Below are 141,520 nucleotides of genomic sequence, written 5' to 3'. Positions count from 1 at the left end.
GCAAATAAAATTGTGTTTTCTGTTGGATGTTATTGGATCTATAAAATCATTACTAGACGTTATGTCACATCAGTACTCCAGCATTGTGATGACAATGGATTCCTCTTTTTGCTCCACTTTAAAATCTGTTACAAGACTGAAAAGAAGCATTAGGATTTGTGATATTATTATGTATAAAGTGAAGTCATATAGACTGAGTTCAAAAATAAGTTGATCAAGGCCAGGCATGATGACTCACGCCTGTAATCCCAGCACTTTGGGAGGCCAAGGTTGGCGGATCACAAGGTCAAGAGATTGAGAGCATCCTGGCCAACATGGTGAAACCCCGTCTCTACTAAAAATACAAAGATTAGCTTGGCATGGTGGCGCGCAACTGTAGTCCCAGCTACTCGGGAGGCTGAGGCAGGAGAATCGCTTGAACCCAGGAGGCGGAGGTTGCAGTGAGCCAAGATCGCACCACTGCACTCCAGCCTGGGCAACAGAGTGAGACTTCATCTCAAAAAAAAAAAAAAAATGTTGATCAGATAAGATACTATGTCCTGTGTAACTACCTTGAATTACCAACCGATGGCTTTTGCCAAAGCAAGAAGAATTTTATGGAGACTACAAAGTTTAAAACTTTGCACTAACACACACACACACACACACACAAAAAAACTTGTCATATATGTGTGCATATATATGGACATCATGCATTTAGAACAGGTATGTATGTATGACATATATGATATATATGACATATTACACATAATATTATGAGTATTATAATATATCTACCACTTTGCGTAGAAATCACTAATCCAAATGCTTTTGGTTTCGGGTTGAAGTGTCTTTGCTACCTATAATATCCTAATGCTGAATATCTCAGAATGTGATCTTATTTGGAAATAAGGTCTTTACAGAGATAATCATGTTAAGATGAGATCATTAAAGTGAGCCCCAATCCAATATGACTAATATCCTTATAAAAAGGGAAAACTGGGACACAAGATGACACACACAGAGGGAAAACGACTTGAAGCCACACATGGAGAAGATGATGGCCGTGTAAGTGGACTAATGTATCTATGAGCTAAGAGAAGGCAAGAATTGCAGATGAACAGCAGAAGCTAGGAGTGGCAAGGAAGAATTTCCCCCAAGAGCAGTCAGATTGATCATGGTCCTGCTGGGACCTTGATTTCAGACTTCTAGCCTGCACACTGTGAGCAAATAAATTTCTGTTGTTTTAAACCACCTGGCTTTTGGTACTTTGTTATGACAACCCCAGGAAATTAATACACCTTAGTATATATTTTTTAAAAAGCCTATACTGGCGAATGAAAATGCTTATGTGGATCTAATTTAGCCCTCAAGACTTTGTTTTGCATCCTTAAGCAAAGATGCATTTTAGTGAAGTTTGTGGTTAACACAAATCTGAAATTGCTGCTTAATATCATAGATGTCAGAATCAAGATTTAGAATTATCTCAAGAACCTGGAAACATGGGTTGAAACTAACAACTATCATCTTAATGGGTATAAATGAAGTGTGAAAATGCACAAACTCCAAATGATGTTAAAAATCATGGAGTGTTTGCTAGTCACAAGTTTGTGGCAACAAGCACATAAATTGCTAAAAGAAAATTGACAAAATTTTAGAAGACTATATAAAAAATATTGCAATCATAGCAGTGATTATTATTTCAGGCTGCATGAAATGATATACGGAATCATATCTAATTATACATGTCATGTTTTAACTGAGATTATGTAGGTTCCGGTTATCAGGGGAGAGGCTGTGTAGGAAAAAGGCAAGAAGCACTGGAATTAGTAAACTGGCTTGCATTTTAGTATGAACCTGGCTGCAAACTATCTAAGTGGTTTAAAATAATTCAGTATCCTCTTGTGGCTCAGTATCACATATCAAATAAGAGCTTTATATTAAGTGTACAGTGACCCGAGATCATTTGGAGCTACACGATACATCTGTTTATTCATTAATTTCACTGCTATTTCTTGAATATCTACTACGTGCCAAGAATTGTTGTATATACTAGGGAGTCAATCATGGAGACAGTAGATGATTTTCATTTTGCAGGGAACTTACTTCAATGTATGAAATGAGACAATAAATAAGTAATAAAAATAATTCACATAGTTCTAGATACTGTACAGACAGGAAAAACTATTTGGCAATAAAGATTAAACATGGCATCAGGGTTCACTAATTTGCTGAACTCAGAGGGAAACATTTCATGAAAATAGTTCACTGAATTGTGAATATCAGCTTAAAAGAAAATGTTAATATAAGAAATAATAGTACATTTCAAATATTTGAACAGATATTTTTCAGACAAAATCTTATTTTGTATGTTTCATTAGGGCACAAATATTACTGTATGAGTAGGTGGAAGATGATAGTAATCATTTTTCATTTGGAAGAAAAATATTCTGCAAATGGAAAATTAACATGGACTGAGTGCAGTGGCTCATGCCTGTCAACCCAGCACTTTGGGAGGCTGAGATGGGAGGATTGCTTGAGCTCAGGAGTTCCAGATCAGCCTGGGCGACATAGCGAGACCTCATCTCTACTAAAAATTAAAAATTAGCCGGGCATGGATTTGTGCCTGTAGTCCCAGCTACTCAGGAGGCTGAGGCGGGAGGATCACTTGAGCCAAGGAGGTCAAGGCTGCAGTGAGTCATAATTGCACCTCTGCACTCCAGCCTGGACAACTGAGCGAGACCTGGTCTCTTAAAAATAATAATAATAAAGAAATAAAAATTGAATAGACTATCTTGCGACCATCAGTTCCCTAAGGACCATTTGATAGGATATTATATTTGGTATTCCATTACTGACTATGGCATCTTCAATGTGTAACATTTAGTATGATTCCAATAACATAAATAATATTGATTCCTAAGTGTGAATGATATGCTAACCACTCTGGAAAACTCTCAGGAAAACAAAATCAAACCAACAGAGATTTTCATTTTACTTTTAAAACCTAAGAGAATAACATACTTTCTCTAAATGTTGTTTGTTTTACCTAAGGGTGTTGGAGTATGTGTGTGTGTGTGTGTGTCTGTACATGTGTATGTGCTTCCCTTGTAGCTATATTTTGTTGTTCCAACATATTTTTGTAGGTAGATAATTAGGTAAAAACTGGGAAGGGAATTGGGGAAGTATCAACTTAATTTTGGAATTTTATGAGCAGAGAAATTGGGAGTGGAGGGTGCCTGGAGGATTGGAAACAGAATGTCAAGAGTCTATTAGTGTTGTTGAAAGTAGGTAATCTTTCTTCTGTATTCTTGCTTCTGCAGGATATTCATGAATCCTCCCTCCAGAAATGTCAGCCTCAGAGATTTAAGGGTGTGATAGTAAGATTATGGAGAAAAAGTCCAGGTAATAGTATATCTGCTATATCCTTATTTTAAGTTTACTCATAATATAGGTTCATAACAACTCCAAAGACCGATTTTGCATGGTTCATTCAAAATCTTCTAAACAATTTTTTTCTCATACTAAATTTTGAAATTATTTTGAGGTACTACATCTTATTTTTCAACCAAAGCTGCTGAGTTTTATCTTGGTTTTATTTCTGAATGCCTGGGAGGCCATTTCTTATTTTCCCATCAGCTCAGCAGCCCATTTATAAATGGATATAATGTTTAAAATAGACTCAAAGGACCATGCTAAAATTAATTCATTTTACATGGTACACTGAGATTTTTGCTTACTGCTTCATTTAAGAAAAAGAAAATCTCAGCTTAAGAATATCTTTATGGTATCATAGTATTGTTCAAAAACATTTAAGTGCCAGCTCTGTCCTAGTAATTTTTCAAAATTAAGTAGATATCTGAATTTAGGCCAGACATTTAAAACCCAGTGTATCCAACACTGTTCCATAGTTATAATTAGGAGACAAGCAATTGCTTACAGTGTGGTTTAGCTGGTGTGAGCAGTGGGATGTTCTTTCTTGATTTCTAGAGAAAACCCCAGTTCATGTACATTTTTACACTGGCGGAGTGTGCAACACATTAACAAAAAGGAGAGCGAGCAAGAGATTACTTAGTTACTGTACTTTACAGTCTGATGGGAACTCAGTGAGGTGTGAAAGATGGTGGCTAGCCCACAGCCATGGAATACCAGGCGGTATAAATTGACATGAGCCTATCTCAGTGACGCAGTGGAAAGTTAGGAACAATTATCCCGCAAGACTGTGATGACAGAGATTGATATTAGCATTGGCATCCAAGTAGGGTTAGGATATTTTCCTACTTTCTTGTATATTGCCCTCAAAGATATGCTTACATAAAGGAGTTGTATTCCACATTTCTCTAATTTCCTTTAAAGAAAGGAGAAAGGGTTTACAGAAATTACCAAACAGTTACTACATTGAAAAAATACATGAATTTATAAAGGTAATATGCCCGTACATTGCCATTGATCCACATTAGTGAGAGGACACTGAGTTAACAAGGTAAAAAATGGTTATAAATGAAATCACGCAGGCCAAGTTTATTGTTATTGGAATTAAGTTAATTCAAGTGCAGTGTTAGGTTACATCAATTTAATCTATTAATAAACCAAATTCAAGTCTTAATATACGTTAAGTGTTTTGTGACTTAATCATAAATAAAATGATAAAAAACTATGACTAGTTGGACAGTGAGTTTTTAGTTTGCTTGTTAAATTAAAAATAAATAATGAGTAGAGTTTAATGGTAGTCTTAGATGGCTATATCTAATCATGTATCTTGTTAAGCCCCCAGATTCTAAACTTGTTTGTACATTCCTAGAGGTCCTTCCATATAAAGGTATTAAAATACATTTATTTTAATCCAAAAGCATCATGTGTGGTTTTTAAAGGAAAAAGATATGCTGGTATGTTTAAAATTGGGAGTCAGTGTTCTTTTAATCCTTCCCTAGTCATTTTATATCCCAGATCTATACTTATTTCCAATAATGGTAATGATCAGTTAAAGATAGATCAAAGATTGACTGAAAAATATGGCAGGCTTATGAAGGAAAGGATAAAGTTCTCCATAGGTGTCTTTAATAAAAGAGCATGAAAGCATAATTACAACACAATGATCCCCCAAGGAGAATAATATTGAGAGTTATTTTAAAAAATTAATGTGTTGATTTTCTGTCATTTAAGTCTTACTCCAAAATACTCATATAAAAATGATATTTAAACACAAACGCGAAGAACAGTCAGGGCTTAGCCAAGAGAACTTCATGGGGAAAAAAAAAATTAGCCAAGAGAACATCATCAGAGCTTAGCCAAGAGAACATTATGGACCCCACCATGGGGATCATCTCGGAACACCTTGACATTGGGAGATGTCTGTTCAAACAGAAGCAAGGAGGCCCATGTGGCTGGGATGGAGTGAGAATAGCAGGAATGAAGATAAAAGGAAACAGAGGGGGTTGTAGGTAATTGTAATGATTTTGGCTTTTACTGAGTAAAGTGGGGAATGACTCATGGGTTTTGAGAAAAGGAGCATATAACATTAACTTTTAAGCAATATCTAATATGCTAGGTGTTTAAAAGAATTGAACAGCTTAAGAAAACTTAAGTTGGGTGTAAAGAAATGTAAAATTGGAGAAAGTGCTCTGCTCCAATAAAAACAAATTAAGTTAACTATGATGTTATCGTGACTTCAGGTTTCATTTCAGTGTGTTGACAAGTGACTGAAAGGCATGGGTAGCAGCTGGGGAACTTGTTAAAAAGAATTTATTTTTAATTTTAGTCTTTTAGAGATGAAGTCTGGGTCTTGCTGTGTTACCCAGGCTGGTCTTGAACTCCTGGCCTCAAGCGATTGTCCTCAGCCTCCAAAGTTACTGGTCCAAGCCACCATTCCCTTGTACACAGACAGAGGAATACTGGAGATTGAAACAGGCTGAGTCAGTGCAAGTGGCAAGAAACAATTAAATTCTGCTACATTATGAAGGTAGAAAGAATAAAATTTTCTGGGAGATTATAGATGGACTGTAAAAGAGAGACATAAATGATAACTTCAGGTTTCTTATCCCCAGCAGCTGGAGGCATGGAGCTGCTATTGACTTAGACGGGGATTCCATGGCAGTGGTGTAGCAGGATTTGAAGAAGAGAAGAAAGAGCAAAAGTTTAGGTTTTTTCCCCCACTGGTAATGGATATGTGTTAATAAACCTAAAAAAATGAATATTAAACAATTATAATAACTGTGGTATCCATACATTGCTCATCTAACATCTTCCCATTAAACTATTTAGATCTCTCTGTTATTTTTAAATAATATACAAAACTTCTTTAAGCAACAGGATTTGTACCTAAGCTAGTCCCTTTGATTGGAAAACCTTTCTCAACGTGTTTCTGATGCCCTTCATTAGAAATTATAAAATACTTTTAATGAGCTATACAAGTCTATTTAAGTTCTTGCTCATATCATCCAACACAGAATGTTCTCTTAGCATTCCCTGTATATGTTGTGTTCTCTAGTTTTTCTGTAAAGCACTACATCTTCCAATAACTCATCTCTCTATTTGTCATTTATATGCTTTTGTACATGGTGTTCCAGCTGCCCATAATATCCTACTGTTGTACACTGTCCCTCAACATATTAGCATGTACACGTGTGTGTGTGTGTGTGCGCGCACGTGCATGCATGCACACATATTAATTTATGTTGGGATTTCCCAGAAGCAGATTCTGAGAAAAAGATATGAGTGCAAGTAGTTTATTTGTGTCCTCAAGAGGTAACTCAATGCCTGTAATATAGTAGATGTGATACACCATATATTTATGAACCAAGAATGATAGCATACTATGGCAGCTAACAATATCTTACTAACATTTGCTTAGTGTACTTATATTATTACTAAAGTGTTTTTACATGTACCATATCAATTAAACCAGTTGAAGTCAATTTCCACCCTTTTATTTAAGGAAAACTAATAAATTAAAAATGAAAATGTAGACATTATTTTGGAAATTTCCAGCTCTGCAGCTCTGTTTCAAGACAGCAGAATTTGCTTGGCAAGTTTGTAGAATTAGAGCATATTTAGCATCAGTTTTCATATTCTTTAGGCTTGGTTTTACAAAACCAGGGAAATCCCAGCTCCACGTAGACCCAAGTCAACTAATTGAGAAGATAATCTCCAGAAGACCCTGCAACATCTCCTGTCAATTGCTAGTTTAAGTGTTGATGTTGTATGAGGGAAAATAGCTAATGGATGCTGGGCTTAATACCTAGATGATGGGAAAATCTGTGGAACTAATCACCACGGCACACATTTATGTAACAAACCTGCACATCCTGCACATGTACCCCTGAACTTAAAATAAAAGTTGTAAATAAAAAAAAAAACAATAAAAACACTCCCATAAAAAAAGAGTTGATATTCTACCTTCCTAAACCACTAGTTTTGTTAGAATATTCTGAAAACTTTACTCTCTTGACATCCTCATTCTGCATCATGACTCCTATTTGCTGTGTGTACTTAAGCCCTAAAAGATAGATTGTAATGACTGAAAGAGACTTTGGAGACTCTACAGTTCAAATGTCATTTCACAGTTGAAAAACTGAGGTTGAGAGATAATTGGTTTGCCCAATATCACCTAGCAGAGGAGGGGGTGATATTTCAAAATATTTAACAACTTGTAAAGCAAGGCATCATCCAATCAAAATGAACATTACTCATTCAGAATGGGTATGGGTCACTCAGAACACAGTCATGCCAGTGCATGGAGCCTAAATACGGACCCTTGAATAGAGGTGGAACCATAACTATGCAGCTCATGATGCTGCTGATTATTAGGCTCCACCTCAACATGTTCTCCACCTACCCTACTTGTACATACTTGTATAATAAACACAACTGATATACTCAACACAAGTTGTTCACTAATTTATATTCATTTTGTTTTTATTCAAATATGATCCTAAAGCAGGATCAACCTGGACAGAAGTATGTGCATACATGTTGATAGTGGTATAGTAAGGGTAGTGGCAAGATATGTGTTTTTCACAGTTGGCTCATTTCCGAACTGCACAGAATGTTCTTTATGACACCTAATAGGGCCTCAAAGTCTAAATAAAAGCAGAAAGAATGAAAAAAAGAAAGGGGGACAGAGAGGGAGAAAGGAAGGAAGGAAAGAAAGAAAGAAGGAAGGAGGGAGGGAGGGAGGTTGGTTTCTGAGACACAAAAGTAATTTGACACATGATGGCTTAGGTATAATCAAACTGAGTGCCATAGTGGCATGAAACGCTCATCAAGAAACTTATTATAGAATGAATGACAGTGAAAAGGGTTGTCTTGTATCAATAATAGTAATTTAATACTATTCTGAAATTCTTCATTGTATTTGCTTGAAATACCTCTGAAAGTTTCTAATAAATGAGCCTCACTACATTCTTAATCTTTGTGTAGATTAATTTCTATAAATATCTCTAACACTTTAAAAAGTTTTAAAAGGAAAAAGTTAAGTAAATACATCCTAGCCTATTTTTGCACTAATGCTATGAGAGTTTTAACTTTGAACTTAATGTGTAATTCTTTATTTTAATGCACCAATATTATTTTTTGAAGACATCATTTTAGGAGCTGTCATTGGAACATTAATTTTCATAGAGTTCTATATTATCACATTTGTTAGCAGGAAATTCAGCCCAATGTAGCTTGGAAATAGTCATTGCTTTCTGACTGGAAATAAAGATGGTTGTATTTAGAAATTATTCCTTCCCTATAGTAATTCTTTAGCCTAGCAACTCCAATTTTAAACTCTGAATGCTTGTGCTTTGTTTTATCTAAGAAAGATTAATTTAACTTTGATATTGAATCTGATGAAATTCTCATTTTTCTTTTAGATTAATATAGTTCCATCTATTGATTCTAATAAGATAATAAATGTAATTTTTTTTAAGTTTGTGTATGAATTCACACACACCCATACAGATCACGTAATTTTTTTTTTTTGGCAATTAAGAGTGAAGCTATTAGGTAGCAGACTATGAAAATATTTCACTCATGACAGAGAAGCCTTGAATTAGTCGACATCTTGTTTGTTTGTAATCTATCTCCTTAGTTGAATGATAGTCTTTTTGAGGTCAGAAGGCTCTGAAATTACTTTATTGCTCTTTGGTTTCTCTTGCACCTGGCAGAATGGATTAGCATATTGATGGGTTTAAAACAATAGTATCATGATTGAAATTACTGAGTCTGTGTAGCCAACAGTATTTCTCTATGAGAATTTGAGATTACATGTGCAAAATGCTCACACAGTGATTGATGTGATTTATAGTAGAGACTATTATTAATAATAACAATGTTCTGCATTCTGTATTACAGAAATCTCACAATTATTCCAACATCTGTAAAATATTGAAAATACTCCACAGAGAAAACAACTAATAATTTGAAATATGTTGTGATAGAGAACTATATTTGAAATAGTAGATCGTTTTACGAACTCTTTCATTTAAGAGTTTACATAGTGTATGAATTTAGTACTGCATATATCCTAGCATTTTCAGAGGAATGGCATGTTTATTATTGAAGAATTCTTAGCATATTTATTTTGCATTACTATGCATATTAAAGTGTAACCATGTAGAACAATAATCAATAGTATGGTGGCATTCATATTTTTAATTCATGCCAGGCTGCCTGGAAGTAGTTTATATTTAATATTGTACAGAAGTTAATAATGGATGATATGCATAAATATGCTCATCTGGGAATTATATTTAGCTAGTACTTGAATTTCAACATAATCAAGTAGCTTAACTTTGCAAAACATGATTTCTGTAAGAATATTGCATAGAAAAAGTCTCTTGCTTCTTCCAACATCCCTGTTGTAGAGGCTGGGGCATACAATAAACGTAAAAGTGTCCAGGAAAACCTGCTCAGCATGTTCTTCCTTTTTCTTGTTTTACCCATATCAATTTTACCACTAAAGTTTATATTTTTAATTTTCTATGCATTTCTTGTTTTACTTTTTTTTAAAAAAAAAATCAGTAAAACAAAGGACAATAATGAAAAGTACACAAATGAAGATAAAATTGAGACTAAGAATTTTTTTTTAATGAATTACGTGTAAGCATGACTGATGGTGGATTAGTCCAAAGTCTGTTGTAGTCAGCCTTTGTGGATGCTCTTCACTTTAAAATATTAAAAAATACCCACAATTAAATATTTAAACTCAAAAACGCCCTTTAGAGTTGATGGGAAAAGTGAAACAAGTAATAAGTAAATAGAAAACTTGGTAAAACATGACAGTAAACCATGTACGATAGATTTCTGTAAATATAATGTTTAAGGAAAGTGATACCACTGAAAAGAGAGTGTTCTGGTGAAAAACAAAAAAATGAACAAAAGCAAAAATTGACAAATGGGATCTAATTAAACTCAAGAGCTTCTGCACAGCAAAAGAAACTATCAACAGAGTAAACAGACAACCTACAGAATGGGAGAAAATATATTGGCAAACTATGCATCTGACAAAGGTCTAATATCTAGCATCTATAAGAAACTTAAACAAATTTACAAGAAAAAAAAACCCCATTAAAAAGTGCACAAAGAAAATGAACACTTTTCTAAAGAAGACATGCATGCAGCCAACAAGAATATGAAAAAAAGCTCGACATCACTTATTATTAGAGAAATGCAAATCAAAGCCACATAAAGATACCATCTTTCACGAGTTAGAACAGCTACTATTAAAAAGTCAAAAATAACAGATGCTGGCAAGGTTGCAGAGAAAAGGGAAGACTTAAACATTGCTGGTGAGAGGATAAATTAGTTCAACCATTGTGGAAAACAGTATGGTGATTCCTCAAATCGCTGAAAACAAAACTATCATTCAATCGAGCAATCCCATTACTGAGTATATGCCCAGAGGAATATAAATTATTCTACCATAAAGACACATGTGCATGAATGTTCACTGCAACACTATTCACAATAGCAAAGACATGGAATCAACCTAGATGCCAATCAATGACAGATTGGATAAAGAAAACAGATTGGATAAAGAAAAAATATATATACACATGGAATACTATGCAGCCATAAAAAGGAATGAGATCATGTCCTTTGAAGGAACATGGATGGAGCTGGAGGCTATTATTCTTAGCAAACTAATGCAGGAATGGAAAAGCAAACACCACATATTCTCACTTATAAGTGGGAGCTAAATGATGAGAACTCATGAACACAATAGACAATAGGGACTACTTGAGGGTACAGGATCGGAGGAGGGCAAGGAGCAGAAAAATAAATATTGGGTACTAGGCTTAGTACTTGGGTGATGAAATATTCTCTACAACTAACCTCTGTGATATGAGTTTACCTATATAACAAACCTACACATGTACCCTCAAAATTAAAAGTTAAAAAAAAACACAAAAATTGAGAATCGATAGCTCATAAACAAAGTGTTGACTACTGAGTAACAGACTAAATTTTCTAAAGTGTTGACATCAGATTAACTTTTGAAAACTTTATATTAAAATAATTATTTTTATTTCAAATTTATATGTATATGTGTGTATAGAAATACTCATACATATACATAGATACACGCACCTACATACATAGAGTGTACATTTTTATCCAAGATATCCATTTAGAAAGTGTAATTTCTTATTCTTCAGCTGTGCCCTAAATTTCAGCTGTGAGGCAAGTTATATGGTTGAGTATGAAACTATGAGCTTCGTAATAAGGAATTTGACAGAATTTTAATTATCCTCGTGTCATTTGAGTGCTATTGTAGTTATTCTCTTATATACTGATAACAGAAGCAACAGTAACTTTTAACCTACAGCTAACATGTTTTTATTTACTTCTATATTTTTGATATTTTATTATAGGTTTTGACATCTTATTTTGTTGATTCCCTTTCTGTAGTCAATGTTGATTTATTTCAACATGTTGAGAAAGGATATTTTCTATTTAATTATATTACTTTCTCCTCCCTTCCTCTCTTATAGGAACATTCCATTTTCAGTTACCTCAATGCATTAAACTCACTCAATAAGTGATATCTTTAGATAGGACCCTTGGCTCAATGTAGTAGGTTGTGTTTATATTATAGAATTACAACTTGGAACAGTGTGAGATAACCATGTATCTCAAAACATTTCTTCTTAATATTGCCATTTCTAAAGTCTTTTATAGTGAATCTTTAAACTCATCAAAGTATTAACTAAATACCAAATGTTGACTAGTATTCTATTAAAAATATCTCTCAAATTAGTTTTGAACTTACAAATTTCCAGAAGTACATGTTGTATCTCTAACACAACCTGAGTCACAGGTTGGACTCAACTGTGGTGAGAACAGGACCATGTCATATGTTAATACTCGTGGACCTAGTTCAAATTTGTTTCGTTAAAAGAAACATAGGAAGAAAAGTTCATGTGAATTTTGCAATGACCTACAGAGCAGGGTAAAGGGCAGTAATTATTTTGCTTTAGTTATGGAAGTTACATATTGTGAGGGTATTTCAATTAATCACTACCATTCTCTCTCCTCATGTATTGTTATCTAGTTAACCTCCTGCAACTCTGACTATACCATTTCATTTTTCAATTATTTTCCTGTTACTTCAGAATAGTATTTGAATTTCCAAGCACTAATCCAAGATTTGGCTCCTTTTTCTTTTTAGGTCCTATTTCCAACTATCCCAGTTAAACTAATTCACAGGTCACCTTTGAATTTCTTTCCTTCATGCCTTTACTAAACCTGTTAAATTTACTTAGTGAGAAAAAGCATAGAGTAACTAAAACACTTGTAAAAATCGAACAGAGTGAAGCTCAAATGCCACCTCCTCCAAGACATATTCGTCACCCCATCAAAGAGAGACTTTCTCTTGCTTCATTATTCAATTCACCGAGATGGCATAATGAATCTGCACTGCAGGGATTTGAATCATGCCTTCCTCGGGTACCAGCTGTAAGCATGTTACTTTACTCTCTGTCTCAGTTTCTTCCTCATAAATCTGGGTGGTGAAGATGTTGCAGATCTATAACCCCTTATCCAATTCTGAAATCCAAAACTCTCAGAAAAAAGAAAGCTTCTTTTGCAACTCAAAGAGCTGCAAATTCTACCCGACCTTAGCTCTTTCGGAAGAAAGAGCTGACTTGAACTGTGCATACTTAGTGTTAATATTCATGTTTTAATGCAAAAATTACTCGTTTACTTACATGTTGCTCTCCCAGATTCTCCTGAACATGTTTAAAAAATGCAATTTTGCATCCTCTATAGTGATATGTAAACAAATGTTTTTACAGCCGGAACAATTCGGTGGTGGCAGTATCAGCCCAACCGAAATATGTACACCCAGGATATCTTCCACCCGTTCTGGCCCTGCATTTTCCAGAACTTGTACATTAAATTTAAAATGAGTGCCTAGATTAGGTACTCACTATCTTGGTAAATATGCCTTAATAACAAACTTGATGGAAAGCAAATTTAACATAGCTCTAAGGGAATTTAACCTGAGGTTCTCTGTTTATTTAAGGACAAAGACAGCATATGAAAAATGATCTTTTCCATCAAAAAGCCTTTTCAATTAGGAGAGAAAAAAGTGAGTAGAAGTAGGTACATTAGAACAAACATGAGGAAAATCCAAGCTGGGGTTAGGTTTAAAAATCATCTCTCAAATTTGGACCATGAAGTTTACTATAATTCTGATTGAATCTTTCCCTTTTAAGCCCTCTTCAATATTCTTTCATCTTTTATTAAAAGCTTCTCTGTTTTCTGTTTTTTCCTTGTACAAGCCAGAGAGATTTTATATTGAGCCCATCCAAGTTACCACACATCAGTCAACCCATAAGTGGGGCATAGGGGAAGTCTAAAGTGGTTCACAATTATCCAAGAATATACACATAGCATATGGCATTTTAAAAGCCCGGGGACTGTGTGGCATTCAGCCTCTTCATTCAAGGAGTTGAGAGGTTAGCTCCATAATTAGAAAAACAGAGAATTCTAAACACAGAGGCAGATGGAGTGAAAAAAAAAAAAAAAAAGAAAAGTAAAGCTCATGTTTCTTCCAAGCACTCGCAATTGAAACTAGCCGGCATGGCAGGTAAGTGCCTACAGATGCCCGAATACTCTATGTAGTAGTCTGATAAGGGCTATCATAATAAAGTACTACAGACTGGATGACTTACCCAACAGAAATGTATTTTCTCACAGTCTGCAAGCTGGAAGTCCAAGATCAAGGTGCCTGCAGGGTTGGTTTCTGGTGAGGCCTCTGCTGGTGGCTCACAGATGGCTGCCCTCTCACTATGTCCTTGCGTAGTCTCTTCTCTGCAAACAAGGAGAGAGAAAAACACTTAGACTCTCTTTCTTTGCTTATAAAGACACCACTCCTATGGGATAAAGATCTTACCTTCGTGACCTCACTTAACCCTTATTACATCCTTATAGGCCCTATTTCAAAATACAGTCACATTGGAGGTCAGGCTTCAACATTTGAATTTGGGAGGAAATTCAGGAAAATATTCCACGGATGACATTTCTGATTTGTTAGAGACATCTTTTTCTTCATAAAGAATCTTGATTTCATTCAGCTCTATCCCTTCTTCATCTTGCACACGTGCCCCCAAAATGGCTGATCACATCTCACATTTCAGGGTTTGACCAGATTGATGTTAGGTGGAATAGTGACATAATTTATTATTTAAACTGGGTCAGTTTTGAAAGTGAAAGAAGGTACTATTTAATTACAACAGAATAATAGGTAACAACACTTTTGGGCAAACTGGGATGTAAGGTCACTATTTGTCACGTTTGGGTAAAAAATGAGCCTGTGGTCCAATTCGTGACAGTGGATTGTAAAGGTATTTACTGGAGACTTTAGGAAAGTTTTTTTCTTCTTATTCTCCTCTGGACATTTTCTCCCTCTAGCCCTCTGTGAAAATGTTAAGAGGTGTTATCGTTTTGTTACCACCTGAAGATGAAGTGGGCACTTGGGGAGAATCAGGGAAACAGAGCTAGAGGCGAGAAAATAAATCAGTTTTTAATCTCAAAAGTATTCCAGCACACACATCTGCATTAAAAAGTTCCTTATGATTTAAGTTAGTTTGAGAAGGGTTTTCTGTCATAGCAAAAAGCATCGTAAATAGTTTGGATTTGCTTTGGATGATTGAGAAAAAAATTGTGTTACTTTTCATTGTCAGTTGCAGACTCCTACTTATTCTGAAACCCACTGTCTGTATTTTTCTTCCTTCTTTCTTTCTTTCTTTCTTTTCTTTTTTTTTCTTCTTACCACTTCCATCATTTCTCATGGGTTTGGCTCAGGTGGTTTCATTATGGTCCTGAGTCCCTTCCACCTGTCTTAGGTCTTAGAGCTTGTTCTTCAGATCACAATCATAAGCCCTTCTTCAAGCTCCAGCATCTTCACACTCTCTCTCTCCTCCCTCCCCAACATTCTGATAGTGTTTACTCTTACTGTGACAGTGGCTGATTTTAATTAAGAATACTCAAAATAGTCTCTTACAGAGAAAAAATACATAGACACACAAATATCTTGAGGAGTTTGGAACTTAGAAGAATGAATCACTGTAAGAATAACACAGAGTAACCCTAATTAGTGGTTGCATTTCATTAAACTAGTGGTTTAAATCAGAATACCTACAAATAAATATTTTTACGGAATTTAGGGTCAGTTGAAATATGTTTAACCTGATTCCAATTTCATAGATATCTCTATTACTCTCTCTCTCTCTCCTTTTCATATGTATGTATGTATGTATGATGTAAGATAATATATACTGTATCTTACATCAGTTTGTTTTTGCAAAACCTCAATATATTATAAACTATCCAAGCATAATAAGAAGACAAGAACATCATTTTGAAAAATGTGCCTAATATTGTAATTTGGTAACTTTTACAAAAAATAACTAAATATGGCTGGCCTCCAAGATTTAAGTCACAAAAGAAATAGGCATAGGTATAAACATAGCTTTTTAGACAACTGATTGTAGCACAAATTATAACATTCTGAATTCAACTCATTCTGTTATTCTTTAGCCTCTTCCACGAGATTAAAATAACAAAACCTTTGCCAGACATCTGGGTGTCAGATACATCTTCCCGTCTCCCACCATGTATTCTGTTTCTTCCTTTTAATCAATGAACCTCCCACCAGAGTTTGAACTGACATCGCCGGAGACTGTGCTTCACAACTTTCCTTGCAGTCATGAACAGTCACGTAAATTAGTTCAGGCCAGTTGGGGGTGGGCAGAAATAATGTGTAACACTTTCAGGCTTTAACTTTAAAGCATTATGTGTGAGGTCTTCCATTCTTTCTTTGTCTTGTTGTGGCCTGGAATTAAAATATGGCTATACTGATACTCAAAGATGAAGAATAGGACCATGCCCTATATGATGGTGAAGCAACAAGTTGAACCCTTGATTAGCTTTTTGGAATAGCGCTGAAATACCAAACACTTCTTACGAGCCACTAGAACCTGTTATTTTTCTTTTGCATAAACTTAGCTTTCATGCTACCTTAAGAATTCTGTAAAATGTATTTCCATTTTAGAACAAATATCCAAATGCTTGCATATGGTAAACAAATCATGTCTCTATTCTTCAGCTTTAATTTTGTGGCAAGTCCCACATAAGAAAAAAAATGTAATCTTTTGTAAAAATATTAATCTTAAAAATTAAGCCCAAGGGAACACATACTAAAAACGTAACAAATCTTAATTATTTTTATTCATGTAAAAAATTCTACTTTTTTGACTACATCTAATAATAATTTTCTCTTCATAGTCCACCTATGAGATGATTTTAATTTCTACAATCATAAGATAGGGGACCTTAAACTCTTTTACCATAGGGTTTAAGAAGATTTAATTGAAACGTTTATTTCTAGGATAGGTTTTCTGAAATCCAAATTATAATGAAGTTTTGAAAATCGTTTAACCTTCTCAAAGCATCTGAAAATAAGTGCTTATGAGAACGAAAAGCCTGGCACCCTCCCGAGGCATTATATCAACCCACACTCATTCTCTCTGTTTTCATGTTCACATGAAATATCTGATAAAAATGTAGTCAACAAAATCTTCTTCAGTTATTGATGAACAACAGTGATGTATGCATGCTGAAACTTGATCAAGCTGCACTTAATAAAAACTTGAATCTCAATGTCTGTGTTAAGTTAAAAAAGCATTAGATTGTAAAAGGAAATTTTTTCTGTTTCATTAATTTTATAGCGAATGGCAATTTCCCACACATCTCATCCTACTGAATAAATTTGTTCAGCAGCAGAAAAATAATAATTCATATGCTCATCTAGGTGAATACTCAATTTTTATGTGCAGTATGGTACATTTCTAAAATTTATTTAATATTTAAAAAATAAATTCCAACCATACTTTTGATTTCTTTTGTGAAGTCCATTCAAAGACCAAGCAGAAGCTAGATATTCTGAATTTCTTCAAGATCTTCCATTGCTATGTCATACTTGTACAGATTGTGAGGGTATATGCGATATTTCAACGCATGTATACAATGTGTAATGATCAAATCAGGGTAATTGAGGTGTCTAGCACCTCAAACATTTATTTTTTCTTTGTGTTGGCAACATTACAATTCTTCTCTTCTAGCTATAGGTGTCCTGATTTAACAAGAACAAAAAAGAAATATCGAGCACGGAAGAAAGCCTACTTAATACATAATTTTACATAAACACAAATAGACATATATTTGCATTTATTCATTATGTGTATACCTATACATGTATATGCATATATACGTGTATATGCAAATAGTTGTCTATGTAGACAGATACACATGTGTGCATCTATCTGCATAGACACCTATTTGTGTATTTGTTAAATGCCTGGGCAATGCAACAACATCGAAGGCAAAAAATAAAAATGTCATAATTAATCCTAAATTTCCAAGCATCAACTATTGTGATAGGCTGCTAATGATTCTAATAAACATAAACAATCTTCATCTTCAAGATTTTTTCAATTTTAGAAAGTTTTTTGTTTTAATTCATATACCTTTAACAATTATTTATAATAATTTATAAATAAATATTTATTTATAACACAGTGTAATTACCATTATTATACAGGTAAAAACTGAGTGTTTTAAAATTTCCTGTAACAGTTGCTTAACAGGTCTAATGTGGGAGAAAGTGGAAGAGGTAATATTTCTAAAGTGGACACTGTTGAGATTGCCTTAACTGCAATCAGGAGATAGAGAAACACACACAACAGATATTTCAACATGTAAAACAAATGTCTGTGCAAAGACAGAACAATCAGGGACTGCATGGGGATCGTGATGTTTGGAGAGTACTGTGCAAATAAGATAAGGGTGATTCTTGGAAGCAGATGTTTTACTCCACCCCTTGCATCTCTCAGTTTTCATCTTACCAACAATAGTTTTGGTAATACATGCAACCATCTTAACGAGGAGGATAATCTTGTATTAAAATAAAAGTATGAACAAAAAGACTTGGAACTGACAACCAATGTGATTGGGGACGAGGTGCGAAGAATGGGATAAAGTTTTTCAGTAAGAATTATTTTTCCTTGTCAGTTATCAAGATACTTTACTTGTTGAATTTATCCAAATTATTAAATAACAGTAACCAGTATACAGAGAGAAATATGCCTTTTATTTTGAAGGGACTATCCCATACCAAGAAAGTTGCACTGAAGAATTTTCTGTGATTTTTTAAATTGAAGTTGCTTTTCCACACTCTGGTGTTTAAAACATAAGGATATGACTTCTGTTTATGTTTACACTGAGAGCATTTGAAATCCACTGAGGTCCACACTGCAAACTATAAATATATTTTCTACTTTAAATTGCAGAATATTGTGCTTAATAAATAGTTTTTTTTTCCTCAAGTCTGTTTTCTTATTTACTTTTCTAAATTTTGCTTTCAAATTGCATTCTGGGGAATTGCCCCTTCATCTTAAACTTTGGTTGTACCTTAAATACAATTTAAGTTTAGTATTTATAGATTGAATGTCATATGGTTGAGTATTACAACAGAAATGAGTGGTTTTCAATTTAATTGCTCATATTTGTCAATATTATGTGTCTTGCAATTCACCCCACATGTAGCAAATTGCCTTTTAATGGTCTACCTTTAAAACAAGAGTAGGGTATGCAGAGTCACAGAGATTTTTAATAGCTTTTGCCTGTGGCATATTTTTGCAAGGGATGAGTTGCAGCTTCTGCCTAATTAAAATAAATAAAATGTTAGGTATTTCAGGTACCCAGGTTTTCTGTGAGCCTAAAATAATTAAAAATGAGAATCACTTATTATTGCTTCTATTAAAGACACAACAGGCAATGCTGTGACTTAAAAAATGATTTAGAGTCAAGTGTCAAAATAAAGTCACAGGTAGGAAGAAATCCTTAGGGAGATTAAGTGACCAGGTTGTTTGGATACACTTCAGTACATTCTAGCACTTTTCTTTTTCTCTTCTTCTGTCAAGAGCAATACTTGATTATCAGTTGATTACTCTGGCCAGTAGGGTGAAACAGTAATATCCATGTTCCAAAAGTCTTAGTGCAGATTTAAGTTTGAATAACTTCAGAAGTATAAATACTATAACCTTAAAAATTTGAAAGTTGTGATTTTACTTTCATCTAGTATTATAAATTTTGAATAACAAAAGTTTATTATTTTGTTTCCTAAGGTTGAAAATGGCAACACTGACTAAAATACACAGATTTTAAACATATATATTTCAAAATCCAAAACTATCTTTTCTTATCTTTCACAACCTATAGACCTGGGTTACTATCTTACTTCTGGTACTTTTGTGGGTATTCAGAGAAAAGATTAGTTACCTCAGATGAGAAACTGAACCAATCATGGGCTTTTTCTTCTCTGTTTTTGTATTTCCAATAGTCTAGAATAATGTAAATCAATAATAGAAATTCTGTTGGATAATTTAATTAATGAACTTTATATGTCTAGATTCTTCAGTCTCTTAGCTGTTCAAAATACAAATATTCATTAGTGAAGATCTCACTTTTTAACAGTGTAAGATAATGGCAATGTATATAAAATCCTAATGTCTTCTCTTGTCCTGACACCAGAAAGTCAGCAGCACAGAGATTTTTTTTTTTCCCCACTGTTTCGGTTTAAATCTCCTTACGTCTTGGAAGCAAGCACATGTGTAGAGCTTCTCAGAATTAATTTAAAAAATACTGTCCTCTCTTAGGTTTGCTATTTTAAAAAATGAGGCTGAGGGAAAAATGGAGGAGGAATGTTTATACATTCTTAAACACAGTGCTAGATGCATAATAAGTTCTCAATAAAAAGACTTTCCCATAAAACAGATAGGGTTCCATATATATATTCGTCTTCTTTGTCATTTACAGATGCAAGAATCTGTGTGCTATTTGAGTTCCTGAATTGGCATTCATTTTATAGATAAGGGAACTGAGATTGGAGAGGTTAATTAATATGTCCATGGACACACAGCTTGTAAGGATCAAGCTGAGGTATTCTGGCGATGACTAATGGTACAAATTTGTAAATGACCACTCTCAATCTGTTGCTTTTTTTTTTTTTTTTTTTTGAGACAGAGTCTCACTCTGTCACCAGGCTGGAGTGCAATGGCGTGATCTCGACTCACTGCAACCTCCGCCTCCTGGGATCAAGTGATTCTCCTGCCTCAGCCTCCCTAGTAGCTGGGAGTGCAAGTGCACGCCAACACATCCAGCTAATTTTTGTACTTTTAGTAAAGACAGGGTTTCACCGTATTAGCCAAGATAGTCTCGATCTCTTGACCACATGATCCACCTGACTTGGCCTCGCAAAGTTCTGGCATTACAGGTGTGAGCCACCATGCCCAGCCTCAATCTCTTGCTTATTATATCAGAGACCTGAAACCATTCATACAATGACAGTGAATCACAATTAGAGTAAAGATTGCTCGGCTATTTCCTAGAGTCCATTCTGGGGAACAGTAGACTACAGAGTTACTTTTAATAAAACATTTTTAAAAATATTAGGATGGAAAGCTTAATGTCTCCTAGCCCTATACATGTAGAAAATTTCTCAATTTTTATCGTTTTTTTTGTTGCCTTTTTTTCACTTCAGACTCAAAACTAAATGGTTATTGATGTGAAGAAACACATTTACACAGAGAATACTGGATTTAGTTTAAAGAATAAACTATCTCCTCATCTCTTCACATGCTTTAAGAAGGTTCCCCTTGGCCAGGATAACTATTTGTTATCAGGGGCTGTTCAGCGGATTGTAGGATGTTTGGAAAGATTCCTAGCCTCTACTCACTACGTGCCAATAGCATGTTCCCATTTGAGAGAGCAAAATTTATCTCCAAAAAATGTTGGCAAATGTTCCCTGGGGAAAATGTTGTGAACAACTGCTTTAGATTACGAATCAGGACATAATCCGAGAGTGACAATCAAAATTTGGCATGCATCAGAATAAACATGAAAACCTTGTTATAACACCCCTATCTGGGCCCCATATTGGGAGATTCTGCATGTCTGAATGAGTAGGTCTGCTATGGGTCCAGAGAGTCACTTTCATACTAAGTTCCTCAGGTGATTTGGGAACACACAGGAGTCTGAAAAGGCTGCCACAGAGAAGAGGGAACACACAGCTCTGCCATTAGAGGAACACAAGGTAGACTCTCAGCAATAAAGGCATCATAGGAAGTTTGCTTTGGTGGCTGCACATTATCGAGGACACCTGAGCCAGAAAGATATTTCTGTCACCAAAGGAGCCTGGGGACAACTGACATAGACATTGTTAACATTACTATTGATGTATACACTAATGAGGGCCGCAGGTCATCCACACCAAGAGAGTCCATTTCAGGCTGGACTCAGTATTAGGATATAGATCCTTTTTTCTGGAAATAAGAGCTACAATGAATAATCCAAGATTTTACATTTGGTGCTTTTATTCCCCTCCGACTAACATAAAGGCAGAATGATACAGTGGCCAAGAGTGGGAGACTCACTGTATTTGATTTCAGGCTCCACTGCTTACTAGTTGTATAATCTTAAACAAGTTATTTGATCTCTTTCTGAACCTCAGTTTTCTCATTTATAAAATGAGAATAATAATTATCTGTGATAGACAGAATAATAGTGCCCCAAGGATGCCCACATCAGAATCCCTAGGATCTGTAAATATGTTACCTTCCATGGTAAAAGGAACTTTGCAGATGTCATTAAGTTAAGGTTCTTGAGATAGGGAAGTTATACTGGATTATCTGGGTGGGCCTATTGGATCAACAGTGTCCTTATAAGAGGGAAACAGAGGGAGACTGTACTACAAAAGAAAAGAATGTGATGTGACAGTAGAAGGGGATTTGGGGTATGTGGCCGGAAGCCAAGGAATGTTGGCAGCGTCTGGAAACTGGAAGAGGCCTGAGGCAGATTCTATCGGGAAGCCTCCAGAAATAAACCATCCTTATCAACACCCTGACTTTAGCCCCATAAGAATCACTTTAGACTTCTGACCTCCCAAACTATAAGAAAATCAGTTTGTGTTATTTCAGGCCATTAAGATTATAGTAATCTGTTACAGCAGCAACAGGACCTAGCACTTTATCTCGCAGGGTTGTTGTGGGCATTACATGAGTTTTACATGTAAAGCATTTAGAAGAATGGCTGTCACACAGGAATAATCAATATATGTTAGCTCTTATTATCCATAATATGTTGTATGCCTTTAAATCACAATTTTAAGTAATTTATCATTATTAACACATTCCAAAATGGTTTCTAAAAAAAAATATCAATAGTTTGCTTGCAGGAACAGATAAAGGGCACATGACTCTATCATGCACGATAAAATAGCCTCAGAGCTTCCAAGATTGGGGAAAAACTTGATCCAAACTATATTAAGCCTGCTTTTCATTTGAATGAAAATAAAGTTTTCATGTGAAGAATTGGGAAGTTATTGTATAAATTAGAGATGTAGGGCACAACCTAATCAAGAGCTTACATTTATTGATAAATTGTGCTATTTATAATATTAGGTTCCTACTTTCAAACAAGATTGAGCTATATATGTAGATTCTTATCATCTTTGCTTAAAAAAAATCCTGACTAGAAGTTATTTTTGAAAATGTTCTCTTTTTAAAATTGTATGTTTTGTCTTTCAAAAATAGAGGTGGTCATGAAACCGCCTTTGCAAAAATTATAACAGTGAGAAAATTATGACAGTGAAAAAGATCTGACCTAACCAACTCCATCTTGCTTGTAACCTCCAAGCTGTCCTTGTTCATTCCTGGGAGTATGCCAAACTAACTTTGGGAAGAATTTGGTTTATAGTTTAACTTTGAAACAAAGATGGTTACAGCCCTTTCCTGAAACCATCCCCATTCTTGCCTGGGGACCAGACTGCCTTTGTAGGAGTAACAAATTAGCTACAAGAGCAGAAATTATGGTTTAGGAGTCATGCAGCTAGAGGCCACATGATTCAAAACCTCCCCAGTTGCTCCTAGGGAAAGCATCACTATTGCAAAACCTAGGATTGTTGCTTGAGATATTTTTCAGATCCTACACTCCATGGATCAGCTGGCACCACCCAGATCAATAAACTGGCTCATGTGGTCTCGGGGCCCTACCCAGGAACTGATTCAGTGTAAGAGGACAGCTTTGACTTCCTATGATTTCATTTCCAACCCATCAGTTAGCACTCCCCATTCCCTGGCCCCATACCCATCAAATTATCCTTAAAAAACCCCACTCTTCAAATTTTGAGGGAGACTTATTTGAGTAATAGTAAAACTCTGGTCTTCTGTTCAGCTGGCTCTACGTGAATTAAACTCTTTCTTTCTCTATTGCAATTCCTCTGTCGTGACAAATCAGCTCTATCTGGGCAGCGGCAAATGAACCTATTGGGAGGGGCCAGTCATATAAACAAATCACACATATTATAAATATTATAATTGCACATATTATAAATTATGGTGGCCACTAATGAGGGCCACCACACAGGAGCGAAAACCATATAAGTCCACTTTGCCTAGACAGAGCAAGCTCTAAGGATGAAAACATATGTACTTCACTCTGATCAGATCCTTACTACATTACAGCATGCTGCTTACTCATGCTGCATAAATACTTTTATTCTTAAATCAAGGAGAAATGAGAAATATGTATATGTTAAGCTGTCATATAACGTATTATTTGTCATTTTTAAAAATGGATTAAGCAGTGTTTTTTTAAAGATTTTATGTAATAGAAGCTAAACAAACTTTAAAAATGGGGTGGAAATACTCTTGGGATTCCACAAATATGTCAGATTTCATACATAACCTTGCTGACTTTTTAATAACTATGTCATGTCTACTGCTGGTAATTATCAAGTAAAGAGAAGACCTTATTTAACCTGCTTAAAATAATCATAGAAACAAAGTGATGCCTATGCCAGCACATCTATTATATGATAGTTCACACACATTTTTAAAAGCAATCATCAAATGGAAATTTGATGTTCCTTTCTCTGTTGCTGTTGTTCTTACTTATTGGTTTAACCATAACAGTGTACATCAGAAGGATTTTGCATTTTTCAAGAGAAAAATTAAATATTTGTTGAGAAGCTTTTTTTCCTTTGTGAAGGATTACTCAATTCACTGTCATGACAATTTCACAGGATGAAAGATATTGCTTTAACTAATTGAACATACCCACATCAAGCCTGAGCAATTCACAATTTGCTCCCCTTTATCTCCTCAATTCTTATTCATTCTTCTTTTCTTCCATATTACTCTTTGAAAATATAATCCAGAATCCTAGGTTATTGATGCTAATGCCTGCACTGGGAAATTCTGCCATCAATTACTTTTTTTATATTTTTAATTCCTCATGCATTGCCTTCTTATCCTAAATTGAAGGAAAAAAAAAATCACCACTTGGCTTTACCTCTTTCTCAAGAGACACACTTCCAACACTATTTGTAGAATTATGAGTAAAGTCTTCAGCTATGGTGACAACCACTGACTAAACCTTATGAATATCACTAATCATTACTTCATTCTTACATTTTATTTGACAGCTGGTTCACTTTTAATTTTACTTTAAAGATAAAATGTGCTTGATCTGTATTTAATTTTGTTTTAGATTGTCCTTGGAATGCCTCCCATATTCTGTGAGCATTTGAATTTTCTACTCTAAAGTGAGGTATCTTTCACGCGATGTATAGTTAAATTTATAAAATCATGCATTATCAAACTATACTTTGATACTGAGTTATGCTTATATAGGCTGAAAACTCTGAACTTCTTTTCTTAAATCCGTGGACTAGAGCCAAGTCATTATGAGCATAAACATCAGGTAGATGCCTGGACTTATATCCTTATTTTGATGATGTGCTAGTTGCATGATCTTGAACAAGTTACTTAAGACCTCAGAGGGAAAAATTGCATCTCAGGGGTAAGGTTTGCAGTTTAACTGAGCAACTATTACATCTTAAAACAGAAGCACAAATGTAACTCTAATTAAACAAATATCAGCATAAGTAAGGTTGGTGATATAGTTTGGATACTTGTCACCTCCAATCTCATATAGAAATCTGATTTCCAATGTTAAAAGAGGGGCCTGAGGGAAGGTATTTAGGTCATGGGGGTGAATCTCTAGTGAATGGCTTGGTGCTGTACTTGAGGTAATGAGTGAGTTATCGCTCTATTAGTTCCCGCGAGAACTGATTGTTAAAAAGATCCTGACTCCTCCCTCCCCTTTCTTGCTTCTGCCCTTGCCAAATAATCTCTGCATACCAGCTCCCCTTTCCCTTCACTATGAGTGGTAGAAGTCTGAGGCCCTCACCAGATGCAGATACCACTGCAATGCTTTTTGTGCAACCTGCAGAAGAACCATGAGTCAAATAAACCTTTCTTCCTTAGAAATTACCCAGTCTCAGGTATTCCTTTATGGCAACACAAATGAACTCAGCGGCTTTTGTGAAAACCGTAGATTTATGGAGTTTGGGTGCAGATTATTAAGTGTGAATTTCCAGTAGGACTCAAAGTTTTAAAGTCCAAATTCACAGAAAATGCTTTGGACTATAAATGTCATAAATAATGTAACAACATTAGCAGTTATTCTCTGTTTCAAGAAAATTGACATTTTGCACCCCTTTTATTTGAAATATATGTTTGCCATCAGGTATTTTTATGAATAAAACTATTTATATGAATAGTTACCTGCTTAAATATTCAACTATCATTTTGTTTTCAACTAAAAGAGGTTTCAAAAATATTTAATATTTTTTTGTCAATAAGGACCTAAAACATAAATCTAGCAAACATTGTTTGAACTCCAAAAAAAGTAGTTCCTTTTCTTTGAGAATAATACTTAGTTTCTGTTGTGTATGTTGCAATTATCCATTTTGAAAATGCATTAAGAGAATTCTGTTCTCATCAAAACTGCTTAATGAATGCAGTCTTCCAAGTGACTTCAACACTAGCAGTCCAAGATTGACATCAACCAGATTTACCGTTACTCAGAAAGAAGGGAAAAATCCTTTAAAATTTAAAGTGCTGTTCTTATAGATTTTAGAAATGCTCTCAATGCCGTCAAGCAGTTTTAGATGTCAGGTGACTTACCTTTGAGAATGGTCAGCATCAGTATGAGGGTTGAAGGAGTAAGAAATGAATGAAATGTGGAAAAAAAATCCCTGAAGGAAACATTACAGAAAAACAAAAACATCTGTACTATTAAAAAAGAAATCGTGAACTAATAAAAGAGAGAGGGTTTAAATACCATATGATAGACCTATTGTTTAGATTTTAAAAAAAGGCAAAGACAAAGGGAACAACTCACATATTTTCTTCACCATAAACAAACAAACAAACAAACAACAAGCCATGACATATTCAGTCAGGTTAACAGGTGAACACAGGTTTTGTATAATATCAGAATATTACTAGTCCTGCTGAAACCTTTCCAGGCCCATGATGCTCATGTCTCAATACAAACATGAGATTTCATCTCACTTGTTGTGTGTATTTATTTTGCCAGTCTCTAGTTAGTGGCAAGACCTTGTTATATTTAGATGTACACAACTTGGATCAAGATCATTTTTGATTCTCTATTCAGATGAACCTCTAAGATATTGCTGTTCTTTCAATGGAATTCTCTACTTCCGACTTTTGCTTGTAGCGAGATTAAATATCGAATTTTCCACAGTGATTTTTGTCCAACAGCTCCTAAGATCTTAGGATCCATTATTTCTTTATAAAATGCTTTACATGGACAATGATGTCCAAAATTCAATTACCGCAGTTGTAATTAGCTAAAAAGCGTAATTATCTAACATTCATGTAGAATGAACCTTAAGTATAATGGCTGATAATTTCAAATTATTCTATATCCTGCACAGTACTAATTGGCCAAAATTAAAGGTTCATTATTATTGAAATTATGTAGCATGAACTTAAAGTCTGAAAACATAAAGCGTATAATATTACCTTGTATTGTAGCTATGTTGTAGTGTACATTTTGTAATATAACCACTTGTGTATATTCATCTATTCTAGACTTTTTTGCCACCCTAAAGTCATCATGTTAGGTTCATCCGATATATGGAAATATTTTTAAGAATGTTGGTGACTTCAGAACCATAATAATGTGGAATTAGAAGGAATTTTGGAGTTACTGTGATTTGGTTTCCTTTCAAATATGGGAACTCTTCCTTAAAGATTTCTGACAAAAAACATTTATCCAATCTTTACTTGAATAAGTCCAATGAAAACAAGATAAAGAATATTTAAAGCAACTTATTAAATTGTTTGAAAACCCAAGTTGCCAGAATCATTTTTTTTTTTACTAATTTAAAATCTGGAAGCCAGAAATGGGACAGAATAGAAATAGCTGTGGAGAAGACAAAAAAAGTTTGGATTCAGAAGTTATAAAGGGGACAACCGGCAACAAGCCCCCTCTTATTTTCCTAGAAGTATTTTTAATGAAATCCATTTCCTAGATAAAGTGTGACCAGATAAAGCGAAAGCAGTAAAACTGTCCCTTCTTTCCTCATAAACAGGAAAAAATCCTATTTACATTACCTAACTGGTAAACTTTTTTTTAGTCTGCAACCAAATTTAATTTGAAGCAACACATTGATAGAGGTTTTGTTGTTTTTAAATGAAAAGTGAAATAGAAGAACTACAATAATAAATAGTATCCCAGCAAATTTAGCATTTACATCTGTAATCTTAAAGGTAACTTATTACCTGCAGTCTTTGTCTCCACATATGCACAAATTAAAAGTATGTATTTTTAACTAGAGACTACTAATTCATAGGCCAAATAAAAGTTTAAAACATAAACAGCCATAGATAAAGAGGCAATTTATAAGTGAATTCCAGATCAGTAGTTTGAGGAGATTCACAAATTGTGTGCTGATATAGCTACTATGCTTACTATGCTGGTATACCCACTATACCCACCAATCTCTCACAGAACTATTATTAATTGACCTTTGTAATGGGAAACACACTATGTTCAGCTCTCAAAAAAATTGTGTCTCCAATTTATGTAATACCATCAACATTTGACTGAAACAAGGGCATTCAAAAGTATACCACGGCTATGCACGGTGGCTCACGCCTGTAGTCCCAGCACTTTGGGAGGCTGAGGTGGGCGGATCACCTGAGGTCAGGAGTTCGAGACCAGCCTGGTTAACATGACGAAACCTGTCTCTCTTAAAAATAGAGAAATTAGCCAGGCATGGTGGTGGGCACCTTAATCCCAGCTACTCAGGAGGCTGAGGTGGGAGAAACGTTTGAACCTGGGAGGCTGAGGTTGCAGTGAGCTAAGATCATGCCACTTCACTCCAGCCTGGGCAACAGAGAGAGACTCCATCTCCAGAAAAAAATACAAAATAAAAATAGAAAGTGTACCCCTTGAAGACATTACCTATTTTATCATGAAATTAGATTATGCTAATAATAAAATGAAGCTGTTGGTTACAAAAAGTGAAACTCTAGTAAAGATGAACATATTTTATGAAGAATAGCTAAATATATTTTTCTGTCATTACAGGTAACATTTTAAGGAACCTAACGTTCTGGGTAAATGATGGCCAGACTATCTTTGAATTGTAGAGAAAAAGGTGTTTACAGTAAATAGCAAAACTATTCCTATACCACACGAATATTTTTTCTTTCATTATATTATATATTTTAAGTTAGTTAACATAATCAACGTTTCATTTCCTGAAACTGCTGCTACAAAATGTATGAGAAATGTGAAATAATCTAACAGGTGGTTAGAACAACATTTTTCAAAGTTAACCCACAAATACAGCGACATTAATATTTTTAAAGTGTTTTTTTATGACATTAATGCACTCACATAATTCAAAGAGTAAAATAACTCCCCAAGGCTTCTCATGAAAACCAGTGGAGGCCAGTCGCGGTGGCTCATGCTGGTAATCCCAGCACTTTGGGAGGTCGAGGTGGGCAGATCACGAAGTCAGGAGATCGAGACCATCCTGCCTAACACGGTGAAATCCCGTCTCTACTAAAAATACAAAAAATTAGCTAGTTGTGGTGGCGGGCGCCTGTGGTCCCAGCTACTGGGGAGGCTGAGGCAGGAGAATGGCCTGAACCCGGGAGGCGGAGCCTGCAGTGAGCAGAGATCGCGCCACTGTACTCCAGCCTGGGCGACAAGAGTGAAACTCCGTCGAAAGAAAGAAAGAAAGAAAGAAAGGAAGGAAGGAAGGAAAGAAAGAAAGAGTGGTTTGTTTCTCCGCTTCTTTTTCCTTTCTCTTCTATGGTTCCTTCTCCACCAGTTCAGTCTTTCAATTTACCTCTTCATTGCTAAATTTTGTGATTGGGTTGGTAACTTTTGATTTTCTAGGTTTAAACGTTATTGATTTTTGACATAGAAGAATAATTAAATTTTAGTTTTCCTTGCCCATTACTTACTTAAATGCTCTCGTCTTCTCAATTCTGTTACATGGTAATTTTGGTTAGATCAATGTTTATATTACAAAAACAATGCAAACACTATTCATAACTAGTTATGAAGTAAATTATACTTTTATTTTTCTCTACTTTTTTTCTATGATTTCTCTAATTCATAGTTACCTTTTGTGGTGGTGTTGGTGGTGATTTGCTTAGCTTGTAATGTACATGCTCCACAGAACTTGTTTATATCTAAATCTCTTCTTACAGCATTCCTACCCATCAGATGTTTCATCAATTTCATCTTTCTAAAGATGCCTCTTGGAGCACTTGGGGTTGATCTGTTCTGACCTGGTTACCCTCCATGTCTGCTGCACAGATGAAATCTTGAGGTTTCCTTTAAGAATTATCCTGGGGACTTAATATCTAGTTCATATACCCCAAGGTTTCCTCTTTCTTCTTTAGTTACTTTGTTTTACTGGATCACGTACACCAGAACCATCTAAAAGGACAAATGGGAGAAAGATATTTAGAAATGTGAAATAAAAATGTAATTATTCTTTCCTGAGTGTTTAGTTTGGGATTAATATTTAAAGTTGAAAGCAACTTTGATCCAACATTTTGAAGGCATTGTTTCATTGCTTGTAGCTTCCGGTGTCACCACTGAGGAGCCTGAGGGCATTGTGCTCCCTTGTTATTTGTATGTGACTATTTTTTCCCCTCATATCTTACGGCATTTTCTCTTTGTCCACAATGTCCTGGAATTTCATCATTTGATTGTAGTTCTTTTTTTTTTTTTTTTTTTTTTTTTGAGATGGTATCTTGTTCTGTCGCCCAGGCTGGAGTGCAATGGCATGATCTTGGCTCACAGAAACCTCTGCCTCCTGGGTTCAAGCGATTCTCTCATCTCAGCCTCCTGAGTAGCTGGGATTCCAAGTATGTGCCACCATGCCAGGCTAATTTTTGTATTTTTTAGTAAAGACTGCATTTCACCCTGTTGGTCAGGCTGGTCTCGAGCTCCTGACCTCAGGTGATCCACCCGCCTCGGCCTCCAAAATTGCTGGGATTACAGGTGTGAGCCACTGTGACGGTCCCGATGTAGTTCCACTTCCAAACATTATGCAGGACATGTCAAATTATGTTCTTGTATTATGGAGACATTCCGTTTTGTTTTATGTATATTATTCTCCCCCTCTCTATTCTCTTTCTGAAATGGCACATGCTTAAATACTGGCTTGCCTGGAGCAGTATTCTGATATCAAATCTTCTCTTTATTTTTCTTGTTTTAAAAATTTTCTCTTTTGGGGAGATTTTGTGAACTTTATATTCCAATTTGTCTATTTAATTTATTAATTATTTTACCCTTGCTTTATGTATTTATGCTTCAATTACCAAAATGTTGTTTGATCTTTTATATAGTATCATTTTTTTCATGGTTGCTATGTGTTATGTTTTCTTAACTCTCATAGTATTAATGCTAGTTTATTTTTAACTTTTCTCCTTTTGACATAATTTTCACTTCTCAAATTGTTTTCTCTTTGTTTTGTTCGCCTTTTTCTTAAAGAAGTTTTCCTTTGTTGTCTCTTTATATTTAAAGTGAAGAATGAAAACCTGAGTTTAAATCCTAGGCTTCTGGATGTCACTTGCCTCCTGTGTGCCTCACGGTAGGGTAATGTGGTTCAACTATTTAGTTGGAGAAACTTAGCTATCAGTGTCATTGGGGCTGATTAGATATCCCAGCAGCGCATTCAGATATTTCCTATCTGTAGAGAATACTTATGGCTACTGGCAACTAAGGTATCCTGTAGAATTATGTCTGGGTATCTCAGAGAATATACACTTAATCTTATTGTTTCAATAAGGGTCTAATTAGGAGACAGAAACCACATGGTAATTCGAACAGGGAATGTATACTTTTAATTTGTGCATATGTGGAGACAAAGACTGCAGGTAATAAGTTACCTTTAAGATTACAGATGTAAATGCTAAATTTGTTAAAAATACATAAATTGTGAAGCTCTCATGAATGGGATTAACAACTTCACGAAAGAGGAACTAAGGAGCTGTTCATCGCTTCCGTCATGTGTGGATGCAGCAAGAGGTGTCATCTATGAAGCAGGGATCAAGCCCTCACCAGACACCAAATCTACTAGAGCCTTGTTCTTGGACGTCCCAGCCTCCAGAACTGAAGAAATACATTTCTATTATTGAAAAATTACCCCATCTAAGGCATTTTGTTAAAGCAGCCTAAATATATTAAGACAGCTTTTCTAAGAACTCTTTCTGAGTATTTTAATTAAGATTAAACTAGTTGTTTAACAATAAATTGCAAAATCCCAAATGGTTTAAAACAATGTAAACTCTCACTCATGGAAAGCTCAAAAATTAATATGCATCATTGACAGGCAGATTGACTTCAAGTGGCAAGTTAAGGCTTGTTCACCCTCTGTATTTTTGGCCCCCACATCTTTAAAGCCTGGCTTCCAAGGTCACAAAGTGGGGATGGAGGTGAATGATAGTTTGTGGGAAGTTTTTTGGTGTGTGTCATGTTACGTTTTATTTCAGGTGCAGGGTGCAAGCTGCTGGTGGATCTATCGGAGTCTGGAGGACAGTGGCCTTCTTCTCATAGCTCCACTAGGCAGTGCCTCAGTGGGGACTTTGTGTGGGGATATCAACCACACATTTCCCCTCTGCACTGCCCTAATAGATGTTCTCCAGGATTCTGCCTGGACATTCAGGCTTTTCCATACATCTTCTGAAATCTAGGCGGAGGCTCACAAACCTCAATTCTTGCTGTCTGCATTGAAAGGTTTAACACCACATGGAAGCTGCTAATGCTAGAACTAATTGGCTAGAACTTAACCATATTGCTCCTCTTAACTGTAAGAGAGGATGTAAAATATAGCCCGTGTGCCCAAAATGAAGAAAAATGGGATTGATGGTTAGCTAGCAATCTTTGCCACACCAAAAATAATTGTGTCAAAGTTCTTGATTCTTATTTGATATTAAACTAATCCCCTACAACTGTTCAATTTTCTATGATTTCTGGTGGCTTTGTAATATTTATTGATTCCAGTTGATAATGTGTAATTACCTTAAAATAACTAAATATTCTTACTATTTTTCTCAAACGTAAAGTTAACATTAAAACAAATTATTACATCATCAATAGAACTTTGAGTATACATATTCAATGTTACGATAAACACAATTTTACATTGAACACTGTCTTTCAATGACACATACTTTAAAGAAAAGCATTGGGCTAAATGAGAAATATAAACTGCAAATCTCATTCCATTGCCTTTCATAGCCACTTTGTTACCAAACCCATTAGTTTTTCACAAAGAGAAAGTTGATGCTGAATATCTGATTACAACAGTTCTGGTGAATGGATTTATTTCCATGAGCTGCCATCAACACTCATGTGGTACAAAACTTCAAGTGACCAGCATCAAGATCAAATTAAAGAGAGGGTAGTATTGATGAAAGAAGCAGAGGCACTAGCGCCTACGAACCCATCAAATAAAAATGAGAATTTATGAGACAGCAAATTGGGATGCCCCGAAAATCGCATCTCCATGATTTTGTATTAGGGCAAGAAAAGTTAGGGTCAATCACAGCTACTTCAGTAAGGAAAGGGGGATCTGTTCATTAATCCAGCTCAAACCAGAGTGGTCGAAGTTCTTCCTCTCATTAGAGGAAGAGTGCAATAGTTTCTTTTAATGTTCTAGTTGACTGAATATTTCATTCTCTGATGAGAAAGAGGTTACTGAAATCATCCCAAAATTCTATTGCAGATTGAATGCTGTAGAGGCAAAATTAGGTTAGAAAAGTATACTTCTCAAAATCTGCATTATAAAGTTTTACAGAATACATTTTTTTTATCTGCATAATCAAACTAGCATATAGGTACTAAATCTCAGTTTGAGTTTTAAATTTTGACAGTGTTTTACACTTACAATGAGATATTGGAATATTAAGGGGCTGACAAATATATATTTAAGGCTTTTCTATAATTATACTCTTAGAATAATCCTTGAGTTTTTGACTGAAAGTTTAAATATAATAATTATACAATGATAATCTCAAGATGTGATCTTTCCTGATCATTCTGAAATGTGTATTTTAAAAGACATTCAGTTTATTGTTTTATAGACATATCACAGAGCCACTCGAATTTTACCAAGTCTTTTTTCTTTTCACTGTCTTGAGGTATTTTTATTTACTCATTTATTTTTAATTTTTGTAGATTTTTTTTTGAGACAGAGTCTCATTTTGTCACCCAGGCTGGAGTACAGTAGCACAATCTCAGCTCGCTGCAACCTCTGCCTCCTGTGTTCAAGCGATTCTTCTAACTCAGCCCCCTGAGTAGCTGGGATTACAGGTGCCTGCCACCACACCAGCTAATTTTTGTATTTTTAGTAGAGATGGGGTTTCGCCATATTGGCCAGGCTGGTCTCAAACTCCTGACCTCAGGTGATCCGCCCACCTTGGCCTCCCAAAGTGCTGGGATTACAGGCGTGAGCCACCGTGCCTGGCCAATTTTTTAATTAAGGTAAAATACACATATAACATTTACGATCTTCACAATTTTTAAGTGTATAATTAAGTGATATAGGACTTTATTTATTTAAAAAAAAAGTTTTTAAGAGATGAAGTCTCACTATGTTGCCCAGGTTGGACTTGAACTTCTGAGTTAAAACAGTTCTCCTGCCTCAGCCTCCCAAGTAGCTGGGACTACAGGCATGCACCACCACACCTGGTTCTTCAGCAATTCTTTTAAGTAGCTATTTTATGATACATTATTTTATCTGTTGTCTCTATTTCCTTTTTCACCTTCTTTCAATACAAATCACATTGATATCCCAGGTTAGTTTTGGAGAATATCCTTTAATACACCTTTCTCCTGCATAATTCAAGAATCTCCAATGACCTTCTATTGCCCAAAGCATTAATATATTCAAGGTCTTCAGAATTCATTATCATTCATCAATATTTTTAATAGATGCCCAACTGGTCTTCTCACTAGTACAACATACTAATCCATCTATAGTCACGATTTCTCTTATGCCATTCTTAAAACAGTCATGCTCTAAATACTTTCCTTTTCCCATTTAGATCTTATTCCTTTCAAGTTTTGGTTGAATTCTTACTGTTTCCACAGAGTCTTCTAAGGTTTTTGCAGGCTACACACCTCTGTTTCTTTTCCCTGCTTCTTTTGTATTGCGTTGTTCTGCAATGATGTTTATTCTTTAGCACCACTTTATTGTAATAGTAAGCACTCTATTAAATAGTCAAATATTTCTGATATTAAAAATTAGGGCTTCAAGACATCAGTCTGGGGAAATAGCTTATGAATAAGACGTCAAAAAGCACAGGCAACAAAAGCAAAATTAAACAAATGGGATTTTATCAAACTAATAAGCTTCTGTAAAGCACAGAAAACAATCAATGGAGTAAAATGACAACATACAGAATGGGATAAAATATTTGCAGACTATTTATCTGATAGAATTTAATATCCTAAACATACAAGGAACTTAATCATCTCAAAAAAGGAAAATACAAACAAACCAGACATCCAATTAAAAAACAGGCAAATGATCTGAACAGATATTTCTCAAAAGAAGACATACTAATGACCAACAAATATATTAAAAAATGCTGAACTTCATAATCTTCAGAGACATGGAAATCAAAACTGCAATGAGCTATCATCCCACCCTGATTAAGACTGATACTATCAAAAAGACAAAAAATATCAAATACTAGCGAGGATGTGGAGAATAGGGAATTCTTACACACTATGGGTGGAAATGTAAATTAATACAGACACTATGGTGAAAAGTATGGAGGTTCCTCTGCCAACTACAAATAGAACTACCATATCATTCTCTACCAAAGTACTGAGCATTGGTTCAAAGAAAAGGAAATCAGTACATCAAAGAGACTCCTGCATCTCAGTGTTAACTGCAGCACTAGTCACAATAGCTGAGATACGGAATCAACCTAGGGATCCAACAACAAATGAAATATATGTGGCATATACACCACATTTGAATACTACATAGCCATAAAAACAAAATTCGATCATTTGAGATAACAGAAATGGAGCTGGAGGCCATTGTGTTAAATACAAAAGCCAGTAACACAATGAACACTGCATGTTGTCACTCATGTGGAAGCTAAACAAAGTTGATTTTGTAGAAGCAAAAAGTAAAACACAATATGCTAGAGTCTGGAAAGATAGGAGAAAAGGGGGATAGTGCCAAGACCAGCTCGGTCGGGGAGACCCTAACCCAGCGGCACTAGAGGAATTAAAGAAACATACACAGAAATATAGAGGTGTGAAATGGGAAATCAGGGGTCTTGCAGCCTTCAGAGCTGAGAGCCCTGAACAGAGATTTATCCACATATTTATTAACAGCAAGCCAGTCATTACCATTGTTTCTACAGATATTAAATTAACTAAAAGTATTCCTTATGGGAACTGAAGGGATGGGCTGAATTAAAGGCATAGGTTGGGCTAGTTAACTGCAGCAGGAGCGTGTCTTTAAGGCACAGATCGCTCATGCTATTGTTTGTGGCTTAAGAATGCCTTTAAGTGGTTTCCTGTTCTGGGCGGGCCAGGTGTTCCTTGCCCTCAGTCCGGTAAACCCACAACCTTCCAGCGTGGGCTTTATGGCCATCATGAAATGTCACAGTGCTGCAGAGATTTTGTTTATGGCCAGTTTTGGTGCCAATTTATGGCCAGATTTTGGTGGGGGGGAGCTTTTTCCCAACAGAATAGGGAAAGATCTGTTATAGCTAGATAGGAGAAATAAGTTCTAATTTTCATAGCACTGTTATATGACTATAGTTAGCAGTGATATATAGTTTCAAATAGCTAGCAGGAGGATATTAAATGTTCCCAACACAAATAAATGATAAATGTTTGAGATGATTAAGTGTACAATTGGATGATGGATGTGGTAATTACTCTGATCTAATCACTATGCATATATACATAGTATAAAGATATCACTATGTATCCCATAAATATGAACAATTATTACATGTCAATTGAAAATAAAATTTAAAAAATTAGAGCATGGAAAATAGTATGAGATAATTTTTTAAATCATGCAAGTTGCTGGAGATAATGTAAACTGATAGGACTTTCTATATTATAAATTAGAAAATTTATCCCCTGAGCTGAATAATATCCATGTACCAATCAGTTTGTGAAAGTCCCTGCTCTTTTTCTGCAGTCTTAAACACCTGAAACACTTGAATGATGCTAGCTAACTATAATTCCTCTTATATCATAAATATTTTATTTATTCAATATGTGAGGAGCTTGTACAAATTGTAAGAAACAGACCAACCATCTGACTTTTAAAATTGTCACATATGTGAACAGACAGTTCATGAAAAAACAAAGTGACTCAGACTTCTGGCTGGGTGCAGTGGCTCATACCTGTAATCCCAGCACTTTGGGAGGCTGAGGCAGGCAGATCACCTGAGGTCAGGAGTTCGAGACCAGCCTGACCAACATGGAGAAACTCCCTCACTACTAAAAATGCAAAAATTAGCTGGATGTGGTGGCACATGCCTGTAATCCCAGCTACTTGGGAGGTTGAGGCAGGAGAATCACTGGGAGGCGGAGGTTGCAGTGAGCAGAGATTGCACCATTGCACTCCAGCCTGGCAAACAAGAGCGAAACTCCATCTCAAAAAAATAAATAAATAAATAAATAATAAAGAAAAGTGACCCAGACTATTACAAAAAATAGCTTGATGTCAACCTTAATGAAATTAGTGAAAATTGAAACTAAAGTAAAAGAACATTTGTTTCAGTTAGTAGATTAACAAATATCAAGAAATTGATTAAATTTCTGTGATTGGAAAAATGAATGGAAAGAATCATACATTGCTGGTGGGAATACAGAGGGTCATTTGCAAAACCAAAAATGGACATGCCCTACTCCTGCACAAAAAGACATATCAATAAGGATAATGTAAATGACAGTTTCAATTTCCCTATTTATATTATCTCTACATCTTTACAAGAAGAAGGCTACTTCATGTGAAAGTCTGCATTTTATGTCTGAGGATTTTTTTCTGACTCTGAGAGCATGGTGAGATCATACACAAAGAAATCCAAAACTACTAGAGAGAAAACCCCCTGGAGGCCTCCTTTAATTAATGATGTACTGGACGGGGAATTATTGGATACATGCTTATCTTTCTGGCCATTGAGTTGGAATAATTCTAAGGCATGTTCTGCCCTGTCTGCCACAGTCTCCCAGCAACACTGAGCTTCAGTTTCCCACAGTGGCAAGTGTCTTGAAACTACTCTCCTTATGAGATTCTCTCTTTTCCCCGTGTGTCTTCCTCAATCCCTTTGTGTGATTCTGAGATGACTACCAAATAAATTATTTGTGCCCTAGTCCTTTTATCAGGTTCTGGTAGAATCCAAACTAATATAGATATCCACTGCAATTTTGTCTGTAAAAGGAAAACTTTGGGAAAAATATTTCATATTATTTTATTTATAAAGGGTCTTTCTATGTTGCCCAGGCTACTCTCAAACTCCTGGGTTCAAGTAATTCTCCTGCCTCAGCCTCCTGAGGCAAAAATATTTAAATGCTTATTTATAAAGATTGATTGAACACATTAAAGTTCATTCTTTCAATGAAATACTAAGCTTCCTTTAAAACAAATGACAGAGCTTTCTACATACTGATAATATATTACATCTAAGCTATGATACTTAAAAAGCATTAAATATTATAGTACTTAGGCATATGTTTATAAAAGCATATTATATCTCAGGAAAAATAGAGAGGAATTGATAATAAAATTTATCTGTGATATTAGAATCTAGAAGCTCTGGGATACCGATGAAGAGACTCTAGCATGTTGATATAGCCCTGTTGGTGCCTTTTGGTATTTATTCCATGTGCAGTTCTATCTGTTCAAATATTGAATAATGAAATTTCACAAAAAAGGACAGATCACTTTCTGTGTATGCAATTGTAGGTTGAATCTCACTTGTTAGTAAGGCCTTAAGAGAACTGACCTTGATGGAAAAGTAAATATGTATTCCAAGCCTATTGTGCTAAGATTCTATTATTTCTTAGTAAGCTTCAATTTGTAAAAGGTATTTCATACACAGAATACTCTGCATGACTGGGAATCAAACCAAAACAAAACAAATAAACAAAATAATCACTTTCTAAACATGTAAGCTCATATTGTAAATCTATAAGGCAACCTCGAAGGATTTTAAGACTTTTTTTTTAATGGGACATAAATTGGGCAAGAATATGAAGAATATTCAACGAGAAGCTATAAAGGGATTAGCTTGTATGCAATACAATCTCGGCTCACTGCAACCTCCACCCTTGGATTCAAGCAATTCTCCTGCCTCAGCCTCCTGAGTAGCTGGGAGTACAGGCGCCCATCACCACGCCCAGCTAATCTTTGTATTTTTAATAGAGACGAGGTTTCATCATGTTGGTCAGGCTGGTCTCAAACTCCTGACCTCAGGTGATCACCCGCCTAGGCCACCCGAAGTGCTGGGATTACAGGAGTGAGTCACAGCACCCAATTATGCAATATATTTTTAAAATCCTGTATGTACAACAATTCTAAAATCTGCCTGTGAAATAGAAGTGTATATTTTCAGGTGTTCTTAATTTTTACATAATTATTAGATTCATCTTTCCCAATCAAGTAAGAGCAACCAAAACAAATACTATAAGTAAAGAATTATTGTAACAAAATTATTTGTTGATTGAAAACGCTGGCCTGTCATTTGTTGCTTTCAAATTAAAACCCCACATTAGAGTCTTCTATTTAGAGTTCTTAATTTGTTCATTTCCTCTCCGTTCTTGCCATACATTTCTAGGTATTGTTCACGTTGTTTAATAATTAAGGAAGTTTTATCCAAATGATAATGAACTTTTACCATTTTGGCCTGTCTGGCAGTCTCTGAGCACATCAAATAAGAAAGGACTTGTCACCACAAAGTGCTGTGAAATGTACTTGAAAATGAAGTTTAATTTCAGTCAGCATTTCTTAGACCACTGCTGTTAACAGCTCTCTCACTTTACAAAGGTGACAAGAGTGTATGGGGTTGAGAACCTAAGATGAAGTAACACATTTTGTAATGCAGGATATTCTCTATATGCTGATCTTTAGTATAGAAGAAAAAGTTTTGCTATCAGACCAGAGGACATGGAGGACAACCATTATTTTGAAAGTGGCGATGCAAATTAAAACAGACACAAAATTATAAAAAGATTCCATTTAGGTATAATCATAATTAATGCCAGTAACTATTTGCATATATTTTAAAAGGAGATGTTTTGGTCTTAATTTTGATAAAATACACTTGCTTGTTTTTCTCACTTAAAAGTGGGAGGTAAATGATGAGAACGTATGAACATAAAGCCACAGACATTGGGGTCTCCTTGAGCACTTGATGGTGGAGGGAGGGAGGAGGGAGAGGAGCAGAAAATATAACTATTGGGTACTGGGCTTAATTCCTGAGTGATGAAATAACAAACTCCTATGACATGAGTTTACCTATGTAACAAACTTTCACATGTACACCTGAACCTGAAATAAAAGTTAAATACGTGTGTGTGTGTATACATATACTTGCTTGATATTTCTCTAGATATATTGAACTAATAAGGTCTGGTTGGTTTAATCTGGTAGAGAGAGTAGTAAATATTCTTATAAGTCTGTTTAATTAGAGTGAGATAAATAGTAACATAACCAGTCAGACATTCAGAATGTGATTGTCTAAGATTTTCAGATTGTTTCACTAAAAGGAAAATCATTGGCTCTTTATCAAACCATTTTGACTGAAGCTATATTTCTTTGCCTTTTCAAACTGTGCTTTCTGGAAAAAAAACTCCACTTCTGAGAGGTTAGCCCTAATATGGTGCATCAAAGTCGGTGCCTTTAGAATACCTGTAACAGCCACAGAAGCGACTTAAAAGATAATGTGAAAGGGGGAGCTATTACTCCCCTTTAAGATACAAAAGCATTTCTAGGTGGTAGGGAAGATACAATTCAAAACACATGTGTTATGCATCTCCTCTAATATGAGAAAACTAACATGAATCAGCATGAGAGAATGAAGCCTGCAACAATTTTGACAAGAAAAAAAATCTTTAATGAATTCTCATGGTAACTCATTTACCAAAATTATACAAGACAACAACAACTAAAACTAAAATAAAACTGAAAATGTGTTGGATCAAGTAAAAACTTATCTGTTGCAGAAATTACTGTAGCATACAACATCTGTATATTTTCAGAGTGAATTCCAGAACATTTAAAGGAAAATGGTAAGTGATGAGTGGCACAAACACAAAATTCATTGGGTCATTGATGATATTCTAGTCTGGGTGAAATACGCCTAGGCTTTAGTTCAATTTTTCAATCCAGAAAATGTATTTAGTGACACTGTATTTGGTGCTACATATTAAAAATGCTTTTAAAAATAAAAATAATAGCTTAATCTGTAAGTGCGGAGATGTAAGAATCCCAAACATCTGTATGTTTGTGCTGTTGTGGTGTGTGTTCTGTGTGTCTATGTGTGTGTGTGTCTTTGTGTGAGAAGATTGTTAGGAAGAATCTCCTTAAACTTTTGACAATAGCATTTTCCTTAGAATTCAGTAAGTAATTCTTGTTTTACTTTACTAGAGATAATTCTTAAAGACTATTTCAGACACACACATAAGGGTGGCTATACACCAAATTATGAACTCTTGGAAAAAAAACAGAAGTGTGGTATAACTTTTCCCCATGCTGAGATCAATATTCTGTAAAAAAGTAATAATAATGAATGGAAAATATAGGAGGTGTCTTCTCACTTACTACAAATGTGACCTTGGACAAACTACATATCCTTTTTTTCCATTTTTTCATTTGTAAATCTCAAGTAGCCTTTAAAAAGGATTAAACAAAAAAAACTTTAGGGAAGGTGTTTAGAAAAAGGCCCAGCATATGATTACTGCTAATCACATGTTAGCTTTTACTATTTCCAGAACTACTATTAGTTTTGATATTACTATTGTTGTTAGTTAACTCATATTAGGCTTACCAAATGTAAATGTCCCATAATCACTTACCAACATTCATTGTTACCAAATATTATCTTTATTATCGACCTATCTGTGAGTTATTGTTGTTGTTTTTTGAGACGGAGTCTCGCTCTGTCGCCCAGGCTGGAGTGCAGTGGCATGATCTCGGCTCACTTCAAGCTCTGCCTCTGGGGTTCAAGCAATTCTCCTGCCTCAGCCTCCCGAGTAGCTGGGACTATAGGCATCCGCCACCGAGCCTGGCTAATTTTTTGTATTTTTAGTAGAGACGGGGTTTCACCTTGTTAGCCAGGATGGTCTTGATCTCCTGACCTCGTGATCCACCCACCTCGGCCTCCCAAAGTGCTGGGATTACAGGCATGAGCCACCGTGCCCTGCCTCTCTGTGAGTTTTTTTGAAGGAAAGCCCATTTTCTTAAAGTATCTTCTGAAGAAAATAATTAAGAGCAAGGACTGTGGAGTCAGACTGTCCAGCTTGATAATACGATTATATTTTATTTATTAGAATATTTTAGTGTGTACTTTCATTGAGGTTTTCTCATTAATATTTTATTCCAGTTCTTTCCTGGGTTTCTGTGGAAGATATTATACTTACATTTGAAATAATAATTACATTAAGGTTTCTTTAGAAAATATGCATTGACTTGCCAAAGACTCAAAAATTCATATTGGGGGGAGAGAGGAGGGATAGCAGGGAGGGATAGCATTGGGAGATATACCTAATGCTAGATGACGAGTTAGTAGGTGCAGCGCAACAGCATGGCACATGTATACATATGTAACTAACCTGCACATTGCACACATGTACCCTAAAACCTAAAGTATAATAATAATTAAAAAAAGAAAAAAAGTCATATTGTTGTTCAGTATAACCATAAGTGGAATACATTGAGTTATTTTTTAAAATAATGTGCAGATAAAAGGACACAGTGTAATTAAGACAAAATTATTTTTATAGCACTTTGGACTAAATTATAATTGAATATTCTAATAGTGCCAGGAGTTATGGACACAAAGTAAAATAAATAGGCAAATACAAAACTATGCACACATTGATTGAAGATTCTTCCTCATCTACCCTGGGGGCATCATTTGCAGAGTGAATAGGGCCAAAGTCTTCATTAGTATTAATATCAGAATGCAACATGTCTTTCATTTGAACAGAGAAAAATAAATCTCAGTTGTAAGCCTATTTTATAAACATTGTGGAGAGTAAGACAGGGGAGCGCGTCCACACAGAGTATACTGGTTTGTTGAAAGGAAACATTGGACATGTCTCTAACTTCAAAAATAGTTAGAATACAGGTGTCCTATTGTCAACAATACAGTGCAGAGCAGGGTCGATGCCATGTAGTGATTGATATTAACTGCAGAGATTAGTAAATACGAGTTACAGCAGGACATTCTATTTGATGTGCATGTCCATTGCTGCAGCTCCCATTTCAACACTTTTGAAGGGTCCTGTAAGAGCTTAATACAGATAATTTCTATTAATTGGCAAATTTATTACTTTCTGGCTTTTTTCCATTATCCTTTTATTGTATTTTTCAGTCTCTATCTTTTAATACCAACAATTAATACAACTTCCAGTTATCTGTTAAAATGAATTAAAATTATTCCAAAGAAGCCACCACTGTTCATATTCATCGAAGTGATCACAGGCAAGGTGTCACTCAAATTCTCCTATTGTATATCATTGTTCAAGCATTGCATGCAACAGGTATGGTAACATCACTGCTTTTATTCATGGTTGTCAAGAAAAATTTCATCAGTTACTGTTAGACAGGCAATTATTATTTTATTCAAGATTATTGCAATGGGGAGAGAGGCAATAATTAAGTCTGAACTTACCTCTGCTGTAACAAAGAATGGGAGGGTTTTTAAGGGCTGTGGTGAGTTAGTGGAAAAGTAACAAAGGATGTTGCAGGGAGGTTGATCAATGGGGTGTGTCAAGTACATTAAGTTATATATTAAGTTTGTGATTAAGGCCTCTTGCTTGGAATGCTTTGCTCTGTGATTGGGTAACCTAGGTTCTGTAAGGGATAGGGGGAAAGAAGGTCAGGATCCTCTGTGGTTAGCCCATCTGGTCCAGAGTGAGAGGGAGGTCAGTTACCTAGAGACAAAAAGAAGTATTGTATAAAGTTCAGTCAAGCTAAGGGGAATTTCAAGGCCATCTTGGTCAATGCCATTCACCCTAAGCCACCCTCAGAGAGGGCATCAAAGCTATCCTAAAATAAAATAACATAAAGAAATATCTCAGACTCCTTGGAAAGTACTATTCCAAAAGCTCTCCAGGTTCAAGAAAGCTTCAAGAAAACACTGTCTTTCCAAATGGGGTAAGATATGCTGAAAACTCATAGCAATTACAACTCTTAGAAATAAGTGTTAATTTCATGTTTCCATGTCTTTCTTGGATTACTATTGGATTTTCTAAGACAGAATGGAATATCTGGCCAAAAGATGGATTTAATAGCTCATATCACTTGCACCAAGGTAAATTTTCATGAAATAGCCTTCGTATAAATGCCATTATATCCTCTTTTGTAAGAAAAAATTCAGAAGAAATAATAGCTAGAAGCTTAGCAACACAAGGACTGGTAAGGAATGATACTTGTTGAGAGAACCATGAGAGCCAATGATCAGTTGGCTACTTTGGAATTGTGATATAGACATGGGTTTATCCATTGGCTTCTGTGAACAAAGGAGAAAAGAAAAAGCAGGGCCAGAGGATGATGATATCAATTGTGTTTGGGATATTTGAGCTCTCTTCCTCTCTCAAGATAATGCAACAAAAGAGAGAAGTAACAAATTAGCAAATAGGGTAATGTAGATTTTAAAAGACATATGCTATTTGAGAAGTTGAAGCATTTTATGCTTTTGAAGATGATAGCAGCTGGCATTTATTACAGTCAAAATTGCTGCCTTGGAAAATTTGCAATGAAGCTTTAAGAAATCACCAAGATTATGATCCAGAATTCTAATGGGTTCAGCTTCAGGAGTAGATTACTTCAATCTGAAAGATAAAACATTGTTATTTTTAGACTGATTTTACCACTAAGAACATACACAGGCGGTAAATATGGTAGCTTTGTTGCAAAGTGAAAACTATTTAGATGAGGAAGAAGGGCATGTTTCATATAAACTAGGAGGCCTTTTTCGACTTTACAAGGTCTAGAAAATATTTACTTAAATTTCATAGTGCTAAAACTGCCAAGAATAAAACCATGAAGGCTGATCAGTACTGAAGTTATTTCTTGTTTGTTTTGTTCTTATTTTTACCCAAAGCATCATAGCTGGAGATCACATGAATAAATCACCTCTGAAGCGAGCTGAGTATGTGAATATCAGACAGAAGGTATTTGCTAATACAGGCAATATCTTCTATGGCAAATGTACTCTACTTGTCAGAAAGAATGTGAAAAAAATAATTAAGATGTTAATTTTGGTATACCTAAACAATTAACACGTGTTTCCAACTAAAAGTAATAGTTTGAAGTTGGAAACAATTTGGGTTTGCCCGTGTTTCTGAGGCAAGTTTCAATATGACGAGGTCTGAAATTAATTTTGAGTTGTTCATTAAATTCATAATTTAATTGATTAAAAGATTACTCTTCTAGAGTTTATAATATGAAAAGACTTACTAGAGAATGATTGCTTCGCTGATGGAGAGCAGAGGAATTCAAACTTGGAGAGATGCAGATTCAGCGTAACAGTGCTGTACGCGAAAACAATAGAGAATGTGCGGTAGTCTTTGTTGTTTTAATAAATGTTATGTATATTTACATTCATGGAATGTAAACAAAGTTTGCCTAGAAATTCATGGTAGGTCATTGCTTCTACATTTTTATGTTTCTTCTTTTTAAAAGGAACAGCTGAAATAAAAATGGATGGATATATTTTAACACTCCTTTCTCTTCCCGGCATCTGATAAGCAAGCATGTGTTAATTCGTGTGACCTATTACCCTCGGCATCTTTCTGTTTGTTGTACCCTCTTTGAGAAGAATTGACATTCATTATAACAGTAGAAATCATTTAAAATGTCAGTTCAAAATTTCACTGCTTGAAACAGCTCATCCTTCAATAATTAAGTCAATAAAACTAACAATTTAATTTAAACAGTGATGCTGTATTTTAGGCCTGGTGGAGTCATTACAATTAGTAATTCATAATTAGAATTTTATTGATGTCCATGCACAGTGTTGCCGAGCATCATCAAGAAACTGTGATGATTGGTGGTAATTTGATAAACATTCAGAACCATTGCATTAATTATGTGCCTTCCAATTACATCTGAAGTTAATGAATGTATGCAGATATTGTGGAGATGAATTCAAAGGACAGCTCAACCTGAATTTTAAGATCGTATTTTGTAATGTTCTAATTATAACTTTCCTACTTATCAGCTTTTAGACAAAATGAGGCTTATCTAAAATATTAAATGTGAATATTGTTCATACAACAATCTGTTTTCTAAAATCTTAGTGATTAATTTGAAACAGCAGTCAATGTAATTTCTGTATAATATGGTGAATAAAAAAGCTACAAAGCATATTTTAGACTGAACAGCAAAACAATCCATAAATATGGTGGCTAGAAAATCTCAAAAAAATAACGTTAATGACCTTCCTAACTTTGCTTCTGTTTTCTCATATAAAACATAAGTAATACCAATTTAACTTTACTTAATTATTGCCAACAAATTAAAAGAATTACTATGGCTTTGCAGATGCCACCACTGCCAGGAGCCACATACTATCAGCCATGGTCAACCCCACCAGGTTCTTAGACATCACCGTGGATTGTGAGCTCTTGGGACGTGTCTCCTTTGAGCTGTTTGCAGATAAGATTCCAAAGACAGCAGAAAATTTTTGTGCTCTGAGCATTGGAGAGAAAAGATTTGGTTATAAGGGTTCCTACTTTCACAGAATTATTCCTGGGTTTATGTGTCAGGGTGGTGACTTCACACAGCATAATGGCACTGGTGGCAAGTCCATCTACGGGGAGAAATTTGATGATGAGAACTTCGTCCTAAATTATACAGATCCTGGCATCTTGTCCATGTAGAATGTGCTGGACCCAACACAAGTGTTTCCTAGTTTTTCACCTGCATGCCATGTCTGAGTGGTTGGATGGCAAGCATGTGGTCTTTGGCAAGGTGAAGGAAGGCATGAGTATGGTGGAAGCTATGGAGTGCTTTGGGTCCACAAATCGCAAGACCAGCAAGAAGATCACCATTGCTGACTGTGGACAACTCTAATAGGTTTGACTTGTGTTTTATCTTCACCACTAGACCATTCCTTCTGTTGCTCAGGAGAGCACCCCTCTACCCTACTTGCTCGCAGTATCCCATCATCTTTGTGCCCTTAATGCAGTTCCCTTTTGGTTCCATGTTTTTCTTGTTCCTTTCCATGCCTAGCTGGATTGTAGAGTTAAGTTTATGATTATAAAATAAAAACTAAATAACAATAAAAAAGAATTACTACAAAAAGAATGCATATTCTCGTAGATAAAAATACATAAAAATTACATACCAGTGAAGACCGTCAATATCTTTCCTTTTCTTTACTGATGGGGTTGAGGAAGGAGGTCAGAATCACATTTGGTTGGGCCTATTTACACGTAATTAGCAGAGTGTATTTTGCATAGCCATGACAAAAAAATAATTCTCTAGAAAATTGATATATACATGCTTTCAATTTGAGTGTGATATGGTTTGGCTGTGTTCCCACCCAAATCTCATCTTGAATTGTAGCTCCCAGAATTCCCATGTGTTGTTGGTGGGACCCAGTGAGATACAATTGAATCATGGGGGAGGTTTCCTCCATACTGTTCTCTTGGTAGTGAGTAAGTCTCATGAGATCTAATGGTTTTATAAGGGGAAACCGTTTCTCTTTATTCTCATTCTCTCTTGCCTGCTGCCACATAAGACATGCCTTTCTCCTTCCCCCATGATTGTGAGGCCTCCCCAGCCACATGGAACTGTGAGTGCATTAAACCTTTTTTTCTTTATAAATTACCCAGTCTTGGGTATGTCTTTATCAGCAGCATGAGAACGGACTTATACAGAGTGATAATGGAAATCTGGGTAATGTCCATAGTGTTTGTCTGTAGAACTGAGATGTTGTGCCTCTTCAGACTACTGTCTATCAGATTGCAAAAACATCTAGTGTAGTTCAGACTCTATGCTCATTGGTAGCCATCAAATCTGTTGTTGAGTCTGTAATTTTACTACCTCCTGATCTTTCTTTACTCTGCCTAAATCTCTTTGATTAAGGGGCCACTGAGCAGGCAAACTAACATAATAGTCTCAACAGTTCTAAAAAAATATGGAAAATGCTGTTCTTGTGAAGTAGAAAGAAAAAAAATTTAAATGGAAGAGAGAAAGAAGGCAAGGGAGAGAGAAAAAAAGAGAAAAAGCAACAAAACACTGTGATATTATTGGGCTGTGTCCCCACCCAAATCTTATCTTTGAATTGTAGTTCCCATAATCCCCATTGTTGTGAGAGGGACCCAGTGGGAGGTAATTGAATCATGAGGGCGGTTACCTTCATCATTTTCTTGTGATAGTGAGTGACTTCTCACAAGATCTGATGGTTTTATAAGGGGCTTCCCCCCACCCCGCTTCACCCTGCGCTTTTCTTTGCTGCTACGATGTGAAGAAGGACATGTGTGCTTCCCCTTCTACCATGATTATAAGTTTCCTGAGGCTTCCCCAGCCATGCTGAACTGTAAGTCAATTAAACCTCTTTCCTATATAAATTACCCAGTCTCAGTTATGTCTTTATTAGCAGCATGAGACTGGACTAATATACACTGAAATTTAAAAATATCCAATGAACCTTATTTTTCCCAAAATAAAAAATCAAATTCTGTTTCCTAGTATATAACTATAACCAGAACCAGAGTTATTACCTACTAACTAGACTTTAATAACTTTTCAGGCTTATTTTAATTGATGATGTGGTTATGGGACTGGAAATTGAGGGTAAGGATTCATAACAAGGTACTCTAACTGTCTAGATGTGTAATTTTGAAATAAGTCACAGAACTTTCTCCAAAATTAAGAGTTCAGAAGAGATAACTACAAAGTGCCTTACTGCTCAAAAATTCTATGAACCTATGAAAATATATCAGCAAACATCATAGTTTATGCTTGGAATAACATATAGTTCTTGCACTTAAAAACCTTAATTAAGAAATATACTCCTAGTGTTGAATATTTAAAAATATAAAATAAACACAAATAAACACAACATTACTGCCTTATTAAATCACAGATTCCGATGTTCATTATAGACAGCTCTATTTTTTGTAATATTTAACTTTATTTCTTTATAATTACCTAGGTTCTTTAATTTGTTCTTGATATGGTTTGGCTGTGTCCCCAACCAAATCTCATCTTGAATTGTAGTTCCAGTAATCCCTGTGTGTCAAGGGCAGGACCAGGTGGAAATAACTGTATCAGAATTATCAGAATCCCCCATGCTGTTCTTGTGATAGTGAGTGAGTTGTCAAGAGATCTGATGGTTTTATAAGGGGCTTTCCCCTTCCCTCGACATCCGCTCCATTCTGCTACCCTGTGAAGAAAGTGCCTGCTTCTCCTATGCCTTCGTGCATGACTGTAAGTTTCCTGAGGCCTCCCAAGCAATGTGGAACTGTGAACCAATTAAACATCTTTTCTTTATAAATTACCTAGCCTTGGGCAGTTCTTTATAGCAGCATGAGTACGGACTAACATGGTTCTTATTAGCTTTCACCTTACTTACATGCTGTATTAGTTTCCTAGGGCTTCCATCAAAACGTTACCACAAACTAGATGGCTTACGAAAAAGGAAATGCATTTTCTCACAGTTCAGAAGGCTGGAAGTCTGAAAGTAAATTGTTGGCAAGGTTGGTTCCTTCTGGAGGCTCTGAGGGAGAAACCATTCCAAGCCTCTCTCTCTCCTGGCATCTGGTGGTTGATAGCAACTTTGACTTCAGGGATAACCCTAAATCTAGACTGATATCATCTTGAGATCCTTAATGAATCATATCTGAAGAGGAAAGCAAAGACCCTATTTCGAAATAAGTTTCCATTTTTAGTGTTGGGGTTCAAAAACCAATACCCCAAAATAGGGTTATTTGACATGCGGAACAGAAAAAGATTCACTATCTCTCTGCTCACACCACACTTCCTGGCTCTCGATCTTCTGTGTCTCCCAAATCACAGGATCAAATTGCTCTCTGAAGTTCCCTTATCTGCCTAAAGTTTGGACTTACTAAATAAGAAAACAATGACCTCTGGTCTCTTCCCTGAATTTTCATTGACTGAAATCATATGGTGGGAAGAAAGACTGAAGTATGTCAACACATCCGGACAGACTTTTGTTACAAACCATTGTTTGCTCAGGGGCTCAGCAGACTTTATCCCACATCACTGTATGTTGTTTAAGTCCATTGAATTCCCCTGAAAATTATTTACTACCCCCTAAAATCACCCATACTTCTTCATCTCTTATTCTCTAAGAAGGAGGCTATATAACCATTGGTTCCCTATTGCATGGTGGGAAAATCACTCTGTAATTCCCTCCCACACCCACCCCCAAGCATGCTAATACATTTGAATGCCTTTTCTTCTATTAATCTGCCTTTGTGAATTGATTTTTCACAAAAATTCAGGAGGTAAAAGGGAAGTTTACCCTTGGCAGCTACCAGGCAGGGTTGAGGCTGCAGTGAGCTGTGATTGTGCCACTGTACTCCAGCCTGGGAGACAGAGAAAGACCTTTCTCAAAAAAAAAAATTACTGTTACTACTGCTTATGGCAGCTAGAAACTCATTCTCTGCATCAGTTCAATCCCAGTTTATGTTACTTTTAACTCAGATCCAACAGCCAAAATACGTGAATTATTATTTTTTAACTTTGTATTTTGCATCACATCTTTACATAAATACTAATTTATTCATTCTAGGTGGTGAGTGACTTCACTTCCATGCATTATTTTTCTGTAGTAACTGTTTCCAGAAGGTTTTCAATTTGATAGGGTGTTGAAATGGTTCTATGGTTTTTTAAATGGAAATTCCTTAGTATATCAAATGTTTATATAATACTAGAATTATAGGCACTCTTCTCATCTCTTGGTAGTCTTAGAAAAGCTTTGTATTTGCTACAAAAAACAAGCCACGGAACTTCCAGAACCATTTGTGATTTTCTTTCATATTAAAAAAAATAATTCAAGTAATGAAACTGTAAGGAAGCCTTTTAGGTAGACTTGTGTAACAAGGGCTAAGCCTCTACCTGCCACAGGGAGATTGACTATGTCTTGTAATTCAAGGTTATATTTCAATCCTGATTCAAAGATACAATGACTTTTCAGGCAATTGGCTTACGTGGCAAGAAGATAGCAGAAACCATTGCCTTGGAGACTTAGGTTTATGTAAAAGATTGTAATGTTACAGATAGACTGCAAAACGTTTAAATGAAAGCATTTACCATGTCCATAGAAAGCTACATTATTGAGAAATTTTGTGAATAATATATTTGAATGTAGTTCTTTAAAAGCAGTACCTATATTTGTATAATCCAAAAATGTGAACACAATATAACAACTCGGAAATTCTTATTACCCTAATTGCCATTTGTGATATGAACATAAATGTTTACGAGCAGTGGTGCATGCTTTGTGTTGTTGTATTTGGATTCAAAAAATCGGTTTTTCACCAAACTGATGTTTTGAAAGAAAAAAAAGCTGAATATTTCGGCTTCAAAGGCTTGAGAAATAGTTTTGATTTTTCTATGGTTGTAATAGCCTCTGTAGGAAAATCTAAATTAAGAGTCGTATTTTAGCACAAAACAGTAATTTCATTTTGTAGGTCTCAGAGTATTTTTTAAATGCCCAGAAGAGAAATTTCAATGACTATTTTTTTAACCTCAAAATATAGCCTTACGATAATCACTGGGACAAAAGCCTGCAAAATATACAAATATCGTATGTGCAAGTGGGCCAGCATTCCTCAAGTTGCTCAATTGTAGTCTGACATAATGGGTGCAGGGAGCTTTCTTCATAGAGTTACCCCCTGGAGGAAGGCTTATTATTCAGCCCAATGATGAAAGTGTTTGTGTCATCCCTGCTGCCAGTGAAAGATGTTGCCCACACAGAGTGGGAGCTTTGAAGTCTTAGTATTTCAGTCCTCGAGTTTCCATGTGTCAGTTCCGAAAACAAAATGTAGAAAAAAGACAGCTGCAGAAGAATCTCCAGGAATAGCCTGAGTCAGTGGCAAATGAGCAGGCATTCTGTTGGACATATTGATTTAGTTTGTAATTTTCCCACTGCTTGTTAAAAACCAGAATATGCTTAGATACTTCTTCTCTGTAGAGCATAATAGGACATTGATCTTTTCATAAAAAGTATTTGTTGGGGGAATGTCTGTCCACTTGAGCTTTTACTGGGGACAATTGGTTTCAAATGCAAAGCTTAATAGAGATGCATGCATAACCATATTGAGTGAACATACGAATGAAGGGAAAGAAACGAATAGTAACTTATCCTTACCAAATTTCCAGAGTCATGTAATGAAAATGCAAATCTGAACAAGATGAGCTGGAAACTGCTGGTTGTAATCCCAGCCCTGTTTGATAAGGGGAATGTACTCCTGTCACTTCCTGCTTCTGAAACTTTCACATTAATAATTAGGACTCTTGCTTCTTAGAGCCCCAGGTTATTTGCATTGCTTCGATATGGCATTTATATTAAAAAATATTAATTACTGTGATGGAACAAGAGAAAGGTAAAGAAAACAGTACAGGAAAAAAGAAAATAAGAAGGAACTGTCATTTAGTCTATAAATGGAAACAAATATTTACCAAATATTGAATATGTGCACTGTATGTTTGGGATTACAGTGGGAACAGGGATTGGGTGGGAGTATAAAGATAAGTAAAATATTCCCAGTCCTAGAATAACATAAAAACGTGTCTAAATAAATACTAAAAGCTTAAATTGGAAATTTAGATTGTAAAAGAGTATAGAAAATGCAACATGGAGAGTTACGGTTTACAAGCGTAATCATAATTAAGGGAGTCATTAGGACATGTAAGCATACGCTTTCCAAGAGGCCAGGTATGTGCACAAATGCTCAATAGCACCAACAATTTGAGAAATGCAAATAAAAACTGCAATGAGATATCAACTTATCCCTTTTAAAATGGGAGTTATCCAAAAGGCATGCAATAACGGATGCTGGTGAGGATGTGGGAAAGGGAAGCCCTCATAGACTGTTGGTGGGAATGTAAATTATTACGGCCACTATGGTGAACAGTACGGAGGTTTCTCAAAATCTAAAAGCAGAACTACCATATGATCCAGCAATTTCACCACTGGGTGTATATCAAGAACAAAGGAAACCAGTGTATCAAAGAGATATATGCACTTCCATGTTTACTGCAGCACTATTCAAATAACCAAGATTTGGAATCAACCTAAGTGTCCATCAACAGACAAAAGGATAAAGAAAATGTAGTACACATCCACAGTGAAATATTTTTTAGCCGTAGAAAAGAAAATCCTGCCATTTGCAGCAACATTAATAGAACTGGAAGACATATTAAGTGAAATACTCCAGGCACAGGAAGACAAATATTGCATGTTCTCACTCATATGTGGGAGCTAAAAACTAAATCAAACTCATGCAGACAGAGAATAAAATGATGGCTACCAGAGGCTGGGAAAGGTACTGGAAAAGGGAGGATAAAGAGCGGCTGGTCAATGGGTACAAAAATCCTGTTAGAAGAAATAAGATCTAGTGTTCAGTAGTACAATAGAATGACTATAGCTAACAATAATTTATTATATTTTTCAAAATGGTAAAAATAATAGCATCACAATATTCTAAACACAAAGAAATGATAAGTTCTTGAGATTATGGACATCCCAGTTGCCCTGGTTTTATCATTACACATTGCGTGCTTGTATCAATATATCACATGTACTCCCTAAATATGTACACCTATTTTGTATTCATAAGATTTAAAAAGTTCCTAAAAAGGCTAGGGTACGAGGACAAGACACTAAATAAAAAATGACAGAGTTAAAAGGAAGGAGAGGTTTTTAGGAGATTAGTATTTCAGGCAGAAGGAACATTGTGAACGAGAACATGGAGGAATAAAATAAGTAGAAATATTTGAGAAATATTTGGCTGGAAAGAAAAATTGGGGAAAGTCAGAGGTTGGGTGGTAATATTACTGTAATATATAAACTCTCTTTGTAATCAAGAGAAAATAGAGTTTCAAAGGAATACTTTTTCACAGATCTGTTGGTCTTTTGCACAGCAACCCAAAGTAATGTCTTATGATTACTTGGACTATCTTTTTTTTCTAAACATTTTAAAATAAAACTTCCCTTGACTCATTTTTGTTTGGCAAAAACCCCATTGCAAAGTTCAGAGAAAATCATTACTCTGATTAACTGGAAGCTATCCCTGTATTTGTGCAGCTTCGGTTCTTGATTTTGAATACTAGGGAAAAAAAAGTAGAGTTTCTTCAGGGGCAATGACACTCCGTTTTTCCATTTTCGCATGCACTGAACATCACCCAGTCAAAGCCTCTGAGATTTCTTTCACCTTCTGAGAGACATTACAAGAGAGAGGACATGGTTTTGAACTTTTACTGTAAACTTTTCAAATTTGTTCTCAAATGAGGCTTAATTTTTGCACAATTAATATTTTAACCTTAAAGAACTACTGTCTTATTTTAGATAAATGTATCCCCAATAAATTTGTATATTTAAGAGGGTAGGTTTAAGAATCCTATTAAAGATTTAGAGCTTGTAAAAGTTTGAGCTGAGATATTATACATATCTCAAAGCTACCCAGTGAGTATTTTTAAGATTAGGCAAATCCCTACAATTTCAGTTCTTTCTAAGATCCATGTGAGAGAGCTATATTAACTGTACATCCGATGACTAAGTGTTCTAGATATATATTTAGAAATGACATTATTGTAAAATTATATGTGTTTTAAAAACTCTATATAAAGAAAATCTTTTTTTAGGTCAAATGTGTCATTTAAAAATCTAAAAAAAAAAAAAAGGGACTCTGTGAGTTTTCACTGAACTAATATCCTTGAAGAATTATGTTAAAATATCTCTTCTGATGGGACACATGGACTATATATATATCTGTGAGTAGCCAAAATTTGTATCTGTATTAAAAAGACAAAAAATTAATATCCGTGTAAAAGAATAAGCTAAATATTAAGAGGTATTGAACAAAAAAAAATCAAGTAAACATCTAAAGTAAACATCTTAATTTTTTTATTTTTAGGGTGTAAGCTGAATCCACATAAAATGTGAAATATGTGCAAGAGATTCAATGTGCACATATCTGTATGATTTGGTCAGTCTAGTTTATCATAGCCAGTTTCTATGCTTTTTTGGACAGCAAAACATGTAAATAGCCCAAAACTGCTGCTGATGAAGTAGTATGAGACTTTGTAAATGGACCAAACTTTGTAATCCTATGCTATTCTTCTCCTAAATAGGGGTGCTAACTTTTTTCAACATTCATAAGTTACCCATGAGGATTAGGTAAGGATTTCCTCCATTCACACCATCATGGAGATGGCTGGGATTGAGGAAGAAGTCAATGTACCAGAGATGTTCATGATCCGAGATGGCTATACTGGAGTGTATGAAGTTTTCAATATGTATTATTAGAATCAGGACATTCAGAATATCTGGAGAGAACCATCCTTCAGGAAAGGTTACTCTTCCTGAGACAATTCTGACTGTCAGTTTATGTTCTAAGCAGGTCTATGTGGCCAGTACATTCAGAGTGGACAGTCTCTGAGCTGTTAATCTTTCCAGAGAGGGCTCTCTATTCAGACAGTAGTGGAATAGAGTATTCAAAACATACATGTTATTCAGAGGGTGAGAAATATCTTTATGTTTCTCCCGTGCTTTCTTCTTGGCCTGGAAACAAATCTCCTGTTTACGCTTTGATTTGATCAGACTTTGAATGTGTGTGAACATGATTGATGAGAGGCTTAAAAAAGCCTCCCAAAACTCAGGAGAAGGGGAATCTGTTCTTAGCCCACTTCTGACAAATATCAATATCTGCTTCCTCCCCAGTTGGGATGCTCCTCAGACAGGGGTTAAGCATAGTGGTAAGAAACAGGGTGTGATTGGGTGAGGGGGAAATTGTGCTTAGGTTCTAGATGATGTGGATTCTATTTCCCTCAAGTGTTTCACTCGCAAATCTTTGTATCTGAAAGGTCCCCAGAGCCCCAGTCTTCTCTCCCAGATCTTTGCAAGTAAAGGCTGATAGGCGGCAAAAAGCCCATTGATTTTGGCTATACTGGTTGTGTTCCCTGTCTTACCTTAGTGTGTATGTGAACTTGAACAATTTAATTACCCAAACTAACCATATTTCCTAATCAGGAAAAAGGGGTTAATAAGAGAATGTATCTATATCATAATTTCCTGTGAAAATTAAATAAGAAAAATCCATTTAACTAAAGTGTCACACAAATCTTTGCAAGCTATGTGTCCAACAAAATGCTAATATCAAGAATCCACAAGGAACTGAAACAACTCTGCAAATAAAAAACAAACCCCATTAGAAAGAGGGTAAAGGACATGAACAGACATTTCTCAAAAAAAAAAACCATAAAAGTGTTTAACAAACATATGAAAAAAATGATCAACATCACTAATCATCACAAAATGCAAATAAAACCACAGCGAGATGCCATCTCACACCAGTCAGAATGGCTATTATTAAAAAGTCAAAAAACAACAGGCGTTGGAGAAGATGTAGAGAGAAAAGAAAACATACACACCCTTGGTGGGAATGTAAATTAGTATAAACTCTATGAAAAGCAATATGGAAATTTCCCCAAGAACTAAAAATAGAATTACTATTCAATCCAGTAATTCTATTACTAGGCATCTAACCCCATGCACCACCAAAAAGGAAACCATTACACTAAAAAGACACCTGCACTCATATGTTTATTGCAGCACAATTCATGACAGCAAAGTCATGGAATCAACCTAAGTGTTTATCAACAGATGGCTGGATAAAGAAAATGTGGTATACATACATCATGGAATACTATACAGTCAAAAAAAGACTGAAATTATGTCTTGTGCAGCCACATAGTTGGAGTGGGAAGTCATTATTCTAAGTGAAATGACTCAGAACAGAAAATCAAATAGTGCATGTTCTCACTTGTAAATGGGTGCTAAATAATGGGTACACGTGGACATACGGAGGGGAATAACAGACACTGGGGACTCTTAAAAAGGGAGGATGAAAGGGAGATGTGGTTTGAAAAACTACCTATTGGGTATAATGTTCTTTATTAGGATCAGAGGTACACTAGAAGTGCAAACCTCACCGTTATACAATATGTCCATGTAAGAAACCTGCACAGGCACCCTCTAAATCAATAAAATTAAAAAATCATAAATTATGGCAATCCATAATATAAAAAATAAATCAAATAATAAAATATTAGTTATGTTCTTAATAACAACATATTCTTATACATATTTTTAAAAAGTTAACCAGGTATGACTTCCAAGTGATTCTTAGATATTTATCTATTTATTGGCAGACAAGTTATTTTAATTTTAAAAATTCTAAATCAGTGAAATGATATCCACCTAGAACTTAGGAAAATGGAGCTACTGTTAGCTATGGATAAATTTATTGTGCATATACTATGTGTCAACCACTGTGCTAATGTGTCAGGAAAATACAAGTTAGCCAAAGTCTTTAATGGTTTTAGATGCCATAAAAAATACTGTTTAAGGCCGGGCGCAGTGGCTCACGCCTGTAATCCCAGCACTTTGGGAGGCCGAGGCGGGCGGATCACGAGGTCAGGAGATCAAGACCATCCTGGCCGACACGGTGAAACCCCGTCTTTACTGAAAAATACGAAAAATTAGCCAGGCGTGGTGGCGGGCGCCTGTAGTCCCAGCTACTCGGGAGGCTGAGGCGGGAGAATGGCGCGAACCCGGGAGGCGGAGCTTGCAGTGAGCCGAGATCGCGCCACTGCACTCCAGCCTGGGCGACACAGGGAGACTCCGTCTCAAAAAAAAAAAAAAAAAAAATATACTGTTTAAAAGGTCAGATTGACAATAATCAAATAATCGATTAAGTAAAAACTTTACTTGCTTTAGTGCTATGAAGCAAAAGTGTATAGCATCATGAGGATGTGTACCATGGAAATCTGTCCTGAACTAGAGTATTAAGAAGACTTCCCCAAGAAAGCATCCTTTGGGCAATATAGCACAACTACTGCAAGTTTGGAATCAGAGACCAGAATGCCTGTGTTTGAGAATCATAGATCTGCCACATATAAGCCTAGTGACCTTGGTAGATTTTTCATTTTACTAATACTCAGGTACCTCATTCATCAAATGGGGAGAATCACAGTACCTGCCCATAGAGTTATTGGGAAGATCGAATGAGTTAATATTTGTCAAGAATTTAGCATTGGCACGTATTATAATAGCATATACTCTATAAATGTATTATTACTATTAATAGTCTCATTTTGCTAATTATTACTTTATGTGATTTGAATGTTAGTAGAAATTAACCAATGAAATGGAGGACTTGTGGTGGGAGAAGAGCATGTGCAGGAAAGACACAGCGTCCTAAGTTCTGGAAAGCAAGGGCAGTGTAGTAAGAAATTAGATTAAAAGAGAGAGAACATAGAGGGAATCACAGGCCAATATTAAGGATTCCGAACCTAAATACTCTTTGGAGAAGATATTGGAGAGAGGAGAGATTTGAGGAGGGGAGTATGGTGAGGAGGCTGTTGAAGTGGCCTAGATGGAAAATGATATTTTATAGTATAAATACAGTGGTAGAAACAGACACACAACCAATCTACTTGCCTTAGCCTCACCCAAAATTAGGTGTGGGGAATGGACTATGCTTTGAAGTGTGACATTTGCAGGCCTAGATCACAAAAGCTTCCCTCACCCAATTCCTTATTTTCATGTCTAATTAACTGATCAGGTGAAAAGCAATTAAAAGAGCCCAAGGAGAAAAAAAAACAAAACAACAACAACAACAAAAACAACAACAACAACAACAACAACAAAAAACACAAGATGGAAGAATCCTGGATTCCTGAACGACCATTGGAACAAACTCTCACTGCATCTCCCTTTTGATGCTTAGGAGTACATGAGGAAGAAAAGATAAAAATAAAAAAGAAGTAAGAAAGCATGTCATCCTCACATACTCTGAGTCTCAAAGTAGGAAGATCCCACTCAGACTGTCCCATTCCCATAGCACCTGTCAACCTCTTACGGTGTTTTAACCTTTCAAACAATTAGCGTACTTGTTCCTTTACATTTGTCTGTTATGTTTTTAAAATTTCTTCTTCTTCAAAGCAGTTTTCCCACCATTTTCTATTCTGTGTAACATGTTATTTGTAAATAAATCTTAACTGCTTCCCTAGCTAGAGTTGGATTATAAGACATGTTAACAAAAGCTTTGAAGTAATAGAGACATGGGTTCCATACTAAACCATGTCTTAGCTGTGTAAAAATTGTCAAGTTGTTTATCTTCTTAAAGCTGTTACTTTCTTGCTTATAGGATGGCTCCTTCCATCACGTGAGGACACAGAGAGAGGGTGTCATCTATGACCAGGAACGGGCTCTCATCAGACACTGAATCTACTGGGCCCCTGATTGTGGACTTCTCAGCCTTATGAACTGGAGGAAATAGATTTTTGCTGTCTATAAGCCACTGAGTTTGTGGCATTTTGTTATAGCAGCCCAGATGGACTAAGACACAGTTTTCATCATACCCTCTGCTTCTGTTTATGTTCTTTGTACCTTCTTTTAACTTTCGTAGGAAAGTGAGAAGAAAGGAAAATTGTATAGACCGAAAAACCACACGAGCAATAACAATAAAATGCAGGCTTGTCCAATGCTATAATGACAGGGGAAGCACATTGAGTCTGGTTCAACATAGTCTTAACGAAGTACCCACTCCGTGAGAGTAGGAATACACAGCTCCGGGAAACTCGATTCACAGCTCTCCAGTTAAGTATTATTTTAGGCTATTTATTGTTCGTTTCTCATAGCTAACTGTAAAATTCTTTCTATGGCAAAAATAGCAAATCCTGTTTGTGTAATTATCTTGTTCCAAGAAATTGAAAGTATCTTTATGATATTCTAGCCTCTCATAAGCTTAAAATTTCTGTTGTTTGAATTTTTATTTATTTTCCATGTGTGCACATGTGGTGATGGTGGAGTTTGGAGTAGGGACCCAGTAGACTGAAAAGTTGGAACAGTAACAAAATGTTCACCCTTAGCACTTAGTTATTATTATAACAAAAACACTCTTTATTCATATCATGAACAATTATAATCAGTATGTCACATTCCTGATCAATATTCTTAATGATTTGGCAACTGACAAGTCCAAGTTTGTGGAAGCTGTGTTTATTTCCCGTCTTCCTCAGTGTATACATGATGCCGGCAGCTGGGTAACACAGTGAGAAGTAGACCAGGCCAACTTTAGCCATATCTACCATTTTCTGGATCACTGTCCCTCTTTGGTTGTCCTTCTCACACAGCCCATTGCTGTTTTCTAGCTCTGCCTTTTCACCCTAGAGACTTTAAATTTCCTACCACTTACCCAAATACTCCAATCTAGTACTGGCTCTTCTAGGAATGAAACAAGAATTACATGGTCATAAAATACTTATACAAGCAAATGATGTTGTGAAACAAAAAGGGCTGAGAATTTCATGCTTTTTCCATGAAATCCAGGGGTTTTTTTTTGACAACATATCAGAAAATGACAAATGTATATTTATGTCAATATATTTACAAAAAATTCGATTTGCTGTGTCAGCACAGAAGTATGAGACATGTTTTTCCCTGATTTAAATTGCAAGTACATTTCAGTATACAAATCACATAACACCTCAAGTTATTAATTTTTTTTCATAAAATGAGATCTTTGGACCTGAAAACTTCCTATTCATTTACCTTTAGTATGAGGTATCTAAACAGCTAACACATATTTACTTAATCTTATTTATTTGCAATACCTTCTGTCCATTTTAATCAACAGAAAATTGGAAAATATTATTTTAGAACTCAGACATGTAAGTTGAAGATAAAACATTTTTGCCTGCATAATAAGTAAAATAATGATATATTTTAGCTTACCTTAAATATATGTCTTACAATTTTTCATAGTTTAATAATTATATGGTCTGAAATTGCAATGCAACCTTAATGTTACATTATTGCAGCAATTCAGTATGACTTTTGTATTCAAAAAGAAGGATAATTAAAGGAGAGAAGAAACTTTCTAAATATTTTATCACATACGCTGGATTTATCTTTTTGTTTTTATTCAGGTTAGTACTATCAAATCAAATCTCGAGGAATTTAAAATTGACACTGTAGTTTCCTCCTCCATTTAACTATGTTCAATATATGTGTAGTTAAACTAAAAGGGTAAAAAAAAATGGCTAAGCTAAAGTTTTACAGAGATTTTCAAAGGGTAAATAACCAAGGTTAAAAAAGGGAGAAATAGGAAAATGAATTTCTTGACTGGAGAGCTTGTTAAATATGTAAGTTCCTAAAGGAGTTTGTAGAACTAGAGGATTTTAGAAAAATAAAATATTCTCCTAGCTACACTACAGGTGATGGTTTGGGTGAGATTATGACTAAAGGCAAAATAATAGATCTGATGAATACAAATGACATTTTCTAGCTCTGTGGGTTTAAGATTTATTTTGTAGGCTATGATAAAATCAGATTTAAAAGTCATACCTCATTATAAAATCCAGCTAGAGGAGGAATTTGATTTTGAGATATTTCTGAGCAAGAAAAATGAGAGGAAATTATTGTCTACTTCACGTTAACACAGTCAGTCTCTATCATATACAAAACAAGACTTTTAAATTCCAATAACACTTGTGAAATATTGTGGGGAAAAAATATTGTGGCTACATGCAAGTGTATGCAGCTGAGAGGGGGGAAGAAAAGAAAGTGGTAACAGAATTTCTCTTATGCAGAAAGACTGTCTGGGTTTAGCAAAATATTTTCGTGGTCCACTTTGGTTTTAGAAAGCTAACAGACAGAATAATCCCTGTGGTCCAAGAATGAGGCAAGTACACATATCATCAGGAAGAAATCTGGATGAACTGCAAATCTGTCAGGGAACGGGTGGGAGAGTCTAAGTGGAAGAAAGGGGACCCAGAACCTACATAGACCCAGGATCAGCATATGCGTCTTGCTCTAGCCTTGTCCTCAGCATTCCCCTGCCCTTCCTTGAAATGTTCCAAGGCCTCCTCCAATGTCTGGGTCCTGCAATTACCTGCAGTTTTTTCATGCAGCCCTGTGACAACTGAGAAGGATCTGCATGGGTCCAAGGTCCTTTTCTCCCCTTTACAGCCTCCCTGGCATGCCCATAACCCCCTCAGTAGAGTCAACCAGAAGAGCTCCAGACTCATCCCTATGGGGAGACATGAAGTCCTTTGGACAGCTGGTTTCCAGGGGGTGGCACAGGGAACCAACCAGTCTGCTAGTCATGACTATATTATTCCACAGGATCGCACGTGATGGGGATACTCCAAAATGGTGCTGACTGCTCATTTAGGTGACTCTTACAGTGCAGGGCTCTGGATTATTGACATCTCATCTCTTGATCTATGGGTTGAGTGATGAGTTAGGGAGTGAAGGTGTGTGTTCACCATGATTGTATCTCTGGTCTCTGACACTGGAGGGCACAGGAATAGCAGTAAGCATCCCTTACCCTGTGGGCCACCACCACTGGCACCCGGGCAGTGACCTCACTACTGCTTCAGGCTCCTGATGACATATCTACCAGCTCTCCAAGGGTGGCTGCACCTATGTCCTCTGAGTTTTTGAGATCATTGCTGTAACACAAAAAAGCCCCAACATGTGACAGATACAGATAAGCATCATACATTCTTTCTTTAGCCTCTCCGCTGGTAGTGGTATGTGGATGACAGATATGTGGCCAACATTGAGAAAGACCAAATTCTAGAAATAGAATGATTGTGACCTAAAGAGTTCAAGAGAAAATGCAGATGACAAATGTGCCATTGAGATTTACTGCTATAAAACACAGAACATTATATTTAACATGATCTAAAACTGTACTATCATTCACATTTTTCTGCATAATCTTGGTAAGACTTTTATTTGTGGCCATCACCAACAAAGCACAATAGCAACCTCTGAAGGAGTCACTAGAGGCCAGTGTTCATGGGTGGCACAATGCTTGATGCAGCGCCGTGCAAAATGATGAAGTCAAACATTTAAAAATATGTTTTTAGGGAACTGTAGAGGCAATAAGATCGCTACTGTTTTAATACAAATCACTTCTACAGCGTGGTCACATATTATCACTACCTTTTTCTTATTGTGGTGGATATAAAGTCAGGCAGTGTGGTGGGCAGAATTCTAAAATGAACCCCAATGACTCTTGCCCTTAAAATAGCCCCTCCTCTTTGAGTGTGAGTGGAGCCTGTGAACACAGGAGATATTATTATTCCTACAATTATGTTACATTACATAGCAAAAGGGAGATTGTTATTGGTGGGCCTGACATAAACTGGTGAGCCCTTTATGTTGAATGTTTTGTCTGGCTGGGTGCAGAAGAGGAAGTAACGGAGAGGTACCTGGTTGCCTTGGAAAAAAGCAGATATCCATGCTGTGACCTGTCTATGGAAGTCACATGGTACTGAACTCCAAGTGGCTTCTAGTGGCGTAGGGCCATCTATACCTAGCATTTGTCAGTAAAACAGGGAGCTCAGTCCTACAACTGCAAGAACATAAATTCTGCGATTATCCTGTGAGCTGGAAGAGGACCCTCAGCCCCAAATGAGAGCCATAGTCTCAGCCAACACCTTACTTTCAGCCCAGCCACAGCTTCAGCAGAGAACGAAGTCATAATGTGTCTGCAATTCTGACCTTTGGAAACAGAGATATAAACTTATGTTGTTTGAAGCTGATAAGTTTGCAACAGTTATACAGCAATAGAAAATAATATAGCCAGGAACAGCATAATTGATGAACTATGTGATGAAATGATTTGTGGACATGCATAAGAAGAGATGGTGCCGGGACATTATGACAAATCTTCAAGTGCATTGTTGGTACAATAAACAAATGCCTATGGACCTCTTCTCTATCAGGATCCACAGTCATCCATAAATCACCACACCTCATATGGACCATAATATTTTAAGACTTATTTTTTTAAAATCAAATTGTTCATATGGACAAGGTCTCTGCCAAAAATATTTGCTCAGAACTATGTACACCACAGAGGCAAGCTATACCCTGTCCTTGTATTAATATTTCTTGTCCTGAGAATAAGCCTTAACATTAAGACATGATTTGAGTTTTCTGTTATTTGTAGCCCAAAGCATACTAAATAAGATACTTTTTATTGAAATATATTTAAAAGTTTTCATTTAGTAATTAAATAACAAATTAATATTATTTAAGTTATAGCATCCTATATTGTTCAACTCTCAATTTTGCCAATATGAATATTCAATCTGTGATCAGCTGTACATTTTTCTGATTTTTCTTTTCATCAAGATTTTATGATTTTACTGTTTATGGTTTCATGGTATTAACATGGCCCCAAACATATAGAGTCATGAACAAATGTAATGACTGAATTGTTCGTCATGTCAAGTAGGCATTTGCAGGGGTTGATGATGTGTTTATGTATCACTTGAGATACTTTTAAAGAATTCTTCTTATATGGCCAAGGCATTGCATCTTTATTTCTTAAATTTACCAAATAGTATCTTTGAATCAAGACCATATAATTCAGACAATCTATTTCTGTCATTTTCTAAGGACAGTGGGGCCTGGTTAAGTTAGGTCATCATTATCAAAGATGGATACGTGAAAGAAAATGTCAAATTCTTGAAAACCAATTTTGATTCAGTTAGAGTTCTAAAACACTAAAAATTTAACAAAGGCTTTAGTTGTAATTTAACAATGAAATTTCTATCTTTTTAAATATTCACAAGTTATTCTTAATAGCTTATTGTATCAGCTATTTTAACATTCCATATCTATCATTCTTTGTTTCATGAATAAATGAAAAACACAGTGAAACCCTTCAAATATTAAAATTTTCAACAGGCTGTAAAATATGGTTTTTAAGTACTTACTCTTCACAAATGAGAATTTTAATGTGATACCCTTATACACATAAAATTTTAAACAATAAAATTCATATAGTAAAGAAATTCCAAATTCTGGTTTCAAAATACTCTCACCACAGCATGTCTTTTTTAGAGATATTTCTTGTTCACATATTGTTATAGTATTACTTATATACTGAATAAGACATGTTTAAATAAATTCGCTGCTTGCTGTACTTCTGACATCCTTTTGCCATCATAGGAAAAGTCTGCAAATACAGAAAACATTTTCTTTTTTTCAAAACAAAACATGTTACTTATATTCACATTCGACACATCTTGTAGATGCTCCATTGCAGTCTCAGATTCCAGACTCAAAACTGTGCATTTTTTCCCAGTTAAGTGATCATCGGTATTTTTACCAATCTCTATTCCAATTGATGAATATTTGTTCATCAGCATCTTATTAGCTTATTTGTTAATTAACATGACAAGACATTTATCATCTCATCTATGAAATGCTTGGAGAATATTTATGCATTTTTTCATTTTTAAAGAACTTATAGTTAATTCTAAAATATAACTGTGCTGTATCATAAATTCCAATCTATATTTTATTTTTTAATTTCTAAAAATTTGATTTAAATTCCATATTAATGAACTATCACCAGTGACCCTGCTAGAGCTTTTCCCCATTCTTATCATAAACAATATAATTTACTGGAAGATATGAAATCAGGCTTCCATCATTAGCGTTATATGTTGAATACTGTGCTAAGCAAAGGAATCTAATAAAAGGACCTTAACCCTTCTGAAGTCATAATCTGCTAAGGAACACAACAATTTTAGGTACAGAGAAAAATAACAATGACACAAGTCAGCACCATTAAAATATTAGAAAATATTCGTTTAATGAGCGCTATTAGTGAAGCAGTTCCCAATCCTTTTAGCACCATTGACTGGTTTCATGGAAGACAATTTTTCCATGGATGGTGTTGTGGCAGGAGGAATGGGTGAGGATGGTTTCAGGTTGAAACTCTTCCACCTCAGATCATCAGGCATGAGATTCTCATAAGGAGTGTGCAACCTAGGTCCCTCACATGTGCAGTTCACAATAGGGTTCATGCTCCTATGAGAATCTAATATCGCTGCTGATCTGACAGGTGGCAGAGCTCAGGTGGTTATGCTCACTTGTTAGCCCAGTTCCTAACAGGCCACGGACCGGTACCAGCTGGCAGCCCAGGGGCTGGCCACCCCTGCATTAGCATATTAGAAAATAAGTAGTATGTGTTGGTAAATGGATGAGTGCACAGATATAATCAGAAATAACTATCTGAAAAAGAAGGTTTGGAAGTAGCCTTTAAATATGAAGGATGGAGAGATGCAGAGGAATAGAAGGGCCATTTCACGAGGTCAGGGTGGCATATTAAGGAACAAGACCTGTAAATGCAGATAGTAGACTGTGGACAGTGAGTGGGCCACTGAAAAGTGTATTTCTGTTGCTAGTAATAAGACAAATTCAAGCTGGGTCAAAAGTTGTAACTTGTAGATTCTCTAATGACATTCTAGTTTAGAGACTAGCCGTTCCAAAACCTTGAAATGCTCACACTTTCCAGCCACAGAGGTGCCTCATGATATATAGTAGCAACAAAATAATGTTCAGGGAGGTTTTATTGCAGAAGCAAATTAATGCTAATGAAACAAACATGTCATAAGTATCAGACTGAACTATTTAAAAAGCTTAACTGAGCTCATGACTCAACCTTCAACATTATCAAAACGTTTTATCACAGAGTAGCAAATATGTGTTTCATTTGTTTTACAAGTGGAGAGTTGCTTTAAGCTGGCTTGTTCACTCTGACAATACAGAAGATAATTCAATATGTAACCAATACGCCAACTTGCTGTATGTTCCCAAGTTCTCCAGGTTGCTTGCTTGTGTCACCTTTTCCTTTACTATTTAGGTAAAATTTGCTTAAATCGACTCTCCACAAATGGTGAGGGTGGAGGGAATACTTTGTTTCCCATTCCCCTAGAGGTCCCTGGTTATACGGATGAAGGATCATCTACATATATTTCTCCTGACCTCAACCTCTAAATTCATACTTGTGCTTCTTTATCTGTCTTCTGGATTTTTTTTTTCTTCTGCACCTACAGTCCGTTTTCTAAACAATATCATTCCCCAGAAGTCAACTTCTCCATAGTGTCACTTCCCACAAGCCATCTCTGCTCAGAGATCTGGACCCAAGGCTGTGTATATACCAGACTTTACTCAACTTTTAGGCAACAGAGGAATTTTACAGAAGAGTCTGGCAAAGTGGCAGTCTCATATTAAACTGTAAAGAATGTGTTCTTAGAATTTCCTCAAACTTTTCTGCCTCTAGGAAATTTTCCCTGATCAACTCTTCAAGTTCCAACCTCCCATCCACATCACTACTGCTATTAATCATGCTAATCAGTGCGCTAGGCTAGTAGAAAGAGTAATAATAGCCAAAAATTACTAAGCACTCTGTGTGAATTATTAGTTTTTGCACTATCCAATGATGTAAGTACTATTATATCTCCATTTTGAAGACAGGAAAAATGAAATACAAAGCGGTTAATTTGTCTAGAATCTCACAGCAGTGGAGTATGAAGTAGAAATTAGAAAGCAGATTCTAGATCATATGATTTTATTGATCATGCAGTACCATTTTCATATTTCTGGGCAGGACTGACCCAAATGTATGTGGACTATAAGCAAATTTTATATATATACATAATTTGATTTTTTAAAGATGTATTAAAATGTGCATGAACCCATGTGAAATAAAGTGATTAGATTACATTAAACCTTATTTATTTATTTATCTATCTATTTATTTTGAGATAGAGTCTCACTCTGTTGCTCAGTCTAGAGTGTGGTGGCATGATCTTGGCTCAACCTCTGCCTCCCAAGTTCAATCGATTCTCCCACCTCAGCATCCTGAGTAGCTGGGAATATAGGCATGCACCACCATGCCCAGGTAAGTTTTTGTATTTTTTGGTAGAGATGGGGTTTCACCATGTTGGCGAGGCTGGTCTCGAACTCCTGACCTCAAATGATCTGCTGGCCTCAGCCTCCCAAAGTGCTGAGATTACAGTCGTGAGCCACCATGCCTGGCCTTAAAGAGGATTTAAATTAATGGGTAGGAAAGAGGTATTTCTGCATTTGATAATTGTCCCATCAATGAACAGAAAGATTCTTTGTAGCGTTCTAACTCATCTTTTCTTATTCAGGCCAATGGATCATCATTTCATATCATATATTGTCAAATGTCCCATTTCTTGCTAATTTCATAAGTCTCACCTTGAAAAATTGGTATTAATACTGTGACTGCACATAATAACATGGCTTTTCTCAGCCTGTTTGAATGGAAACAATACAGAACTTTTGGTCTCTGCACCTTCCTCAAATCATTTATTGAATGCCGCCTACATCATTCCTCATCAAGCAGTGATCATTCATTGTGCTGCAATCTATGAAAATTAAAATAACTTTCTAACTCAGTACAATGCAGATATGCAGCAGACTCTCAGTTACGCTCCCAGCTAACAGTATTTAACCCTACAGTCCTTCGCTACAGCCAATAACTAGCTCCAGGTCCAGAGGAGAATCATGATTGGTGGTTCCATTCCAGTCATTAGGGATTAGACAGTTCATGCCATTCTACATATTAGAATGTGAGTATGTGTTGTGTGGAGCCACTGCAGCCCTCTTATGTCCATGAGGCACGCTGGAAAAACACTAGGAATGACAGAGCAGAAAGGAGAAATGGAGTCAGGCAATTAACGATATCACTGGGCCCATGAATTAACCAATAGAAAAGTCATCCTTCCCTGGATCATTCTTGTTACCTTCTTTTTATTTTTTTCTTTTTGTAGAGGTGGGGATCTCACTTTCTTGCCTGGGCTGGTATCCAGTTCCTGGTTTCAAACCATCCTCCCGCCTCAGCCTCCAAAAATATATTCTTGTTACTTGAATAAATGAATCTCCTTACTATTTTATATAACTTTATTTCTCCCATAACTTAATACCCAAAATCATCTTCATTGTTAAAATATACCAATAAGAAGACTTACTCCCATTACTGAAATTTTATATGAATGGCATCTTAATGATTAATTAATTAATGGACCAAATTATAGACAGAGTAAAACACGGTGATTGATTTAAGACTTTTATAATTTATGTAATCACATAAACTTATTATTTATGAAATTATATGTATCATTTATTCACACAAAATCCATTAAACATAGCATATGTACTATGTTATACATTATTTGTAAGTACCATAAATAATAAAGGGTTAAAAAAGAAATTGTCTCTACTCAAAACCATGATAAAGTGAGGTTGTAAAATTATAGCAAAGAAGTACTTGAGCTGTGGGTAACCTTGGTCTCAAGACTGGTAATGCAAGAAACTTGTACATTTATTCTTAGCAAATGTATTCCTTTCAATCTGTCTACATGCAGTTGTTTGATTGAATTGAATATTCAGTCAATTTATTTTTTAGATAGCATATACTTACTCACTTGTAACATATAAGGAGCTTTTGAAGAATAACAAAGAATAAACCTTCTAAAGTAAAAAATTAAAACTACCAGAGACTATCCTGATAAATATAGGAATAAAGGAAAATGAAAGCAAAATAAGATTGAACCTACATAGTAGTTCAGGAAATTCTCAATTACATCTAAAATTCAGTACTGGTGATATTATTACCTATGATTCCAGAGATCTGAGTTAGAGTCTTGTAAAGATTGTGTGACTGGCCTTGATCAAATGATCACTTCTCAAGCTAGTCTCAATTTTATTCTTCAATCAGATTAAACAATTAGAATGCTGAGAAGTGATTGGTCACGTGGAAAATTGTCTTTCACTGAGGAAAAGTTATATAAAATAGTAATGAGCACTCACTTTAGTGTTTTGAAGGAACACCCTTGGGGACAAATATCTTTACATCATTAGGTGCTCCCTGGAGATATTTCTCCCAGGTATTAGTCTTAGGAAAACAAACAAGCAAGCACACACACAATCAAATAACAAACTTGGTCTCCCCTGAGCCAGTGGTTTCTCTTCAGTTTAGATAAATTAAAATCTCAAAATCAAGCATGCCAAGAAAATAAAGGGCTACATTGCAGCCCCCACCTCTTTATCTTTGAACAATGACAATAGACTGCTACTGGCTATAATTTTACCTCTTCTTTCATATGCCTTTTTTTTCTATACCCCAATACCCTCATGTAAACAATCTAAACTCATGTGCTGTATCTATTTTTGCTAGTATTTGTGAGTTCAGGGAACATAGGTGCCTGAGTTTCCTCAATTATAAATTGAGAAAATGTGCATAGATGAGTTGGGTGACATCTTTGAATTTTTAAATTTCTATTTATCTATGTTTTTTCTTTCAATTAATTTGATGCTAGTAAGTTGTGGCATATACTCATTGATACTGATATTTCAAAAAAATGCCACAGTATCTCTAGACTTAAAAATATAATCAGTTGAAGAATACTCTTTCAAATAAAAATATTAGTAGTACTTACCCGAACTTGCCTTTAATAAATGTGATTTAAAAATATTCAGTTAGAAATATCATCTGTGTGCATATATTTTATTAGGGTAGGTTTTTCCTTGCTATATCACCATAATGTTCTTATTTTTCTAAATATAGTGATGTTTTATAAAAGATAATAATTACAATGTGACATGTTCTGATTTTTCTAATGGGACACTTTTAAAGAATTATTTAGGCCCGGGCAATTTAATTTTCTTAATCATGTTCAGATATCAATGATGCATATAATACTTATCTGTCTCTTATAAGGTTAAAGGAAAATGTGTTCTAGAATATGTTCCATGTGGATAAAATATAATGACCCTTAAATAGAACACAGACTAACAAAGCCAAATGCAAGAGATTTTTTCATAAAAAATATACTTCAAAAGTGTATTTAACAGATTATCTTCTACATCTTTATTCTTGGATATCTCATGAAATTCAATTCACATGTAAATATCAAGCTTCATACAATAGTGAAATACATTTGACTACTGTTTAAATGTAAAAATTCAAATAGAGTATTTCTAATTTCTTCAGGCTTTAAATGATAGGACTGAGCAAAAGAATTAGAAAGAACTAGTGGTTTATGTAACACACATTCTAATGCGTTTGAAGGGATGCTTTTTTCTCTTAGACCAAAGCAGGAGCAGTGATTAGTTTAGGTTCAGGGAAATCCCCCTTGTCTGTAGCTAAAACTCTCAGGCAAGCTTTGGCATGAGAATCTATTTCATTTTGCTATAACCATATTTTCTTTTTTTAATTTGCTAATTAGTCTACTACCTAAATTTCCACTTAATTATCATGAAAATAATGTGGAATAACTTGTAGAATATTTTGTATAGGCTTCTCATAGTCTTCTCAATTTCAACTATTTTAAGATTTTAATTATTCTGATTTTAAAGTAATTTGCAGTTATTTGTGTGATTACTTGTGTAATTTTTAAAAGTTACTTACACCAGAAAAATATAAGTACTATTGTTATTTTGATGTTTTTCTAATATGAATATGCATATATCATAGGAATTATTTAAATGAATTTTAATTTCCCTTTTCAATCATCTCCCATTGAAAGCTGAATCATGAGGATACCATCTCCAAGCAGGTGAAGTATTTGATCCCTTCAGCAAGGCAGTGATTTTGAAATTCGGGTTTAGACAAAAAGAAATTTCAAGCTCCTGAAGAACAAGTTTGAAGGATTCAGAGCAGAGAATTGCACCCTGGCGTGATGCCTGTGCCAGCTGGACTGTGTGATTTTTGTTCTTTAGTAGAAGGATAACATGACATAGCAGGAATAATACTGCCTTTTCTTTCTGGCATGGATCAAGAGAAAAGAAAATACAAGAAAACAGACAGAAGGTAAGTGGCCAAAATTTTTATTTCTGCTCTTGGTTTGGTGTTTGATAATTCGAGCTGAGGAAGAAAGCAGAGTGGTTTTGACTATACAGTGCGGTCGAATACAGGGATGGGATAACTTTACATGGCAGTCCTGCACAGAAGCCATGGTGTCACAGCTTGCGGTTCAGAGCTGGTCGAAGGCTGTAGCAGAAATTCAGGAGTTTGTGAACAAGGGACAGTTAAGAGCTGCAGGGCCTGCTTTACAAATAAAAATTTACTGGAATGCAGCCACATCCATCATTTTATGTAGCTGCCTTTGAGCTTCAAGGGCAGAGTTAATTTTTTTTGCAACAGAAGCCATTTGCCTGCAAGTCTGAAATTAATTACTCTCTAGACCTTTAAGAAAAAGTTTCTAACCTCTATTCTAGAGCTTTGACAGGGCACAAGGTAAGGTCCAATATAGCAGTCCTGAGTAAGCCTAGAAAGAACAGGTCACACATTAAACCACCCCCCAAAACTGCCAGAAATGGGAGAGGTATTCTTGGAGCAGACTGTGCCTGAGAAGTAGTGAAGTATAACAGAGGTTCCCGCTGGCTTCCTGGGGCCAACTGTGCACATCTCTTCTCAACAATTGCATATTGGAAGTTTTAGAAGTGATCATAAGAGTATTTACACCATGGAAACTGGCAAATGCGACAAGTCAGATTTTTATTTGTTTGCCTATTTTTCAGAGAGACAATTTTGAATCATTTAGTGGCAGACCACTGCTCAGAAAACCAAAGAGGAGGTAGGGCTCACAGTGTTTATGGTTGTACAAGGCTCTCAATGATATCCCACAACCCATCTTAGAGAAGTGCTAGAGGAAGGGCAGAAATTCAACTGAGTAAGCATTTTTATTTAAAAATAATAAGAATTACTTATGGTTCTAGTACCCAAGCCTAGTTTTTAAAACAGATGTTTAAAAGTCATTGATTTAGTTAATTGTTCATTTATGTGTTTCTGTTACCTTGCAACTGGGCTCCTGAGGCAAACCAAATCAGTTAATGAACTTGTTTCTACACATAGGATTTTAGTAATAGAACATTACCAAATGCATAATGTTTATGTGTGGATATAAATTAAATTTTATTAAATGGGAAATATACACAGATTTTATGCTCTTTTTAAAGCTTAAGTACAACTAATGTCTTCTATAATATTAAATACTCTTAAAAGACCATTAATTTAACAATAAATCCATAAATTTTCTCTTTTTTCTTTTTATAGTTTTAGCAAGATTCTCCCTCCTACCTCCCTGTTCCCAACATTTAAGATATGTATACAAGAAGAAATTAGGGGAATTTACTACCGTCCATAAACTGGGGGGTTTCCAACTTTAATTCTTTTTTTTTTTTGAGACTCCGTTGCCCAGGCTGGAGTGCAGTGGCGCGATGGCGATGTCGGCTCACTGCAAACTCTGCCTCCCGGGTTCACACCATTCTCCTGCCTCAGCCTCCCGAGTAGCTGGGACTACAGGAGCCCGCAACCACGCCCGGCTCCAACTTTAATTCTTAATGCATCAATTTTATAGTTTCTCTTTAATACATTGATGTAAATTCGCCTTTGCAGCACACAATACACACACTTCCAGGACTTTAAGGATCCCTTTGGGGAAAATGTTCTGTATTCACAAGTTGACAAACTTAAAAAAAGATAATAATACAGATTTGAAAAGCAAAAATGTAGATTTTGAAAATATGGAGATTGAGTTCATAACATAAAACACATATTCATAAAGTGTTTAAATATAAGGGAAATGACAGACAAAATGGCAATCATCTGAAAGGTAATTCAGATACACAGTTGCAAAAAAAAAGAAAAAAGAAGTTCTTCAGAAGAACAAAGGGTAATATCGCAATCAAAAAGTAATACATAGAGGAATTTTTCTGCTAGCTGAATGTTATATTTTTAAACCTATATTTAAAGTTCTGTTGATGAAGTGGCATATGAATTTCTCATCATATTTTCACACTGGGGATGGATAGCATTAATCCCATTATTTTTAATTGAAGGGCACTGGAATTCATTAAAATATTAAAAAATGAAGGTTTCCAAAGTATTATGAAAAGTGAATATTCTATTACTAGGCTTGTCTTGGTGGAGATTATCAGCCACTTGGAGATAAGGCTCTTTTCCACCTAGGGATGATGAGAAAAGCTCTAATAACGCATTCTCCAAAGTGCTGCACACTTATTAGTCTATAATTCCGTAATTCATTTTTTCAAATACAAGTTGTATATACATGATATCTGGCTTCCTAAACAAATTTACCTCCCAATTATTCAATTTTGAAACCACAATTTTTGCATTTTTTAAAAAACTTTTAAATCCCCTCCTTACAATTTTGACTTAAATTTCCATAGTTTCACAATTCCACATGGCTGGGGAGACCTTACAATCATGACGGAAGATGAAAGGCACATCTCACATGGCAGCAGACAAGATGTGAGAGCTTGTGAGGGAAACTCCCCTTTTTAAAACCATCAAATCTTATGAGACATATTCACTATCACCAGAATAGCATGGGAAAGCCCCGCCCCATGATTCAATGACCTCCCACCAGGTTCTTCCCACAACATGTGGGAATTGTGGGAATTACAATTTATGATGAGATTTGGGTGGGGGCACAGCCAAACCATATCAGATAGATCATATAGGGCTTATATATTTTATACCGCTTTCCCCTACAAACCTAATACATCATGCTACATATTTTTAAAATAAGACATGCAATATAAACATTAAGTATCATCTTGACAAATAGCAATCAAAACCTTGCATTTTCCTACTGGGATTAAGGAGATAATCTTAATGTAATTTAGAATCCCACATAGTTAACAAAAAAAAAATGCATGCAAAGTTAGGCTTTGAGGTTTTGCTTAAAATCTTCTTACTAATGTTTCAAAAACTTAGAATTTTCTTCATATGGCTCAGTAATTTAACCCTCTATATAGTAAATGTTTTCTTGGAAGTCTCTCAAACAGAAGACTCTTAAAGCTTGATATCAATGATTATCGTTCTAATCTAACAAGCTTACAACTTTAAATTCTGTGACATTCTAAATTCTTCAAAAATAACACAAATCCTCTCTTTGTAAATGAGATCACCCAACAAGTTAATAGGGAATCAAACATTTTAAAATTCTCTGCATCCATTAAATGCCCCTTTGTTAAACTTCATCTGCATTTCAAACATAATATTTATCTTACTTCTTTGGAGCTGTTATGCTCTGGGCATAAGACGGAGAGTACTCCAGGGAAGGGGCAACATCTATATTTTTGCCAAGACATTTTAATCATTACAGTGGAGTTTTTGTTTTTGTTTTGGTATCTATGGTTACTTCTCTGAGTTTTTTTCTCCTTCTCTCTCTTTCATGTTTTCTCCTACAGTTTCTTATTAATATTTTCAGACTCTCCACATGTGAGGGGATCAATTCACAATGATGTGTCTTTTATAATCCCCATCTTCTGCAAAATACAGTGTTCCCATCTGTTCATAAAATTTGTTCAGAGTTTTGCTTAGATTAGGAGGGTGGGGATAGTTTCAGGATGAAACTCTTCCACCTCAGATCATCAGACATTATTAATAGATTAGTATAAGAAGCGCACAATCCAGATTCCTCGCTTGTACAGTTCACAATAGGGTTCGCACTCCTGTGAGAATCTAATGCTGCCACTGATCTGACAGGAGGCAGAGTTCAGGCAGTAATACTCGCAGCTCACCTCCTACTGTGTGGTCCATGGTCTGGGGGTTTGGGACCCCTGTCTTAGGTGATTCAGGATATATAGTACTCCAGGAGCTGGAAAAGTGGAGATGACGGTTAATCTCTTGGGGTTATCAGTTCTACCACTGGACATAGATTAAGAGATTAAACATGTTTAACTTAAGCTGAGCATGGTAAAGTTTTTTACCTAAACTTTAGACAGCAGAGCATACACAGAAAGTCCATAAAACAGAGTGATCAAGTTAGAGCACATAGGAAAAAATTGCCTCGCTTTCTCTCCCATGTTCTCCTGCTCTCCTTCTCTATTCTGGACTATCACTCATTTTCTCTCACTGTCGGTCTATCTATCTTTTGGTCTATCTCCTAAAGAGAGGTTAGGGTAAACGAGAGACTAGGCAGAGAAACAGACTGAATCTATGATCCCTACTTGAAAATGACAAAATCTTTTCTGAATAGAAGACAATGTAGAAATAGAACTTTGTGGCCGGGTGTGGTGGCTCACAGCTGTAATCCCAGCACTTTGGGAGGCCGAGGCTGGTGAATCACGAGGTCAGGAGATAGAGACCATTCTGGCCAACATGGTGAAATCCCATCTGTGCTAAAAATACAAAAATTAGCCGGGCATGGTGGCACGCACCTGTAGTCCCAGCTACTTAGGAAGCTGAGGCAGGAGAATCACTTGAACCTGGGAGGTGGGGTTGCAGTGAACAGAGATCGCGCCACTGCACTCCAGCCTGGGTGACAGAGTGAGACTCCATCTAAAAAATGAAAGAACGAACGAACGAAAGAAAAAGAGAGAGAGAGAGAAAGAGAATTTTGCAATGAAATCTTTTGGCTGGTAAGAAGAGATAAGGATGAAGACTGAAAGGGAGATGTCTACCAAGCAATCATAAAATTTGAACACTTCCTTCTTCCTATAGCCTACCTCCTCTGTCCAGAGATTCACACTTTTGCTGATACCGCCAAGAATTTGCCAAACTCTTGCTAAAAAAGACTACAGATCAGATGTTTTTGGAACATGGATTTTGTCATTTACTTAAGATATAGAAAGTGCTGATGGGATTAATCACCAGCTGGAAGCATAAGATTACCACTGGCAATTATGATGAGTGTAAACATTTTAAACAAAATTCTCCTGTGTTTGGAACTTACTCCATATCAAAGTTTTAGCTGCATTAAAAATTCCTTATGCAAATACCTTCTACATACATCTTCATAATGCCTCTGATTATTTCTGTAAGTGAGATTATTAAAGGTAGAGAGGCAAACTGCATGTGAGCGCTTGAGACAGACACCATGGTGTTGAAATCTGGCTCTAATATATATCAACTGTAAGCCCAGAGTTCATTCACTTAACCCCTCAGTACCCCAGTTTTCTCATCTGTAGAAGAGAAATAAAAATAACTAGTTCATAGACTTGTAAGATTATACAAGTTAATATTTACAAAGCATGTAGAGTAGTATTTTGACTACAGTATTAGTAAGTCAAAAGCATATTTTAATATTTTAATATGTGTTACTGAAACATGTTCCAGAAACTAGTTGAGGTAGTGTTACCTTTTTAACAAATTTTTAAAAAAAATTTCTTAGATTTTTGAGACAGCCTGTCTGTCACTCAGGCTGGAGTGCAGTGGTGTGATCATAGCACATTACATCTTCAGACTCCTGGGCTCAAGTGGTCCTCCTACCTCAGCCTCCTGAGTAGCTGGGACTACAGGTGTATGCCACCACACTAGGGTAATTTTTAAATTTTTTGTAAAGACAGGGTCTCACTATGTTGTCCAGGTTGGTCTCAAACTCCTGGCCTCACGCTATTCTCCTGCCTTGGCCTCCCAAGTGCTGAGATTACAGTTCTAGTTGTAATTGGTTTCAACATGCTAAATATGAAGGACCAATTTTTAACATCCTTAACACCCCTTATATATTCATTTTTATTCTCCTTTTACAATATGATAGAAAATATAATCATGTTCAAATTTGTAATTTTTGGTTTTAGTAGTTTTTCTTTCATAATTTAATCTTTACACATATTTTTTCATTTGCAGTACTATGTATTGTAAAAGTCAAAATAAAAATAGAGGTACAAATATTTTTTATTCTTTTAATTTATTTTCTTTTTAAATTTCCAACTTTTAAGTTCAGGGGTACATGTGCAGAATGTGCAGGTTTGTTACACGGGTAAACATGTGCCATGGGGGTTTGCCGCACAGGTCATCCCATCACCTAGGTATGAAGCCCAGCATCCATTAGCTATTCTTCCCGATGCTCTCCCTCCTCCGACTCCCTGACCTCTGACAGGCCCTGGAGTGTGTTGCTCTCCCCATGTGTCCATGTGTTCTCATCATTCAGCATCCACTTATAGGTGAGAACACATGGTATTTGGTTTTCTGTTTCTGCATTAGTGTGCTAAGGATAATGGCCCCCATCTCCATCCATGCCCCTGTAAAGGACATGATCTCATTCCCTTTTATGGCTGCATAGTATTCCATGGTGTATATGTACCACATTTTCTTTATCCATTCTATCATTAATAGGCTTTCTGGTTGATTCCATGCCTTTGCTATTGTGAATAGTGCTGCAATGAACATACATGTGCAGGTGTCTTTATAATAGAATGATTTATATTCCTTTGGGTATATACCCAGTAATGGGATTGCTGGATCGAATGGTATTTCTGCCTCTAGGTATTTGCCGAATCGCCCCACTGTCTTCCACAATGGTTGAGCTAATTTACGCTCCTACAAACAGTGTAAAATCATTCATTTTTCTCCACAACCTCACCAGCATCTGTTATTTTTTGGCTAATAATGGCCATTCTGACTGGCGTGTTGTGGTTTTGGTTTGCATTTCTCTGCTCTTTGCCCCTTTATGGGAAAATTATGTGGGTTTTTAAAAACAAATTATTCTGTAAAGCTCTTTGAATTTAGCAATAATATACAATCACTCATCAAATAAATGGCAAATATTTTTGGAGCATTTTTCTTTTAAATCTTTTTGTCATGTCATTAAACCATATATATACATATATATTTTTTCATTTGTGATGTCTCTTTTCATTTTGTGATTTCACTTTTATCATTAGACATATTCTGATCTCAATATCAAAAATATATTCATTTGAATCTATTTTATGGCTTCAGGTTATTCAATTAATTATGCTAATCTCTCTGGAATCTGTGCAATAATAAGATATGAGATTAGAGCATACCTTAATTGTTTCCTGATTAAACTATTATCAAAACCTCTCTGATAGTTTATTTAATCATTATCATTTGTTTCTATCTTATCTTGACTGTATCATTGTCTATCAATTCAATAACATTTCTGAAGGTAAAATAAAACTTTTTAACATTATTCTATCTTTGTAGAATAGAATTTGATTTCTGAAAAGGATAATATTTTTTTCCTCATTCCTTTTTCTTTCCTTTTACTTTCATACTCCTTTCCTTACAAGGACATAGGCATGTGTCCTAATCCTGTCCATCTTACGACCTAAAGTTCAGTGTTCTGGAAGATTTCTGAAAAGATTTACCTTCCTGATTAACAACAACAACAAAGGCAGAGACAGAGAAGCAGACAGAGATCCACATTTTTAAATATTGGATTTGACTTAATTTTATGAGTATAGTATGCCAGGTCTACAGGATAGCTGTCCTGTGAACAAGAGAATAGTATGAAGCTGCCCCAGAATCCTGGAATTGTTGAGAAGCTGAAATATCTAACCCTTAAACCCCCTACTATAGATATCTTTTAATATTGGATAATTAAAACCAATAAAACACATCCAGCTTTTAAGAACATCCTAGCTGGTTTATTTACTGATTTTATTAAACTGACATGTCTTTATTGAGCCAACATTTGATTTAAATTTTCCCCTGATTTCTACCAAGTAAAGGCCAACATTCTTAGGTCAACATCAAGTTCTCTCTCTTATCTTATTTCCAGCCTAATTTCTGGCTATTTTTTTTTTTTTGTGGAGTTGCATATTCAGATTTACCTCCTTTTCATTCCATATAGTTTTATTTGTCATTCAAATAGCCATTTCTAGCTGGGACATCCTTCCTACTCATTCCTTCCTCTTGAAATTCTCTCTGGTCTTCAAGAACAGTCATGCATTCCAATAATTTGTGAACATACTTATCACAGCATAACTGAAATACAATTGTTATATTATAGAACATAACTGGGGTCCACTTGCTCAGCACAGTAAAACCGGGTATCTACATGGATTTTTGCAGCAAAAGAAGGAAAGGCATTTATTGCAGGGAACCCAGCAAGGAGGACCAGGCAGCTAAGTGCTCAAATCCTAACCTTCCCAATGGCTTGCAGGCATGTGTTTTTAAAGGCAGGTATAAATTTTAGGAAAGCAGAAGCTACAGGCAAAATCATAAATCAGTACATGGAGATTACACACTGGTTTAGGCCTGAAAGGGCGGGATATCTTGAAGCAGGGATGGCAGTGCTTACGGGTGGTAGATAGATTCTAAGATTTTCTGATTTGCAATTAGTTAAGGAAGAAAAGTTTTGTTTAAATATTTGGGGTCAGTAGAAAAACATTAACTGCCTGGGGGTGAGAAGTGATTTCTCCAATTCCCTCAGGAAGAAATTTACAGAAAAAGACAATGGTTAAAATTCATCTTCACTTCGCCCTTATCTGTGCCCATGAATCCCTTTGGTGAAGGTCCTCAGTGGGGGTCCAAGTTTCTGAAAGACAAGTCAGGGACATATGTTAAGATGCTATCCTTCGTTTCTATGAGGAAAGCAAGTATCTCCAGAACTCTAACTTCCTTGGCTATTGTTTTAAGCTACTATTACCTTCTTGTTTAACAAGTTACTTATTTAGTTCTGGGTCTAGCTTGGTACCTGAAGTTATCCTTTAGGAACTAAGGATTTTCTTTTATTTCCATGCTTTGGGGGCTTCAGGTTCCTAAAAAGGGGGTCCTTGCTCTGTCTCACAATGTCTCTTTACCCTGAACACCAACAATATCTGGCTTCCATCATTCAAGTGACAATTTCACACAAGAGGACTAAAACCATTACACACAGACACTGTTTGCTGTCTAAAGTAACATGAATTTACTACTCTACTGCCTGCAATTGACAAGAATTTAATTTTCCAAAAGTTTTTAACCCAGGAAGATGAAGATGTTGCAGGGGCCAAGGGAAAGCTTCCCCTTTGCCCTCTGAAGGTTCACTGAAAATGAACTGATGACAGACAGATTTATAAGAGAAAGGGAATACATATTTATTTCACATGCAGAGCATGAGAAAATCACAGGACAATGATTATTCAATAACCCAGTGAGCTCCAGATGCTTATATACCCCCCTTCATAGGGCAAGAGGAGATAGGTGAGACATGTAGGCATCAATGATTTTCAGGGGAAATGAATGAGCCCAAAGAACAATGACGTGAGACAAAATATTTCTCAGCACTGAAGGAGGTGGCAGGTAGGTGAGGGGCTAAACTTCACTAGGAACAAAGGTTTTCTTATTATGCAGATAAAGCCTCCCAGGTAATCTCTCAGTGAGATGCTCCAAGAAGAATAGATACGAATATGTCTGGGTATGGTGAAAACTCCTAGTCTTCTCTTCTCCGTGGGTAATCTTTCCCAGTTATTTGATGAGATCCCTAGGGAGGTGGTGTTAAGGCAATAGCATTTCTTTTGGAAAGAAGTTTTCTTAAAGAAATTCCAAGAAGGGTTTATCTTGCTGCTTCCATAAAAAAGATCAGAGAGACAGGGAGGTGGGGGAAGGTCAGAGAGGGACCTCTAAACTGCTTGTTTAGCTCAGCATGTCAAAGGGTCACACTTGTGAGTATTGTTTTCTGAGCCAGCACTGTAATAACTTTATGATTTGCTTAAAAACTTCCTGACTGTCCATTTATCTGAACAATAGACAAATCTACTTTACCTCCTCTCTCAGAACAATATATGCTCAAATCAACTGAATAAACAAATCTTTACAGTTCCAAATTTACTTAGAGCTGTTCTTTCATTGTGACCATGAATTATAAACTGTCATATAACAAACTTTGCCCAGTTCCAAACAGGCCCTGTGCATTGGAAGCACTGGGGAAATATAACTAAAAACAAAATCATCTCTCAATTTAGAATTCTTTTCTTCTTCTTTTTTTTTTGACAGAGTCTCGCTCTGTCACCCAGGCTGGAGTGCAGTGGTGCAATCTCGGCTCACTGCAAGCTCCACCTCCCAGGTTAATGCCATTCTCCTGCCTCGGCCTCTCGAGTAGCTGGGACTACAGGCACCCGCCACCACACCCAGCTAATTTTTTGTATTTTTAGTAGAGACAGGGTTTCACCGTGTTAGCCAGGATGGTCTCGATCTCCTGACATTATGATCCACCTGCCTCGGCTTCCCAAAGTGCTGGGATTACAGGCATGAACCACTGTGCCCAGCCAGAATTCCTTTCTTCAAAGGTAGTAGGGAAAGACACAACTTTTATTATTGAATAAGCATTAAACAAGAATGTGATGTGCATTACAGACAATCCATTAAAAGATTTCAAAGACAAAAAGAAATCTCACCCTTTTATATAGTCAAGAACACACATATAATTATATACACATACTCCTTGACTTCCAATGGGGTTACGTTCCAATAATTCATCATACGTTGGAAACATTCTAAGTCAAAAATGCACTTAATACAGCTAACGTGTTAGCAGTGGTGAATCTGTATGAGTCTGCAGCAACCTCAATTCTTGTATCCTCAGAAGAAAGAATTCCACTGAGGGGCACGGGGCAGAGTGAAAGATGTAGGCAAGTTTTAGAGCAGGAGTGAAAGTTTATTAAAAAGCTTTAGAGCAGGAATGAAAGGAAGTAAAGTATACTTGGAAGGGGGCCAAGCGGACAACTTGAGAGATCAAGTGCAGTTTGACCTTTGACTTGGGATCTTATACACTGGTAATCTGTATACGTAGTGGCCTTCCAGCACTTGGGAGGAGCCGCATGTGCAGTATATTTACTGGAGTTGGACGCATGCTCACTTGAGGCATCCTTCCCTTACTAGTCAAGTAGAGGAAGGCCATATACCAGTTAAATGCTGCCATGTTGCCTCTTAGTGCACATGTTTGAGCCCACTCACCCAACTCCTGAGATCTCATCAGGAAGCTGCTGATTACTAGTTTTAGGTGTTTCTATCTTTTGGGAGACTGCCTTTCCCTGGTTCCAGCTGTGACCAATTATTATGTTAGCCAGATCATGTAACAACCACCTGACCATCACCTGATGGTCATTTGACATTCCTGTTTGGTGTTTGGGGGGCCCTCTCCTGCCACGCTCATGTCTGACTAGCTACCTACTGAATCATAGCCTAGCCTAACCTACCTTAAACATGCTCATAAAACTCACATTAGGCTACATTTACACAAAACATTTTATGACAAAGCCAACTTTACAATAAAGTGTTGCATATCTCATGCAATTTATTAAATACTGCAGTGAAAGTGAAAAACAGAATGTTTGTATAAGTATTCACCATGAATATACACATAGTAAAGTCAAAAAATTGTCAATTGAACTGTTGTAAGTCAGAGAATGTTTCTACATGTTTCAAGATAAACAATAACTAGTTCTGAAATGAGAACTTGACAGCATCATTTGTCACACATAGTTCTTCTTGACTTTACTTGATAATTGGGGTGACCTTTAGATAAAGAAGAAGCAAACTTTTCATATCTTCATGACAAGAGGTAGTTTTGCAACTTGGAACAAGGTGCCCACTAAAGACATTCTCCTAACTTTCCACAGAAGCTGGGAGAAGGTGGTGCTACATCCCTTGATGTCTACCTTTCAAAGAGACGGTTCTTGGTCCTTTAGAAATACAAACCTAGATCACAAAGCTGATAAAATGCCAATCTGGTCTTCAAAATGATATATATATACATTTCAAAGAGAGAAGTAATTACTTAAAATTACATGTTTTATAAGCAAAATGCTCAAAGTAAAAGGAGGGGAGGGAAATCTCTTTCCTTATTTTCAACATGGAAGATTATGCCTCTTACTTTTAAATTGTGTTTGTTCTTAGAAAAGACCCATCTTAAATGAGATCTTCCATACCTTTTGAATGTACTACCATTGATGTGTCCCATCTGCAACTCTACTAAGATGGTCAAGGTAGTGGTTTCCCCTATTGCAGAAGGAGTAAATTTGAATTTGATTTATATGCTGGTTATTTTGATGGTATTTTTAGCATCAACTGCTGGAAATAAACAACTACTATCATATATTAATTTTTGAAACTATCATATACCCTCTAAGTAGACTGTAAGATCCTATAAGGTAGAAAGTATTTTTTTGTAAATTTATATTTTACTTTAATTTTCTCTTGTGGTTAACGTACCCTATACTCACTTGACAATCAGTGAATAAACAAACTTTCTTTAGTAGTCATAACAATGCCTTGTCTATATTTTGTGATGTGAATAGGATAAAATTAACTGACTCTGTGGCAGACAATTTATAATTATCTTTCATTACTCTGAACACAATTTAATCATAAATACAAACAAAATAGCATCTCTCATTTAGTGCAAACTGAGAAAAGTGACTGAAACAATCAATTACAACATATCTTCCACAAATTAGTATTATTTTTTCATATCTGCAGTAAAATACATGCAAATTGCATGATTTAACAGACAGGAATTACTAGATTTCTTAATGTACTTTTGAAATTACTTTTCACTCATTATGAATCCTTTCTAGTTCTTGACTGGTTCTTCATTTTCTAGAAGAATATGCTTTTTATAAAGCACTTCAGAGATGCATAAGTCTGCATTCCTCTGAAAATGACCTCCCAGAAGAGATGTTTTGGAGAGATATTAAGCCATTTTCATTGCTAATTAACCCCCTACCCAGGCGTTGTTACAGTTTCTCAGTCATCATAAATACCACAGATCTCTTCTTTTCTTTAAACATGCCAGAGAGCAAGGGGTCCTGCTGTTACTAGACAAAAGCAAGATGCTAATACAAAGTTAGCCGTGACCTTTATCCTTTATCAGAGTCATCAAGCAGTAGTTACTTCAGGATCACAGATGAAATAGCAATGCTCAAAGTGGTAATAAAAACTATGTTCCAATTAGAAAAAAAAAGGATATTACAATTTTTTATTTGATACTTTCATTTAACTTGCAGGAAGCCTACTGAAATTACTCAAGAACAGGTTAGGAAGTTTATTTGACCTATGCATTGCAAATATCAAATATATTCCAAGATAGGCAATTAGAGTGGGTTAGTAAAGAGTTTGCATTCAATGAAAATATCACTCTTAAATGAAATACGGCATTTACTTAATTCCAAAAATACTTGGCAGAGTTAGTCACATGTTTTTTGCCTATGTGCTAGACATTCTCCTGAGTCATGTTTGATTTTGTAATTCTAAAATTTAGCAACCTTTCCATTTCAGCCAGAAACCTTTTCTTCAACTTAGGTAACTACTTCCAGATGAATTAATGATGCCTGCAATTCTTCCCAGATATAAAGAAATAGGAAGAAACTGACAAGCATACTATGCTTTATTATATTGTTAAACATAAATAAACAAATTAATTAAGATTAAAATATAAACATTAGGAAGATGTACTGTCTATGCTCAGAAAGAGAATGATCCCTTTTCTCTTCATTATAAGGGTCACAGCCAATGCTTCTCTAACAAAAGTCAGGTTAACAACAGAAAAGCATAACAAATTGATCAACATGTATAAGCATGATGGCCATATAAAAAAGTTGCAAACTCAGAGAAGGACCAGATAATTGACACTTAAATACCCTTTTCATTGGGGTGAGGAAAGCGGGGAGATTGTAAATGAATGAACCAAAAGACCAGACAATGGTTTGTAAACAATTTCTCTTTGGATGCTGAATGGGGCCAAAGGACAAATAGCAGCTTTAGACAAGTTACAGGAATGTGAGGGACAGAACTACATTGTGAACCAAGGTTATCTTATTATGTAGATACATTCTTCCAGGTAGTCTCTAGGAATTACCCTCAGAAAAATAGAGGAAAAGCCTATCTGGTCATGATGAGAATTTCCAGTTTCTTCTCTTCACCACTGGTTAACCTTTTCTGGTTATTTGATGAGATACATAGGAAGAGGTCTTAAGAAAATTGCATTTCTTTTGGAAAGAAGTTTCCTCAGTCAGATAAGGTAGTGTTCAGAGAGAACCCCTCCTACTTCTTTGGAAAAAAAAAAAATCAGAGAGATGGGGAGAAAGGAGAAGCTTAGAGAGAGCTGTTGATTCTGAGGCTTATTTCTGAGGTCTTTCAATTTTCTTTATTCCAAAGTACTTAGCATGTCAAAGCACCATATTTAGGGTTATCATTTTCTGAGCCAAGAACTTTTTTTCTGAGAGTTTATGTAATGAGATTATCTAAATTAGTCTGAAACTTGAGCAAAAGTTTCATAGAAACAGTGATGTGGGTTTTGAGAAATAAAGATTGAGGCAATATTAGCGAGACAAAGAGTGGTTGACCTGTAGTGTTCCAGCAGTTGGAGGCTCTGTGATGTGTGAAAATTTCCAGGAACAAAAAGAGGACCCAAAGTACCACCCGACGTGTGGCATGGAATACATCTAGAGAAAGATACAAAGACAAGGCTGTACAGGACATTTGAGGTTGATATACATTCTTTGCTTGGCCAAACCTCAGCCAGGCTTCTCACTCTTATGTTAAGCCCATCTGTAAAATCCAGTTTTAGCAAAGAACCCTGCTAAGTCAGTTTAGCAAGAACACTAATCCTTGATATCTGATCAAGTTTCTTATCTTCCACTCTCCCCTAAGTAATGTCTAATCACCCCAGCCTGTCTTCAGCAAAATTTCTGTTAAATTTCTCAGTAATTTTTTATCCACTGACCCCTACCCTGCTTCTTGCTATAAATTCCCACTTGCCCATACTACATTCTAAGTTGAACCCAATCTTTTTCCTCCACTGCAAGATTCTATTGCAGTGGTCCCTATACTTCACATGATGGTCCTGAATAAAGTTATCCTTACTTTGCTCTAACAAATATCATTAAATAATTGATTTTAGTAAGATTATATGGAGGATAGCATATATGTTACAAGCAAGGAAAATGTCTGAAAGTTCTAAATAGCACTTGATAAGTCATGTTAAAGAAAGTCAGAGCTGAACAGTAGTCAAAGTGGTGAAGTCAGATTTATTCAGAGCTATTGCGATAGGGAAAAGAGACCTCAGTTTAGAACTGGGCCCAAATCTGAATATAATAGGAAGAGTGGGGATTCATAGCCAAGTGGGTCAGGGTTGGTGGATCAAATATTCATAAGCAGAAACATTATGCCTAAGGGGAGACTCTGGCTCTACCAATTAGGTTGGATTCTTTGCTGAAGGCAGGGCAGGATGATCAGAAAACACTCAGGAAGTAGTGGGGGAATGAGATCTTTGATCATATATTGAAAGTGATCCGGTATCAAGGGTGGTGAAGTTTCCTAAGCTTTTTTTTTTTTTTTTTTTAAGATAGGGTCCCGCTCTGTCACTCAGACTGGAATGCAGTGGCACAATCATAGTTCATTGCAGCCTTGAAATCTTGGGCTCAAAGGATTCTCCCACCTCAACCTCACAAGTAACTGAGACTATAGGTTGTGTGTCACCACGTCCTGCTAATTTTTTATATTGTTTTTAAGACAGGTTCTCATTTTGTTGCCTAGGCTCTTATTTAACTCCTGGGCTTAAGCAATCTTCCTGCCTTGGCTTCCTAAAGTGTTGGGATTACAGGAGTGAGCCACCACACCCAGGCAAGATTCTTGCTACAGTTGAGCAATGCAGGCTCAATAATCATCGATCCTAAGGTTAAAGCCTAGAGGGCTTACAGGAGCTTGGCAGAGTTTGGTCAAGGGTAGTCTTTGTTGGTACTAAAATATCTGATACGTGTTTTAATAAGGTTTTAATTTAAAGATACATAAGCATCCAAACACTAAATAGAAATTATAATACTGGAATTTCACGTACTTCCTCCAGGGAACAGGATCAAGATAAATGGTAAGAGGAGTAGGCAGGTATCAGGGAGATGTAGGAAGGAATTTTCTGAGTTGCATGCCTAGCTCTCTGGAAATATCTCTTTTTGAGTCAGGAACAAGCATTTGGAGGGGGCTCCTGAAAATCTAAATGCATTTTCTCTATTGTATTACACAATGAAAATCCTAAATTATATTACTAAGTAAATTAAACCAATGTAGTATATTTTTAACACTCACTGCCTAGATAAGTACTCTAAAAATTACTTTTTAGTTCATATATATGTAAATATCTATATGAGACTTAAAGTAGCATTGTTAGTTTTCAAATGTAGTTTGCTAAGCCAATCTCAGATTTACAGTTGGACAGAAAAGAAAAACACAAACAGCTCATTTTTCTGTAAAGTAACATCTTAATCTAGAGAACTGATGCCACTCAGTTGGAGACAAAAAATAAAATAAGTAAACTGAATCAATGAATCACTGAATTATTGAAATGAGCCACATTGTCAAATACTTTAATGTCTGTCCATATTAAAACTCCTCTTTGTAGCAATAGATAAATTTGCATGTTTTAGAAGATGAGTTCGATGATCAAAGGCGTAGAGAATTTACAGGTTAAATAAAAATGAACATACAATTCTCTATTGTAGGCTACTTACTATCTATAAGTATTATTACATTATTATTAAATAATGTAACTGTACTGAAAGTTATTTCTCAGAAAAGGAGAAGGAAAAATTGCTACAATGTTCACCCGTCATTTTGAAATAAACTCTTGTTCCCCAAACTTTGGCTCTGGTGACATTAAGATGGAAAGAAATGTCACTGATGTCTCTCCCCTCTGGACTATGTGTCTTAGGTCACATAGTTCAAATATAGCCTTTTTCTGACAGTGCTATTCTCTTATTGAATAAGATGATACGACTACAGTTATACAAACTAATATATACTTAAATTGAGGTGTAAAAATCTAGTTAAATGCTGGAGATAACTGTAATATTGCTTTCTGCCACTTCATTACTGTTTTTTCTATGTTCAGATCAATATTGACACCAATTTCTAAGCACATGAACTCAGAGTCAATGAAAGCTTAAAAGATTTCACATTAACAAATTCAGATTTAAATAGGTGCTAACAAATTGCAATATGAACGTGAAAACAGTGGAAATATGCTTCCTTTTCTAGATCCTATCTGTGACAATTAAGAGCACTCTAAGAGGAAAACACATCCCACCACAATAAGTCATAAGACTACAGAAGCTAGAAACATATGAATATAATATAGGCTCGCTATGCTATATTACTGTGCATTTCATAAAGCCCCAAGATGGTGAATCTTACCAACTTACGTAGAGTTTTAATCTATTTCTTTTCGTTCTCCCTCATGCGGTTGGCTCTCTAATCAGAATTATTTCTGTATTTTGTCTCTAACAAGCCAACTTTATACCAGTCCCTTGCCTTTGCAATTCCTCTTATTTTTGCTTCAAATATATTTTGCTTCATTTCCTTCTTATTTAGATGACGATTCTTCACAACATGGCTTAGGTTTCACCTGTTCTACCAAATTTTTCCTGATTATTTTTTTCTTTACTGTAAAAGGAAGCATTCATTTTTGTTATAGTAAAAAAACTCTATGTGTTTATATATATATTGACTGAAGGTAAGTTAGAGGTTAGCTCTGGGTTAACTGCGGTCTACTGGATTAGGCTGGATTTGACTGGACTGATTGTCTCCATATATCTTCTAGTTCCAGAACACAATCTAGGACTGACTACTATCTGGGACCTATTGCTCTTAAGGCAAATGCTTGAAATATATTACATAGTTGCACCCAAAGTTCCTGCTGAACTGTCCTGTTAAATGTCAGGTTTACTCTTATTTCACTCCCAAACAAGTAATTTAACCAAATTGCAGTAGTAAAGTATACTTCACTTTCTGGGAGATACTATTATATAATACTCTTACAGAAGAGAGAATCAATATTCAAATAATAATGCCAATTACCCCTATCTGTGCTCTTGATGGCACATAATTGATTTCTCCCTGCATGAAAAATACACTCAATACTTCCCTAGGAATAAAGCAAATGGCTCTTTCAATCAAGACATAATATGTGAGGTCCTGTAGCTCATTATCTCAATCGGGCGCAGATGCAGCTCTTTTTGATCTGGAAACATGAAATAATAATATAAGTATATTCTCTATCTATTCCCAATATTTGATTGTGAAACAGGGATACTAAAATAAACATTCCCAGTCAAATAGAGGAAGAAGAGATGATACTCAAAGTCACTGCTCCTTTGCAATTAATCCCCCTGTGACAATTAAAAGTCTGCCATCTCTGAATGTAGGAAATGTTTCCTGATTAGACTCCATTCCTAATCCCCGCCTGTTGATTAGCCATCCTTGTTTCTCAAAACTTTGTTTCTTTTCTCTGGGAAGTTCTTCTTTTTTCCTCACCTTCCTTGGCCGTATCAGAAAGGCATATGGAGCATATGTCAATCATGGCAGGTGAGCAACTTTGCCTGTTTTCTGCCATTAGGAAATTGAGGGCCTAAGGATTGTTTTGCCTTCTAATTATAGTCCCTTTTAAACTAGGCTTATAGCATTTTTGAAAATATATACCTTGCAAAACCTTGTTGGCTTTTAGCTATTTGATTTTAGTCAGCTCCTTATGCCAATAGTCACACCCACAGTTCTTTTTGAGACATATGATATCCCTTGTCTAAACTTTGTGATAGATATGGTGATCTTAACAGGCTTCTTTGGGACCACATATTTGGTCTCTTCCCCTTGATCATAAGTAAAAGGGAAATCTTAGCAAGGAGCTTGACGACCTCTCACCACTGCTGCCTTGATTTGATGTTTGTCCCAGAGTTTGTCTTCATTGGCTTTTGTGGCTCATGTCTTTTCTCAGGTTTACTTCTTACTGATTGGAGTTGAGTGCATCTTTCAAATGTACAAGTCCTGAATTGTGTGGATTGTCTTCTTGTCTCTTTCATCTCTGACTGCCCACAGCTTAACTTTTTTACAAACCTGTCTCTTTCCTGTTGTATCATAGCAAACACAGCTAGTAACAAAGCTAGGGACACAAATTTATGACATCCATTACTTATTTTTATGAGAGGCAACAGTCTTATCGAATATTTTGGCTTGAATATATGGACTGTCATTTGTCTAAACTTCGTTCAGGGTTTTCACACCACCTGTCAGTCAGCCCAAAGGCAGTCACACCTATTGATTTTATATGTGCTATGGTAGCACTCTTACTGTTGTATTAACTTCCGTATGAGTCCTGCAATTACAACAGTCGGAAAATATCAGCATTTTACAACAACACTTATGTCTCACTCACGGTACAATAAGGATGACAAGTTGGCAGCTGTGCCGCTCAGCTCTGTTCCCCCGTGTCTTCCCATTCTTGGACTGAATGAAGCAGCCCCTATCTGGAACGTGGTATTCTGTCCTGGAAAAATACAGAACTAAGAGAAGGGCTGAGTCAGACCATGCAGTCGTATTTAAAAGTCTGTTCTGACATAAATATCACATTCACTTACATTCCATTGATCAAAGCACACTGCATGATAAAAAGCTGAAAACCACTGAGATAAGTGCATAATTTCTTCCCACAGAATGTCTGAAAAAGTTGTATGATAGTGGGTGGGAATGTATAAGTCTACTATGAGAGAGTATATATGGTACAATAATCTATTCAATCACTATTTCCTTCAATGTTATATCTCTTTATGTTTCAAATTTTGCATTCTATTTTACTTCAAACTTTTGTCCCAGGTTAGTACATGTTGGCTTCCCAAATAGATTGTGACTACTTTGATGCTAACTCAGTATCTTCTACAACTTTTAGTATATTTCAGAGACTACAACACATTTATTTTCCATGAAGATTTATCAGTTGTATTCCAATCATGTTGGTGGATGAACTCAATATCCCTGAAGGATTTCTGCTTACACATGGAGGACCAGTTGTTTCTCAAATATTCTGGTTCATAAAATATTAGAATTACTATGTTCTTATCAGTTCCACAAGGATAGAGGTGAAATAAAAGCTAACTGATTTTTTTTTAGAAGCCTATATATATTTTTGTTTAAAAAATTGCAACTGAAAATAGACTGTTTTTGTTTTATAACATAGAAACTATGTTTAGTAAAGTCTTGGAAAATATAAATAGTGAGGAAAATACATTAATAAAATTCATGGAAAGCTAACATAAAATATTTTATACAAAAACGTTTTTGCCCACAATGTCAACTATTTGCATTCCTATTACAATGGAATATTTGTTTAGAACTACAGAAAAGCTTTTTTTCAATGATGTAACCATGTGGATTTGTCGTACCTGATTTTTTATTGGTAAACTTTAGTTTATGCATTCAAGTGATAAATTGTTATTATGCATATAGCTTTGTACAGGAAATATTTTAGTCATATATGGATAAAAATGGAGTCCTTAGTTTAATAATTTAATTATCTAAAAATGAGCTACATATCAAAAAATGTAAATAATAAAATTTTATTAAGCATAAAATTAGAATTATAACAAAATAATATGTACCACTTAGGAGATTTAGGTTAAAGTGACCTACCTGAGGATACAAGAGAAAGTATTACATGAGGAAATTGGCGCTGAGAAGGCTGGCCTCTGTCCAACCCTGTCTATTTTTTTTTTTTGAGATGAGATCTCTCTCTGTGCCAGGCTGGAGTGCAGTGGCGCAATCTCGGCTCACTGCTGTTATATAAAAAGTTTCGGTGCCGCAAAAGAAATATCGCTCGAATATAAAATGTTCTTTTTGATTTTCAGCAAGGCAAGCTACATCTATAGAAGGGTGAGCCCTCACAGATGGAGCAATGGTGAGTGCACACCTGAACAAGGGAGGGGAAGGAGTTCTTATCCCTGACGCATGTGGCCCCTGCTGCTGTGTCGTTCTCCTATTGGCTAAGGTTAGACCACACAGGCTAAACTAATTCTGATTGGATAATTTAAAGAGAGTGACGGGGGTGAGTGCTTTGGCGGGGGAAAAAAAATGGTTATACAGGGTGGGGAATAATGAGACAGGGTGGAGCAGGTAGCAGGTAACTGGAATGAGTTATGGTGGAGCAGGTGATCAGGTGATCGGAAAGAGTCAGGGTGGAGTAGGTAATCGAAAAAGTTTGCTTTATGAGGAAGTTAAGTTTAAAAGTAGAAGGCAAAAAATTGCACATGCTGACATATTAATTCTTTGACGAGAAATTTAGAATTCATATTTAACACTGCAACCTCCATATCCCGGGTGCAAGCGATTCTCCTGCCTCAGCCTCCTGAGTAGCTGGGACTACAGGCGCCCTGCCACAAAGCCCAGCTAATTTTTTGTATTTTTAGTAGAGACGGGGTTTCACCATTTTAGCCAGGATGGTCTCCATCTCTCGTAACAGGTTGTTACGTTAAGTTATTGTAAACCACGGAGATACTCAAGTTTCTTTGTCAATCATGTTTCTGACTGTAACTATTTTAGACATTTTGTTATCCACAGAAAATTGTTGTCTTATTTTTATCCTCTTTAAAAGATGATTTATAATCAGCTATATAATTTTGACACGTGCTCTCAAATGCAGGCTTCTGATAGCTTTGGAGATTGTGACATTGGAATACAGAAAAAACGTACAGGACTCATGAAGAGCTGAAATGTTCACAAATATCAAGCAAAGTAAGAGTTAACTAAACAGACTAAACTAACATAAAACTGAAGTAATCTTTTTGACACTTGCTTGGAACATTGCTGATCCTTGTTTTCTTTTTCAGAGTCAATGAAATTTATTTTGAGCTATTTACAGCGTTTCATAATTGAGCAAGGTATACTCCTATGAACAAAATTTGGAGCATGTTTGTCTTTCTCTCTCTGCCTGGCATCTTCAGAATTTGGAAACTAGTTGTAAGTATTCCTAACTTATGGCAGTATAGTTGTTCGCATCAGTACAATAAGAATCCATTCTCTTTTGCCCGCCTTGGCCTCCCTAAGTGCTGGGATTACAGGCCTCAGCCACCGGGCCTCGGCCCCAACCCTGTCTTTTCTGTGGCATTTTTCTTCCTTTCTTCAGGACAGACAGGCGAGCAGTGGATTCTGGTCTCCCTTCCCTTCCGAGGGCCCCAGACAGCAAGCTGGCCAGCATTCCCCACCACTTACCCATGGAGTCTTCCCCTCCCCTGGCGCAGGGGTCCAGCTCAGTCCAAGCCCCAGAGAAGAAACAGCAATGAAAGTTTCCTCTCCCTGGTAGAGAAACTCATTTGCATAAGAATAGAGGTTCTTCCCCCAGGCATCTTTCCAGCACTGCATTTAAGCTGTCTTGTTTTTGTTTTTGTTTTTTCTTTTCTCCACCAGGTCAGGAGTTAACTTTTATGTGAGAGGTTTTGTTTTTTTTTTTTTCTCCCGCCTCTTTTAGAAGATGTTTTACTAGGTCAGGAGCCCATCACTGTTTATATTCTCTGTAAAGTTTTAATTATGAAAAAGGATTTGAGGTTGGTCTCAAGCTGTATCAATTTGATGGGCTTTGCATGTCTTTCTGTATGGTTCTGTCAGAAAGAGGGGTACTTTTGGATGGAATGCGGGCATAGGACTCCATAGGCCCATTGTTCCAGCCAGTCCCGCAAACTGCTCAAGGAGCTGTTTGCTTAAGAGCAAACTTTGCGTAGGCCTCCATCTTGTTTTGTGTCCTTGGAAGCACGACCTATAACCACCAGGCAATGCTTTCTTTTCACCTCCACCATTTTACAATGGCAGCCGAGGTTCAATCCTGACTTAGAGTCCGAGTCCTTTCTGGTTTGATATCTGTATGAACTTTGCCATTTGTTGATTCTCTTCCCTGCCACGAGCCACCTTGAATTTTCCGTTCTATGAGCAGTTGGGAGGTTACTTTTGGTAAAGTTCAAAAGCCAGAAATATTGGCTGCTTGGCATGGCTAAAGTCAGGTAATAACGGATTTAAAAGGATTTTCTTAAAGAGTGCTCAGCTTAATTAAAAGTGGATATCCAAATATTAGGTATACTTAAAAGGCCTTTATGTTTTTCTCTTCCTGGGTCTTGCTTTGCTGGAAAAAGGTTTTTTCTCAGTCACTGGAAAATTCCATCCCTTAACACATGCACAATAAGGGAAATAAATCAATGTGAATGGCTCAGAATAAGGGCCCAGCTGCACACTGGGAGAATGGGTTGGAGCCACCAGGAGTTTGTGCCTTATGCAGAGGGGAGGAGACTGGCCTCTTCTGCTCCTGTGTGGTGGCCTGGTAACCATTTTGCCTTGCCACTGTTAATTCACACATCAGAGGCCCTAAGGTAATTTCTGATGGCCTGGGACTCTTTGGGAAAAGCAGACAAGGTGCCACAGATTCCATTTTTGGAGAGACCTCTGTTTTCCTCATGGAGCCCCCAGGAATTAGAGGCAGATGGATCCCTCTCAAAATCTGTTTTTGTCTTCCAGCTATACCTGTTTATTAGGCAATAGAAACCACATGCTTCTTTAGCCTTGCTCTTATAGGGCTCAACCCAGAGGCCAATAGTACAATTAGCCAACTGGCAAATAAAAAATCTTATAGCTACTGGATCTTCTTCTGCCTGTCTCGGTAGTTATATAAGTGTTGTGTGCATGGTGTGTATTTTAAAAAGTTCTAATTAATTGACTTAAAGAAGGATAAGTTCTTGGATCTAATATTATTTAAAGGAAAGATAAAAGCTCTGGTACCTTTTAGTTCACGTGACTTTAATTTTTGAGAACTAAAAACAGCCTTAAAGATTATTGATAAAATGCAGATGTCATCAAAATGTGAATTTTTGCCTAGGATTAAGGTTTGTTTTGAATTAGATAAGATAAAGCTAAAAGTTCAAACAAGTTTTAGAAGAATTGTGAAAGTTAATATTGAAAAAGAAATTCTGTGTGCAAACATATTGACTAAATTCAAAAGGGTATTATATGCCATTTCCATAAACTGAGCATTGAAATAAAAGCACAAAAAGGTTTTCTAAAGGCACTAATCTGCTCTTTAGCAAAGTTTGTAATGGGTTATAAAAGGTTTTTGCTTTTTTAAAATTTCCAAGTCAACATTTTGGAAAAATAAATAATTTATGGTAATCTGGAATTCTATTTCATAACATCAAGTGTTTTAAGCCTCTAACATTTAAGAGTCTTCCTAAAATCGAACTTCAGTTTCAAAAATTGTGTTTCCCGACCCCTAGCTTTTGTTGCTACAGAGGGCGCATGGAGCATTTAGAGGATAGGTAAACAGGATTATTTGACACATTTAGGTACATGGGATTGCCAAAATGATGTTTAATCTTCTTCAGGTTATATTTTAGGGAATAATATTAATATGTGTTCCAAAATTGTATGGGATTTCTAAAATTCTAAGGTGTGAGTGTATGCTATCAATCACAATTAAGGTTGTTACGTTAAGTTATTGCAAACCACGGAAATAATCAAATTTCTTTGTCAATCATGATTCTGACTATAACTATTTTAGACATTTTGTTATTCACAGAAAATTGTTGTCTTATTTTTATCCTCTTTAAAAGATGGTTTATAATCAGCTATAGAATTTTGACACATGCTCTCAAATGCAGGTTTCTGTTAACTTTGGAGATTGTGACATTGGAATAAAGGAAGAGCTGAAATGTTCACGAATATCAAGCAAAGTAAGAGTTAACTAAACAGACGAAACTAATATAAAACTGAAGTAATCTTTTTGACACTTGCTTGGAACATTGCTGATCCTTGTTTTCTTTTTCAGAGTCAAGGAAATTTATTTTGAGCTATTTACAGCATTTAATAATTGAGCAAGGTATACTCCTATGAACAAAATTTGGAGCATGTTTGTCTCTCTCTGTCTGCCTGGCGTCTACAGAATTTGGAAACTAGTTGTAAGTATTCCTAACTTATGGCAGTATAAGTGTTTGCATCAGTACAATAAGAATCCATTTTCTTTTGCAGCAGGATGCAATTGGAGAAACTGGTTGTTTTACCAAGGCTTTGACTGGAAGGATATGCTTCCCTTTAAGGAACCAAGCTCAACTTACAGAGCTGATAAAACCCCTTTGGAAAAACTGGCCTCATACCTTGTCTACACAGTCCCCATACAGGGTTCCTAATCTGTGGTGAGTAAAGCATGTCACCTTCTAACAGGTCCAGGAACCCCATGTTCTTGGGACCTCGAGAAGAGTGGAGTTTACCAATTCACAGGTATTTGAGGGTAAAAACCCAAGGGTGGTTTCAGCTTCAGGAAGTCCTATCTGAGATTTCTTGTGGAACAGTGTTCCACCAAGCCAATTTAAAAAGCCTATGTCGAAATAATTATTCTTGCTACACTTTATGCAAATAATCAGGCCAAGTATAGGACTAAAGTTTATTTTGCAAACAGCTCAATCCTATCATGATTTGTTTTTTAACAAAGATGAAGACTGGAGAAAGAAATTATGTTTCAAAACTTATTATACATTTGTCATTAAATTCTAGATTCATTAGCTGTTTTAAAGTTATTGCCTACATTTTGGACTAACGCTGCTAATTTCTGTGAGCCAACCAGTGATCTCTGGCTGCAGCTCACAAGGAACAAAAGGGATAGGTAATGTAAAACTTTGGATCAATATTTTAATTCTGAGCAATTATTCTGCAAATCCAGTCAGGTAATAGGAATAAATAAGGTGCCCATCACCCAGAGGTTTCCTTTTTGGGAAAGTAAGACCAAGGGAACTAACCAAAGCAAAGCCCCAAGCACCTGAATCTTAGCAAGCATAACTACAGCCACCAGTTACCTGGGCATGTCACAAGACATCCTTTTCTCTCCCTTGTTGGAGGACGACTCAATGCCACAGCCTCATCTCAGCATATGGCTTACGTTAAGGAGTCCATGCAATCTCCCAAGACACATTTTTGTCTCAAACTCAATTCCTAGCTTCAGATCAAAGCCCTAGGAAAAAAACCTGCATCTGAGGGATCCAGAGACAGATGATAACAGAAGTTAAAAGGTACAGCATAGGTGAGTATGACTAGTTCCTGCTGATTGAGCCAAGCTTCCTGTTTCATGGATAAAGTTCATGCTAGTATCTGTGGCATAAATAAGGTCTAGGGAACTCGAAGGCTACTGACAGCAGAGGAGATAGGGTGTACATGGGTAAGAGCAGATATTCCCATCTCCTAATCTCCCCTGTTAACATGGATGAAAGCTGCTTTGACACCCGTGGGTGAAACCCTTGTCACACTCAGAGATATAAGGACAGAAGAAAGAAAGAAGGGTGCCTCACTTTCTCTTCTCACATACCCTGGGTATTCACTAGGAAGAGAAGGCAACCTGAGATGCCTCATTCCCCTCTTTCTACATGAGTAGCCATCCATCTTCAGTCTGTACCACTTTCAAATGCATCCTGAACCCCTGGGACTCCTTTGAAAAAAAAAACAAAGCCTTCTTTTTTACTTTCTCCTCCTCAGTTCTCTCTTCACAGATAGGTAATTGTGTCTCCGTACTATGGGACACTCCACTCAGATGCATCCTCCAAACAGGGAAAAGTTAATTTCCCAAACATTAAACTGATTGACTTAGGACTGGGCTCAGAGGAAGGGAACCCAGAAGCCTGACCTACTGGCAAAAAGGGTAAAAGTGTTTTTTAATCAGTTGGGCTCTTGGACTCCCTCTCTCTGTGCAAACTGGTAAAATTCTCAAGATTTTCAAGCAGTTTTTACCCTGATCTTGTTTAATTTTTTTTCTTTTTGAGATGGAGTCTCACTCTGTCACCCAGGCTGGAGTGCAGTGGTGCGATCTCAGCTCACTGCAACCTCCTCCTTCCAGATTTCAGCGATTCTCCTGCCTTAGCCTCCTGAGTAGCTGGGATTACAGGTGTGTGCCACCATGGCTGGCTAATTTTTTGTATTTTTTTTTAGTAGAGACAGGGTTTCACCACGTTGGCCAGGGTGTTCTTGAGCTCCTGACCTCAAGTGATCTGCCCGCCTCTGACTCCCAAAGTGTTAGGATTACAGGCGTGAGCCACCACACCCCCTTGTTTTATTGTGATACATGTTTTTTAATAACCCAGTTTGTCTCTTCTTGCCTTCAGGCCATAAAACTCCAAAGAGTCATGCAACCAGAGCCTCAGACAATGGCTTCTTTTGCCAGGGACCCTTGCATAGGCCTCTGAGGGAGCCCTGATGGCTGTTTTCCCAAAACAGTGCCCACTTTCAGCAGGAAGCAGTTAAGATCAGTCTTCATCCTTATCCTTATTCTAACAGAAGTTAGATGAACTTCTTTAGAGGGGGGAATGATAGAGGCAGGAGGCAGATAAGAGAACCTGCATAGCGTCTTGCCTAAACATGCCCTTGGTGAAAAAATCTGTCCCTTAACACATGCACAGTAAGTGAAATAAATCAATGTGGAGCGGCTCAGACTAAGGGCCCACCTGTGCACTGGGAGAATGGGGTGGAGTCACAGGAATTTGTGCCTTATGCAGTGGGGAGGAGCCCGGCATCTTCTGCTTATGTGTGATGGATTGCTATTCACTCTGTGAGGTGGGAGTCTGCTGGCAGGACCCCCTCTTTTTTCCTGAGAACTTTCTTTTAATAAATTCTGTTCTCCTCACCTTTCAATTGTCTGTGGTCCTAATTTTTCCTGGTAATAAGACAAGAACCCAGATATTAGCTGAACGAAGGAGCAAAAATTCCTGCATCAGATTGATTCTGGTTATTATAACAAATTTGAATTGATAGTACAGAAAGAATAAGGTGGGATATAGAAGAGATAAGCTTGGAACGCACGGGTAGGTACAACTCATGATTGGCTTGCAACATCACGTTGTAGAACTCAAAATCAACTACGTAAGATGCAGGGATAAACATAGCTTTTACTGTTCAAAATTTAATCTTTTTAGCAATGACATGGTTTTAGGGTTTATATTAATCATTGATAGGTTTTTATTCATTCAATGAGAGTAAAGGTACTTACTAGTAGTTTCATTGAAAAATGACAGTATTTAAGAATCTAAGAAACTTTAAGGTATTTAATAATCTGGTATGTGAGAATTGGAGGATTTTTTAAAATAAGAAATATACATTAGTGACCTCTATGTGATCAAAGGTTAAACAGGATCAAGAAGCTCCAAACTGAACCAGAGTTGTTGTAAAATTTCCAAATAGCTCTTCAATTCATGAGCTTATCCCCCAAACCTTACCGATATGCCATCAGTTTTGCGGCAAAAGTTTTCTCTTAGTTCAAACAGTTACACTTGAATCTAAAGTGCATATACAGGAGAGAAGCTTTATAATTCATTGACACATATTCTAAACAATTTTCCCCATCTAAATCAGGGAATCACTTTTGAAATTGTGATGGAATTACCAACAAATGACTCAGCGGTTCTTGTAAGTGTGATTTTATTGAGTTGATGGTATTTCAGCCATGGAAAACTAGTACAATATCAACCTACCCACATGTCAATTAAGTCTGATGCTGAAGACATTCAATCTCTTAAAAAATCAACAATGGAATTCTTTTCTCAGCAGTTTGAAGTTTAATGGGTTTATATCTCTTGTTCGAGAAGAAATAAATTATATTTTTGTTAACCACAAGTGAGCAGATTTAGTTAATTAAGTAAATAAAATCTTCGTGATCATCTTCAAATTCTCCCTAAAATCTGTTTTAAGCAGTATAAATATCAAAATGTTTATTTCTTTTTAAATTTTTTTTCACAGCTAGCAGTGAATCTGATTTACAAACATAGAGCACAAACTTCTATAATAAAGCACACAGAAGATGCCTAGTACACTTATCCTTTTGATATCAACCTTATTTTCTTGTACATTTCAGAAGTCCCACTTGAGCTATTTCTAAATGTTTTTTATTTAAAGGTGGTTAAGACCTTCTCTTATTAGATAAACAAGCTAATCAGGCAAACACACACTTACTAAAAATAGAAACCAGGTGAAATATAGTGGTCACGCAGATTAAATTTGCCAAAGGGTTACCTGTTAAATAACCTCATTTTTTGTCTTGGAAGTATAAGAGAGACTGCCTGGTGATTCCACATTGCCAACCAAAATCTCACTGTGGGTTGATTTTTAGAGGCAAATAGAAAGTGACTTGAAAATGTCCGTTATTTATAAAGACGGAATCATTGTTATTCAGTTTTTTGTTCTTTTACCATTAAGTTTCAGAAATGATTTATTGAGATTCATTTCTGGATATTAATAAAACATATCCATTTTTATATTATTTATAGGGACTGTTTCAAATGATTAATTTTAAGATACTACAACAGTTTTATTCCAAGGCTACCGTACAATGTTCCTCTTTTAAAAGTTCCTTAATTCAAAACCTTTTATTTTACAGTAGACTTTTTAATTGATCATGTGAAATATACAATGGATATGCTTACTGTATAAACATCTAATAATTGAAATTTAGAGGAAGAGTCAGATTGATTTAATCAGTAGAGAATTTTTAAAAAGTAAATATAGGGAAAACGAGGCTTTTAAATTATAGGAAAATAAAGAAAGTTATGTGATAAATTAAATGATTAAAAATTTTTTATTTCCTCAAGTTTCCATTTAGTGGGTCAGAAACCAATTGCATCACTATCTTCTTTAATAGCTTTTCATTCTAATCCTTTAGTTGAATAGATCTATTTTTTAAAATAATTACCTACTCAACCCTTCTGCTAGATAAAATATAAAGGCAAAAACCTCATCTCTGTAACAAATCTTTAGCAATGGAATCATATACAAGATTCCAGTAATTTCTCTAGTCTAACATCTAATTATGTACATACGCATTACTTATTTCACAGAAGTGAATGTCAAGCTAATTGGGACTTTTATTAGGCTCTTCATCCACATAGAAAATAAACTCTGGTAAGATTTGCTAGTAAACTAGAATGCTATCTTACATGGAAGGTTGAATGCTTCCCAAGATTTTATTGTTTGAATTTGTTGGTACCATAATGCAAATCCTATAACTCCATACACCCTTTTGACTTCTTCAACACTTGTGATGGAGAAGACGATAAAGATTAGATGGAACCAATACATTCTCTGTGTTTCCAGCAAAAGCCTCTTTCTTCTTCCCACAATGTCACCATGACAATCAGCCTTAGAAGGCACGAAGAAAAATCTTATTATGTCCTTTGTTTTTGCCTATCGGGTATCATAAAACACCATGAAATTCTGTTATGCTTCATTTCCTGGAAACACATATCTACGTGGATCTTTAAATTGCTTAACCTGACCCCATTGACATTCACCCCAAATTCTGAAATTCTTCCATTGTATTTTTAAATCGCATGATTTGCTATTAAATGGTGACATGTTTTTAGCCAAAAAATCTCCCCTCATCTTTCCCTCGCATTTTTGTTCCAATGATACATGGCTTTCACCTGAGATCATGGTTTTCACCTGAAGTTTTTGAAAAACTAAACCTGAAAGTGAACAATTCCTTTTTCGGCTCCTCCTTTCTGCAAATTTATTATTCCACCTATCTGACCCCTCAACTTCCCCACTCTCCTCCCCATCACTGCTTTCAAACATCTCTCATCAGATTTTACTACCCATCTCTTCTTCTTTTTTGCTCTTATTTATAGATTTCTGGTCATCTCTCCTTTCTTTTTTTTTTTTTTTTTTTTTTTTTTTTTTGAGACGGAGTCTCGCTCTGTTGCCCAGGCTGGAGTGCAGTGGTGTGATCTCGGCTCACTGCAAGCTCCGCCTCCCAGGTTCCCGCCATTCTGCTGCCTCAGCCCCTGAGTAGCTGGGACTAAGGCGCCCACCACCATGCTGGGCTAATATTTTTTTGTATTTTTTTGTATTTTTAGTACAGACAGGGTTTCACCGTGTTAGCCAGGATGGTCTCGATCTCCTGACTGCGATCCGCCCGCCTCAGCTTTCCAAAGTGGTGAGATTACAGGCGTGAGCCACTGAGCTAAGCCCCAAACATTTATTTTAAGTTAGGGGAGACACATGCAGAATGTGCAGGTGTATACACCTGTTATGTTGTTACACAGGTATATGTGTGCCATGATGGTTTACTGCACCTATTGACTCATCCTGTAAGTTCCTTCACCTCAATCCTCACTCCCCAACAAGCCCTGGTGTGTGATGTTCCCCTCCTCATGTCCAGGCATTCGCATCATTCAACTCCCACTTATGAGTGAGAACATGTGGTGCTTGGTCCCTGTGTTAATTTCCTGAGGATGACGGTTTCCAGCTTCATCCATGTCCCTGCAAAGGACATGATATCATTCCTTTTTTATGGCTGCATAGTATTCCAGGGTGTATATGTACCACATTTTCTTTATCCAGTGTGTCATTGATGGGCATTCGGGTTGGTTCCATGTCTTTGCTATTGTAAATAGTGCTTCAATAAACATATGTGTGCATGTGTCTTTATAGTAGAATGATTTATACTCCTCTGGGTATATACCCAGTAATGAGATGATAAATATCATCTTCTTTCTTCAAAAACAAGACTTGGCTGGGCACAGTGACTCATGCCTGTAATCCCAGCACTTTGGGAGGCCAAGGTGGGCAGATCACTTGATGCCAGGAGTTCGAGACCAGCCTGACCAATTTGACAAAACCCTATCCCTACTAGAAATACAAAAATTAGCTGAGTGTGGTGGTGCTTGACTGTAATCCCAGCTACTCAGGAGGCTGAGGCAGGAGAATCGCTTAAACCTGGAAGGCGGAGGTTGCAGTGAGCCAAGGTCACACCACTGCACTCCAGCCTAGGTGACAGAGTAAGACTCTATCTCAAAAAAAAAAAAAGATAGTGAAGGTAAGGATATTAAATACTTCATCTCAAATCATTCAGTCAGTAGTTGACATGGAATTTGGATAAGGTTTGATTGTGGCTTCCAGAGACCATGAATATAACTACTAGCCTACCACAAACTATTGAAAAGAGATTGAACAGTTTGACAAAGAGTCAGGATGAATAAGGAAGGTCATTTTTCTCCTCAGTTTCCAAAATTAAAAGCAAAATTGTGTTGATTTTAACTCAGGAAAAAAGATTCTCTGTCTGAGTTTATTTGATAGTGTTAGTCCATGAGCTGAGGTTACAAAGAAAAACATTGCACTGTGTTATTCTTTTTAGTCAATTAATTGTTATAATGATGCTGATGACATTTTGAATGATGGTATCTGTATTTGGGGATTTACATCTAACTTACTTGCTCAAATTTTGCCATTTCTTATTTGACTTCAATCTTTTAAATTATTAAACATAAGATGACAATTCTAAAGAACAACACTGAGTTATAGCAAGAACTTTGGTGAAATGATGTGTGTGTCAGGGACTGTGGAACAGGTTGCCCTGAGTTTGAGATAAATTGGTTAAGCTGGCCAATGTCATTAGTCTGTCTCCTAAGAATTACCAAATATATTTCTGGGCAAGCACAAACTCCTTATTATAAAATGTGTAAGAATTTTTTGGCTTATATCTAACCCCAACCCTCCCAGATTTACAGTCACAGGTCCTCATGAAATACGGAAAAGAGAGACTCAGACCCCATCTGATGGCTGGGTGCGGTGGCTCACGCCTGTAATCCCAACACTTTGGGAGGCCGAAGCAGGCAGATCACTTGAGGTCAGGAGCTCGAGACCAGCCTGGCCAACATCGTGAAACCCCATCTCTACTAAAAATACAAAAAAAAATAGCCAGGCATGGTGAGGCACACCTCTTATCCCAGTTACTCGGGAGGTTGAGGCAGGAGAATCGCTTGAATCCAGGAGGCAGAGGTTGCAGTGAGCCAAGATCCAGCCTGGGCGAACCAAGATCTTGCGAAAGAGTGAGACTCTATCTCAAAACAAACGAACAAACATCTGACAGAATGATGGTGGGAATAAAATGCCAAAAATGTGGATTACAGGAAAAGACAATGAGCTGCCTTAGAGAAAATTTGCCTATTAATGAGAAAGAACGCTGGAGTAGGGAGGTAGACTCAGCAGAGGGCCTGCATGCTAGAATGGAGCAGCCATTCTGGATAGAGTATAAGGTTGTTCCTGAACCTGTCCACATTCTCATCTCGGGAATCCCGGAAAGAATACTTCATGGTAAGATCTGTAACATCTGTGTAATTGCGTGGTAAGATCTTCTGCTTTCTAATGTTTTCCTACACTAGTCAAGCAGGGTAAAGGGAATCTATTTTCCTATGCTCTGAAGACAGAAGTAAACCCAGGGATACAGAAGTGGGCAAAGATGGTGGCGAGCTCAAAGCTGTGGCTGCAGAGTGACTAATTTCTCTAAGGTTGTCAGAGATCAAGTATAGGTCAGTGATGCTAAAACAACAGAAACACTCTTCACATAGCAGATTGCTGCAGATGAATTAATACAGAATAGAAGCAACCGAAGAGTCAATAGCATGATAAAAAAACAATTAGGTCAGAGATCTGTAGGCCATCAAGCAGTAAGATTTTTATGAGAAATTTCTAACTTTGGGGATTCCTGGAGTCCTAAGCAGAGTAATGGTCTGAGGATTTTATTTTTGGTAGGTGGTGTCCAGTGATCCAAGAATATTAGGGGCAAACATCTAAAGTGACTTTTCTATGATTCTTAAGCATCTAAAGTGTCTTTTCTATGACTCTTAAGCAATTAGTTTTTATGGTACATTTGTTTACACCAAGTAAAATATCTGGTAAACATTAGTGATCAAGAAATATTGATTCTTTCCCTCACAATTCTATAATCCATCCTATCTAAGTGGAAAGTAGTTTTAATGTACAAACCTTTATTGAACGAATTATATTGTATGAAACCATATTTTTTGGGTGACAGAAATAAATTTTGCATTTTATTTTTATTTTTTGGAGATGAGGTCACAGTCTGTCACCCAGGCTGGAGTGCAGTGGCATGATCATGGCTCACTGTAGCCTCAAACTCTTAGGCTCAGGTGAGTCTCCTGCCTCAGCCTCCTGAGTAGATGGGACTATAGGCATACACTACCATGCCTGGCTAATTTTTTATATTTTTTTATGGAGAAAGGGTTTTACCATGTTGCACGTAATAGTCTCAAACTCCTAGACTCGAGTCATCTGCCCACATTGACCTTCCAACGTGTTGGGATTATAGGCATGAACCACCATACTTAGCCTAGAAATAAATTTTGGTTGTCTAATGTATCCTCTACTTTTTTCTCCACTAAAAGCCAGAATTCCATTTAGCTAAACCAACTGCATAAATCCCCACCATGATTTTGTAAACTCTACTTCTTATAATTAGCCCAAATATAATAAAAATTGTCAACTTTCTACCTTCTTTTGTAGCACATAAACTTGTCTTAGAAAGTAAATTTAAGGATTGTTTTATTTTTCCATTACTGTTTGTGAAAACCTTTCTACAGTGTCAAAATAAAGACTTTATTGAAGAAAAGTGAAATAGAAAGGGACTAAAAAAAAAAATAAAGTTGATGGATTAGCTCGTTATTTCCCAGCAGAAATTTTTTATTCTCTTATGCTTGGTAGTTTCTTATCTCAGAGGACTATCCTCTAGTTTTTATCAATTACCTTAGGGGCACTTCTCTACAGATACTTTCAATTCTATAGACTCTTTTGGCAGACCTCTCTGTTACCTTTGGCTCTTTATCTCTGGATTCTATCAGAAGCTTTCAACAGAGCTGTTTTGCAGCCAACTCTGGAAACCTAAGCACTAGACTGTTTCAGATCTTTCTTCTATGAAATAGCTACGGTTCCCAAGATACCTATTTTAAAAGCAAACACCATTTTGTAGGGAAAGAGAAGTCTCCCTGATTCACTCACAGTAAGAAAATTTGTATGAATTTTATTTCTACTATCTTGTATTCTTTCATAAAATTCCTGTGGATATATGTATATATAGTCAGATATTCTATGATATCGATCATTGTTGCTAAATTTTTAAAGACAGTATCTTCTACTCTTGCAAATGAGTAGCATTTCAAGAAATATACATTTTCATTAGACAGGGAATCTTAATCTGGAGTCTCAAGTCATTCAAGAGTTTTATGAAATATATAATTCTATTATATATTAAAAATAGTTTTATGAATACAGTATAGGCATATCTTGTTTTAATGAACTTAGCCTTATTACCGTTTGAAGTTATTGTGGGATTTTTTCTTTCCCCTTTCTTTTTTTTTTTTTTTGTTTCCTTGAAAATTGAAGGGTTGTGGGAACTCTGTTTGAGCTAGTCTGTTGGTGCCATTTTTCCTACAGCGTATGCTCACTTCATGTCTCTGTGCCACATTTTGATAATTCCTGTAATAGTTCAAACATTTTCATTATGAAAATCACCTGTTATGATAAACTATGATCAGCGACCTTTGATGCTTTATTATAATTTGTGGGGGAGGAGGCTCCACAGACTGTGCTTATATAATATGGCACATTTAATCGATAAATGTGTGAGTTCTGACTGCTCTACTAACCGTCATATCCTCCATCACTCTCCTTCTCTTCAAACTACTCTATTCCCTGAGGCACACAACAATATTAAAATTGGGTCAATTGATAACCATACAATGGCCTCAAAGTGTTCAAGTGGAAGGAAAGGACACACCTCTCACTTTAAATAAAAAACTAGAAATAATAATAAAGCTTGGTGAGGAAGGCATGTCTAAAGCCAAGACAGGCTGAAAGCTAAGGCTCTTGTGTGAAACAGCCAATTTGTAAATGCAAAGGAAAAGTACTTGAGGAAAATTAGAAGTGCTATTTCACTAACACGTAAATGATCAAAAAGCAAAACAGCCTTATTGCTGATATTGAGAAAGTTTTAGTGGTCTGGATAAAAGATTAGACAAATCACAGCATTCCTTTAAGCTAAAGCCTAATCCAGAGCAAGGCCCTAACTCTTTTCAGTTTTGTGAAGGCTGAGAGAGGCGAGAAAGCTGCAGAAAAAAAAAGCTGGAAGCCAGCAAAGATCCGTTAATGAGGTTTAAGAAAATAAGTTGTCTACATATCATAAAAGGGCAAGATGAAACATCAAGTGCTGATATGGAAATTGTAGAAAGTTATTACAAATATTTAGTAAGATAATTGATAAAAAGTGACTATTCTAAAGAACGTATTTTCAATGTAGATGAAAATAATCTTCTATTAGAAGAGGACGCTCTCTAGGACTTTCATAGCTACAGAAGAGAACTCAATGACTGGCTTCAAAGAATAGACTGATTCTTTTGGTGGGGATTAATGCAACTGCTGACTTTAAGTTGAAGCTAATGCTCATTGACCTTTCCAATAATCCTAGGGACCTTCAGAATTATGCTAAATTTACATATCCTGTGTTCTAGAAATGAAACAAAGGCTGAATGACAGCACATCTGTTTACAACATGCTTTACTGAATGTTTTAAGTCCACAGTTGAAATCTACTGTTCAGAAAAAAGATTCCTTTCAAAATTATACAGCTCATTGACAATGTCCCTGGTCACCCAAGAGTGCTAATGGAAATGTACAAGGAAATTGTTGTTTTTATGCCTCCTAACACAACATCCATTCTGTAGCCCATGACCAAGGAGTAATTTCTCTGTTCAAGTCTTATTTTGTAAGACTATAGCTGCCGTAGATCGTGATTCCTCTGATGGATTGTGGAAAAGTAAATTGAAAACCTCCTGGAAAATATTCACCATTCTAGACACCATTAAGAACATTAGTGATTCACGGGAGATAGATTCATATTGATATTTACAGGAGTTTGGATGAAGTTGATCACAACCCTCTTGGATGACTTTGAGGGCTTCAAAACTTCAGTAGAGGAATTAACAGCAGATGTTGTAGAAATAGCAAGTGAACTAGAATTGACCGTGTAGCCTGAAGATGTGAAGGAATTGCTGCAATCTCATTCTAAAACTTGAACACACGAGGAATTGCTTCTTATGGATGAGCAAAGAAAGTGGTTTCTTGAGACAGAATCTATTCCTGGTGAAGACGCTGTGAACATTGTTGAAATGACAACAAAGGATTAAGAATATTCCATAACGTAGTTGATAAAGCAGAGGCAGGATTTGCAAAGATTGATTCCAATTTTGAAAGAAGTTCTTCCACGGGTAAAATGCTATCAAATAGTATTGTGTGCCACAGACAAATCTTTCCTAAAAGGAAGAGTCAGTTGATCTGATAAACACCATTTTTTGTGTTACTTTAAGAAATTGCCACAGCCACCCCTACCTTCAGCACATCACCCTGATCAGTCAGCAGCCATCTATGTTGAGACACTCCATCAACAACAACTACAACAACAAAAGACTTATTGAAAGCTCACATGATTATTAAATCATTTGTATGAATAAAATATTTTAAATTAAGTTATATACATTTTTCTAGACATATGCCATTGTACACTTATTAGACTACTATATATTGTATACATGAGTTCTATTTGCACCAGGAACCAAAAGATTTGTGTGATTTGCTTTAGTGAGGTATTTGCTTTACCGAGATGGTCTGGCACTGAATCTGCAATATCTTCCAGGTATGCCTGCATGAGTTCATAAACTCAGATGGGAAAATACTAAAAACATTATACATTTACTTTCTCTAGTCTTCAACTGAAATTTAACATCTTTTTTATTTCAATTATAATTGAGGATAACAGATCACAGCGGTATTTGGAGTACTTTGTTACCACTGAAAATCATACATATTTTCCTTGTACTATCCCATTAGAGATATTGTATATACATGTAATTACACTCATCATTACTTTGCAATCATGATTACTAGACTGCATCTTGCTAAAACATATTAATGTACTTAAGAGTGAGACACTCATATTAGTATAACATAAAAATTTATAAATTATTTTGTGTCTTTATTTCAACATATTTATAGGTTTTTTCTTAAGAGTTTGTTATAAGGATTTAAAAATATTCTGAGAAGGGCATGAAAGCTGTCATACAACTGCCAAAAGAGTCCATACAAACAAACTCAAAGAACATGCAGCATAAAACTTTAGAAGTCTAAGCAGTCTTAGATTCTTGATATTCTTAAAAAATTACAATGATAGCAAATATCTTCATTCATATGGTGCATCTAATTAAGAAAGGCTTTTCACATGTTGTTGTTCATTCAACAAATATTCATTGAGCATCTGTCATATGCCTAGCATTATTCTAGTGACTAGAAAAAATAGAACAAAATCGACATAAATAGACAATATTTGCCTTTGCCATTATGGATTTTGTGTTTTAATATATGAGAAAAAATAAGTAAAATGTAAAAGCAAATAGTATAATAAAGTTAAAGGAGTCATGACAATTGATTCTAACACATTATAAAGCTGCAATATTTAAGATAGTGTGGTATTGACAAAAAGATTGAAGCTTAAAACAATGGTATAAATAGAAATTCCAGAAATAGACCAGATATATTTAGTCAAATAATTTTCAATAAAGATGCAAAGGCAATTCAAATGGAAATACAATAGTCTTTTCAACAGATGGTGCTGAGAAAATTTGATCTCAGTATGGAAAACTAAAAAGCATTAACTTGACCCATGTCTTTTATCAATTTACTCAAAATGGATCACAAAATTTAGTGGGAAAGTTAAGACTAACATTTCTAGAAGAAACCATAAGCCAAAATTTTGTGTGAACTTGCAAGCATATTGATATTTCATTGTAATTCCATATAAGTTAATGATATTGAACCTCTTTTTAAAAACTTATTTGCTATTCGTATATCTTTTTCTGAAATCAATTCTCTGTTTAAATATTTTGCCAATTATTAATTGAACTACTTTTTGTCTTATTGACTTTTGAGAATATCTTATATATTTTTATTAGAGGTTCATGTTGAAATTTGTTTTGTAAATAATTTACTCTAGTCAATGGCTTGTCACTTTATTTTTTTAAAGGAGTCTCTGAAGAGATTACTCTTATTTATTATTTTTCAAAATTGTTTTGCCTATTATAATTCCTTTCTTTTTCTGGATAAAATGTAGAATCCATTTGTTGTTTTCTAAAAACAAAAGCCAAACAATTTTTTGTAATTTTATTGTATTTGGATTGAATGGATAGACAAGTTGTGGAAGAACTGCCATCTTAACAATATTGAATTTTCAAATCCACAAATATGTTTTATTTAAATATTCTTTAATTCTCTCATCAATGTTTTGCACTGTACAGTTTTGAATACAAGTGGTAAGAATATATAGAATGATCATCTTTGTATTGTTTCTGATCTTTGTGTATAAGAATTCAGTCTTTCTTCATTACATATAATATTTGTGTAATATAGTATTTGTATGTTTTTGGTAGATGGCCTTAGTTTTTTTTATTAGGATAATTATGGCCTCATTAAATGAGGTGAATGGTATTTTCCTTGCTTGTATTTTCTAGAAAAGTTTTTGGAAAATTTATATAATTTTTTCTTTAAAATTTGGTGGCACATGCTTTCACAGCATCTGAGCCTAGAGTTTTCTTTATAGAAAATATTTTAATAATTCAGTTTCTGTAATAGGCTTATGACTACTTAGTATACCTATTTCTTCTTGAGTGAGCATTGGTAATTTTTGTCATTCAATAAATTTGCTGTTCCACCTCAGTTGTCAAGTTTAGGGGTATTAATTTTTTCTCGTAGTATATTGTTATACTTCTAATGTGTCTTTATGATGTATAACAATGGCCACTGTTTCATTCCTGGTATTGATGATTTATGTATTCTTTCTTAATTTTTTTCCCTTTAGGCTAAGGGATTATAAATTTTGTTGATCTTGTCAAATAACCAGATTTTTAAAAAAATTTTCTCTATCATTTTTCTTTTACGAAATTAATTTAGTTTATCTCTTTTCTTCATTATTTGTATATTTCCACTTTATTCTAGTGTAATTTTCTCTTCTTTTTAAAGTTTTTTAAGGTGAACATTTAAATCTCTATTTGAAAGGTTACCCTTCCTCTTTTCTATTGTAAACTTTTAAGGCTGTAAAATTTTCCCTAAACACTAAATTAGTATTGTTTGATATGTATTTATTCTCATTCAAATAAGTATTTATCAATTCCCCTGGTGTCTTTCTTTTTGACAAATCTGCCATTTAAAAATAAATTGTTCAGCTTCTAAATTTGAGGGGATTTTTTCAGATTTCTGCTATTGAATTCTGGTTTAATTCTTTTAAAGTTAGAACATCAATTGCTCTAATTTTAATTATTTTGACATATTTGAGGTTTTGTTTGGCTGAGAAAACCATCTATCTTTTAATTATGATCTGTATAGATAAAAATAATATATACTCTGATATTTTAGAATGAGTATGGTATAAATATTAATTAGGTCAATTGACTGAGAGCATTGTTCAGGTCTTCTGTATTCTTACTGATGTTCTCTTTATTTGGTATACCAATTACTAAGAGTGAAGTGTTCACGTTTTCAACAATAATGGTACATTTTTCTATTTCTAATTTCAGTTCTATTCGTTTATAAAGTTTAAAGATTTTTATTTGTGAATTAACCTTTTTATTGTTATGTAATGTCACAATTCATTGCTAATAACATTCCTTGTTCTAACGTCAAGCTTGTCAGTTAAAAATTTGCCTCTATGGCATTCTTTTGTTTATTGTTTGCATGGTATTTATTTTTTTATCCTTGTACTTTTATCTTGTATATGTCTTTGTATTTAATATGGCTTTATTTATCTGATTTGACCATCTATATTTTTAAATTGTTGTATTTAGACCATTTACATTTAATATAATTTTTGACATGGTTGAATTTAAATCCACCATCTTAGTAACTTCTTTCTATTCGATCTGTTTTTTTCCATCCCCTGACCTCCATTTACAAATTTTTTCTCACTTGTGGATTAGTCGTGTGTATTTATTTTTTATTAAATATTATTTCCAATATTTCCTTATTATTTGGACCCACACATTATCTTTGTAAAAACAATATTAATGGTTACCTTTGGATTTACAATATCATCTTTAATATTGCAGGCTTTCTTCAAATAATATTATGTCATCTTACCTGTATTGTAAAACCTCACAGATTTCTATTTCCAATCCATTTATCCCAATTTTGTGCTATTATATTCACACATTTTAATTTTAACTATGTTATAAAGCCACATAATACACTACCATTTTCCTTTAGAACATCAACTATATTTTAACAGGATTTCTCAGTACCAACATTACTTACATTTTGGATCAGGTAATTCTTTGTTGTTGGGAGCTGTCCTGTGTTATAGTACTATATATAGTCTAGCAACATCTTTTGTCTCTACCCACTAGATTCTAGTAGCACCCCCTATTCTCCAACTTAAAAATAAAAAGTGTTTACAGAGATTTCCAAATGCGCCCTGAGGGGCAAAATTTTTCCTGCTTGAGAACCTCTGTTTTAGAGTCATTGAACATAAGAAAAACAAATATTTTTATATTTACTTTTATATTAGCGGTTTCCACAGAGTTTCATTTCTGTGTGTGTGTGTGTGAATGCGCTTTTATGGGGGGGTCTGGTGTCCTGTTTTTCTTATCCATCCTTTCTCTTCTCTGTCAAATTACATGCAGATTATACTGTGTGTTTTACGCTGTGTGTTTTTGTCCCACAGTTCTTTTATTTTAGATACTATATTTCTCACGTTTTTGTTTGCGTAATGTATATTGCTTTGGCTTCCAGTTAAGTAATTCTATTCTCAGTAGTGCTGATGTGTGTATGTGTTTGTCAATGTCTGTGTCTGTGTTTTGCCTAGCATCCCCATTTCACCTTTTTAAATATCTTTTCTGTATCTTTTGAAATTCCCCATATGTTTTTCCATGCTGCACTTGGTAGTTTACCATATTAATTACAGTTATTATAAATTGTCTCTCTGTGAATTCCAACATGGGGTCATTCCTGAGTCTGGTTCCAGTGATTGCTTTGTCTATTAGTAATCCTTTTTTTCTTCCTTTTTTGTGTTTTAATTATTGCTTATTTTGTTATTGAATGTTAAATATTATATGTGGAATAGTAGAAATTGACTTATGGGTTCAAAGAAAGCTTTAATTTTGTAGTGTATCTGGCCTTTAATTGTTTAAGTGGGAATGATGCACTTTTCAGTTTTCTACATCATAGACAGATGTGGCACCAAAAAAACCATGTCGAGGATCATAGCAATATGATCAGATTTACACTTATATTAAAAGATAACACTGCTCTATGGGAACTGTCAAGTGTGACCTGAGAACATCAGTCAGTAAGAAATTGTAATAGCTCAGGCAATAGTTGAGCATGTGAAAAGTTGTTAAATTCATGACATAATATGAAGAAAAAAACTAATAGGATTTTCTCATGGATTAATGTGTGTTGTGAAGGAAAGGAGTTAAAAACAAAATTCCAGGTAAATGTCCCAAGCAATTGATTAAATTGTGGTGACCTTTACTGAGATGTAAGATACTGGATAAGGAGCAAGTACTTCCCAGGAGCAAAGAGAGAGGAAGAGTGGATCATTCATTCATTTATACACCAAATAATTGTTACAGTTTTATTGTATTTGAAATCCTAGGGGCCCTCTAAGTGTGTAAGAAATATCATTCTTATCCTTGAATCACAAGGGATATAAAGCTATAAGCAAGAAATAACAATTTAGTCTGACAAATTAAAGGACAAATGAGATTCAGTATATTATGAAAACACTCCAGAGGAACGCCAATCTTATATGACTCAAAATATTTTCCCTATGAAGTGTGAGGATTATAACTAAAAACACGAAATTAAAATGCTCACTCAAGCATTTAAAAGTTAAAATATAAAACAAAAATTAAGGATGACATTTCCTTACTTTATGTTTTAAATACCTCCTATTGTCTAGGATTTATGTATCTTAGTGTTAACACACAAGTCTCTTCTTATACACTTCAAGTCTCTAAAATTTTTATCCTTTCTCTCTTCTACACTTTTTCATGTGATTTTTCCTCTGGCAGAAGTGACTTCCCCTCCCACATCCCCAATGTGAGGTACCATCTGGTAAAATCCTACTCAACCTTAAATAATCAACTCAGTTATGACCTCCTCACAGAAGCTTTCTTGCAATGCTGCAGAAAGAGTTGGCACACTCTCTCTGTCTGAAATTATTTTCTGTAGCCATTTTTTTCTTTATATTTTACTTGTTCACTTAATTGTTTCTACTTTAGACTCTCATATCCTCTGATTTTTAAATTCATAGCAGAGTGTCCAGCACAGATAGATCAGATTATAAGTATTTCTAAAGTGAATAAAGGCATAAATGAACACATCTATTTCTAAAACAAATGAATTTTTGAACTATTCATTAGAGAAAACACATTGACTCCTAAGCATTTTCTTATTCTTATAAATGAATTATCTTTGACTACAGCTAGTCCTAGATTACTTAGGATGTAAAGAGACTACTACAAAGTATTGACACTGACTTGCTTGACCCAATCAAGATAGCTTTAAGGAAATTCTACAATGTTGCTGTATGAATGTGCTTGTTTCTGTTGCCAGAAACGAAGGTGAAATGTTGGTAAGCAGGGAAAATATGTTTGGGAGGGAAGGACAGAAAATAGGGAACATGAAAATAAGACTCTAGATTTTCTGAGGGAAGAAATACCTCTTGATCATTTTTTCTGTCACCAGTATCTGACAGAAGAAATAGTTAAAGATATATGGTACAAAGATGGCACTATTGACTTTCATATCTCTTAGTACTTCCAAAGCAAAATACTGTCTTTTCACTATCTATCAAACTATAAAATTGTTTTTATTTTTATATTTATTATATGTCATCAGGATAATAAGCTATATTCTTCTTATATAGGCAGGATAATAAGCTATACATGTAATAAGAGTTCAAGTCACTTTTATATTAATAGCAATAATATGTTTACCTATTAGCATGTCATAGACATTCAATTATGCACTGTTAGTAAGATTAGACATGCCTGTATTAGTTGAATATGAGAAATATATCATATTCTCATACTACCTAGTTCACAGTATCTAAATAAAATGTTATTAAAGAAAATCTTATGCCATTATAATGTGCAAAAATTATGCCATAAAATCCTTTAAACAAGATTCCATAGGAAATTTAAAACATTGAATGAAGGCTTACGTGTGTGAGAGAGTGAGAGTGTGTGTGTATATGTGCACTTGAGGCAGTTCCAATATCCCCCACGAATGTATCTGTATACATTTGTGTATTCATATATATACACATAAGATACATATGTATATAAAATAATATATACTATCACAGATACATTCTTGCACAATAAAAAGATTCAAAGTTCAAATATAATTTCCTAAAATAGTTCCAGAGATACTTATCAAGGTTTAAATAATTGTTAAATCAAATCAAGCATAAGGGTAGCAGAAAGCCTGCCAGACTTTCTTTTGTCATCTCCCTGGTAGTTACCAAGCTGAAGAGGAAGACGTTCCCCTCAATTACTGGGACAACTGTAGTTGCTATATCCCCCTAAAGAATTTTGACTTTTCCTTTGAAAAACGGCCGCTTTAAGCTTATTTTTTAACCCGCATGTTAAAAATTAATTCTTAAGGCAGGGCATGGCGGCTCATGCCTGTAATCCCAGCACTTTGGGAGGCTGAGGCAGGCGAATCACAAGGTGAGGAGTTTGAGACCAGCCCGCCCAACGTGGTGAAACTCTGTCTCTACTAAAAAATACAAAAAATTAGCTGGGCATCGTGGCGGGCACCTGTAGTCTCAGCTACTCAGGAGGCTGAGGCAGAAGAATAGCTTGAACCCGGGAGGTGGAGGTTGCAATGAGCCAAGATCATGCTACTGTACTCCAGCATGGGCGAAGTTCATCTCAAAAAAAAAAAAAAAAAATTGTAAAAATAGGAAATATGAAGTACTACGTTAATTACCTTGCAGATTATAATTTTATATAGGTGCAATTTTGAGCATAGGGCCAATTATACCATATGAACCCTTCCATCTCAATCAAACAAAATAGAAACTTTACAAATTTTTACAGGCCAAGTAAACATTACTGCTATGTTCAAAAATATATTTATTTTATTTCCTGAGTTCCCTATAAAGTTTTCTGCCTATATCTGTTATTTTCAGTGCTAAGAAAGATTGAGCTCTTCCAGAAATTTCAGTAATTTGCTTTGCTTTGATTCCTTGTGCAAAAAATTCTATGGTTTGTATATGGAGAGAGAGAGAAAGAGAGGATGAGTATGGGATGGGAGCACAGATCAAGAAACCATTCATTACAGACAAACTTTTAAAGTTTATTACACGTTTTCAAGTTCTACAAAGTATCCACACTTGCCAAATTCCTCATAATTGATAATTTTTAACTTGACAGTAGGGGCAGACTATTTTACTCCGTGTGTGTGTGTGTGTATGTGTGTGTACCTCTCTCTGTCTCTCACTCTTTCAGTGTGTCTCTCTCTTTGTGTGTGTACTAAAATGGGACAGTTTTCTCTGGTTAAAAAGAAAGAGCACAAAATGACTATTAGCTGTATAATTCACGTAACTATATTATAATTTCTTGTCTTGTCAGAATTGTCATTATCTTTGAATTTGGGAATGGATAAAAAAATTAAAAACATTAGCAAGCATTAACACATTTTGTAAAATAAAATTCCATCAGATACTCACGATTTAAAAAGAGTTGTTGGCTCTCTCCCATTTAGCTGTGTATGTGTGTTATTTGTTTACATGCCTCTTGTACATTATTTTTACTGTAGGTATAGTTTTTTCTTTCTTTTTATGATATTGACCTATAATTTAGCACTATCTAGATATGAGAGAAAAAATGTGTAATTGAAGGATTACGTATGTATTTATTTAAAATCATCGTCATCAACAACAAAATCTTTTTCAGGGAAATGTGGTTTCCGCAGGGCATTAACCTTGTTCAAAGTGTTATGTCGCATGATAAATTTTGTCCATTTGCTGAACTGAACTGCTATTGAAATACCATTTCCATGATTCTCAATTTTTCAAATTTATGCAGGTGCTGTACTGCATGAGAATATCTGCATTTAGTATGCGAACTGGAATTGGCAAAGGACGATGGCTGCTCTCCTGCTAACTTTAAATAAGTCATGTCACAAACTGCATGTAAGACTTATATTAATGTTGGGAGACACTGAAACAAATCAGTATTTCTATTAACCTGGGAAAAGATCTTCAAAATATATAACCAAAGTAACTAAAACAAATACTAAAAAGAGTTTACTTTTAAAACTAGGTTTATGAAATATTTTCCCCAAGTTTGCATGATTATTAGAAAAGTGGCTTAAAGAGTAAAGAAAAACTGGAATCTTGTTGACCCCAAGTACTCCTCTAACCCTTTTGCTCTGCTGTTACAATGGACCAGTAAATCTTCAAACATAACACCTCTTAAATTAAAAACAGAAATGGTGTAGATTGCACACATTACAACACTTCTTTTTTTCAATATTAAAGCTTATTTTTCACACATTACTTAATGTTGCCTGTTTAAAATTGTGTTTATATTAGTGTAGCTATCTGTTTGATGGTGGTTTAGTTTAGGAAATAAATCACACAGTGACAATTGGTTGTTTTTTTGTTTGTTTGTTGATTGGTTTTCTGTACTAAAAAGAATACATAGTCAAGCAAAGGTGGATAATTATAAACAGCCTAACAGTATCTAAACTCAGTCTGCTTTCTTTGTAATTAGCAGACAAGAGGGAAAAGATTAAAGATATAGTGAACTCTATAACTCTGTTTTATTGACTCCATGGAAATTCAGACACACATGCTTGAGGGAGACGAAGCGAACTAGAAAGACAGACTTTGTTTAGTGTCAGCTTGTAATTTAAACTGTTTTCAAGTTGGCTTATTATATAATCTTGCCAGGGAGATAAACAGTCTTTACAGGTGCTAAATTGAGCAGATATAATATGTGAGAATTTTGAAAGTAAGCCTAGAACTTGGAACTTGATTCTAAGTGCAAAGAATAGCCACCAACTTTTATGAACACGATTTTGATATTGATATTGATATGACTGACATGTTTTCAGGAAAGGTATCCATCAACATTGATTTCCAAAAGTAAAGGCCATTTCGGAGTTGATATTTTACTGAAATATTCTAGTACAACTGATACTGCCAGTCACTTCTTTGAAATTCTCTTCTCCTTGACTTCGGTGCCCAAGATTCTGTTGATTCTTCTCAAATTACTGTTATTTCTTATTATCTCTATGTGCTTCTCTTTTTCTTTAAAATGTTGATATTTCTTTGAGATATTTCTTTGCATTGTTGGTACTTCATAGCATCCCATCATCAGTTAAAGTCTCTTCTTATTTGACCTGCTTCCCACAAATGAAAAAATAAATTTATCTTTACTCCAATGCCAGCTAAGTGCTGATGACTCTCAACTGTGTCCTGGCTTCTCTCATTTAAGCTTAGACCCATATATTAAACTGTTCATGCACATCTTCACCTAGATGTCATAAAAATGTTACTATGTCCAATAGTAGATTCCTTCCTCCCCAGATAGTGGGCATTCACTGTGTGTTGTATACCCAACACCAGTTTGTCTTTCTTGATGGCTGCTTGGTTTTATTTCGGAAAAATCTCTCTCTCTCATTTGAATGCATTTTTGTCAGTCCAGGAGCTCTGCCCTCTCACTGCAGATGCCAAAGGAGTGTTTAGAGAATGTAAAAGGCTATTTTTGCAGGTATTTTAATTTACCATATTGTGGCCTCAGGGTGAGCATGTTTCTGAAACAGACAATTGGATTCTTTCTCCATCATTCTGGATATTGTAATACAAGGACCAAAAACTTGAAGTCCACTTATTTCAATGATGGCATTCCGCTTGCATGGTTGAGCAATTCTTGCTGCTTCGGTTTCTTTTCTGGATGCTGTCCTATTTTCATAGCTACTATTCTAACTATGCCCCATCTGATATCTTCCTGTGTTAGTTATTTGTTGATGTAAAGCAAATTACCTCAAAATGAAACAACTGAGAATGACCACGTTGATTGTTTCTTACAGTGTCCGTAGCTCAGGGATTTGGGAGTGGTTTAGCTGGGTGCCTCCAGCTCTAGTTTTCTAATGAGATTGCAATCATGCTGTTGGTGGGGCTGCAGCTATTGCCAGCCTCAGCTGGGGCAGGTGAGCTCACTCATGTGGCTGTTGGCAGACCTCAGAAAGTTTGTTTCCAAACTTGCTATATGGGCCTCTCTACAAGGTTTTCTTACAGCATGGCAGCTGTGTTTTATGAGGGTTGGTGATCCAAGAGGGAAAGAGAGAACATCCGTGATTAAAACCACAGCATTCTTGTTAACCTAATCCCTGAGGTAATATCCCATCACTTCAGCTTATTCTGTTCATTAGAAGTAAGTCAATAAATTCAGCCCACAGTCAGTGGAAGGGGATTATACAAGGCTGTGAATCCTAGGGGATTCACATGATTGGGAAACATCTTAGAGGCTGCCTACTATTCCCAACAAGTTTCCTTTCTACGTAAGATAGCCAACATTATCTTCTATTGATTGCAGTCTTACAACTCTAATGGATAAACTATGTAAGCAGTACCCTTTTTTTCTGTATTCCTATGTGGTTTTTTGCCATTACGATCTTCCACCCAAAGTCCAAATCTCGGAGTAATGTTTATCACCTCGTCCTCCCTAACTCTCCACATAAATATCTTTCTATATTCCAATCCTTCAGTTTCTAAAACCACTGCAGTTGAGAGGAATCTTCATGACTGCACTCTTCTATCTTATTATCTGAATCTTTTTCCTCTAGAATTTATGCTTCTGTTCCTGCTTTTAATTTCCTGAACATTTTCCACATATGTAATTATTTCTTGTTGTTCCTATGGCTTTTTCAGCCTGAAACACCTTTTCCTTTATCTCTCCAGTCCCACATTACACTTCTCCTAATGTGTTCTTTTGGGGCCAGCTTAGTCATCAACTTACCTAGAAAACCGCCTCTTATTTCCCAAGTCTGAGTAGTGTATTTTCATTGTGGACTCACAGTGTTATCTGAATCTTTGTTATTGCACTTCACACGTTATTATACTACCTGATATGTGTCTATCTTCCCTGTAAGACTGTGAAATTGTGGGTTAAAACTCTACTTTTGTGTTTATTTTGTGATCTTCATGTCTTGCACATACCTCTTGTATTATGATCTGTATTATAATTCTCAAAATATAATAGATAAGCTGCAAACAAATTTTATATCAACACCCTACATGATTCAATGAAGATAGTTGTATTTGCTCATAACTAAAATTAAATAGCATGAGAATCTATGTGGAGAGTAAGTCGTTGAAAGTAACACTGTGGTAAATTTAGGGCGCACATTGAATTGGAAATTCAGGAATTCAGTAGTCTACTAGGAAAATAATGGAGAATTAAAGCAATTAGATAACTATTTTATCATAATTGTAAATCCTTTTCAATTATATATGCAGTTTATTATATGAAATGGTTTAATATAAATTACCATAAGAGTAAATTTAGAGCTAGTGAAAACCTAAAGATTAGCAGAGGCTTGCAGGGCACAATGAAGACTTTGCAATTTTTGATGATTAGAGATTACATAAACTTAATGTGTAAGGTTGTTTCTAAAACTCAACTATTAGAAATGATTGACATCCACATACCATACACACAAAGGAGAGCCAGAGGACTTAGTGATATTAAGAGATGTGTGTTGTCACTAGTGATGATGACATAAAGTGTGACTTCCAAGTGATACAATGGCCATGAGGCTTGACTTTTCCTTTCTCCTTTCACTTGAAACACCTTACCTTGACTGTCTACATTTGCTTTTTTCCACTAAGAAATTAGGTTCTTACTTTCAGCTAAAATATAGCTCACTAGAAAAGCATTAGGAGATATACCTAATGTAAATGACGAGTTAATGGTTGCAGCACACCAAAATGGCACATGTATACATGTGTAACAAACCTGCATGTTGTGCCCATGCACCTTAGAGCTTAAAGTATAATAAAAAAAGAAAAAAAAAGAAAACTATACTTTAATTGTATAATTCTCTAAAGGCTAGCTTTCCATCTAGATTTTTTGAGCAGCAAGTTTTATGCTTCGTAATGTTTGCCTAAATATGTTTTTTTCCTGAGTTAAATAAAGTTTATATTAAGATCTCAAAATAAAATTTATCCAATTAGAGTAAACAATTTCATTGGCATACATGTTTAGACTTATTCATCTCTTTTCAAAACCTTATCTGCACATTAAAATTACCTTTTATCTGGTCCTTTTTTAATTTGTAAAATATAAATGTATCTCTACTGATTATCTTGTCAATAGATTCTTTAAACATCTTTTATGAATGTAATATTGAAGCATATGAAATTTTTAATTTAATATTTAAAATATTTATGCTTATATAATGTTCATTTTATTACAAATGAAAACAACTTTTTAGACATTAAAAAATTTCAATAGATATTTCTCATCAGAGAATACGTATCAATAAAAAAGAAAAAATCATGTTCATGCTTCATTTATTTTTAATCAAATTTCAATATTTGAGTCTTATTATAAAGATTCCACTTTGTGGTTCTTCATATTTGTACATTTTAATCAAATATACATTGTTCACTTTGACAATGTAATATCATTTACTTATAGAATAAAATTATACTTCTCAATCCCTACTTATTGTCATCACTTGAAACATTGGCTATTTTTACTGGAGAATGTAGCATAAAAATGGACAACACTTTTATTCTTAGAATTTCCTATTTTATCTTTGGAAACTGATAATGTTATTCAACCATGCTTCCAGATTTTTATACTATTTGGCATATTCTTTCCAGAGTTATAAAAATCTGCTCTGTGCATAATGAGGCTTCCTTTAATATCCACTTAAAAACCCACAGAGATCATATTCTTTAGATAGGTGAGTAATTCAGGGTAATTTATAGCTTCAGAACATGCAGCACACTTACTTTTTTTGGTGTTAACTGGTTTTTATATATTCCATCTAATAGTCTGCTCTTGTTCAGCCATCTTTAATATTTTTCTGATTTGATATTTGTTCCAACCATCTAGTTCTCGGGAGTTTCCCCACAGAGCTGTAAACTGAACTATTTTCAACATCTTTATTCAAATTTTGATGCTAAAATTTAAAGTGTATAAAAATCGTGTTGAGAATCTTTCCTGTTTTAAGTAAGACATTGTGAAAATAATAAAAATATGTTTTACATAAATTTTACCCTTTATGCTTGTGAAGATCTTTATAATTTATTTAATTATTCATTTATTTATATCTTTTGAGACAATCTGCTCTATTGCCCAGGCTGGAGTGCAGTGGCACGATCACAGCTCATTGCAGCCTCAGCCTCCTGGTGGATCCTCCCCCACTGAGTTTCCTGAGTAGCTGGGACCACAGATATGAGCCACCATGCCTGGTTATTTTTATTTTTATTTTTTGGTAGAGATGGGGTATCCTTATGTTGCCCAGGCTGGCCTCAAACTACTGGGCTCAAAGGATCCTCCCTCCTGGGCTTCCCAAAGTGTTTGGATGACAAGTGTGATCCACTTTGCCCAGCCATGAGGCTCTTTAGATCCAATGGATAAAGATATTCAATTCTGGTAGAATTGCTTAAAGCAAATAATGTGAGATACATTTCTGAAAATTTCTGTTATATCTAGATAAGAATATGCTTTAATATAAAAAGCAAATTTCTTGACTATGTTTGAAACTTTAAATAGAGCATGTAAGACACTTGCTCATCTGTTTCCTGAAAACCTTTCCCTCTTCACCTTCTCCTCTTTACTTTTTGATTTTTGCATTCCAAAATTCTAAGCATTCAGGGTTGTTCAATATACCATGTCCTTTTGTGTCTCCATATATTTTACTATTCAGATCCATGTGACTTTCTTAACCAGTGTTCCCTCTCTGACAATTCAATTGTTAATACTTGTAAGATGTAATTTTGAATGGATCTTTCCAGTTGCTTTGGCTTTTTCAACTAGAATTCAAGAATGAAGAAAAAGAGACACTAAATACTTTATACTCCAAACACATGACCAAGAAACTATAAAAATTATAAGCATAATTGTTTCTGAGAATTTATTAGTAGATGGCCACGCTGGTTCTCATATTCCACAACCATCACCCCAGGTCCCCACCTATCTGTCTCTATCTATATAGCCTTTAGGGAAAAGTAAATGAAGAATTGTGTTGCTTTGGGATTTCTGGGATGTTTTATTTTCCGTTTCCCAAACCAAGGAAGGGGGCAATCTCTTGATTTTGAAGTATGTGTGTGTGTGTGTGTGTGTGTGTGTGTGTGTAGAGTAGCAGAACAGAATAGATGATCACTTGAGAAACTCTTAAGACTTGAAAATGAGCCACTAAAATGTATTCCACTGAGGCTGGAATATCATTTGAGCCCTGAGCAACATAGCAAGACTTTATCTCTTAAAACAAAAAAAGATCCTGAGCCTCTAAGATGGAGGAAAATACGATCATATTGAGTTAGAGTTTAATAACTGGTGCAATCTGAGCATCCTCAAGGCTCTGTGCCTTCTGGGTCACCATTTAACATGGAAATAACATAATTTCCTTAATTTTATCCCTTGTCTCACCTCATTGCAGAAATCCCTGTTCTGTCCCAAGTTTCCCTGAGCATTCTTATGGCCCTGATTGCCACACTTTGTGTACATATAATATATATGTAAATACATTATATATATTATATACAAACACACTCTTCAATATCAAGAGATTATATACATATGTATATTTATATATGTTTAACTTTTATTAAAAGTTCAGGGGTATTAGTGCAGGTTTGTTACATAGGTAAATTTCTGTAATGGGGGTTGGTTGTACAGGTTGTTTCATCACCCAGGTATTAGGCCTCATACCCATCAGTTGTTTTCCCTGACCCTCTTCTTCCAACCCTCCACCCTCCAAAACGCCCCAGTGTGTGTTGTTGTTCTCTTCTATGTGTCCATGTGTTCTCATCATTTAGCTCCCACTTACACGTGAGAACATACAGTATTTGATTTTCTGTTCCTGTGTGTGTTTGCTCAGGATAATGGCCTCCAGCTCCATCCATGTCCCTGCAAAGGACATGATCTCAATCTTTTTGTTGGCTGCATTGTATACAGATAGAGGACACTGAGATCTTGATCCCTGGCAAGGAGTTTGCTAAATTGCGGAATTAGCAATATAACCAGGCTGGGGACAGTATGGGTAGAATATTCATAGGAAAACTTGACATGTGTCACCTGTTTGTTGGGGACAACTATGAGCACAGAACATGGTTCTTTCTTTGCTGGAAATATTTGAGGGTGAAATGCTGGTTTAAGCAGCCCATGTCTCCAGAATGAGAAGGAATAGTCGTATGCTTGAAAAGGAGGAGAGAATACCTTCAAACCCAGAGTTATTAACAGCCTTCAAAAAACAATAGAGGCTGTAAAAAGTCCTTATAAATTCCTTACTCAAAAACAAAAAAACTCAAGACTATTTTCCCTGCAGATGTATTATTGTTCATATGTCTTTTATTGAAAATATGGCAGAACATTTCAAAATGTATTTCTGTGAATGTATTCTTCACATTCCTGAATACATTAAAAATGTATTCAGTTAATCTATTCAAATTACATAGGTAACAAATGTACTGAAAATATATTCTTATATTCTAATGCTGTATTTATTGGGTACATTTATTTATTGAGTTTGATACTTATGAGGGATATGTTATTTGTATTTAGTCTTTTTCTCTTGATGCAGCAACCGAGAGTTAGGATAGAGATATATTAACAATACTTAAAATGCTGCTATATAAAAAAGAGAGAATTGGATACTGGAAGTTAACAGAGAAAAGTTTGTCCTAGAACCAAATCATACCCTCCCCACCCCCCATCCACCACTCTCACAATCTATAGTTCAAAACCTAGTGAAAACCTGGCTACCTTTCCTCACCCACTTCACAATCCCAAGTACAAGCCTACTGAGGGAAGGGTAGGAGATAGGATTTGAGGGGGGTTGAGGTTAGTATTTTCATCCAGGCTGGGCAGAATCCTTAGAATATCAAAGTGAATGAAAAGTCATGGTATCACCCTAAGATATCATTAAGGAATCGGCCTCCCATTAGGAAAGGAAAATGTAAAACTGTACATTCTAGGGCAGTAAAAAGAGATAAATCAAACTGTTTTGTATGTGTACATTCCATACTTGAGCTTGTTTAATAGCCATTCAGATCCCACATTACTGCTTTGGGAAAAGAGATTTTCAGGCAACTTGTTCTCATCTAGTCTAAAGAGCCATGAACTTCAGAAAGTGACAGAACGTAACATTCATCTATTTCTTAGTTTGGGGGCATAGATATATTATTCCTTTTCTTAGGGTTTTAGCTAAATAAGAAAATTGGATCATTAACACCATCCTAGCAAGATGCGTTTGGCACATGGTTGGGATCTGAAATCTATTTTTTCCTCTTAGTACAAAACTTTCTTGACAGACTTACTTTCTGGCAATCAGGTTTTTTCTCTTAATTAACTTCCATTGTTTTTTTACTTGTTATCTCAACTAGTGCCATTATAATGCTGTATTGTAAGAAATAGTAATCACAACATTTTTCCTACTACTTTGTCATCCCTTTGACTTTAGGCAGATAATAATGGTGGGATCTTCACTTGCCAGCACTATTCCTGCCATTTCAAGTCTGCAAACAATATTATCTGCTTGCTACGCTCTAGGTATTTGTGATGCAGATAGAAAAAGGAAAAGTGTCTCTTACAAAGGAGAATACAGCAAAGACAGAAAAATAAACAGGAAATTTCTGTAGAATAAATGTATGCTTAAAGAGTATGGCTGTTCAGGAAACAAAGGCTTGCTTAGAGAAGTGGTGGTAACCCAATCTCAATGGGCAGTATGCATATTCTTTTGTTTTCATGTAGAACTAATGCGTCTCAATCTTGAATGTAAGTAGAGATTAGATAGTTGAAGGAACAAAAGTATATTGTAGGTTGGGGTTGGGACTTTTTCTATAACTAATAGCAAAAATTTTAGGCATTGAAGGCCATGTGTTGGCTTTTACATTTTTCAACTTTACCCTTGTAGTGCAAAAATAGATATTAACGACATATGTGGCAATGAGTGTAACTGTTCTAACAAAATCACACAGGCGGAGGACTGACTCTTGTTGTAGGCAAATATATTAGCATGAAAGGGTAGATAAATATGGTTTGCAGAGGGATCTCTTTGTATCACCTAGTTTAACTCTCATCACTCTCAAACTTCCACTTTACAAATTATTAATAGCTAATTATTTGGTTATCATTGTGCCAACATTGATAACCGTATTAATAACCATTTCTAAGAAAATTAACCCTAACCCTATTAATAACCACCTCTTTGCTTATTAATAATGTGTAAAGTGGCAGTTTGAGAGTGATGAGAGTTACACTAGGTGATACAAAGAGATGGAAGAATGAAAAACTTTGTCACTATTAGCAGATTGACTGTTGTCAGTAAGTCAGAGTGAGGAAGGATGGCTAAAGGGTTATAGTGATGATTTGAGAAGCAGAATTGCCTAGGAGACTATTGAAAGGAATAGCTTCTAATTTTATGCTACATAATAATAGGGAAAGGAGCAGGGTAGGCTGAAAATTCAAGTGGAAAAAACTTTCTTCAGCTGGCCGGATGCAGTGGCTCACGTCTGTAATTGCAGCACTTTGGAAAGCTGAGGTGGGCAAATCACAAATTCAGGAGTTCAAGACCAGCCTGGCCAACATAGCGAAACCCTGTGTCTATTAAAAATACAAAAAAAAAAAAAATTAGCCACGCATGATGGCGGGTGCCTATAATCCCAGTTACTCAGGAGGCTGAGGCACGAGAATCACTTGAACCCAGGAGGCGGAGGTTGCAGTGAGCGGAGATCGCGCCACTGCAACCCAGCCTGGGCGACAGTGTGAGATTCCATCTCAAAGAAAAAAAAAAAGAAAAGTTTCTTCGACTAAGCCTTTCCATTGATGAACTATCATAATATGTGCCAGGTTGACAATTAGGCATTTAAATCAGGGTTATGGCATATATCCTTTTGGGTGTATCCTTTTAGGTGTATATCCTTTTAGGTGTATATATATCCTTTTAGGTGTATCATCCTTTTAGGTGTATCATCTTTTAGGTGTATCATATATCCTTTTAGGTGTATCATCGTTGAGGCTTGATGGAAATATATCCTTTTTGGTGTATCATCCTTTTAGGTGTATCACCTATATCCTTTTAGGTGTATATATCCTTTTAGGTGTATCATCCTTGAGGCTTGATGCAAATTTATTTAAGGGGGCCAAATGGAGAAAGAACAATTATGAGGTTGTCCAAGTGAAAGCTGATGAGAGATTGTTATAGGACAGCATTGATGACGATCGTGAAGGCAGGCAAATATTTTAGAGATAAATTTTGTTGAATTGGTCATGGATAATTATCAAGAGAAATTGAAACAATGTTGCATAATCTTAGTATGCTAACTTAAGCTCATTTTTGGATATTCAAGAGGTAAAAAATATCAAAAATAGAGAAAATTGGATATATGTGTGTACAGGAAACTTAATTGTTAAAAATAGTAATATTTTAAATATTAATTAGATAAATAGAACACAGATGAATGATAATAAAGTTAATGTCTCTCAATAGGAAAAGTGTAATTGATAATTTTTTGGTGGAATTTAACGCCTTGTTTTCTAAAGATTAAGACTGGTGACAGGCTGTGTTTATATGGCATTTGTCTTTTTTTTCTGAAGAAATTATAGACTTTACTTGAAATGTCAGTGTTATCAGTCTCTTTCCTTACAAAGATAAATGTTGCATCACATCTAAATTACAATATTTTTATCCTTCTCATTAAGGGAAAAAGAGAGAAAGAGAAAGCACTATAGAAGAATGAGTCAAAAGAGTTGGATGAATGACTTTATACTCCCATGTAGCTAATTGTAAATTTTCAAGGGCAAAAAATTGACAATGACTTTAATAAGTCTTGTGGCTTTGTACATATATATTTTGGCATATGCCTCTAGGTCGGTGCCACAAACACGTTTGGTTTCTTCCTTTCTGGGCAGCACAGTGCTATTCAGCATGAAGTATGACAAGAGTGATTGGTAGAGGGTCTTTCAAAGTATTTAGGGCCATCACTGAGGGAAGAATAAGAAAGAAATGCCATTTACAAGATCCAAAGAAGAACAAAGTCCCCATTAAGAACTGAGACGTGAACATCACTTAACAGTGTCTCCTAGCTAGTCTCATGTGTCACTTGAAACTTATTGAAACTTCAAGCACAGAGTACAATAGGGTGAGATTAAAGGTTGAAAACTTTACATTTCCTTTCTGGAATGAGTTTTGGAAAGAATAGCTAAAGTTATGATTCATCTTGGTATTTTATTTGTAGTTGTTATTTTGAGGGAATGCATATCATGTAAGTCTCTACATTGTACTTACTATCTGGGGGCATTGTGTCGCTATTTATAATTTACAAAGTGTTTGGAAAGCAAGATCTAGATGAGGAATAGTTCTAAAGTCATAGGACAGTGTCAGGAACCAGTTTGCATAAACTTCATCTTCCTCAACATATCACCAATCATCGAAAGCAGAAAGCAAAGTCGGAAAATTTCCTCATGTCATGTTAAGGAAATTATTGGTTTTGAATTTTTGCCTTTGAATCATTGCTTTTGAATTTTTCAGAATCTAAATAGTAGGGCATTTGCCACTTCCTCTAATATACTTGTCTCAAAGATGAAAAAACAATTCTGATCCATAGTAGTGAAGTCATTTAAATAACAAGGTTGTTTCCAATTGTATTATATACTTATTTACATTCCAAGTTTATTTCCCCAAATTTGAAAGTGACATATAATTACACATAATTTTAAAACTTTTGAAAAATTTAATAACATGTTAACTGAAAGATGTAGAAAGTAAATCTAATATAGATTTAAAAATACAAATCTGGATAAACATAATCAGTTACAAGAGAAGCAAAAAAAGTACACGGCACAGAATTAAGCCTATGATTTAAACTAGCTGCAATGTCAGGATCCAAATTCCTGTTATGCAACAAATCAGCTGTAAACTTGAGAAAAATATATTTTCTCTCTCTGCTCTATGTCAGTCATTTGTAAAATCATCTACCTGCCAGGAGTGTAGTAAAGATTAAATTAATTATGAGATATAAATTACTTAGAAAAACATATAACGCATATTAAATAATGATTAAAGGTTGTTTTCAATTATTAGTTATTAATATTCCATTCTTATAAAAAGAAATTTGATAATAATTTATTTTCTGTATTTTATTCATGATTTTTCATGTCTATTTCCATGACATACAAGTTTAATATAGCTTATAAAAGTGACTAATTTATATAGATATTAAATTTCAAACATAATGCTCTAATATAAAAAACATTCTGTTTCAGAAAGAAATTAAGTTACACTGTTTTCATGTAAATGTTCATGTAGTGATTGATACTTCTATTCAAAATAAAATGAAGGGTTGACATAATTCCTCAGCTAATATAGTCTCACACCTTTATACTGAAAGTGAAATCTTTATACTGCATGTAAAATTTGTTCTTGCTGGAAGTTGTCTAGAGTTATAGTAATCAAAATGCTAAAAAAAAGGGAAATATATATTTAAGTATCTAGAGAAGTATTTAGGCGTATAGATATCTTTAGTTATGTACATGCTTAGAAGATTGTGTTCCCAATTCAAGTTTAGTATATATACATACTTTATATATATATATATATATATATAAAAAACACATATATGTATTTTTTACGGGTGAATATATGTATATACATAAAGCTAAGTATATATGTATATTTATTATATATATAATAGATATATACCCCAACTATGCTTCAGTATTTAGAGATAATGCAACAGAAAATTACTGAAAACAACCTTTATTTTTAAGAACAGGAGAATATAATGTTTCCCAAATTAAGATGGGAGCATTTGTTTGTTTCAACACTGAGGTACCTATGGCAGCTGTGTTACTCTTGCTACATTTCAAATTCCTTGGGTAGGATGACACCATTGTAGTTTACTGGATTCTTTCCTCTCTGTTTTGGTTTGTGTCCTTGGTTTTTTTAGAGAGTGACTGGATGTGTCTCCTGGTATATAAGCCAACATAAACAGAGCTTTCAATAGGTCATGCTTAATAAAGACAGAATGGATGTGATCGTTCTGTTCAAATTAAGGTATCCTACACGCCTGTGGGTTAGATTAAAGGGCATTCATTACTCTGATATTAACCTTGTTTTTTCAGTCTTTCTCAGATTTCCTAAACTTTCCAGAGAAAATGGTCTTCTCCCTGGCTCAGCAAGAAGATGAACTTTAAACACTGAGAAAGTCATCATCTCCCTGGCTCAACCAGAAGATGAACTTTAAACACTATTCTCAATGACTCGATGTTCCCATCACTACTCCTATCATAAAGGGAGGGGACCCAGATACTGAGAATTTTATCATAGTGTGAACTGTCTGGTATGTCATTTAAGTAAGCCCATTGCTGAAATATTTTCCATATTATTAGAAAGAGCTGAAGAGAGGGGTTGCAATGGCTTCTTTATTTTTTGTCTTTTGGGGATTAAAGGAACCTGGTTCAACAAGGGCCTACACCTAAGTCTCTTGTTGTACCAGAGTACAATTTAGGACTGCTCCTGAGAAGGAATTAGCTAGAAATCTAGAGAGTAAGGGTAACAGATTTACAATAGAATAACAGCCTCAGTATTTTTGGTTCCTCTCCAGTAAAGATCACAAAGAATATTGCTAAATCGCTAAAACACCTTTGCAATAACGTAAGTGCTTACAGCTATATACCAATGTAGCTCAGTTACTAAACTGGAGTAAAATAATTTCTCTTGTGTAGAAAAATTGGTTGGCTGTGGTTTTATAGCAGATTTGCAACTATTAATAGTTATGCCAATAATCGTTTAACGATGCATATGTTAATATATATGGAAAGACAATGTGTATAGACAGATGTGTAAAATTGAAAAATAAACATATAACGAGAGAGAAACATCTATCGAACAGACAATATACATACACGTCAAACACAACAGCAGTTTTAGTGACCATAATATTTATTTCTCATTTTTACATTGGTTACATTAGTGACAACTGAAAATGACAGTTGGCAATGCAGCTAACAGTTTCAATAAAAGTATAAAACAAAAGACTGTGTACAAAGCATGTGTCTTTCTGCTTTTGTAATCTTCCGTTGGAAAAAATTTACACACCTAAGTAACCATCTGTTTTCTTCAAGAAAAAATCATTCTTATTTCCCTCTCTCATCTTGAAAACAGCTGTCAGCCAGGAGGGCAGAGCTGAAATTTATTGTCACATCACATGAAGCATAGAACAGACTCCACTACTCCTCAAGTTTCAAAACTTTGCCTCTCACAAAGTTACCTTTTATTTTCCTCTTGTTTGTCACTCATCTCCCCTACTGTGCTCTTTTTATTTCTTTTACTATTAATAATAAAGTTTGTGGATGACTGTATTATTGAATGCCTACCTTAGTACAATAATTCAAGAAGTATTTGAATATTGCATCATTGGCTTTAGAAAACAAATATTTATAGGCCATTTCAACTTCATATATATATATATATATATATATTTAATTTTCACAAATTGAACATACCCACAAAACTAGCATCCAAATCAAGAATGCAAATACTGCCAACATTCCAGAAGTTTCTATAATACTTCATTCAAATCACTACCTGCCTGCTCAAAAGATAACCATTACAGCCAGGCGTGGTGGCTCACACCTGTAATCCCAGCACTTTGGGAGGCTGAGGCAGGTGGATCACCTGAAATCAGGAGTTTGAGACCAGCCTGGCCAACATGGTGAAACCCCATCTCTACTGAACATGAAAAAAAAAAATTTAGCCAGGCGTGGTGGCGCACGCCTGTAATCCCAGCTACTCGGGAGGCTGAGGTGGGAGAACTGCTTGAACCTGGGAGTCAGAGGCTGTAGTGAGCCGAGATTGTGCCACTGCACTCCAGCCTAGGTGACACAGCAAGACCTGGTCTCAAACAAACAAACAAACAAACCAAAAAACTATTACTCTGAATTTTTGCCTTTTTTACCTTCTGTAATTTATTTTTTTCTTAGCCCTGATTCAATTATATCAGGCATTGTTAAAATTGAATTAAAATCTGAAAACAGTGAAATGTACAAATATTAAGTATACAATTTGATGAGCTTTACAAATGTACATACCTCCATACATATCTCAATTGCGATAGAGTCATCCAAGAAAATTTCCTTGTGCTTTCTTACTATAGCCAGTCCATACACACCACAGACAAAAATATTTTCTGATTTCCATTACCTTAAATTTATTTTGCCCAATTTTAGCCTGTCACATAAATGAAATCATGTAGCACGCATATTTTGGGGGAGTCTGACTTCTTTCACAATCAAGATGTCATTTCAAAATTTCATCCATGTTTCCTCATAACTCGGAGGCACCAGCTAGCTAATTGGGAATGGTGGTCCGTAGAGTTCCTAGAATAACAAAGCTGAATACAGAAAGCTGAGTTTGAAGCAGAGACACAATAGCTTAAGAATTGGCACAAGCCAAGAGGTAAATATAAAGGTTATTATAATAATCGGTGACTTCAAAATAGCTGTGATAGCCTCAGACCAGAAGCTAGCTCAAACAAACCAGCCAACCAAACACCAGCATAGAAACACTGAGATAACTGACATCAGAATTTGGAAGTTGGAAGATATTTCCACTAACTATAAGGTTAATGGAACTAGGTTGGGAAAAGTAATTATGCACTTGGAAACAGTTTACTTATGTAGTGGAGCAGAGTCCACAGCAAAAGACAGAAATAAATTTCATTTAAAGTCTGACCCAGAGAACCCAGGTTTCTACTAACTGGAAAACCAGATAGTTACCATTATGATGGACAGTTGATACATTCTGAGGAGGTTTTTGTACTCTTGCCCATAGTTTTACAGCCATTTGGGGATTTCAATTCTAAGAAATCAATGCTGCAGAGAGTCAGAAAGACTGAAAATGGTGTAGAAGTATACAGTATTGCAACCTGTAAGCAATTTTATATTAAAAAAATTACTTTCAGCAGGGTGGATAGGAAAATATTCTTGGAAATGGTGAATTCTCAACATCATGTTGTCCTTTATTTTAAATTATCAGGAAACTAAGCAATAATCTTATTTGAGGCTGCATACAAGAAACCTGTGTTCTATGAATGCAATTGTCTTATGAGAATAGAACAGAATACCGTACTCTAAAGATAAACTTGTCAAGTGTAGATATGGGCAAGCCCAGATTTAACCAGTGCTTATGTGAAAAGTATGCCCAGATGGGGATATTCTTATATATTCTTGGCTGGTGAAAATAATGGATCTGAACAAAATATTTTTCTTGCTATATCTGTAATAAATAATTTAATATAATAAAACAAAGGCAGCACAGCTAATATATAATTTTCTATAAAGTGAAGGAAGTGATACCATAAAAATGCATGAAAAAAGCAAATACCTGAAAGTTATCTACTGCAGAAACCCAAATAAATTGGTATATTTTTTCATATAAAAAGTGGACTTTATGAAAGAAAAACATAAATGAGTATGCGAAAAATAGGGTGTTTGCCTAAATTCAAGAATTTTTGGTTGAAATTAGTAGAAATCCATTTCTACTAAGATGGAAGGGAGGGAGTAGGGGAACAGGGAGCTTTTATGAAGGTATCCAGGGCTGTGCTGCAGAATTCAAGGGTAACCAATCTTCTAAAGGGACTGTGCAGAAAATGGAAAATCTCTGGGAATCTAGCGTGAAGTCACAGCACCACTCCTTTAGGTATATGTCGTTGCATTTGCCTCAGTTTTCTGTCCGCTGGGCAGCTGCACAAGCAATGCAAGCCTGACAATGTTCTGGGCAATGTTATCCAGAACTCCAGAGCAAACATCGCTTGCCAGTGTTGTTCCCTATCAAGATGAAATGTCCAGGCCTTTACATCCTCACCTCCGCTTGTAACTGGATGTGGACTGTCCTGGGTGACATGTGACCTTCAGGGAAGCAGCTGTCTGCCGCTGAGACAAACCACAGAAAGGTGACAGTTGGAGATGTCTACAGACTGCGTTCCCTGAAGCCTGGCAGCGAGCACTTTCTCGAAGGGGCATCTAGAAGGAACATCCCACTGACTACCACAATGCACTCCCTTTGCCTCTTGGATTCACTTTTTCATATACTTTCAGCAATTAGCTTCTCCATGAATTCACAACACTCTTTTTTTGAAGGGTAAAAGTAACAGATTAGTTAAGTGAACTACAAACCTATTGCTGTACTTAATTGTCAGGGACCAAGTGATACTTACAGACTCTTTCTTCCACTTTTCATTCTTTCCCCTTTATCCTTAGCTAGTCCTTCTGCTGGCCTCATGGATGACTTACCTCATGATGAGACCTAGACCATCATCCCTGAGGGTGTGACTTCCTGTTCATCACAGCTTCTGGGGCCAGATTGCTGTATCTGTCTTTTTGCAATTGTCACAATTGGGTGAAGAATTACCAAGACCTACTTAACTAGATTATCTGGGTGCCACGAATATTCACTGCTCCATTGTGTAACAGCACTTTTGCCTTTTCCTCAACACGAAGGTCAATCACCGTTGCCAAGATTGTGACTCCACTTCTTGTCTGCTTGTCCTTGGAACAAAAACCTCAAAGTGCCCAGGGGACAGCTGTGCCCAGTTTCTAGCTCAGTTGGAAACTTGCTTTTTCTAACCCCTTGGGGAACCTGGATGTCTACTCAAAAACGTCCAGAGTAGCAGGCATGGGTAGCACAAAGTCCCATGGTGGGTCATTAGAATAATGACCTCTGCTTCCCTTCCTTGTATCACAAAGCCATGTATTCTTTCTTTAGGCCACCAAATCACATAATGGTGTTTGATGCAAGGTATATACTGCCTCCTAGAGGATGGCATCTATAGTAGTCTGTTGTCACGCCGCTAATAAAGACATATCAGAGACTGGGTAATTTATAAAGAAAAAGAGGTTTACTGAACTCACCATTCCATAGGGCTGGGGAGGCCTCATCATTGGGGCAGACGGCAAAAGGCACATCTTACATGGCAGCAGGCAAGAGAGAACATGTGAAGGGGAACTCCTGTTTATAAAATCATCAGATCTCATGAGACTTATTCACTATCACGAAAACAGCATGGGAGAAACCCGCCCCCATAATTCAATTACCTTCCACCAGGTGCCTCCCACCAGGTGCCTCCCATGATATATGGGGACTATCACAATTCAAGGTGAGATTTGGGTGGGGACACAGACCCAAACCATATCAGCATCTCATCTCCACAGAATATGGCCTCTAGAATGGGGATTCAGAAATGTATCCGCCATTGCTTCAGTTCTGTATCAGGCCAGCGGGTCCTGGGTGGTGATCTTATGTGATCTGAGCAGTGGATCTCACAGTCAGGGCCTACTTATATCCTGAAAAGTGGGTCCATTGATCTCAGGTGATATTCGACAGGATCCTGGCTCGTAAATTAAACACTGTAAATGCTAAAATAGTGGTGGTTGTTGAGGTTCTTAGGGCAAGAGAAATCGATATCCAGAATGTTTTTTTTCATTTCTGTGAGAATAGACTGCTGGCTATGCTTATATGAAAGAGCCTAAGGTGGTCACTTTCCCAGCAAGTGGTTGGATGGTGGCCTAGAAGAATAATGCTGTGGTGAGGGGTCAGCCTTAGGGCTTATTGCTATCTGGTTGGCTGTTTGGCAATGGAAATAGCTAGATTACCCATGAAAAGTGAGAATCCACTCTGTTGGTCCCATTCATATTCTCCATGTCTACGACAGTGACCACTTCTTTTGTGTGCCTATTGTGTTAATTCTGAAGCAGTCAACGGCAGAGGCTGATGGATGTCAACCTACCAGTCATTTTGCCTAGTTGGTTATTTAATTCAACATCTGAGACAAAAATGTTCTTTGGTATCTGTTAATATGTTATAAAAAGATCATCATAGTTTGTGCCCACTCCCATGTGTCTATCTTCATGCCTCTAACCCTGAGTTCCTTGCCTCATATTTTCCAATCCTTTTCTTTCTAAGCCTCTGAACAACTAGCCAGGCCTTACCCTCTGGCCATAAGGCCATAGACTTGCTAATACCATGGTCCTTTTTTGTGTGTATAAAGTACATGATAAGATGCTGCTCCTGAAACTCTGCACATTGGGAGCATTTTCCCCAGCTCTGTCTTTCATGATCACCCCAGAAAGAAGCATACAGAAGCTGCTATCTATTTTTGATTTGTAATCACATACTGAGCCAGCTCATCTGTAATTTAAATGGGCATTTTGCTCCTTTCTTAAAGTGCTCCTATGTCCAGGCAAGAGTCGAAAGAAGAGCATGGGTACAACAGTGTTGAAAGCCACAGATTTCTGGTGAGCTTCCCTTTTAGGAGACATGTTTAAGGTTTTTTGTTGCATAATGGGCAGGTATAATGTAAACTTTTTCTTTCTTTTCTACAAAAGCTTCAGTAAATTTTCCATCACTTAAGAATGCTTTGTTCAAACAAAGTCTTCTTGGGATTTTCAAAGAAATGAAAATGTTGAAGCTGACACTTTGATTACTGACACTTTGATTATACTTTCAGTGTAGAAAAGTAACTTGATTTTTAAATGACTGTTGAAGAGATTAATGGAAGGAAGAGAGTAAAGACAGGTTTTTGAGTGGATATTAGAACAAAATGAAAATATTTTTGATCAGGAAGATTTCAGAAAGCTAAAAATGACTTATGAGACTGAATAATGGTCTCCAGAGATATTCATGTCTTAATCCCCAGAATCTGTGACTGTTAGTTGATATCGCAAGAGGAACTTTGCAGTTGTGATAAAGTTAAATGAGGAGATTAACCAAGATTACCCAGGTGGGCCCCTCTGAAGTCAGAAGACAATGTAATTACAGAAGCAAAGGGGTAGAGAATGAGACTTGAAGATGTTGTGCTTCTAGCTTTGAAGACGTCTAGAAAGGCAGTCTCTGGAAACCGGCAAGGGCAGAGAAGCAAAGTCTCCCTGGATCCTGCAGAGGACACATCCCTGGTGATGCATTTCAGACTTCTACCCTCCAGAAGGATCAAATTCTACAAATATGTGTCCTTTCAAGCCCCTAAACTAGTGGGCATTTGTTATAGCAGCAATAAAAAATGAATACCATGTGCTATTTTGAAATCTGACTTTTGTGAGAAGCCAGTTAAGTATTTATTTTGTTAACAGTTGGCTTTTATGCTCACTGGAGGTTAAAAATATTTTTGTCATTAATACACTTTGAATACTCAGTCCTAAGTAATATAAGTAGTGTGACCTTTTTTGCCCTTTCCCTCTCCAGGCACAACATGAAGAATAACTCAATGATTTGTAGAAAAGAAGAGAAATATATTATCCCTTCAGTTCCTAAACTTACTTGTTTTCTCATCTTCAAGAACGAAAGTAATTCAGCATACACATATAACATATTTATATTCTTTATAAATTATATTCATGTGCAACTATATAATGTATAATCATATTTATGTACTACCTGTACAGACAAATGTACACATTTAAAATACAAAAAATAAGATGAAAATGGAATCAATGTATCACAAGTGATTGAAATATCTAATACTTTCTTTCAGCAAATCACTGGATCATACTGCAGATCCCTTGAATTTCTGCTCCTCTCATTATAATCTGTTGTATTAGATGACCAATACATATCTTTTCCTACTATCTAATGATTCTCTCCTTTTTCTACTGTGAGCTTGTTTTGTTGTTAATGACAACTACAGTACAGATTTAGTTACCTGCTATGGAGTATGAGGCAGAATAAGCAATGTGACTAATCCTTATTTTGCATTCTCAAGCTGACTCCCAGTACTCCGTTTTCATGTCTCCTGAGCCCTATACTTATTAAAATTGTCTACTTCTGCAATATTTTAGTGAAAGGTATTAGGATGCAACATATTTTCTTTTTAACTTGCAAATGTGATGAACAAAAATGATATGATCATTTGGTTAATGATATTAATTTATCAGCGTGAATATGTATTTTAAAAAATCACATACTGTTATGGCAGGAAATAAATTGAAGTTTCTTATATTTTGAAAAAAATCAGATAATATACATGCCATAACTAAAATGATACTTTGTTGAAAGAATATATTTTAATCACAGTATGAGGATGCCAATCTCATTTTTTTAATATATATATTTCAGAGTGAAATGTAAAATGAAGCTTTCCATTTCTAAAAATTCTTGTTTTTCTTTCAAAGTTTTTGGCCTCCAGAAACCCTACATGACCTAACCCATCATTACAATGTGTTATAATTTACATGAAAGGGGAAAAAAACAACCTATAGATACAGCCATTAATGAGATGACTTAACCTATCTGCCAACATTGAATAATTCAAGTGCAAAATGACTTTAAAAAGACTGTGGTGTTTTAAAATTTAAAACATCTACAAAAACTTGTTTTTTTACAAAGGGCCCTGTAACCTCCCACTGCATGACCGAATTCCTGTCTGTAATATTATGGTCAGGGAGATCAAAGGGAGAAATAATAGGCAATCCCCATTAATGCATCCTTGCTTTCAGACTTAAATTTGATTTCTTTTTTTCCTAAAATGAGTTATGTTGTGATCTGGGGATCAAATTATGACTACAGAATATTTAAATTGCATTTTGCAATTCAAACCAATACCCAGAAATCATTTCTTTTGCATATGATTCAGGGTGGATGTTGATTTCGTATTTACTATTGATTTACTGTATCTAACTGTGATAAAAGGATAGGATTGTCTAAAAATGACCCTGAGTCTTCACTCTGTGCTGCATGGACAGTGAGCCAGGGAGATCTGTTGGGGAACAGCATCAGCATGGTGGCCTGGAGACCTTACACCTATCCACATATCCATACAGGCAAAGGCTTAAAACACTGTTCCTCGAGTCTTGGAGGAATAGCTTGTGACTTTCCCTCAACAGGCAAAGATCGAAGGCTTGTGAGGTTCTATCTCAGGGCCATTTCCAAATCATCCTCTTTTTCCCTAGGAGGCTATTTTGAAATAGTTTCTCATTGTTTCTGGGGTTCTGAGGGTGTACGTCCCCACTCCATCTTGGGGTATAGTTGCAGATCATAAAAGGAATTTTGCCTTCAAGAACTGAATCTCAGCAGAGTTTTCCACAACTGGTACTGTGATGATTCTGTGACTTTTATGTCAGTGTCATCCTGTTTGGTGTGTGGGATAGGGAGCTAGGGAGCTGGCATCTTTGGCTATACTTACTTGCATGGTCTATGTAAGTGATAAAACTGTCTGAATCTAAAAAGGCCATTGTGTTTTTACTGGTTGATTCAGTCAGGCCTTGACCTTGGCCTTGTCTGAAGTGTGCTTCCCGGGACCTTGGCCACCGCTCCTCTTCTCATGGAAGCAACTACACTGACATTGATTTTCCTGTGATGCTGAAAGGGATTAAATTTCCCAGACACCCCTGTTTTCAGATCACTGTAAAGAAAAGCTATCAACCAAGGCAGACAGCCTGGCTCTCAAATCCGAAACTCATGTGTATCCCTCTTTGAATCAGTTTGTTCTCATGCTTACCTTATCAAAGGTCCCTTCACCCAACTAGAAAGCCATGTGTGTGATCAGGAGCTCACCCAGCCTCCACCCCCATGTCTCTCTGAGGGATGATGGGAAAATGGGCAAAACACACCTTTTCTTTTTTTGCTGAATCTTGGCTTCTAATTGTCCTTTCTCTGAGACCATGCATTGCAGTTACGGAAATTGCCCTGATACCTAGTGTGTGAGAGGTGGTAACACCGGTGAAATGAACACCTCAAATGCTAATGTTTAAAGAAACATGCTTTATGGGCTGGGCGCGGTGGCTCACGCCTGTAATCCCAGCACTTTGGAAGGCCGAGGCAGGTGGATCACAAGGTCAGGAGATCGAGACCATCCTGGCTAACACAGTGAAAACCTGTCTCTATTAAAAATACAAAAAAATTGGCCGCGCGTGGTGGTGGGGGCCTGCAGTCCCAGCTACTCGGGAGGCTGAGGCAGGAGAATGGTGTGAACCCAGGAGGCGGAGCTTGCGGTGAGCCGAGACTGGGCCACTGCACTCCAGCCTGGGTGACAGAGCGAGACTCCGTCTCAAAAAAACAAAACAAAACATGCTTTATGGACTGAATTGCATCCCTTTAAAAGTCAGATGTTGAAGTCCTAACTCTCTAGTACCTCAGTGTGTCACTATATTTGGAGTCAGGGTCTTTATAAAGGTAATGAAGGTTGAATTAGGCTGTTAATGTTAGCCCTACTTCAATGTGACTAGGGTCCACATAAGAAGAATTTGGACACGCAAGGAAACGTCAAAGGTACACATGTTCACAGAGACAACCATGTAAAGACATAGCAAGAGGGCAGCCATCTGCCAACCTGAGAGAGAGGCCTCAGAAGGACCTAAATCTGATGACAGTTTGTTCTCAACTTCAAGCCCCCAGAACTGTGAGAAAATAAGTTTCTGTGGTATTTTGTTATGACAACCTTAGCAAACTAATGTAGATGCTAAATAGGGAAGTTCATGATGGAAGCTGAAATTATGACTGCATTGGAAAGAGATAATTTATTCATCCTTTCTGTAATAACTATCAGCATCCAATCACCTTTGAAATTAGAAGACCCATGTTCAAATAATATAGGAGACCTCAGGAGCTAGGAATGGTTGCGCAATAACCATTTTAGTACTAATTATGTAAAATACTTATTACTTTGA

General features: G+C 35.8%; 1 protein-coding gene and 1 long non-coding RNA gene across 2 annotated transcripts; both read left to right on the top strand.

Moving 5' to 3' along the window:
* The first annotated feature begins 46,728 nt into the window (after positions 1-46,728).
* On the top strand, positions 46,729-47,224 carry LOC134760820 (peptidyl-prolyl cis-trans isomerase A-like). The gene is made up of 2 exons (XM_063720830.1): positions 46,729-46,961; positions 47,071-47,224. Exons 1-2 carry the CDS (start codon positions 46,729-46,731, stop codon positions 47,222-47,224), a joined length of 387 nt encoding a protein of 128 aa, XP_063576900.1.
* A 24,622-nt stretch (positions 47,225-71,846) lies between these two features.
* Positions 71,847-132,231, top strand: LOC100937383 (uncharacterized). Its single transcript, XR_151360.4, has 8 exons — positions 71,847-72,069; positions 92,625-92,821; positions 93,416-93,507; positions 93,603-93,732; positions 96,363-96,482; positions 96,578-96,707; positions 117,710-117,816; positions 130,988-132,231. It is a non-coding gene; the product is annotated as an uncharacterized LOC100937383 (long non-coding RNA).
* The last annotated feature ends 9,289 nt before the right edge of the window (positions 132,232-141,520 follow it).

The sequence above is a fragment of the Pongo abelii genome, chromosome 22, assembly GCF_028885655.2.
Source record: "Pongo abelii isolate AG06213 chromosome 22, NHGRI_mPonAbe1-v2.0_pri, whole genome shotgun sequence".
Classification (NCBI taxonomy): Eukaryota; Metazoa; Chordata; class Mammalia; order Primates; family Hominidae; genus Pongo; species Pongo abelii.
This window is presented reverse-complemented; position numbering and strand designations above follow the sequence as displayed.

What these genes read in the sequence shown, in the direction of transcription:
- LOC134760820 (XM_063720830.1), top strand. Translation starts at nt 46,729, where the DNA reads ATGGTCAACCCCACCAGGTTCTTAGACATCACCGTGGATTGTGAGCTC. An exon ending in GGCACTGGTGGCAAGTCCAT is followed by an intron (nt 46,962 to 47,070) that starts CTACGGGGAGAA and finishes CCTAGTTTTTCA; the next exon opens with CCTGCATGCCATGTCTGAGT.